We start from the raw sequence: 144,179 nt of genomic DNA on the forward strand, positions 1-144,179 counted from the left end.
GGAACCTGTTGATCAAGAATATTTGTTAGAAAGTGATTGGTATCTTTTGTAAGAAGAAAAGCTGGACCGAATGGTGTTGATGAGGCTATCTACATAACGGGAAAGGTTTTCAGTCACTGTTTCATTTGCAGGAATTCTTGGTGTACCAGGTTTGTCTTTCTTATGAATTTTGGGAAGGAGGTAAAACCTGCCAGCTACTGGGCTCAAAGGTATTAAAGATTTCAGAGTGCTGTAGCTTATTTCTGTATCACTAAAGAGCGCAGTCAGACTATCACGGACAATATCTTTGAACGCGTTTGTTGGGTCATAATCTTGCCGCTTGTAATATGATGCATCATTGAGCTGCCTATGGCCTTCGCTGATATAGGTGCTTCTGTCCATTACAACAATGGCGCCTCCTTTATCTGCAGGTTTTATAATTGTCATTACGACTAGTGGGGGATTCAATTGCTTGTTGCTCTCTGTCAGTAAGGTTGCGGTGCAGCGTACGTTCTTTATATGCCTTCATGGCATCGCGTTGTACAGCTCTGATATAAAGGTTCAGACATTCGTCTCTTTGGGAGTCCAATGCTTGTAAGATGGCAATGATGAACTATCGGTATTGTGAGCCGAGGACCGATCAAAAATGTACTCATGGAGGCACATGTTACGTTCGAAATTGTGAAGATCTTTCACCAAATAAAATTCAAATAGCCTCCTGTTTCAGGGCAAAAATAAGTCCTAGAGATAAGACACTACGTTTCTCAATTGATAGATCGTACCATGGCAAATTCATAATGTTATCCTGTCCAGATGATTTACTTTACAGTTTGGGCTTGCGCATTTCAGCTGCGGATAGAATGCTTCCTCGTCAGAATATTCCTTTTTTTAAAGTTGTCACGGGCGACCTTCTTTTACTTTTTTGCATCCAGCTCGGCTAACTTCTGTGACCGATATACTTCGAGAGTTTTTAAATCTTCAGTTCGAATAACGCGTTCGATGTTCTAACCACTAAGCTACCACAGCGGCCTTTAATTCTTCAGTTGTAAACTGAGAGGATTGCAAAAGCTGCTTTTCCTGATTCCACAGACCTTTTTCTGATGATTAACAATGGCTAATAAGTATGCTGGTTAGCTCAACAGACGCCCGATTCAAGGTGTTATTCCACCTTTACAGGTTTTTCTTTGAAATCTCTGATGTGGCCCGATGCAATTTTTGGTTGCAAACCTTTAGGAGCACTTCTTGCCGTGACATACATTCTAAGCATAGAAATGTGCGATTCATAACGAGTCCGTTTTTCTATAACCTTCCTGGTCCCTAAAAGTTAATTGAGCCAACAAACAAAGTACTCTCACCCAGCCGGAGTTGTGTTAGTCAGTTTGTTCCTCTCGTGGTTGTGCCTCTGTTCCGGAGCCCGTAGGGTGGTTAAGACGGCGAAACTGATGCAACAACCACAGGCGCCCGTAGGCCAGACGTAGATTATGTAGATGGCGACTACTTCATGTGGGCGCGCGATGCTTTCGAGGTGATGTTCTCTGCTACGGAAGGCTTGCGCGTCAGGGTGAGGAATGCTGTCGGCGTGGTGTTGTTTCTTGAGTTCGGCTGTGCTGTAGGATGACTGGGGGCTGAAGGTCGCCCTGCTCGATCCACTTGATGCGGAGAGTCATTCGTTGATGAATCGCACCAGGCAGCTGATGTCGCATCCACCGGTCTCCTAAAGCACAGGTGGCGGATGGGGTTTGCAAGCAACGACACACCCACGAAGCTCATATGAAGGCCGTCTGCTGCGACGACGCGTGTGGGTGGTAACCATTCGATTTCATGATCGAGGTAGCAAACTAGCCGGGAATAGCGGCAAAAATTCCGAAGCATGTTGTTGAAGACTGATGCTTCTCTGTTGCAGCGTCGGACGAATGTCAGGTTACAGTTCCTTTGTCGACAGTTTTCACTTCTAGGCAGTATCAGCTTGTCGTAAATTCGCCGAATTTCTGGGCGGTCTTTCGCAATGCTTTCCAGTAGATCGCGGTATTTTGCAAACGCCTCGTGTCCCGAACTCGAAGCCATATCGACCATCCCAACATGAAGAATTAGACAGGACGCTGAGTGGGGCACTAAGTCCAGTAAGTCACGCACATCACCGCTCGTAGCACCACACTGCGAAATGAATTGATTGATTTGTGGGGTTTAACGTCTCAAAACCACCATATGATTATGAGAGACGCCGTAGTGGAGGGCTCCGGAAATTTCGACCACCTGGGGTTCTTTAACGTGCACCCAAATCTGAGCACACGGGCCTACAACATTTCCGCCTCCATCGGAAATGCAGCCGCCGCAGCCGGGATTTGAACCCGCGCTCTGCGGGTCAGCAGCCGAGTACCTTAGCCACTAGACCACCGCGGGGGGGCACTGCGAAATGAAGGCTGGTGTGTCATTGCAGAGAGGGTCGGAGTATTGATGTATATACTTTGTTTGTAAACCTCCCACAACTGCTGTGGTAGGAGTGTGCACAGGGTATTTTCAAATCATCCTTCAGTGCTGTCCCAGATCCCATGGTTCTATCATGGTTCTACCGAGGTTCTATCATGGACCCACGGTTCTATCACAATCTATCAATTGAGGAACGTAGTTTCTTATCTCGAGGACTTAATTTTTGCCCTGCAAGAGGAGGCTATAGTCAATTTCAGTTGGTGAAGGATCTTCACGATTTCGAACGTAACATGCGCCTCCATGAGTACTTTTATGATCAGTCCTCGGCTCACAATACCAATAGCTCTTCATTGCCATCTTACAAGCATTGGCCACCTCCCTCCCAAAAACACAATTGTCTGGACCTTTATATCAAAGCTGTACAACGTGACGTCATGCAGGCATACAAAGAACGTACACCATTGCACCGCAACCTTACTGACAGAGAGCAACAAGCAATTGAATCCCTCGCTCGTAGTAATACATAACTATAAAACCTGCAGATAAAGGAGGCGCCATTGTTGTAATAGACAGAAGCACCTATATCAGCGAAGGCCATAGGCAGCTCAGTGATGCATCATATTACAAGCGGCAAGGTCATCACCCAAAAAACCAGTTCAAAGATATTGTCCGTGATAGTCTGACTGCGCTCTTTAATGATAAAGAAATGAGCTACAGCACTCTGAAATCCTTAATACCGTTGAGCCCAGTAGCTGTCAGGTTTTACCTTCTTTCCAAAATATATAAGAAAGATAATTCTGGTAGACGAATAATTTCTGGAATTGAAACAGTGACTGAGAACCTTTCCCGTTATGTAGATAGCCTCATCAAGACCATTCCGTCCAGCTTTTCTTCTTACTATAAAGATACCATTCACTTTCCAACAGATACTCTTGACCTACAGGTTCCTCAAAGTTTGTTTCTCGTTACGTTAGATGTCACGTCACTATACACATATACCTCTGTCTTATGGCATCGAGGCAGTTATCTGCGCATACAACGATTGCGACACCGACAAACCTGTTTCCGCATCTACGTTAGCTACGTTGCTTAAACTCATTCTTGAACTTAACAATTTCAAATTTAATAGGACACATTATTTTCAAGTTAGCGGTACATCTATGGGCACAAGAATCAGACCAAACTACGCAAATATATTTATGGGGCTCCTTGAAAACAAATTTCTTGCAAATTGTGAATATAAGTCAGTTTAGTATAAGCGGTTCATTGAAGACATTTTCCTAATCTCGCACCATAGTGAATCGCAACCTCTATCTTTCAAAGCAGATCTTAACAACGCTCATCCGGCCATTTCTTTTTCGTACTCGTATTCACCTGTGAACATAAGCTTCTTTGATGTCATGTTCACACTACGTAACAGGAAGCTGATAACTAATCTTTACAGGAAACCAACAGATAGGCAGCAATACTTTCACTTCAGTAGTAGTCACGTGAAACATAATAAAACTGGTATTCCCTACAGCCAAGCAGTCTGTTTTAAAAGAATATGCTCTGATAGCAGCGAATTTTCCCGCCACTGCGAAGAACTACGGAGCGCGCTCGAAAAACAGAGCTATCCGGCCAGCATAATTACAGACGCCATCAAACGTGCAGACGAGCTCGACCGTTCAGACCTGCTGAGTACTAACGAAGGTCCCAAATATTGTTCGCGGACTAATCTAATTTTGACACACGCGGCCTGAGCTCCAAATGTGAACCATATTTTAAAAAAACATTTCAACATTTTAATACATAGTGAGTGGCTCAAAGGAATCTTTACAGAACAACCGCGCGTGGTTTTTCGACGGTCACGGAACCTTCGTGATATACTAACCTCATCTGAAACCACGTGTTCACTATATGAAGGCTGTCATCCCTGCAACAAGCCACGTTGCAGAGTGTGCGCGCACATAACGACATCTAAAACAATTTTAAGTATATCGTCCAGCGTTTCTTTAAGTATGAATGGGAACTACACATGTGATAGTATCAACGACATCAATATTCTCGAGTTTTCAACATGCAAAGCTCAGTACATAGGCCAAACAGAGACAAGTTTCAGAATTTGTTTTAATAATCACCTTGCACATACCGTAAGCCTCCCTAATCTACTGCTGTCGAAGCACGTCAGTATGCCTGGCCCCGGTTTCGACAAAATTAGTGCCACTATTATTCAGTCCGGTTTGAAAACAAATTACGATAGGGAAGTGAGGGAATCCTTTTTGATCTACAAATTTAACACCATTCGTTCAGGTATCAATGAAAACATAGGAAAGCTTACCTGCCTAGCGCTCTAACAACACGACTTCTTAGATTAGTAAAATATTTTTGTGTATAATAAAGTGTAAATTAGACAATCATAGTTTCTTTACTTCAGAGCTCTTTTGCATGTCCTGCCAACCATACTGTGCCACACGTGTTGAAGCGCTAGGAAGTTTGAAACTTGTATATTCATGCACCCGTCGTATGTCATTCATGTCAACACAAGGTTCTGACAGATAACATTTTTTTTTCTTTTTGATTGTCCTGGCTGCGGTACCGAGAGTTCATCACGTGAGCCTATAAAAGCGGCTTCATTGTAACATACCTACTTACTCTGACGAAGGCCATGCCATGGCCAAAACGTTAGTAAATATAATTTTCTTTTCAAATGTGCTATTTGCAAGTTCATTCAATATAGAAATTACCCGGACCTGTCGTGCCTTCCTTTCAATTTCTCTCTCTCTCCCTCTCTCTCCCACTCTCTCTCTCTCTCTCTATATATATATATATATATATATATATATATATATTAAAATACAACGGTGCAGCTGACGCTTTATTCCAGCAACAGCAAGATGGCGCCGACGATGAAGAGGAATGGGGCGAAGACTGATGATGGTTATTGATAGATAAGGAAGATGACGTACAATGAGTTCTCACACTAATTTCCCCCGTCGACAAAAGCGGCCAGCCTGGCCGTGAATTACGCTGTGGAACGCATACAATAGGACTTGAGACGCGAAACGTGCACAATCTCTGTCCCGCGGCAGCGTTGGTCAGTGGGAACATGAACAGGTGTGACACGGTAGTTCACCGGTGAGGTCTGTTCGATAACTTTGTAAGGGCCTAGACAGCGTGACTCAAACTTTTCGCATAAGCCAGGTGTTCGCGCAGGAGTCCACAGAAGTACATTGTCGCGAGGGCGGTAGAGAACAACGCGGTGAGTGGCATCGTAACGACGTTTGCGATCTTCTTGGCTAGCTTCGGTGTTTATACGGGCAAGACGACGGCATCGAGCAACGCAGGACAGAAACTGGTCGCCAACGAATGGTGAAGAGTTGACGGGGCCAGAAAAGAATGAAACGTCGAGTGGTGATGTCGGTTGGCGTCCGTATACTAGGAAAAATGGAGAATAGCCTGTGGTTCGTTGAACTGACGTATTATATGCTGACGTGACAAAGGGAAGTATGGCATCCCAATTGCGATGGTCCGGTCGGATATACATGGTCAGCACGTCACACAGCGTGCGATGAAATCTTTCCGTTAAGCCATTGGTTTGCGGGTGATAGCTAGATGTTGTTTTATGAACTGTTTTTGATGCTTTAAGAACTTCACTGAGCGTGCTTGAAAGAAATGCCTTTCTCCGGTCGCTGAAAAGGACACGAGGGGCTCCATGACGTAGATAAATAGCATTCAAGAAGAAAGTTGCTACTTCCGAAGCACTTCCTAAAGTGATTGAGGCCGTCTCAGCGTACCGTGTCAAGTGATCAACCGCGGTGACGATCCACCTCTTGCCGTCTGATGTAGTTGGGAGGGGCCCGAAGAGGTCAATTCCGACGACAGAGAACCGCTCTGATGGACAAGGAAGTTGTTGTAGGGTACCGACTGGAGCAGTAGCGGTCCGCTTGCGGTGTTGGCAAAGTGCGCACGAGGCAATATATTTAGCTACTGTCGTGGAAAGATCTGGCCAGAAGAATCGACTGCGGACGCGCTCGTATGTTTTATAGTAACCCAAATGTCCTGACGTCGGGTCGTCGTGGGAAGCGCGCAGAACTTCAGTGCGTAGTGCGCGTGGTACGACGAGAACCCATCGGTGGCCTTCCGGGTGGAAAATGTATCGATATAGCACATCGTTCTCCAACTTGAATAGTCGGAGTTGTTTCCGGAGCCTGGCATTAGGGGAAGACGAAGCACCGGTAAGCCGACCAATGATGTCAGTGCAATACGAATCGGCTCGCCGGTGAGTAGTAAGTACTGAGGGACAGGTGGACGAAGGTAGGGAAAAAATGAATGATATCGACGAGGCGCCCTCCGTATAGCCAATTTGACAAGGGGATGTGACGTGCGCCGAAAACTGCGGCAAAGGGCATCGTGACAAAGCGTCGGCATCTTGATGTTGTCTTCCAGTCTTGTAGATGACGTCAAAGTCATAAGATTGTAATCGGAGAATCCAGCGGTCAAGTCTTCCCGACAAGTTTTTGATTGTGGAGAACCAGCAAAGAGCATGGTTGTCTGTCACAACAGTAAAATGTCGACCATGTAGGTACGGACGAAATTTTTGGATGGACCAGACAACAGCCAAGCAGTCTTGTTCGGTTATCGAGTACCTCTTCTCTGCAGAGGTCAGAGTGCGGCTTGCATACGCGACAACTTTCTCGCGAAAGGCATGGTCGCGCTGCAGGAGTACGGCGCCGATACCTTGTCCACTCTCATCAGTGTGCAATATCGTAGGTGCCTTGTCATCGAAATAACAAAGCACCGGTGGGGATGTCAGTGCCTGCTTGAGTTCTTGAAATGAGGCTTCGCATTGATCATTCCAATCGAAAAAACCGGTACTGAGGATGATATATAGTGTTTTTTGGCGCAAGAGTCATTTGATGGCCAAAGAGCGCAAGTTCATAGGACAAAGAATGTGGACAATGATTGTGATTAGCGGCTGTATAAGGGCCATAAAATTCCTCGCAACAAGGCGGGTAAAAATATACAAGTAATAAAATAATGACCATGCCATGAAAGGTGTGTGTGGTGTGAATACGCCACAAAAGTTGGTGATAAAGAAAAACGATGGTGGACATGTCTGGCATTAGCACAAGTGCCTCACTCGTTCGTACCCTTGCGTCCAAGGGCCGTGAGGCAAGTGCTTTCTTGGGTAGCCACCGCAGAAAAACCTCTCTGGAGAGGTTGTGCTACGGAATGCCCGGGTATATGATATGAAAACTATGAAGTGCTTTTAAAAACGCTAACAAGGATTTATGACTAAAAAGCGGTTCCCTACCGACGAACATTGCAGGGTGTAAAGGTATATGTTGTCTGTAGGGTAATGGAAAATGTTCTTTTCTTAGAGTTTCTAAGTGTTTGCACTGGATTAACATGTGAAGGACTGTCAATGCTTCACCACATCTGTCACACATTGGTGGATCGCCACCAGACAAAAGATATGTGTGTGTCGTGTATGTGTGTCCTATCCTGAGTTTCGTTAGTATTACCTCTGGATGCCACGATTTCGATACGGGCCGCCAATGACCAAGGTGTGGCTTAATAACGTGTAGTTTGTTTTGTGTGTGTGTATCCCTCTTGCTCTGCCAGTATACCCTGAGGTTTCGTTTGAGAGACGGCTTAAAATCAAGGGCCGGGATTGATATGGGTGTAGGGGCAGTGCTTTTGTGGACGGATGCAGTGAGCTGATCCGCCCTCACGTTGCCTTGAATCCCACGGTGCCCTGGCACCCAGCACACTACAACATGTTGGTTGAGTGTGTAGAGTGTGCATAAAGTGGAGTAAAGTGAAACGAGGACAGGGTTTTTCAAGACTGTGTAGAGCCGTTACCACACTGAGGGAGTCTGTATAAATTACTGCTTTTTGTATTTATAATGGCTTGATGTGTTTAGCTGCCAGAAGTATCGCGTAAGCTTCCGCTGTGAAGATAGTTGTGCCTGGATCTAGAGGGCCAGCATCTGAAAAGGAAGGGCCAACAGCAGCGTAGGACACAGAGGAGTTAGTCTTGGAGGCATCTGTGAAGAACTCAGGACATGTGTATTTGTGTTGAAGTTCCAGAAAGTATGTTCGGATATGGGCAATAGGTGCATGTTTTGTAACCTCTAAGAAAGACACATCGCAGTCTACATTCTGCCACTGCCACGGTGGTGGGTATGCTACAGGAGCCATTAAACTGTGTTCAAGTGACACTTCAGTTTCTTCAGCTAGACACTTCAGGCGAATTGAGAAGGGCTGCCTCATCGAAGGCCTGTTTTGAAACAGAGTTGAGCTCGACAAATCAATAATAGTAGAGTATGAGGGGTGCCTCTTGTCTGCTTTCACATTAAGGAAACATACAAAGGACATGTAGGTTCTTTGCAGATGAAGCGACCACTCATTTGACTTAACGTAAAGGCTTTCTACGGGGCTGGTGCAAAAAGCACCCGTAGAAAGGCGGATGCCTAAATGGTGCACGGGATCCAGCATCTTCAAAGCGCTTTGAGTCGCAGACTGATAAACAATGGCCCCATAATCTAAGCGGGTGCGAATGAGGCTTCTATAGAGGTTCATGAGGCATTTCCTGTCACTACCCCACGTAGTACATGAACATACTTTTATAACATTCATGGCTTTTAAACATCTTGTTTTTAAATACTTTATGTGTGGTACGAAGGTCAACTTGTTGTCAAAGATTAAGCCCAGGAATTTATGCTCCGCATTCACAGACAGACGCTGGCCGTTCAGTTCAATGTCCGGTTCTGAGTGCATGCCTCTCTTTCGGGAGAACAAGACACACGTGCTTTTTCCTGGGTTCAGCCGGAGTCCGTTTTCCTCTGCCCATTTAGAGACCTTGTTTAAACCTAACTGAACCTGCCGCTCACACATTGCTAGGTTGCATGACTTAAAGCCAAGCTGGACGTCATCGACATATGTGGAATAGAACATGTTGCGGGGGATGGACAGGTGCAAGGAATTCATTTTAATAATAAAAAGTGTACAACTAAGTACACCACCTTGCGGTACTCCCATTTCTTGCACAAATGTTTGCGAGAGAATACTGCCCAAACGGACGCGGAATTTCCGATTAGACAAGTAACTCTCGATTATAGAAAGCATTCTACCGCGCACACCCAGGTGAGACAAGTCTCTTAATATCCCAAAACGCCATGTTGTGTCGTAGGCCTTCTCGATATCGAGAAACACTGAGAGGAAGTATTGTTTGTGAACGAAAGCGTCTCGGATCTGTGCCTCGATACGCACCAGATGGTCGGTGGTGGATCTACCCTCTCGAAACCCACCCTGAAATTGGTCGAGCAGATTGTGTGTTTTAAGGAAATGTAAAAGTCGGCGGTTTATCATTTTTTCAAAAAGTTTACAAAGGCAGCTGGTTAGTGCAATGGGCCTATAACTTGAAACTGAGGAAGGGTCCTTGCCCTGTTTCAATATAGGGATGACAATAGCCTCTTTCCAGGAAGAAGGGATGGTGCCTGAAAGACAGATAGCATTGTATAGAGAGAGTAAAGTTTTTCGCGTTTTGAGCGGCAGGTTTTTCGACATTTCATATGTGACACGGTCGTAGGCTGGAGCGGAATGATTGCAAGAGTTTAGTGATGTTTGTAGCTCAGCTAAGTTGAAAGGTTGGTTGTATGCCTCGTAATTTGTGCACTTGAATTCTAGTTTCTGCTTTTCTAACTTTGCTTTGTGTCTTTGAAAAGCTTCAGTGTAGTGTGACGAGCTAGACACCTGCTCGTAGTGTGCAACGAGGTAGTTCGCTTGATCTTCCAGGCTATCACCCTGTGTGTTTACGAGTGGGAGTGAGTGTACTTGTCTTCTTGCTACCCTACGAACCATGTTCCAGACTTTAGCCTCTTGTGTATATGAATTTATCCCTGATAAAAACTTGTGCCACCTTTCTTTTCTGGCCTGCCGACGCGTTCTCCTGCCTCGAGATTTTATTTTCTTAAAGCTCTGAAGGATTTCCGCTGTCGGCGAGTTCCGCAGCAACCTCCTTGCCCTGTTCTGTTCCTTTCGCGCATTCTGACACTCAGTGTTCGACCACGGAACGTGTCGTTTGCCAGGCAGTCCAGATGTTTGTGGAATACACTTGGTTGCTGCGTCAGTAAGAAAAGCCGTGAAGTGCTGCACAGCTTCATCTAAGCCTAATCCGCATATGTCAGTCCAATTTAGGTGGGTAAGCTTTTGAAATTGTTCCCAGTTGGCTTTGTTTACCAGCCATTTGGGAACATGTGGAGGACATTCATTTATTATTGATGTACTCAAAACTAAAGGGAAATGGTCAGTTCCATATGGATTATTTATGACTTTCCACTGAAGTAATGGTACAAGTGAAGGAGATGCGATACTGAGGTCTATGGAAGAGTAAGTTTTGTTGGCGAGGTTATAGTATGTTGCGTCTTTTCCATTCAACAGACAAGCACCCGATGAAATGAGGAATTGTTCAATGAGACGACCTCGTGCACCACAGCGAGAGTCATCCCACAGACCATTATGTGCGTTCAGGTTCCAAGAACCAAATAAGGTTCAGGTAGTTCTTCTATTAAATACTGGAATTGAAGTTTTTCAAGACGGTAGTGCGGAGGTATGTACAAAGAGCAGACTGTGACAAGTTTGTTTAGAATAACTGCTCGGACAGCCACAGCCTCGAGGAAAGTTTGAAGGGGTAATTGTGTACATGCTATAATTTGACTAACTATAACCATTACACCACCAGATGGTGGCATGGCATCATCTCTATCCTTTCGGAAGATTATGTTGTTACGTAAAAAGTTTGTGTTTGCTCTTTTTAAGTGTGTCTCTTGTACACACAGCACTCTTGGATTGTGTTCATGGAGGAGTTCTTGTAAGTCATCGAGGTTTCGAAGAAGGCCTCGGATGTTCCACTGTGATATTTCTGTCTGCATATTTAAACAAGAGAGATGCTGCTGTGTGTACAAAGAGTATCCTGTGTTAGAGTGAGCTTGGTATTTCAGGTGGCAGGACGGTCGTCCGGCCCCGTTATTGGTTTTTTATTTTTCTTGGCGCGCTCCAAGGAGGCACGCCACTCTTTCGGTACCAAGGGTACCGTTGTATTCATTGCCTCCTCAGAGGCACTGGATGCCCACACATGCGAGCTGGTGGTTCGGATTTTAGGCCTCGCCTGGTGAGGTGAGGCCTTGAGACCAGAGGACCCTGGAGTCTCCGGCCTCAATTTGCTTGGAGGCGGAGTAGACTGAACTACTGCCGCCTTGGGGGCAGGCGCCACAACCGATGGCTCGCTCTGCGCTGGCCGAAGGGGTGGCGAGGGCTGGTGCGGCGTTGCCCCCTGACGCGCCGCATCAGCATATGTTGCGCCGTAAAATGGCGACACTCTTCGTCAGGCTTGTTTGAATGTGATGTTTTCTTTGACTTTATGAGTGATTATTTCTTTTTCTTTCTTCCAGTTAGGACACGAACGCGAATACGCGGCGTGTTCCCCGTCACAATTCACGCAATGAGGCGTAGTAACACAGTTATCAGATGGGTGGCCGTGGCTACCACATCTTGCACAAGTTTCCTGACCCCGGCAGTTCTGCGAGCCATGACCAAATCGTTGACATTTGAAACACCGTCTTGGATTGGGAATGTAGGGACGGACAGATAGTTTGACGTAGCCTGTGTCTACAGATGATGGCAGTGTGCTTGATGTGAAGGTGAGTATTAAATGTTTGGTAGGTATTTCTTTGTTGTCTCGTCTGATGACGATTCGTTTCACATCTGTGACATTTTGCTCTTTCCACCCTTCAAGCAGTTTCTGTTCAGACATTTCAAGAAGGTCTGCTTCTGAAACAACTCCGCGTGAGGTGTTCATTGATCTATGAGGTGAAACAGATACTGGGATATTACCAAATGCTACGAGACTGCCAAGTTTTTCATAGTGATGTTTTTCAGGCGGCTCAAGGAGAAGGTCTCCGCTAGCCATCTTTGTAACCTTGTATCCTGGGCCAAAGACCTCAGTCAGAGATTTAGCAACAAGAAATGGAGATATGGCTCTGGCTTGTTTTGTTGGGTTTTCGCTGTGCACAACTAGGAACTTGGGAAAACATTGTCTGGGTTGGCTGAAAATTGAGATCTCATCGGTGCGTCCCCTCTTAGACGGAGGACAATCTAGGAGACGGGGAAATGCAGGTGTTCCCATAGTAGTGTAGTTTTTTTCGGCAGCAATGGCGACCACCCACCATGGAGTCCAACCAGGGGACGCTGAAGCACTTAATAGCATAAGGCTCCAGACGTCAGCCGTACATTGCCAATATAACCAAATATAACTACTCAAGGTTGAGTAATTACACAAGGTTAACCCTTGCCGCCAGGAAAAATCGGAAGTAAATGGAAGAGAGAAAAAGACAGGATAGATTAAAAGACGAGAAAAGACTAAGATGTAGGAAGAAAGATATAGGAAAAGGCGACTGCCGATTTCCCCTGGGTGGGTCAGCCCAGGGGTACCGTCTACGTGAAGCCGCGGCCAAAGGGGTGTGTTGCCTCTGCCGGGGGGCCTTAAAGGTCCAATCACCAAGCATTGGCTCAACCCCCAGGATCCCCGTTTCCCCGGACACGGCAAAGCCACGCACGGCTAGGCGTGGGAGGGAGCCGAAACTCCTCCGTTAGCTCGGGTCCGTGGTGTCGCTACACACGAAACGCCTACTTGCGCAGGCGCCCCTGCGGGGGAAAGAACCGGTACTAGCAAGGAGCTTGTGTAGAGGAGCGGCAATAGTGGCAAAGTTGCGAATGAAGCGGCGAAAGTACGATGCGAGTCCAAGGAAACTGCGCAGTTCTTTGGAACGGAAGGGTCGCGGAAAGTTGAGGAGTGCGGAAATTTTGTCCGGATCGGGCTGGATGCCATCTTTAGTAACGAGATGTCCTAGAACTTTTATAGCTGTGTTGCCAAAATGGCACTTCCTTGTGTTTAGTTGAAGTCCAGCGTTGGAGAGACATGTGAGCACTTGATCTAGGCGTTGCAGATGATCATCAAAAGTGGAAGAAAACACGACGATATCATCGAGGTAGCATAGACAACTTTTCCACTTGAGGCCACGAAGAACAGTGTCGATAATCCTTTCAAATGTGGCGGGAGCGATTCATAGACCGAATGGCATTACGTTAAACTCGCAAAGATCGTCCGGCGTAGAAAAGGCGGTCTTTTCTTTATCTGCTTCGTCCGTTGGTATTTGCCAATACCCGGACCGAAGGTCAAGGGTGGAGAAGTATTGGGTGCCTTGCAATGAGTCAAGTGCATCATCTCTACGGGGCATCGGATATACATCCTTTCGGGTAATCTTGTTGAGCGCGCGGTAATCAACACAAAATCGTACCAATCCACCCTTATTTGTACAAATACAACGGGTGATGACCAAGAACTGGTAGATGGTCGTATGATGTTTCTGTTTAGCATATCGGTCACGTTCTCCTCGATAATTTTGCGCTCGGCCAAGGAGACTCGGTAGGGACGACGGCGTACAACAGTTTGACCTTCAGTGTCGATGCGATGATGCACAACTGTGGTCTGTCCTAGTGCCGAAGCATTGGCGTCGAAGGAGGCCTGGCGTTTCCTGAGAAAATTCAGCAACGCCTCACGCTGAGAAGCAGAAAGGTCAGGATTTATCCCGGGAGCAAAGGAGGAGGAAGTAACAGACTAGGCCTGTTGTGGCTGAGCTGTCAAGGCGTCAAGAGAGACCAAAGATACCGGTTGTGTATCCACATAACATGACACTGCAGAACCTTGGGGTAAGAGGACGGGCTCTGGGGTAGGGTTCAGGCCAAGGATTATCGCAGCACTGTCTTTGAACCGCACCAGGCAGGAGGAGACTACAACGCCGCGACAGCTGCTGGAAGGGGTGATAAGGACGTCACCATTGGCAATATTCGGAGAAGTGATGGTGATGAGTTGCTCTTGACCCGGGAGCAGTATGGATTCGGAAGCTGTGAAAAAACGCAATGGTTTTTCGTCGACGCGTTCGCTGCAGTGATCGGTCTCGGTCATTTCGACTACACGTTGACGGCAAGAAATTAATGCAGATGCTGATGACAGAAAGTCCCAACCTAAAATTAGTTCATGACCACATGAAATTTAGACAGCGATGGTGATGTGATGAAGAATACCATCAATGAAGACACGCGCTGTACATTGGGCCGATGGACTAATTATTGCTCCATTGGTCCCAATCAAAGATGATCCAAGGTAAGGTGTCTTCACTTTCCGCAATCGAGAACACAAGTCGGCACGCATAACTGAAATAGTTGCTCCCGTGTCCACCAAAGCCAACACCCACACACCTTCCACAGTTACCAATAACATGTTTGACGGTCGTTCAGGAGGAGTTGGGTGATTTCGCCGCGATGCAGTTTTCCCTCCAAAAACTGCACTGTTTAGTTTTCCGATCGCTGGGCAGCCAGTTGAGAGACAGGCCGAAGTGGTGAAACAGAGCGTCGGAGTGGTGAAGGGGAGCGTGGTCGGGATGCACGTGTATTTTGGTCGTGTTGGAAATGCGCACACGAGAGGGTGATTGGTGGTTGGAAGTACTGTCGGCATAACGGTAGTAACCTCGAGCACATGTGTCATCTCGTTCAAAAGCGGCATAACCACGACGTTCATCTTGCTGCCGACGTCGACAGACCCGGGAAATGTGTCCTCGAATTCCACAGTAGTAGCAAATAGGACGTGGGGCCCGCCAGGAAAAATGGTAGGTAGGGTTCGGTGGACGGGCGACTAGAGGTGCGAGATGTTCGTGATCAGGTACAGGTGGTGGTACTTGAGACGGCGAGGGTTGCATTGCAGCGATCTGTGCATACGAAGGAGGTTGGGGGCATGGTGGAGCACGGTGGGTGCTTTGAAACGCTGACATTTTTGCCAGGGGGTTCTCAGAGAAGTCGGGTCGCAGATGGATTGACTGCAAGGTATCAAGCCGCTGGCATACCGAAACAACGTCGGAAACCGTCGAAGGGTTGTGTGCGACGAGGGCGTTGAAAGTGGTAGGTCCGATACCCTTCAGAAGGTGCCGGGCACGATGACCTTCTCGCATGGTGTCGTCGATACGGCGGCAAAGTGCAAGCACATCCTCATTATAGGAAGTGTAGGACTCACCGCAATGTTGAACGCGTTCTGCCAGTTTCTTTCGAGCAACTTCTGAACGGACGGTCGGTGTACCGAAAATGCGTCGGAGCTGGTCTTTGAAAGAAGACTAATCGCGGAAGTCGCTCTCGTGATTCAGGAACCACGTCTTGGCAACCTGAGAGACATAAAACTGGACGCGTGCTAATTTCGATGCCTCGTTCCAGTTGTTGTAGACACCTACGCGGTCATAGTTGTCGACCCAGTCTTCGACATCTTCGCCAGGCAGACCGGAGAAGATTGGAGGCTCCCGAGGGGGGTCGTTGAGCGGGCTAGGGTTGGCGGCTGGTGGTTGCGCCGGCGGGTGGTTCGGTTGGTCTTGCTCTTGGGCCATAGTGCTCTGCTGGCGCAAGCGACGTCCCGAACGGAGCTGCAGGAGCTGGCTTTGGATGGAGAGAGGTCGAAGAGATCGGGAAGCACCTTCCACCACTTGAAATACAACAATGCAGCTGACGCTTTATTCCAGCAACAGCAAGATGGCGCCGACGATGAAGAGAAACGGGGCGAAGACTGATGATGGTTATTGATAGATGAGGAAGATGACGTACAATGAATTTTCACTATATATATATGTACATATATATACATATATATATATATATATATATATATATATATATATATATATATATATATATATATATATATATATATATATATATATATATATATATATATATATATATATATACATATATATACTAATAGAGAGAGAGAGTGCCCGTCGCATCTTTCCGCACGATTACAATTATGTTGGTGGCAGCCTTCCCAACAGTGTATACTTGTATCATTCAATAAAGTTTTTATTGACTAAAAGCAGCTCAAGAATTGAGTATTCAAACGCGAAGCGATCATTAGACAACCAAAAGTACTTCGAGTGTTTCCATATACCTATCGGGTCAACTACGTCTTGGTGTACTCATATTGCCACCATTGAAGAACGAGCCGCCGTGGCTCATACTCGTTTTGGGCTACGAAAAAAAGAGAACATTTTCGTTGTTCTGGTTCAGAAGAACTCCTGGCTGCAGGTCTTGGTTTGCTCGTGACATTACTGGTGGAGACGCTGGGTACGTGTACTTTGGCTGTGTCGGCCATCGTGGAGACAGCTACATCTCCCAGAGCAAGAAGCAGCCACCGCCTACGTGGGTTATCCCCCTCAATTTGGTGGCTTGGCATTGACGCCCAGAAAGATGGCAACTACGATGACAAGCCAGGTGGTCTAAACCAGCCATGCCCATGGTTCTCTTCTCGCCCATGTTTTTCATGCGCCACAGACAACAAAGCCTTTCCATGGTGACATCTTCGAGGATGTTGATGACTGGCTCGACGACTTTGATTGGGTTGCCAGTATCAACGAATGGGACGATGTTCGCAAGCTGCCCCGAGTTTACTTCTACTTGGAGGATATTGCGAAGACGTGGTACGAGAACCAAGAGGGCTCCCTTGCAACCTTTCAAGAGTTTAGCCGTCAGCTCCGTGACGTCTATCGCAACACCGAGAGGAAAGAAAAACCTGAACAAGCCATATCCTGCCGAAACAAGCGGCCGAACGAACGAGTATTTATGTTTGTCGAGAACGTTTTTCGGCTCTTCAAGCGCGCGGACCTTGCCATGCCCGAAGAAAAAAAGGTGCGGCATATGATGTGCGAAGTAAAAGAACAGCTTTTCGCTGGGCTCGTGCGCAATCCACCGAGGATGGTCGCCCAGTTCATCAGGGAGGCGACCACTATAGAACGTACGCTGCAGCAGTGGTCTTCACAATACAAACGCCAGATCCCGGCCACCGCATGCTCTATCGGCTCTGACAGCGAGAGACAGGCTATCGCAGACTTCATTCGAAGCATTGTTCGGGACGAATCGCGACAGCTTCAGGCAGTGCGATCTCATCAAGCTGTGTCAGCCGTCGCGAATGTAATCAGACAAGAAGTCCGGCAGGCCGTCACACCCCTGGCCCCAATCGCACTACCGATTCCCGAGGCCCCAGTCCGGACATACGCAGCGGCATTGCGATCCCTTGTGCCACCAGCTACAGATCGTGCTGTGTGGCGAAGGTACCAGGCTATGCAATCATTCCACGACACTGCTTCGAGCCCACCTTCTGGCTCAAGTTTTCCGAGCACACCCACCTATCTGACGTCTACCTCAAGACAAAGTAGTCGCAAGGCAAGCACGTGGCGCACCTCGGAAAACCGTTTGCTCTGCTATCACTGCGGTGAAGCGGGTCACGAATACAAGAACTGTCAATACTGGACACTAGGTTTCCACGGCTTTCATCCTGATGCTCGATGCCCGCGCTATGGTGAACGCCCCCGCTAAATCGAAGTCCATCTCACGGGCCAGAGAACTCCTTCGACTATTCAGCACCACAATTGGAGATCATCGTCGCCTCGCCGGTGAACGTTACCCAGTTTTCTCTCACCGTCTTCCGCTTCTTTCAGAAGCGAGTCTCCATGTCCCAGCAAGCGAAACTAGAAACGGCGACTTCTGGGGGTAGAATCGCGGCCCGGTGAACTGTAAAACACCCTCCTTCGATGCAACGACCAGACGAGGACTATTCCGGTTTTGCAACGTTCTCCGACAGCAGAAAGATTGTTTCTGCTGAAATCGCAGTCTTCGTCGACAATCATGCTGTCAACGCCCGTCACAGCTCCCGTTAATTAGGAAGCCGATCACCGGGCTTATTCAAAGGGCTGAAATATCGCCCCCCCCAATGGCGCCACGAAAGCGTGGATAATTTAAAAGTTGTCCTATTTGGTGCGCCAGCGGACGCCGGCTGTGGCCCAAAGAACAAGTCAGAGGCGAGAGTTGACAAACAAAACAAAATTATATTCTGAATTCTAGCAGATCAAATCAATACAAAAATATGCACACTTGACAATAGTTGAATACGATATGTCACCAATCTAACAACCTACTACACAGTACAATCAGCCACACTCGACACGACGGACACAAACAACAATACGCACTACAATGCCATCTCATGCATCGAACAACCAAGGCACTTAAAGACTAAATAGTTCAAAAACTTATCCATTGCGAAGTCCTTGGACGAAAAGTCTGAATGATACTCTTCCGAGAAACACTTACTCAAAGTCCAGCGCTGTTGTTGTTCTGCTGTCACCCCCCCCCCGAAGTTTCTCTTCCAGGAAACCTCGCGTCTTCAATTGGCCGCTCTCCAAGCACCAAACTTCTTCGCCGGTAACACGTCGGCTTCCCACGTGCAGCTGTTGCCACGTGTCTTTGCTCGCTGGCGGTAGACACACACTCCTGCCTGTAGCACGAGTCTTCACCCCTCAGGTGAAAATCCTTTTCATTACCTCTTTTGTCACTGAGGACAAAAGGCTTCGCCCACACGGTGGAAAACCCCTACGCACACTAGCGCAAAGTTCCTTCTTCTCTTTTGTCACTGAGGACAAAAGGCTTCGCCGAAAAAACAACAGAAACACACTATGCACACTGGCGTGAAACTCGTTCTTCTCCTCCGTCACTGAAGACAACAGGCTTCGCCGACAGACACGACGGAAACACGCTTTGCACACTGGCGTGAAATTCCTTCTCCTGATCTCCCTTCTCCGCTGCTCGCTTAAATACCTTCCGCGCTAGATAACGGAATATTCTCATCGTTTTTCAGCGCGAAACACAGTCAAGGATGGAGAAAGATGCTGGGCCGCCGATGTGAGGGGGTCGGTCGGCGAAGCGACGTTTCCGAGAGGAGGAGGAGACAGCACGCCCGGGGAGCCTTTGGATATTTGTTTTTTTCTTTATCGTGGACCTTGAGGCGCCTTTCTGCGTTTGGTATCCTTATTCTAGCTAGAATTCAATGGCGCGCGCTTTTTCGGATTGTGACACTGCCCCCCCCCCCCACTTTACGAATATTATCACATATTATTCAAAACCACACAAACGAGTGCGAACAGTCACCACACACTTAAAGACTGTAACATAGTCCATCGCTCATGGCGCGTCACACTCAATACAATTGCATATAGTAATTCAATCTCACAACACATAGAGTATAACCAGAGGTACATGAGTACAACATTTTATCACATATTTCAAACAATGCAAATGTACAAAGGTCTGCCTTCACAACAACCGTACAATGGACAATCCTATACATCACTTCGCCGTAACAAACATTTTGACTCGCTCGACGTACAAGTGAGACACATGATAACAACAACACAACGCATTGAGGCTCAGCACTGTCAAACACATTTCAAATTGACCTTAGCATCTATTCTGTGTGCTTCGAGCGGCGCTTGCACCCTTTCTTGCGGTGCTCACTTGATCTCCTCTTGGTTTTCCTCGTTCTGTTCCGGCGAGCCCTTCCAATCGAAAGTATCTTAGGCGGGGTTTCAGCTACCGTTGACACTTTCGACACCATTAACGGGTCATAACGTTCAACCGACCTTGTCTGGATATTAACCAGCTTGTTCCTGTCATGACATAAGGCCTGGCTGGCCGACTCTGTCACCTTTACCCTGTCAGTCGGTTAAGGTCGTGCCGACGTAAGCCCAGCTGCCCAGCCCAATAACTCGTTCAACATTATCATCCCCTGGTTCACTGTCTCTAGCTCCCAGGCTTGACCTTGTGCTCGAGTGAAATATTTCATGGGAAGCTCCTCCACTGTATCTCGCGGTCGCTGGGTTGGCGAGGGCTTTATCTTCGGGTCTTCTGCCAAACGTTTGGAATCGCTCGGCTCTCGCGCCCCATAGATGTTTCCGATGATGAGGCCGTACAAGGGGGTCGTCATACGTAGGGCAGTAACTTTCCAACTGAAGTATGGGGTTTCAACCGCAATCTCTTCTTCGGGAAGCTTCCGAACCGTACTGTCAATCAGGCAAACTGGTTTCTTTTTGCCTGTTAACTCACTTTCCCGTGCAAATTTCTCCGCACGATAACAGTGGAGCTACCGGTATCTTTTAACACCGTAACCTTGTTGCCCGCAACTTTTCCAGGCAGCGTTGGCATTCCCTTCGTAACACCGGTTGGCTGCTTTGCCATTACAGCACCCAAATTAGGAAGTTTCTCCCCATTTTTCAACTCTACGAATCGATCGGTGACGTTGTCATCATCGGCTTTTGGTGCCTCTTGTGCACAGGATACCTGGTGAGTTTGACTCGCTCCGTTACGACATGCGTCGGCGTTGTGCCCAGTCTGGCCACATTTGCAAATTTAACGACCGTAGGGCTCGTAAAGTTGGTTCGACAGCTGTTAGCACGATGACCCACTTGGCTACACAGAAAACATCGCAGAACACTCTCCGGTGCACGCTTCTTTTGTTCGGGTGCCGATTTCTTCGAATTTTCGGGATCCTCTTTCTTGACTTTGGCCAAGTTTGTGCCACATTGCGCTTCAAAAAATTAGTCGGCCAATTCAAGCATGTCTTCAATTGACTCAGCCTTCCTCTCTTTCAAGTACAGCGACAGGCTTGGGTGGCAACTCGTAAGACGTTGCTCTCTAATTAGGAGCTCTCTTAGCTCATCATACTCATGTGCTGTGCATGAAAGTTCCATCCACATGTCGAAATAATGGCTAAGTCGGGCGGCGTACTGCGTAGCCATCTCACCATCAGCTGGCTTTCCTGTTCGAAATCTGTCCCGAAAACCTTCCACAGTAAATCTAAATTGCTTCAGTAAAGCAGCTTTCACCTTTGCATAGTTGGCTGCATTGGTCGGTGTCAGCCTACCGTACACACTGAGCGCTTCACCACTCAAGCAGGTACTCAAAGCAGTTTCCCATTGATTTTCCGGCCAATTCTGGCCCTTTGCAATTGTCTCAAATCTGTGAAGGTACGCGTCAAGGTTGTCCTTTCTTTCATCGCACGCGACGAGCAGCTTGCTCGGGTTCAAGCGGAAGCCAAGCTCTTCCCAATCGCTGCTTTCAACTCTAGCTTGGACGGGGGTTTCACTTCGTTGTTGCAAACGGAGCCACTCGAATTCCATCTTGTGCTGCCGCTGCCGTTCCCTTTCAGCCATCTCAACTTCTATTTCTCCTTTCACCCTCTCAGCTGCCAGCCTTTTTCTCTCCAACTCAGCCGCTTTCCACTTTGGCTCTTTCGACGGCCAACATTGCTTTTTACAGCTCAGCTGCCGTTTCTTCTTTGATCCTCTATTTTTCTGACTATTTTTATGACCCAATTCCGTAGTTTGGCGCCGGAAAGACCCATCTTCTCACCAAGAGCTACTAACTTTTCGAGATCCATGGTGTCTCGATAATAAAATTCTAGCCGTGTGCACAATGTATCTGGCAATTCAGTCTATCGAAACACTACCTGTCCTTTCGTTAACGAGAACACTCAACAACACACAAAAATTGCTCCGATAGCACTATCAACGACTCAAGGCTCTTTCTCATTACTTTGGACACACTGTGCACCGAAACGTTCCTGTCGTGAGTGCCAGAATAATTGTCAAGGTCCCGTTAATTAGGGAGGCGATCGCTGGGCTAATTTCAAGGGTCAAAATATCGGCTCCCCGAACTGCACCACAAAAGCGAGGACAATTTAGAAGTGGTCCTATTTGGTGTGCCAGCGGACGCCGGCTGTGGCCCAAAGAACAATTCAGAGCCGAGAGTTGCTAAACAAAACTTATTATACTCTTAATTCTGGCAGATCGAATCGATACAAAAATATGCCCACTTGACAACGATATGAATACGATATGCCACCAATCTAACAACGTACTACACAGTACGATCAGCCACACTCGAAACAATGGACACAAACAACAATACGCACTACAATGCAATCGCATGCATCAAACAACCAAGGCACACAAAGACTAAAGAGTTCGAAAACTTATCTAGTCCAAAGTCCTTGGAAGAAAAGTCTGAATGAAACTTTTCCGAGTATCACTCACTCAAAGTCCAGCGCTGTTTTCGTTCCGCTGCCCCCCCCCCCTCGAAGTTTCTCTTCCAGGAAACCTCGCGTCTTCAATTGGCCGCTCTCCAAGCACCAAATTTCTTCGCCGGTAACACGTCGGCTTCTCACGCGCAGCTGTTGCCAGGCGTCTTCACTCGCTGGCGGTAGGCACACACTCCTTCCTGTAGCATTACTCTTAACCCCTCAGGTAGAAATCCTCTTCATTACCTCCTTTGTCACTGAGGACAAAAGGCTTCGCTCACACGGCGGAAAGACCCTACGCACACTAGTGCAACCTTTCTTCTTCTTTTTTGTCACTGAGGACAAAAGGCTTCGCCAACGACACGGCGGAAACACCCTACGCACACTCGCGTGAAATGTTCTCTTCTCCGTCACTGAGGGCAAGAGGCTTCGCCGACAGACACGGCGGAAACACCCTACGCACGCTGGCGTGAAATTCCTTCTCCCGATCTCCCTTCTCCGCTGCTCGCTTAAATTCCTTCCACGCTAGATTCCAGAAAATTCTCGTCGTTTCGTCGGCGCGAAACACAGTCAAGGCTGGGGAAAGAGCGAGACATTTCGAGGGCCATCCACGACACGTGAAGCCACTCTGCTTCACCACGCCCCTTTCCCTTGAGAACCTTCCAGGGCTTGCTCGGCCGCTGATGTGAGGAGGTCGGTCGGCGAAATACGATTCTAAGAAGAGGAGGTCACGGCGCGCCCGGGGAGCCTTTGGATGTTTGTTTTCTTCTTTATCGTTGACCTTGAGGCACCTCTCTGCGCTTGGTATCCTTAATGTCGCTAGAATTCAGCGGCGCGCGCTTTTTCGGAGAGCTCGTTTGTGACAACGCCCTCGTCGACACCAGTGCGACTATTTCGTAATGAGCGCCACACTGGCGTCTGAACTGAGGAAGGTTACCACTCAATGTCAAGGACCCCAGTTGCGCAGGGTAGGTGGCCATTTGGTGATGCCTTCGGTATGTGCACAGCACGCATGCAATTCGTATACGCACGACATTGGCGGGCTTTTTCTTCGTATTGCACGTGTGCTCTCGGCCAGTAGGAATGGACTTCCTTCGTGAATACAGTGCCGTCGTCGACCTCCGTGAATTACTTGTGTCGTTCGAGTATCCTTTTTGGCTGCAACTGACAGTACACGATTCCGGAAAAGAGCGGTCCGTGTTACCGACAATTATCTAACTCTCCCACCTCGAAGCAGCGTCTTTGTCGAAGAAGAATTGGGACAGGACGTGTCTGACGAGGTAATTGCAGAGGTAAATTTGTCTCTCATTATTTCACGACAATTGTGTGTTGCCCGAGGATTCATTCAGCCTAGCAATAGGCATGTTCACCTGCTGGTCACGAACTTCAGCGACGATTATCGCCACCTAACGAGACACACTGCAATTGCATATTGTGAAGAACTTGCCAATGGCGATCGTTCGTCTACGTTAGCTTCATTTTCATCGAAAGGTCAATTGACGAGGCCTTCACGAGCACTCTCGTCGTAAACGAGAGACTACCTTCGGCTCAACGAGAAAGCCTATTGCGTATACTCAGCCTATTTCAAGACTGCTTTGGCACTTCATTAAAAGTTAAACAGACACCACTTGCTCAGCATCGTATCACCACGGAACCCACCGAGAGACCCATCCGAAAACACGCCTATAGGGTGTGGCAAAAAGAGCAAGACGCTATACTTGACCAAGTCCAGCAGATGCTTCAGGACGACGTCATCAAGCCATCGACCAGTCCCAGGGCTTCGCCAGTTGTGCTAGTGAAGAAGAACGACGGTAAGCTGCGTTTTTTCATTGGTTACCGTAAACTGAACAAGGTAAATAAAAATACGTTTATTTTCTACCCCAGATTGATAATTCGTTGGACCGTATACGCAACGGTAAATACTTTTCCTCTATGGATTTACATAGCGGCTACTGGCAAATAGCAGTGAATGAGCGCAACCGCGAAAAGAGGGCGTTTATTTCTCCCGATGGCCTGTACGAGTTTAAAGTGTTGCCTTTCGGTCTATGCTGAGCGCCAGCTACTTTCCGAAGAATGGTGGATACGGTTCTCCCGGGGCAGAACTGGCAATCATGTCTTGTTTACCTTGATGACGTCGTGGTCATTGCAGACACGTTTAAACAACACGTCCAACGCCTTCATGCAATACTTCAGGCAATCAGAACAGCGTGGTTTTCTCTCAAACCCGAGAAATGTCATTTTGAATATAAAGAACTGAAGTTTCTTGGTCACGTTGTAAGCCATGCTGACATCCGGCCAGATCCGGAGAAACCCCCCACCCCCCTGTTGTCGCCTTTCCCGTGGACACAAATAAGCGCGACCTACGCTGATTTATCGGGCTCGGTGCGTATTACAGGTGGCTTGTCAAAAACTTTTCGAAGATTGCTGAACCCCTCAACAAGCTTACAAAAGACGGTGTCTCGTTTGTTTGGGGTTTCAATCAGTGTCATGCGTTCGACACCCTCCGAAACCTCCTTCAGGCTCTGCCTGTACTGAGTCATTTTGACGAAAGCGCTGACACGGAATTACACACTGATGCTAGCAACGTTGAACTAGGAGCGATATTAGTTCAGTGGCATAAGGGTGTAGAGCGCGTGATCGCTTATGCGAGCACAATGTTATCTCCAGCGGAGAAAAGCTACTCTGCATTAGAAAAGGAATGCATCGCTGTTATCTGGCCATAACAAAGTGCCGCCCATAATTGTATGGCCGCCCATTCAGGGTGATTAGCGACCACCATTCTCTTTGTTGGCTCGCAAATCTCAAAGTTCCATCAGGTCGTCTAGCGCGATGAAGCTTTCGGCTACAAGATTTTGATGTCACCATCGTCCACAAATCTGGGTGGGAACACACCGACACCGACTGTTTTTCACGTGCACCGGTCGAAAATGCCAACACTGGCCTTGAAGATGACGACACTTTTCTTTCTGCCGTATCAGCAACCCGCTTGGCTGAGCAACAGCGTCACGACTCGGAGGTCATTCCGCTCATTGACTACTTGGAAGGACGCAATTTCCACCCTCCTCGAAGCTTTGCACATTCGCTATCTTCCTTTTGCTTCCGCTATAGAGTGCTTTACAAAAGAACTTCCATCATACACAAGCTATGTATCTGGTTGTTGCGCCAACTACGCTTCGTGGTGACATTTTACGTGCGTGTCATGATGAGCCATCGTCCGGAGACCTCGGCTATACGCGCACGCTGCAACGGATTCAACGCTCCTACTACCGGCCACGTTTCGCAAAGAATGTGAAGCCCTACGTTCGCACATGTCGCGACAGTCAGCGACGTAAGATTCTACCTTTACGACCAGCGGGAACACTGCAACCAATAGTCCCACCAAAGACGCCCTTTCATCAGGTGAGCATAGACTTGCTGGGGTTGTTCCCCACGTCTTCGTCTGGAACCCTGTGGATTGTGGTCGCTACCGTGTACTTAACGCGCTACTGTGAAACAAAGGCGCTTCCAAAAGCCACCGCAGCAGATGTCGCCCAATTTTTCGTTAACAGCATAGTCTTACGCGACGGTGCGCCAGCTGTCGTCATAACTGATCGTGTGGCAGCTTTCAACGCAGAGATGCTGCAGGAAGTCTTGCGATTAAGTGACACGGAACATCGTAAAACAACAGCTTACCAATCGCAAGCAAACGGGCTGACTGAACGACTCAATAAGACGATTGCAGAGATGCTGTCAATGTATGTGGACATCGATCACAAGAACTGGGACGCCATACTTCCCTATCTAACTTTTGCGTATAACACTGCTGTTCATGAAAGTACCGGTTTCACACCTTTTCGCTTAGTCCACGGTCGCGAGGTCACAACGATGCTCGACGCCATGCTCCTGCCCGACAACCTAGGAATATACCACACGGATGCCGCCAGATTCGCGCAGTGGGCGAAGAGGCCCATCAACTTGCTCGTCACCGTATTCAACGTCACCAAACCACAGACGCGCGCCGCTACAATCTTCGTCACCGTGAAGATATTTTCAAGCCCGGTGATGAAGTCTGGCTCTGGAACCCCATCCGACCACATGGCCGATCAGAAAAGCTTCTTCGCCGCTACTTCGGCTACTGCAAGGTCGTACGACGTCTCAGCGACGTCACTTACAAGGTTCTCTCAGAAGGCACTTGGAGACGTTCCTGTTTCACCCCGCAAAGTGAAGTCGTTCATGTATCACGGGTCAAACCATAGGTTCCCGCTGTGAATCGCCAGTGAGTGACGGACTTTATTGGTAACTTCGCGTGTTTCTTTTTGTTTCGTCTTTTCAATACATTCTTTCCTATTTTTCTTATTTGTCATTTAACTCTTGGCTCCCCTACCAACTACGTTATATTGCGCCTTACGCCATTCACTTTGCTTGCATGGTAATTTTCATCTCATTTTCTTTGTTTTTGCCTTCATGTACAGCATCGAGACGATGCTTCTTGGGAGAGGGGGTATTGCCACCATACATGAACGAGCTGCTGTAGCTCATGCTCGTTTTGCTCTGCGAAGAAGATGAGAACATTTTCGTTGCTCTGGTTCAGGTGAACTCCTGGCTGTAGGTTTTGTTTTGCTAGTGACAATATTTCCTCGTCACTTTACTGTAGACCAAACTCGACATAGGAGATACAAAGGTATCCAAAAATGTGTCTGGTCTCGACATAAACAACGTTTAAAATCATGTCGTGTACGTCATCCCAGGTAAAGCATAACGTTGAGTCAACGTGGTTTTAATGTACCGAATGTGAGGCAACGTTAGATGGTAAAATATAGCATTGCGCCGATGTTTATAGTATTACGTTGCCATAACACAGTGTTTTTAAAGTTGCAGCAACACTTATATTTAGACGTTGTGTTAACGTGTTGCTTTTAACGAGGAAACAGCATTCAAATTATCACATTGCCCTAACGTGATGGTGTTAATATGGTAACAACAATGAAATAATCACATAGCATCAAAGTTGTATATAGACATCAAACCCGTGTTTAACAGCGAACGTAGAGACAACATGGAGAACATAATCGCTGAAACATCGAATAACACACATGGCAATTTTTTCAACTTCGTGTACTCCTTTGAATAATGGCTGACAGTGGCTAGTTATTTTGGTTGAGTAAGAAGTAGAAGCATGAACAATACAGACAACAGTCCAGCGTATGGTTTTTACACACTAATCCTTCGACGAATCAGAAGTCCTTATACAGCTGCACTCTATGTTTTTATTTATTTATTTGTTTGACAATACAGGATTACCATAGCGCAGGAGACAAAAAACACCACCATGAGTCACCTGACTAGGCTTTTATAGGTCTGCACCAAATGTTCTTCACACAGAGTGACTGCATGGGCAAAAAAAGAAACACAAGAACACAATTACATGGTGGAAACCATTGCGTCGCCTTCTTACATCAGTAGCTAGATATACTAAACACAGTGAATTCATATGTGAAAAAGATATGTGCAAGAGCAAGCCTTTTAGAACCCCGAATTTCTAGGCTACAAAAAGCCTGCTGTAGACAGGCTTCATCTTAACATGTATGCATGCAGAATTCAAAAATAAATTACCTGTAAATTTTAATTATTACTGTGTGGTTGTAAAAATAGCATGGGAGCCTTTACACTTTGAAGTAAAAAGCAGTTGTCAAATCAAACTGTGCCGCCATTATGATGCATCACCACAATCATGTTTTAAATAGTGCTTTCAGATTAAATACACAAGAAACAGATCTACTAAAACGGGACCTACATGCCTGCATAATGCAAGACAACAGCCTGGGTGGCTCGGTAAGAGTCTACAACCTATCATAGCCTGCCAGCCTGCCGTCCATTATTTGGTCGCCAATGCCTCCTGGTTACGCTAACTGACACCATCCGCTGATCCCCCTCGCCGTAGCTTGGGCCTGCCTGCTGTTTGCTGCTTGTTGACTTGCCAGCTGCCTGTTGCCTGCCGCACGAAATGCCTGGTTCCCGCCTTCCATCAGCCGTCATCTACCGGGGCCTGCTCGGGTCCGGCATTCTCGGCGCCGGCCTGCTCCTGCCAGTACCGACTCTCGACATCTCCCCCAGCCCAGCGGCCCCATCCTAGGACTTCGGCTTCATCAGCGATCACAACATCGGCTTCGGTTCCTGCCCCGCTGCCGTCGACGCCCATTGGCTCTACTGCACCGCATCGTGACCCTCCTCTTGTACTGGTTCAGCCCCGCCAACCCAGTCTGGTAAGGGGCACTTTGACCATTCACCTCCCGGCTCCGGCGCAACTTCGATGTCCCGTCGGCGATTGCAGCGTCAGATACAGTGGCGACGTCTGAACATCCCGGGTACAGTCTATGTGCCGCCACGTAGAAAACGAACACCGCTTGACTGTTCGTGATCATATTTACCGGTGTTATATCTGCGATGCACGCCTTTCGTCCCGCCCGTTCAGCCACCATTGTCTGGCCACAGCGACGCTACCCTCTTTTTTGGCTCCGCGGCGTCGTTGCCCGACATGTGACGCCACATTTACATCGGCACGTGGATTACTTATTCACACGCATTCTTACCACAGGCAAACAGACCAGATCAACAGCCAATCAGCGTGTGCCAGATGGCTCTACACCCACCAGCTCCAATTCTTCATCTTCGTTCTCGCCACCAGCTTCACGGGCTGTTCGCCGTCGTCGCACGCACCGCGTGACGTCGTCATCTCATTTTGACACCGGCACCCTGCACCGCTCGACACCCTCGGTGGTTTCCGATCCAACCTCCCCTTCACTGTCTTTTAGCGGGTCACCTTCACCACGGGATTCACTCTCGGTTTCCGGCTCCCCGACAACTTTGCTTCGCAACAGCCCAGTTCCCCCTGCACATGGTTCACGCGCTGCTTCGACCATACATCGCTCTTCCAGACCTTCACGGGTCATCACGCCACCCGGTCATTTCATGAATGTTCCCGACGAGGCGGCTATGAGGATTCCGATTCATGCGGAGCTCCCAAGACCATGGTCACCTTCCGGGCACGACCCGGAACCTCTTGACCACGGACCTGTCTCGCCGACCCACCACGCGGTTTTGTCCGCGCGCGGTTTGTCGTCTTCCTCGATGGAAGCCCCGGCGTCTTTAGACACCTTGCTGCACCCGCGGTCTTCGTCCTCACTGTCTAAGGTAAGGACGCTACTTCTCACGCTCCTGATTCGGCCGAAGATCCGGGTGGGGATGACATTGATGATGACACTGTGATACCCATGGTAGACGACCCTTCCATGGAATTGCCTCCAGATCACATGACACTGACAGGGCTATTGCGACAGTTGATGGGGCTACTGCGTGCACTCGTACGCGAAATGAGTTCTAACAATTCGCGGACTCAGTGCGAGCGTATCTGGGTCCAGGCCGTCACTCTTGCTTCTGAGGCTGTACGCCTTCCAGCCCTTTCTTCTGCGGTTTCACCACGACCCCCTATCAACCCGTCCAACGTAGTTTCGATTCAGCGTCTTTACCACCGTAATCGCCGACGTGCAGTCCGTCTGGTATTAGAGGGGCCTTCTCGCCCCTGTACCGTTCCGTTGACAGAACTCCAAGACTATTGGGCATCCGCCTGGTTGGCGTGGTCTGCCGACACAAGACTTCTATTCCAACGTCCCGTGGCACCTCAGCCGGATGACACCTCGACCTTTACACCGGAGGAAGTCTATGTGTGGCTACGCAAGTCTGAAAATACCGCACTTGAATCGGATCGTCTGACCTACAGTCATTGGCGTTCCATCGATCCTGAGGGACGCATTTTGGCGGCCTTCTTTAACGCCTGTGTTCATCATCGGCGCTCACCTACCTCCTGGCGGACATAGCGTACAGTCCTCATTTGAAAGAAGGAAGACCCAGCCATCCCAAGCAACTGGCGACCTATTGTCCTAGGCTGTACAGCATCTAAACTGTATGCCAAGTGTTTAGCTGCCAGACTTCAGACTTGGGCTACGCGAATTGCAGTTATATCGCATTGCCAGAAGAGATTCCTGCCTTTGGATGGCGTGTTTGAGCCTAGTTATCGGTCCAACACAGGCTAGACATTGCTCGCTCCGGTGGTCCCAATCTTTGCGCCACCTTCCTCGACTTTACGAACGCGTACGGCTCCGTAGCCCACCAGGCGCTGTTAGACGCTCTCAAAGAGTCGGGAGGAGGCGAACTTTTTACATCATTGATCGCGGACCTATACTGTAACAACTGCACACTCATCGTAGTTGACAAGGGCTCAACTACACCAATACCTTTACTTGCGGGTCTTCGCCAGGGATGTCCGTTAAGAATCCCCCTTTTCAACCTGATCAGCGATACCGTCATTCGCGACGTCCAGGGCGTCGAAGAAATGCATAATATCGTGGCTAACACAGACGACTTACCGTACGATCGGCAAGAACTATAAAAGTGGAACCAATAGGAACCATGGAGCTAGAAAAACTGCTTTTTCACAGAGCCCTTACTCTTGGGGAACATAAAAAGCAATGCAATGATTTGAGGAAAAGATGCAAACAGGAAGATCAGTAAATGAATACAGTAATAAAGTAAAATCACGGTTGAAAGAGACAGAGAGATATGGTATGAAGAAAGGCAGGCGGGTCCACCGGAAAGCAAGTATCTGGTTTGTTTTTTGCACTTGGGAAGGGAGACAGAAAGTTAGGAAAAACAGAATGAGAGAATAAAGGAGAGCGGGAAGAAGTGAAAACACACACACACACACACACACACACACACACACACACACACACACACACACACACACACACACACACACACACACACACACACACACACACACACACACACTAGAATGTCTCAACGTTCGACGAGGCGGGTCGATCGCAGAAATTTTAGGAAGACAGTCGAAGTCGCAATGAATGTATAGACATGCTGAGATTTTGGACAAAAGCGTGCCCATTCTGGTTCGAAACAGCCTTGGCAACTGTTTGCAGTACTCAAGTATCTGGTCGTGTCTGTGACTGAATAAAATGCTATAGAGCAGCTATTTAACGTGCTCAGCTCTTGCAGCTTTGTTGGGAACTCGCATCGTCATGAAAGCATTTCATGTCTTTTTAAAAACTGTGTGTAAGTAAACATCAGCCAAAACTTAGGCAATCGTAAAAAAGTGTGTTATTCTGTCACTGCCAAAGCTATACATTCACGGCAAACACAGCAAACGCCAGGCCTGCAGAACACACTGTATTCAAGCAAATATCTACAATGAATTGCACCGCGATGAAATGCCACACTAATACAGAAGGACGATCACTCACAACAAACACTATAGACAGCAACATAGAGAAAGCACGCCTGCTGAAAACATGTGTTGTTGGTAAGAAAACCTAAACCACAAATATAAGTATCCTGAAAGGGCACAGTAATTTTCTGGAAACAACAACAGCAAATCTGGGAGACGCCAACAAGGAGATGCGAAGCCTGCACAACACACTATGCAGCGCATAAATAACACCAGACCACTGCAGTTCTTTTGCCATTTGTCCAAGGCCTGGCTTCAGCTTCGCTTTGACTGTAAGGCTTATGTCGGCTTGAACAAATACACCTCCCGATTGCGATTGCCATGCTCGTTTAGGTCGAGTGAGAAGACACACAACTGAGGCAAAGCTGATAATGAGATGCCATTCTTTCTTCACATGACTTCACGCAGCTTTCTATGTAGTAGATGTAAAAGTAGCACCAGGTTTATGCAGCTGTCTGGGCGACTGTTACATTTGGTCAACTGCAGTGTTTTATGAGCGAAGTTCCTCGAAGCGGCACCCGTTCGGCCCTCGTAGTCCTAGCCGTGGTCGTAGTGTGTAACCAGTGTTACATTTTGACCTGCAAGATGGTGCCTGCCGGTGGGAGATTTCTCCTGTGGTTTGTTGAACAATAAAAAGTTCGTGGCGTGCGCGTTAACTAAAAGCCCAATGATCCTGTCTCTCATTCCTCATTAACAGTCATTGGCATGTGCATTGAGCTTTATCTGACAGGAATAGGTTGGTACGTTATAATCGCTGGGCGTAACCTCCATGGTTTTAGAAAGGTTTAGCGAGCGTTGAGCCGCAGTGCCATAAATACAGTGATCTACTATATACCATGAACTCGAGCTGGTTAAAGGTGGCAAGTAGACCCGAAGCGCAAGCCGTAAGAAAGTGTTCGTGTGACAACTCTCGTTTAGTCCTTGGAATGTCCACTAGATGGCGGTGCTTCTATATGGGGAATATGTGATGAAAAAATGCGAGATGGTGGTACTTAGAGTGTTGAAGAGATGGACGAATGAACAGAGACAGATGCATTGATGGACGCATGAATGGACGCAGGAGTGGATGCATGGACCAACGTAGGGAAGGACGCTCGGACAGACGCACGCACGGACGGGCGGATGGACGCATGGACGGTCACACAGACGACGCATGGACGGACGGAAGCAAGAACAAATGGACGGACGAATGCTTCACCCCTCTCTCCATCTTTCACTCCTTGGATATGCTGCCATTTTTCATAGTTGGTCACAACAGAAACCGCTGAGGCATATGTCACAGGTGTGCTCCTTTTTCCTTAACATGCTGCCATGCGCTTCAATGCTGTAAGGTCTGGCCGTTACTGGTCCCACAACACCACCTTTTTTCTATGGAATTCGAAGCGTGAACGGTTGCAGTCTTAATGAAGTCTTCTTCCTTCAGTAAAGGAAACTTCGATGCTTTCTCTCTGTAGTAGTTTCTTACTTACTAAATTTTTTTCTAATATATCTGCTAGTGCAGGGTAGGTTTTTTAAGCAGAATGTTTGTTGTCGACCGCGTAGGTATTGTAACCTGTCAGCAGTTAGGCGAGCTTCCCTTTCTGCTGCAGCGTGATGTACATGCATAAGTTGCACCACGTTTATCCAGCTGTCTGGTCGACTAATACATTTGGTCAACAGCAGTGTTTTTCTAGTTGGTCACAGCACAACGAAGGCTTAGCTGCATTTAATAATCTGTCGGCTATTAATTTAGACTGAGGCTGATTTGAGCTGGAAGTTGTGTGCGAGCTGCCACTGCTTAGTGAACTTGGCGAGCTCTGTACATGACAATTGTGGAATATTGTCACTAGTTCGCACAAATGGTGATTATTACCAGGGGAGGTTTGTTGTGTGATCATTTTGTCGCGCTGCTGCTCATTGTTACATTCATGCACTTCTAAGATTGAGGCAGTGGGGGAAGAGCCGAGACTATATTTAGCTTGCCGCTTTAAGCAGCGAAGGGTGCAGTGGGTGTACCCTTTGTTGCGCGTCGGCGAAGAGTGTGAATGAAGTGTTTATTTCTGGTTGTGGAGTCACCTCAGTTGGAGGACCGAAATGTAAGGTGTTGTAGATAAGGGAAACTGCTCTGCCGGCCACGGAAAGTCGGAGGATCACCATCCGTTCGATAGATGCAGTTTCTTGACTTGCAGCGGTGAAATAAAGCCGGAATTGCTGTGTGAACAGCATCTAGTTCGCCCTCTCATCGCCGATCATGCATTTGCGTGCTCAGATGTCTCTGCTGTGGACGTTAATTTGTGGATGAAGATCCACTTTAAGTGAGCTCACTGATGAAGATTGGCTGTTGGCTGGAGGTACTCTGCTTTTTTCACTAGAGGTTGTCGTTATTGGTCACACTTTAATGACTCCTCACGCTTGACCAAGCTACCCTAACTTGACGCCTTTGACCGAGAATGCAGAAAGAATACACTCGGAAATAGAATGCTCCACGCTACTGTGTTACGATGATGATGACGATAATGGTGAGTCGAAATCAAAATTGCATAGGTTTCGATTTCAACTTCATTTTTAAAATGGTTTTGTAACAGTAAAAAAAGACAGGTAAAGCAGCGTAAAAAAAGTGAGACAAAAGTTGTTTGCAAAGAACCGAATTACTGTATGCACTAAAATATCCGCACGCTATGACTTGTACAGCGCAACTGACGTTTCAGTTACGCAGCCATCACTTCCTTTTTTTCGCACCCTCATAATGTGTTTTCATGACAGTTTCCTTGTTGCGCTCAACAAATGCCACCAAAGCAAATATGCAGTCATGATTAAAATATTATTACGATTTGCGCGAAGAATATTCAAAATTACCTAGTTATAGAACAAGCAATAGCCTTTAAGATTGGCACTGGCTTTATTTGTCTCGAGGCTATACATTGTCAACATCAAGCCGCGCCTTGCATCTTGGGCTGTTATAGTCACGTGATAGTTTCGTACTCAAAATAATGGAGGTTTCCGCCGTGGTCTCTTCATCAGTAGTTACCAATGTAAAAATTTTAGCTTATATAGAGTCTGCGTGGCTGCATTTATCGGCTTTTTGTGTGTCCCCTCCAGTTCGTTCACAACTAAGCAAGGTGTTCGGTGGCGGCAATGGCTTTCACCTGACCACTTCTCACGCTGCATGATCGGGTAAGTAGTGGGGTTTGCAGTCTTCTCTTTTGTAGCCCAGTTTGCCATCGCATGTTTCGTCGCACTTATTGTGACGTAAGTGACGTTCACTACCGGTGTCACCTGGGCACTTTTATTTATTTATTTATTTATTTATTTATTTATTGTACCCTCAGGACCTGAGGGCACTACAGAGGGGAGTGGGCAAATACATAACGGAAGCAATGTAAAACAGCAAGGAAAAAAAACTCACGGTGGATGAGTAAGTGAAATATAGTAGGCATAAATGACAACAATTCAATAAGGAAAAAGGTATACTAACAATAATAAGCTTATACACACACCTATATATATATATATATATATTTATATATATATATATATATATATATATATATATATATATATATATTTATATATATATATATATATATATATATATATATATACAAACATTTAGAGAAGGTGAATGGTGTTACGAAACATAATATACCAGTTATATAGCGTTATCACGGAGAAGATCATTCCAACTGACACAGTTCTAACACAAGTTGATTGTGATTTGGCTCCCAAATTGCGGTTTGACTCTCGTCTCGGGCCAACTCAATCCAGATTAATTTGCACCACTTAGCAACGCTCATTGTTGATCGCGATCAAGAAATCAGACCCGTCGTCGTTCTGCTCTCGCGCTATAACTATCGTCATGTCATACCAACTAGCCCAAACTGCCATACTTCAAATCAACCCTTTAGACGCGCAAAAGTGCTCGTGTGACACCGATGCAATCTACTGTATGGAACAGAAAATCATATATCTATCATTTTTGCGTACATTCACTTTCAGTACCTCAATTTATGTAGTGTATACGATATATGTACTAAATAAAGTAAAAGTAGTATCAACTATTCTATTATCAGAACCATTGTTAGGTTGCTCTGTGCGATTAAGTCTACAAAAAATTGGCCCTTTGAATGAATGGCAGCCCCTTGTTCGTTTAAACAACGGCTCCACCTTGGTTCCGCGGGCCTCCAGTTTTGCCGTTACCTCTTCCGTCGCGTATGTTATCACGGCCTTCCGCGTTTGGCTCAAGTCAGCGTTATTATATTTGCACACGTTTCTTCGTTTTAGAGCATTAATATAAGTTTACTCCAATTAGTCTGTGAGGAGAACAAGTATGATTCTAATATGACAGTTGAAACAACCACAGCCTATAAAGTGTATCCTTATCGACGTGGTGACGTACGGCACAACTGTTCATTTGCTTTAACCACTTGCAAATAATTGAAAAGTGAATAAATGAGTGCAACTTTGTTAAGAATTGTGTAACCAATCTCGGCACTCGAATGCTAACCACTCAAATGTTAACCATAACCTGAATTACATAATGTCTAAAAATTAACAGACTGGAATAATCCCCTGATAAAGACTACTTGAAAGTAATACGCTGGCTTCAAAGACACCTACAATCCCACTTATAGATTCGGAAATGCTTTGTCACTGTTGTTTGTATGCTATAAATGTTTCAAGGACTCTATCCTTAATACAGCGTCTCATCTTACCCACGTAGCTCCTGCCGCATGTCAGTGATTCTGTACATCATGCCTTTAACACAGCTTACATACTTCTGCCTGTCATGAGTGTGGCAGTGTTTTGTTCCTTTCATCTGATTGATAAATCTGCGTAGGTCAGAGAGTTTCGGGGGCCACAAAAACTGCTTCAACTCCAGCACTTTCTTCCCGTCTTCTAGTACAGTTTGTGAGAAACACTACGCATGCTAAGTGTGACAGCCGTCTTCTTTTCTTGCAGTCCTTCAGATTGTCCGTAGCTCTTTCTACGCCAAGGATACCTCGCATTCCTAAGCAAATCTTCGGCTAGACGCAACTCGTCTTGAGTTGAACCTGCAATATGAAGTCTAAACACTTACTTTGAAATTGCTACTACCACCTTCTGTTAAAGTGATTCACACAGAGCACTCTTCAAGGCCCATGTGCATGGCCGCCCTCTTGGCCCTTTTTGAGGGCCCAAATGAGAAGGGCAGCAGTGGCTACCATGGACGAGACTTATACCGCCAACTTGTGCACCATTTCGTAAAAAGCTGTGTTAAGGGCAGGGATTCCATTGTGAAACATTCGGGAATCTCGTGTGTTGCCACAAGATGCTGGAGCTTGTGCTGCAAAACCTTCTTACTGGACTTGACAACCTACTTGCAGTCCATAGAGTCTACCAAATGAAACCGTAAAAAATTATCCACATAGCAGGAGGTTGTACAGCACTGAAACCTAGCAGTTTGCTATTATTCTTCCTTTAAATACTGGTCAAGTGCAGGTCTCTAAGAATTGATAGAGTGCTTGATTCAACACTAATACCCTGCTCTTACAAATAAACCTCTATGACCTAGCCAGGAAAGGACGACTCAAGTAACAGCGTGAAAAACACTTCCAAATGCCTGCCACTAACATTCAACACTTTCCAGGGCAGGATACTGCTCAAAGAAATTCGATAGCATCCTTTACGCAGAGAGTAGATCTTTTGCGCTGGCAGGCTGTTTATATTTAGTTAATCATTGCACTCATTTTTAATGACTTGTACTTGGCTTGTGCTGAAAGAAAAAAATATTATTTAAAGGTTGTTGACTTCTAGTGCTGTAAGATCCTCCTGCTTTGTGGATGATTTTTTGGTTTTTCACTAGCCACAATCAATAACCTGGAAGTAGAGTGTCGTGCCCACTTTGAAGCTTTCTAAGGGTGTGCTCCAACTTCTTGAAATAGCGTAGCTACTTTTTGAATGAGGCACGATTAAATTCTCGAACTTAAGGTGGTTTCTCGGAGAACAACACTCATGTTGGTAATATAAACCTTGCGCTTGGAAGCCATTGCTGCTTTTGTGTCGTGGTATTCAAAAGTGGCTAAAAGGTGGAACATGCACTTGCTTTGCAGAATGCTCTGTGGCAATAGACTCACCTCAAACAAGGTGGATGATGCATTCTCCGAGTAAACATCCCATTTTAAAATTGCGGGTTTCACTCAAGATTTCCTTGTTGGTAGTTGTCAATTTGCTCACGTATGTGATGGATCCTACGCATGAAGAGGAGGGAATGGCCACATCGAAGTCCCAAGAAAGCAATGAGGCAACTGTGTATATTGCATGTACAGTGTCTTTCGCAGACTCAAGGAGGTAGGGAGAAAGTGTTGAAGCACAGGCAGTGTACCTTCTTGCCTGTGCAGACCCACCTCTTGAATGAACTAAAAAGGCTGCAGCTCTGATCACGGGCAGAAGTGTGTAACATGTTTTGAACACATGGTGAACACAGTCCCTTTAAGAAAAAATGAGCCCCTAAAATTTCCTTTTGTTCACTCATGGCGAGGGTCTTGTTTCAGTACACTTCAAGCTGCCTTCAAGCTGCCGCAATTCAACAATCTTGGCCACCCTCTACTTCACCAGCCATTCATCGACAACTGCGGGACCGTGACGTCATTCACCACAAGAAGTATAAAGCCACTACCCGAGGATCGTCTCTTCAGTGGGCTAAGATGCAGCAGCAACAGCACGATGTTTATTCGTTGCTTGCTTTTCATGCTGTGTTTCGCTGGGCTTGCTGATCTCAACTTCTGGGACGTCACGAGCTCTGACACCGGTTCGCATGGTTCTGCCCAGTCAGTTCTAGCTGGGCACATGGACGTCACCGAGTGTTTGCCATGGGACTGCCATATCAGTCCGCTATGGAACGGCGCCTTCGCATCAGCCTTCAAGCTGCCGCAATTCAACGATCGTGGCCACACTCTACTTGACCAGCCATTCATCGACAACTGCGGCACCGTGACGTCATTCACCCCAAGAAGTATAAAGCTACTACCCGAGGATCGTCTCTTCAGTGGGCTAAGAGGCAGCAGCAACAGCACGATGTTTAATCGTTGCTTGCTTTTCATGCAGGTATGTTACCTTTCCAATGCTGAATGCATCCGATTCGATGATCGCTTTCTGTTGCTGCTGCCTTGCCCACGTAGACTTGTATTTTTATGCCACGTGTTATATTGCAAAAGTCGTATCGTTCTGAGTGGTGATGTGGAACTAAATCCGGGGCCTTTGAATAAGTCGGTGAATACCAGTAAAGGCAATACTTCTGGTAATAGACCTGTAACCCGAAACTTAGCTGGTTCCAATGCTTTCGACGAGGTTACTCATGCACCCTTTACTTCCGTACCTGTTGACACTGGCGCTCCATCTATCTCTGAAATGTTATCTAAACTTTTGGAGGGGCAAACTAAGCTAGCTCATGATATTGCCGACATCAAGTTATTTCAACAGACGGTTGCCTGCCGTTTTGATGATTTAGAATCACGTGTGAATGTATTAGAACGGGCTCCCAAATCTAATTGGCATAATTCTGTGAGTGAATGCCGTTCTGAAATAATTTGCTTAACTTCTAAGATTAACAAACTGGCATTAAAAACGATGTCTCAGAAAATCGTTCAAGGCGTAATAATCTGATAATACACGGTATTTCAGAAAATCCGAATGAAAACGCTAGCACCTTGCTGTGCAGCGTTACTTCTGTATTCACTAATAGCCTGAAAATCGCCTGCCCCCAAATCGAGCGCGTACAATGGCTTGGTAAACCACGTACTGGCTACACACGACCCATTATTCTGAAGCTTTCGAACTTTGGTGAAAAATTTGTTGTCCGACATAATGCATCCAAACTCAAAGGTTCAAACGTGTTTATTACAAAAGACTGCTCTTCGCGGATTAGACACATTCGGAAAAGAATTCGGGAGGCATCAGTTCCTTTTCGCAACAATGGCTAACATACGATCATGCGTTCATTGACAAGGCTCGTTACAACTAGGACGACGCCTCAAACACACTAGTGAAAGTCTCAGGTCAACACCTTGGCCCTCGTTCTTCTGTCCCCACGTCCTCAAATGCCTCTTCAATAACTCCCTGACCTCGCTATAACCATCAGGAACACCTTGTAGTTCTAAACGTTAATGCTCGTAGCATAGTTAGGAAACTTCCAGATCTATTGTTCCTTGTTGCAACGTATTCCCCTCATGTCGTTAGCATTACTGAGTCTTGGTTACATAGTAACGTTTACGATTCTGAGTTTACTCCGCCCGGCTTTATTGCCATACGTCATGACAGGGCACATGGCATTGGCGGTGGCGTCGCTCTACCTATCCGCTCAGATATCCGCTTCTCGGTGTTGCCATCACCTCTAGAGACTGAATCCCTGCGGTGCAAAATTTATCTAAATGATCAATGTATTGTAGTTAGTGTTATATATCGCCCACCTGGATCCTCCCTTGATGTTCTTCATGCTCTTTCTGATTTCATGTGCGATAATAATATACCTTCATCAAGGTTGATCTGTATGGGTGATTTTAATTCTCCTGATATTGATTGGCCTTCCCTGACTGTAACGGGTCATGATGCTGCTATCTGCCATGAAATAATTAATATTTCTTTATCTTTTGGTCCCACTGAAGTCGTTTCATGTGCGACTAGGTTTAATTCTATTCTATACTTAGTTTTTCTAAGTACAGATTTAGCTGATAATAACTTTTCTTGCGAAGTAATTGACGGATTATCAGACCATGAAGGTGTCTTGTTGTCACTTTGTTGTCCCACGTCCAAATCACCCTATACGTTTACTAATTTCCCTGATTTTACTCGTGCGGATGACCATTCCATTACTGATATTCTAGCTGATAATTTTAATACGTTTTGTGCACTTTCTGACACGCAGGATATAGATTACCTCGTTAATTACTTTGAGGATCTTGTTAAGTCATGTCTCCGTAGATTTGTGCCACTTAAGACAAAGAAAAGCAATACTAATCTTCCTTGGATCACTCGTGACATCTTACATTTGTCTCGCCGTGTCCGTCGACTTAGGCGCTCCAGAAGAACTCACGATCCCCTAAGCCTAGACAAATTTCAGAAGGCGAAAAGTGAACTTAATTCTAAAATGAGAACGGCGAAAGATTTCTTTTTTCGCGTCCAGTTGCCGGGCATGTTAAGCACGAACCAACGCAAATTTTGGTACTCGATTTTGCCTCATGATGCCTCACCTTCTTCTTTCAGAATTGATAATGATGTTATTAGTGACCCCTCAGCAATATCGAAGGCTTTTATTAACTATTTTCAGTGTGTGTTTGTTACTGACAATAACTCCATTCCTTCTCTGACAGGCATAACTCGTCCTGAACCAATCAGTGACATTGAAACAACGAGTGAAGGCATTCTGAACCTTATCTTAAAATTAGACGTAAAAAATTCACTGGTCCTGACGGGATACACAATGCATTCTTAGTTCGCTACTTCATTTGGTCATCCAGATATCTGACGATAATATTCAATAAATCTTTATCTTCTGGCACTGTTGCATCCTCATGGAAGATAGCAAAGGTACTTCCTCTTTATAAATCTGGCAACAACCAGTCTCTATTGAATTATAGACCGATATCATTGACTTCTCAATCATGCAAGATGTTAGAACATATCATTCATAAACACATTATGCTCTTCTTGCAATCGCACCAACTACTATCAAACATGCAGCATGGGTTTAGGCGTGGTTTCAGTACCACAACTCAATTAGTCGAACTCACGCATGATATTTTTTTGAACCTTGATCTTGGCTACCAGGTTGACGCTATATTTATTGACTTCTCAAAGGCCTTCGATACAGTACTGCATTCTAAACTTCTCGCTTAACTGGATGTCATATCAAACAATCCTCAATTGGATAGTTGGATCTCTAGCTTTTGTAATCTCGCTCTCAGTTCGTTTATTACGGGTCAACCAACTCTACTGCCATTGATGTAACATCTGGAGTACCCCAAGGGTCCGTTTTTGGGCCTCTTCTTTTTTTTAATTTACTTAAATGATTTGCCTGTTTGCATCTCTTCTTCCATTCGTTTTTACGCCGATGATTGCGTTTTATATGAGGTCATTAATACACACGCTGACCATTACCGCTTGCAAGAGTCATTTGCTGGTTTTTGCGATTGGTGCAGAACCTGGCAAATGAACATTAACTTAAAAAAAACCGTACTTATGTCCTTTTGTAGTAAATCTCCTTCTGCTTTTGATTACTTTTTCGATAACCGTGCAGTAAATAGGGTTCTTTATTATAAGTATTTAGGGGTCACTTTTACTCATAATATGACATGGTCTAAGCACATTGACTACGTATGTAACAAAGCATTAAAAAACTAGGCTATCTACGTCGCACTCTATCAAAAACTCCGAACGAAACCAAGTTTCTCTTATTTAAATCACTCATTCGCCCAATATTAGACTACGCATCTGTCGTTTGGAACCCGTACAAGCAGTGCGAGATCAATAGGTTAGAAGCAATTCAGAAAAAAGCTGTAAGATTCATATGTCATCGCTATGACCACGACTTTTCACTCTCTTCTACTCTTTCGAAACCAAGTTTCTCTTATTTAAATAACTCATCCGCCAATTAGTAGACTACGCATCTGTCGTTCGCAACCCGTACAAGCAGTGCGTGCGAGATCAATAGGTTAGAAGCAATTCAGAATAAAGCTGTGAGATTCATATGTCATCGCTATGACCGCGACTTTTCACCCTCTTCTACTCTTTCTTCACTAAACTTAACTTCGCTCTCTTCGCGTCGCCGAATAGAGTCATTAAAATTCTTGCATAGCATTGTGACGTCTTCGGTTAAACTTTCAAATAACAAGGACTACATAAACTTTGCACTTCAGTCAACGACAAGAAGCTATTCCAACTTAAACTTAACGCCTTACTATGCTCGAACTAACATGTTCAAGTTCAGTTTTTTTCCCCGTTCTATTAAAGACTGGAATTTGTTACCTGGTACTATTCGTTCACGCCCATATTTCAATTTTCAAGCCGACATCCATGACATGCGTCTGTAACATACCCTCATCTATTTGCCATTGGTGTTAGCGCTGGAGTTGCATTGTTTCTGTATTCTATTTTCATTCATGGTAATCACATGTTTGTGCACTTTTGACCTTGTATAACTACACATCTGTATTATGTTACCTGTTTACATAATATTCATTCCTGTCTGTTAAAATTCCGCGTATTTTGTACACCCACTCCTGCCATAGCGCACTTAGTGCTGCAGTATGTGTAAATAAATAAATAAATAAAAAATAAAAAAATGCCTTTAGGTAGTGTACGAGGGCTTATTGTCAGCTACTAACACGTAAAAACATTACGTGCTACGAATCGTGCCCACTAACACTCTCAGGCTCACGTGCCTGAAAACGCTCGATAATGTCGACAAAAGGACAGCCGCCGCTTTGGCTAATTGATAAGAGCATCGAATGCATTATCCGAAGGTTGTAGGTTCAATCTTTGCCGGTAAAAATTTCTGCACATTTTTATCGTAATTGCTGTACTATAGTCAAAAAGCTACTAATAATGTCTCCTATATTTTTCATGGACGGATTGTCTGTTCTCATTGAAGGACTGTATATACATCTGCACTGCTTTGTAATAAATTTCAGTTGGAAGATGGGACTGCATCTTCGTATCTTTTGTCCCTCCTATTGCATTTTCGGAGCAGCCTTTGCAGGCGAGTTAACTTGTGGAATAGATATGCGGGGGCACTGTTGCTGTCTACCAAATATGAACAATATTATATGCTGGAACACACTTAAAATCAACTTTAGAGTGCTTGTCATACCAGTACTTGCAGAACAACCCTTTGGTTTCTGTCTAAACAACCCACTGCCTTCCACGTCATAACTTTGTGTTGCCTTCCACAACCCTTGCAAGTGCTCTCCTAGCAGACTTCTTCAAATGAAGAGGGGGCAGACTTGCATGGGAGCACAAAGGCTGATGTCTTTGATTAGGCTGCGCATTTTTAGGGTCATGCTTATCTACATCTCACAGGCAATTATCGCTGCACCCAGAAAGCCTTCATTGAAGAAAGTTGTCTGTGCGGCGACCTCCTTCATGCGCTTTTGTGTTCGTGTAGCCAGCTATGTTCGCATGAAAACCACGTTACGTCCCACCTCACTTGTTTAGCGCCCTATAAAACCGAAATCGTGACTGAGCACTGTAAAACCTTTTTCTAGGTAACTAACTGTGCTTTCCACAATGATTGTGTCACTAACTACTTATTGCAACAGAAAAATGCCATTCAAATATTTTGTGTAAGTGCTCAGGCTGTGGCCATGAAAAATAGTTGAGCCCTCTAACGCTCCTCTTGTTCTGTGACATGCAGAAGGGTCAGTGGCTCAAGTCGGAACCTCACATAATGATACACTCTGTGAGCACCATTGCAGTCTATAAACAGCAGTTTAAAGGTTTCTCGGAATGCTTGCGTCGGTTGGCGGGTTCGGCCCATTTTTAAAGACAGTGTGTTTCTTGCACTTAGTCCAGGTCAAAGGGTCAGGGAGATAGTAGAGGTGGAGGAGATTGCAAGGTCAACTGACGCATGTGTAAGCATGCTATTGTTGCACGTTTGAGAGAAAGAGCGTTCTCTTTTGGCCAGACATAGACATACGAACAGTCAGCTTGCATCTTTTTCGTTTCGCTTATCCTAATATTTTTTTTCAGGTTCATGGTTTTATGCTCTTATTTCTTGTATTTTTTCTGTATACAGCCTACCCTTGCAGGTGAACAGAAAAATTTTGGTGTTGCAAGAGTTTCGTTATTTGAGAATAACACAGTAATTACTGAAATACGCAAAGACGCATGCCATCGGAGAACAAAATTGAGGACAGAACAAAAAGGCGTCACTCGCAACTAACTTTAATCGTGGGAAATCAGCGAATTATATAAGCGTAGCAAACACGCGCGTGCACATTGCCTCCCATGCTAGTCAAAAACATGCCATAAGATTGACAACAAGACAATGATGACCAAAAACCCACTATACAAAAAACGCTTCTAAGAAACAAATATCCCCCTCCACGCAGAGCAACAGATGTAACACCACCATCAGTATCTCCCTTCTTTATAATGTAGAATGCTTCCATAAATTCACGTGCCGAGGTATGACTACTCTTTCCAAGGATGGATACACTGGAAAACCTAGCCTCACATTTGCAGAAACCACAATGTGCTGGTAAATATGCTGAAAGTTTATTTTTCACAGGAAGTTCTTGCTTCCAAATTCTGTCCTTTATGCTCCGGTACATTTGCCTACACACTGTGGTTCCTGCAAGTGTGAGGCTAGGTTTTTCCGTGTATCTTTCCTTGGAAAGAGTAATCACACCTTAGCACGCAAAAGTATGAAAGCATACTATACTAAAAAAGGAGAGATACGCATGTTAGTATTATATCTGCTGCTCTGCATGTTGGGGATTTTTATTCATCAGAATCTTTTTTTCTTTAGTGCCTTTTTTCAAATTTCTTTTGTTGTCAATCTTATCGTGTGTTTTTTTACTAGCATGTGAGACAATTTGCGTGAGCAAGGTTGCTACGCTTATGTATTTCGCTGATTTTCCGAGAAAAAAGTTAGTTGCTGGTGATGCCCTCTCTGTTCTGTCCTCAAACGTTTCCCGATGGTATGCATATTTTTATAATTAAGTAAGCTTGTACGATTTAGCCCAACAAAATTATTTATTAAGGTTCCGTCTCACTCTGGCACCCGCTCTGCATTTTATGAACTTTTTGCTGACATTCTATGCTCAGCATGTTAATGTGAATTGTGTTGAAATGGAAAGCTTACGTTCTCCACTTTCTAATGACAGCTAGTATTGTCGCCTAGTCTAAAGCAGTTTTGCACAGCACTACAAACAGTGCGAGCAAAGACCAGTGCTTTTGCTGTACAAGCCTCTATCGCACTGAAAATGTGGTAAAACTGTTCAACATAACCAAATGAAATTTACTGAGCCTCTTCATAAAGCATTATGCAAGGTTTTTATGAAAAAATGTAGCCTGTAAAGCAATCAAAAAGTCATGTAGGTTTCAATAAAAATGAGCAGAAGATTGTAAGTTTATGAGTAAATAACTTTTTTTTGTGTAGAACAACAATAATAAATGGGTTTCCAGGCTACCTTGCACCTAATGTCTATACGAAGTTGTTTCGCGTTTTGACGAATAGCTCATGAATAATAACTGCTTGAATCACACATTTATGGATCCACTTGTTCAGGCATTACCGACGAGGTGGAAAAACTGTCCAAGGTGGAAATCTGAAATGTTCATTATTGAAGCAGCAAGCCTTTCTATGCAGAGAAAATTGTCAAAAGGTAATTTGAAAAATCTAGCACAGAGTGAATTTAGCTAATTTTTCTGCTTGCCAGGTTTGTGCAAATTAACTTTTTTTCTTTTATTGCTAATTCCCAACTATCACACGTTAGCAGCACTATGTCATGTTTTGTAATTACCAGTGCTCACTAACTTTGCGTAGCAGTGCTTGACTCAAAAAAGTTTCAACAAATAATAAATATTGCAAACATTTCTTGGTGGTGGCGTCATCTGTGAAAAGAACCCTGAAGTTGTTCCGTGCCAGTTCTGATGTTTGTCAAAAGTGATGCCGCTAAACGTGACTATGCCACCGAAACACGTATGGATTAGTTCTCCAGATTTCAGACTTCAGTGTGTAGCCCAGTGGGTGAATTTAGTTGCTACGTCTCGAATACGCAATGTAACACCAGAAGGCTACTAAAAAAAAGAAAGAGACGGAGTGACAGAAAGAAAGAAGGGAAGAAAGCGTGCCACATTTCTGACCAATAGGTTGAAAATTGTGCTGAGGATTCTAGACCTTCTTGGCTGCTAGCCTTTGTAGCCACGGGACTGCAGAAGCGTTTCTGACGTAGTCAGAGAACTTGACTTTGCCTTCTATTTTTGAGACTCGTAGGCCATTACCTGGTGGTCTTTACTTAGCGGGGAGGTGAGGAACAAAACGGCAGTGTGTGTTCCACGTGACACTGATTGAATAGTATAACATCGGACCTTTTTCGAGAGACTAGTCTGCATATGTGAAGGGGTGGCAACATGACGCGCGTCGCAGTTTTTTGGGGGGAGTGGAGGGGAGGTCACAAGGCCAAGCAGCCTCTATAAACGTTGCACAGAGTGGTGACAGTTGCAAACTGAGAGGTAGATTGAATTGTCTGCAAATCATTCTTGAAAAATACTAAGCCCCCGAGATTTTTTTTACCAGCGCGTGGCGGATAACTTCAGAGGCTACGGACCCCCTGTTTTGATTTCGGTGACCTTCATAGAGGCGCTTTTCAGACTTGAAAAGGACCCACTGACAAGTTTGTGGATAGTTTGCGGGCAAGTTGGTGGAAAACAAGCTTGCATGTGCGCAGTAACTATATTATAAACTTTGTGTTAATGAGCCATATTTCTCTGACTGCAGCAAAAAGTGCGGATGGATGTGTGAGCTCGATACCGTTCCAAGCCACGCGCAGCAAAACAAACGTCAAGTGTTTTGACGCCTTTTGAATTTTGGAAACAATATTTTCAGTATGCCAACTTCTTTATAAAAATGTGTTTGCTAGCGTAATACTTACCCTCAAATTACGATAACACATGTATTGAGAATGATTATTGTTTCTTTTAAGATCATTGATGTCATTTCATTTGCTTGTTGTAGTGGGCAGTGACTGGTCTGGCAGAGAGGTAGCAGGAATAAAGCTTGAACTACACTAAATAGACAAGATAGTCACCATTTACCTCTAAGAAAGCTTAGCTTTGGCAAATAATCTTTTGGCTTATGTAGGTCATGGTATATCTTACTTTCTAGGCACCCGGCCATCCCTGACCATAGCGGGACATAACGTATTTACTCTAAGCATCGGCCACCATAGACACCTAGAAAATGAGACGTTCGATGAAAACGCAGACGCACTCAAGCGTATTTCTCCAATAATTTCTTCGAGTGCTCACTAAATGAAGCCACAAATGTGTGAGCCACCTATTCCGCTGCACCATCAAATTGACAAATTCAATATCCAGACTGGCTTTGCAGCTTCTACTCGCTAAGCCAAAGATCCCAATCAGCTAGCGTACTGTCCAGACACTCAAGATGGTAAAAGTACAAATAAGGTGGGAGAGGGGGAGGCAATTTCAAGTTTGAAACAAAAAATTTGGAACCTTGAAAAAAAAAGACTGTGCATGAGTTTTCACGACAAACATATCACATTCTAGCGCTATGAGTACTCACATAGGTGAGCACTAGTGAAGCAAGTGTTTCGTGTGATCACTTCGTACACCACACCACTTTGCTGCTGTTCCAAAACTCGAATGAAAATATCTATAGTACCATGTGCACAAATTGATCAGATTCTGACCGGTCTACCATCACATTCGTGAAAGCCCAGTAAGTGCGCAGGTGGGGTGTGAAATTTCTGTCCCAAAAAGACTCCAAAGATTTCGTATGCATTTTCTTGGAGGATTTGCTGAAGCAGCCATCCTTTTCTGCTTCTCGCTCGACTGTATTCCCTCGCCAAAAGCTTTCTGCACCTCACGCAGTTTTTCAGTTTCTCGGGGTGCTGACCAAGCGACGATGTCACTCGATGACGTCATGATTTCAAAAATTTTGGTGATCTATGATGTCAACCAATACTTTTATTTAGCACTTGTGTAGACAACGACAGGCACTTTTCGCGCTTGATAAGGCCTCTAAACTTTCCCGACCCTGTTGCGCTGTTTATTTTGTTGGAGCGCGCGAATATTATTAACTTTTCGTACTTAATTGAATACTGCATTAGGTATCAAATAAGTACCCACGTTTTAGATTAGAAATCTGCGTGAATATGATATCATTCTATTCGTTTATCAAAGTTCAGCGGGTGCAATTTGCATCTGTTTGACTAATTGTGGTGCGAGTGGAACTCGTTTTATAGCTGAAAGAATTGACTCATATGTTTCACTAAATCTGAGCACTGCATTCATGTATGTAAGTGTGAGACCGCCCTCTATGTATAAATGTTGCGCTGCTTGACCTCATCTTTCCCTCTGTTGGCTCACCACGCTTGCACCACATCATGACCGATGTCATCCTGATCCCCATTCATATTCTTGAAGGATTCAAGTAGCTTTGTGAGAAAGAAAAAAGAAAGTGGCAACTGATACATCTGTTTAGCGATGCATGAGGCTAGTAATGTTTATGCTGGCGAATTCCTTCCACCCTTCATTTCCAATAAATCACCATTTTTTTCGCTTACTGCGACGCATGAAAAAGGGGCTTTCTGTTATAATAGCCAGGAAGTATTAAAAGATTGTTTTGCGGGTAGCTTCTGTATGTAGCAACATAAGTATCGACTGGACCATGCGCAACACCAGCAGTATATACGCAGAAGGGCACACTGTTAAAGGGAACGCTGCAGAACCTGTCATCTGCTCTGGTGTTTTTTACGAACTGCCACATCTAGTGGCCACGTGATCAAGGAGAAGAGGTGACCTTTAACATCCCCTGAAACGGGTTTGCAAACCTTGCCAGCTATCGCTCGTGTCTCTAAACTCAGTACATTCCCCCTGTAGGGTTCCTAGAACGAATATGAATAGCACCGGAAGTGAATAATGCTACCGGCTAGAGAGTAAAGCACCAAAAAAGGGGCCATCTTAGCACTTCCGGTGATGGAAGAGTGCACGATCTAAAGCACAAGTTTAGAAAGGGAAGTAGCAGTACAGGACGTCTGACATCATGCCCATCAAGATGCTGCCTCACAAAGAGTGGTGGCTGCGGCCTGCTAGCAATGTTTCAAAATACAGGCAGATCTTGAGAAACACTGAAAGTAAATGGTTTATCGAAAAAGAAGCTGCTCTCAAGTGGAATTGCAATGCTTTCGTCTTTTTTTCCTGTTTTTCTTCAGTGCGCGTTAAGCTCCGACAGAGGCATTATAGAGTGATGCATGTTAATGTAATCTGATTGTCAGAAAGACGGTATGTTGTAAACGAAATGTCGTAAAAACAGGTATTCGGTTGCTTTGCAAGAGGCAAAATGTTGCTAACATAAGTTATACCAGTGTAATGAAGGCTAGGAATCTTTTGTAAGTTAGCCATGTTTTGTTGTGAATTTGCAGCTTAACATAATATTCAAGGGAATGCTTCTGCGAAGCCTTTAATACAATGTCTTCATGATGAGGAAGTACATAAATATTTAACCTTATACGACAAAGTGTAGAGCAAAAACTAAGGTTATCTTATTCTAAAAAAAATTGGGAAATTTTACTTAAGGCAAATGAATGAAATTGTATTAAGTTGGTTTTGATGCTTTAAACTTAGAAGGAGCAATCTCATAGAGTGAGCAGCACTCGTTGAGGTAACTACTAACCAAAAATTTGGTTGTCAACGGTTGCACTTCTTGAATTAACACAAGTTGTCTAGCCAAACTCAAGAGACGCATAGGTAGCGACTCGCAAGAAAACAGTTCTCTGGCAATAGCACAATTACGGTATGATAGATTATCGGTAGTCAATGCATGGCATGAATGTTGAGTAGCAATGTTTATTTTGCCACAGGAGGGAATTTTGTACGCAAAGATAGAAAGCAAGTCTATAAATATTTGTTTTTTGTTTGAATAAATATTTGTTTTTCTCTGGAAATATTTGAACGTATGCCAAATTAACATGGAAATAAAACTCAGCTTCTTAGTGAACGTAATTAATACTCCGAATTTACACAACCAGGTATAAAAAATCTACTCGGACGTTTCGCCTCCTATGTGACTGGCACCCTCAGTGTGCACTGGCGCCAAATGTGTGGAGATGACTGAATTCACTGAATGTCTTGTATGAGTCTATTCATCCGGATGGAGGCCGTGATTGTTGTTGCACGCTGGCTGGTCACGACGGTCTAACCACGACTCGAAAAGCTTTCTCTTCCCTCACTTTTGTTCTTGAGCCAGCGTCATCGAATTACGAAAGTCGAAGGCATGCCCCATTTTCAAGCAGTGTTTCATGAGTTTTGTAGGAGAATGCGTGGTTTCTGTGATGTGTCTTTGTGTTCATTAAAACTCGTTGAACACTTCCTGCCAATCTTGCCAATAGAAGTGGTGTCGCATCCAACAGACAGGAACTTGTAAAAAAACCTGTTTTGATCATTCGCAGGGGTGCTGTCTTTGGGCTTAGAGAGCACATTTACCAACGTACAATGAGGCTTGAAAATTGTTTCAATTCCCAGTGGACGAAGTGCTATTTGAACAGAGTCTGAAAAACTTTCAACGTAAGGTACAGAAAAATGGGTTTTGTGTTTTCTCGCGGCAAACTCCTTGTTCCCTTTTGCATGTGTTTCCGGGTGTCATCGATAAACCTACTCAGATAATGGCTTCGTTACAATTCAACAACCACATTTTCCATCTATATGACTGCAAGTGCTGATCAGTGATGTATGCTACACAACATGCATGAGTGCAATAGGCAGAAAGCGACAAACAGGGCTCGAAGAGCACAAAGGAGACAATGCAAAAGCCATTCATGCAACGCATTATGAGACAAAAGTCGTCGAACACTGCTCGAGAACGGGACAGGCCTTCGACTTCAGTAATGAGACAACGCTAGCTCGGGAACAAAAGTCGGGCAAGAGAAATCTTCTCGAGTTCTGATTCATTAGTGTGGAAAGTTGGCGCGCGACAACAATCGCGGCCACAAAATTAGCGACATACGAGACGACCAGCAAACTGTGTAACCTCCTCTCGTTTGATGCCAGGGCATACTAAGGATGCCAGCTGCATATTTGGCAAACATCTATGTAGTTTTTGCTATATTTTGCTGTGTTAAGTAAAAGTCTTTATTTTCAATCGTGAACTGGTCTTTCGGAACATTTTTACATCTGCTCCTTAGTTATAACTCAGCTGCATACTGCGGGGTGCCAAAAACATGCTGATAATTTTAATTCGATGTTTTGGATGAATTTTTAAATTTTGTTTTAGAAACTTATGCACGTGCCGAAAGAAAACAAATGAGCAGCAGAATTTTATCTTACTTTGCCACCAATGCAGCTGATAGAAGTGACAGAAAGAAATACTATGCTGTGAGTGCCATCCGTTTGGTAAGCACCATATTATATGGCAATGTTAAACTACTAACGATTTTTTGTGCATCATTTATACTTATTAACCCAACAAACATTGCCACCGTGAAATTAACTAGGTAGACGGAATATGTTTGAGCTGAAGAACTGAAATAAAAGCCTAAATAAGCTCGAAATATTGATTCTTTGCATCATTATTAGTTAGGTGACAATTATTATGCTCAGTAAAGCTTCACAAATTTCATCTCTGCACGATTTCAGTTTCCTCACTGCTGTGGTTTTTCACTGCTGGATTGTTACGTACCTTTCTGTCAGTCCCGGCACAGCTTTGATAGGATGTTGCAGACAGATTTTGTCAGCCAATTCTCTGCGTTTTTTAGAGAAGTGTTCCCATTTAATTATCTTGTCGGCCTGATAAGCTACTAGTGTGGGTCTTATAACTTCCTCTTGATAATGCAGGCCCTCATTGCCAACCGATTGCCTCGCATCATAGCTTGTTCCATGGTCCTCACAGCCATCACCCTGCAATTGCTGTTTGCCAACTTCGTCAAAAGTGTACCCCTCTTGGACCTACCATGACCTGATGAGCTTGATAACTCAAGTCGAACCACGTTGGCAAATTCTCCAGCAAAGACTGAGAACTTCAACATGCTCTTCAGTTTGCATATGTGAACTCTACTGGGCATGTGAACTGTTGTGGTGGTATGGCTGTTAGTTGCTTCCCTGATGGTGATGCAGGTTGGTGTCAATTTGTCATTTTACTCTAAAAGATTGCATTTCCTGTGCCGGCTGCTGTTTCTGTGCCCACAAGTATGATTGTATGTGTATCTGTAGTTGATATTTGTGGCGTTGTATTTTTGTGAGAAATAGGGTACTTGGTCGTAATACTCGATCTGAATACCTTCGAAAAATCAACTTCCTTCCTAACGACTTGTGCAAACAAGTGAGAGTACTTTGCCCCTTTTCCAAACATGTGCATAACCACTCGCTACTAAGTGTCAACTTGGAAGCTACATTCACTGCAAATCCAAGAAAGTTGAAATACTAAAATTAGTGGCACGCAGAACGCAATGAATGCATAAAAGAAAAATATTGGAGAGTTATGCAGAGCAGTGCACAACAATCTTAAGACAACTTGATTACACCTCTAGGTACAAAAATGATAAAATCTCGACTGAATTAACAAGAATAATTGTGTCAAGGCAGTTTCATCATCCAACGGACAAAAGGACAACAACTTTGTAATGAACTGAGCAGAAAGTAGATGGATGAATATGTGGGGTTTAATGTCTCAAAACCACCATATGATTATGAGAGACGCCGTAGTGCAGGGCTCCGGAAATTTCGACCACCTGGGGTTCTTTAACGTGCACCCAATTCTGAGCACACGGGCCTACAAAATTTCCGCCTCCACCGGAAATGCAGCCGCCGCAGCCCGGATTTGTACCCGCGACCTGCGGGTCAGCAGCCGAGTACGTTAGCCACTAGACCACTGCGGCGGGGCTGAACAGAAAATAGTTCCATGCCTTGTGTATTCATTTTGTGGTCAATATTTCTCTCTTGGTTGTGGCTAGGAGGTCACTGTTTTGCGCGAATTACACTAAGCAGTTGCTCCACTGATCGCGTTTTGCTTTGTCTGACCGGGAGTCAGCTACCTTAACTCTCGAAAGTGCTTTTTTATGTAATCTATCGGCCACATTTAGTGAGGCGCTTTTCACTCAACGCGTGTCAGGCAGTAATCATAATGTTCAGTGGCTTTCAAACTGATAAGCTTCTTTTGATGTGCAACATGTTTTGCTACACAGATATCGGCAGGTTTTTCTCTTTTGGTAAAAACAAGCTACTGTTTCGAACCTTTTTTTTATTTTTTTCATTGTAACTTTCACATTCATGTAACAAAAAACTTCGCGAACACTTGTTTGGTCCCATAGCCTAATTGGCTAGTAGAGGGACCAATTGTGTGACATACCTACATACTTGCGCAAGCGGTTACGCAGCGACAAAGGACATCAAACTGGATACAATGTTTACAATAGAAAAAAAGCAAAAAAAAACACATGATTGAACTATACAAAGAAACATAGCGCAGACCATAGCTACATAAAGCACAGAATAATATTAGCACTACAATAGTACTAATCATATTAATAATACTAAATGACTATGCAGATGTAATACTTGGAAAGTTCGCATAATGTGCATGCTTCATGGCCAATGAAAAATTTCTAGCCTCTTTCACATCAGTCGGTATCGCATTCCATATGAAAGCGCCGTGAAATGCTATGAGCCTTCGACCGTAAGCATTTCTGGCTACCGGTAAATTAAAACAGTGATTTGCTGCAGCTCTTGTACTGCACGCGGGTAACGTAAAGGTGCTTAGTGGGAAAGGAAACCTTTTAATCTCCGTCAAAACAAGCTGTACCTGAGTGGGATGTGCCAGTTTTTGAATGCTGCTACATTGTCTCTGTTCATGGAATCATAACATAGACAGTCAACAGCAGTGGCAATCATCATTGTATACAATGCAGGCATCACTGTTGTAAAATTACCGACAAGGCAATGGCTGTCTATGGTATTCGTGCCCCCCTATGTATTTAACATATAGCAGTTTCGCCAGGGTCTTCTTTGTTGCCCATTCACTTTCGCACTGATATTGTAAATACTATTGATAACGACTTTCTTCGTCAAACTTTTGCTAAAATTGTAAAGCAAGTTGTGTTTTCATTTGTATTTACGTATTTCATTTTACTGTATTTGTTTTTACGATTCAGCAGTTGACATAGTATGAAAGAAACTTGCAACGTGCCTTGTTCATATTTATTACTGAATGCTGAAAATGTAATTTGTAACACTCCCATTCATGTCTTGCTCTGTGACAACAACAAACAAAAAAGAAGTAAATAATCTTCGTAAATAAATGTCGTCTTGTTTTCTTTCATATGGCATTCAGGCACTTCAGCATGTTCTTTCCGACCTAAGCAGTGTGACTGCACGTCTTCATGGTTGTTACAATTCTGCACATAAAAATACTGCACCCTCAACACATGCTCACTAATTGTAGGCATTGCTTACACATAGCAAAACCACAATTTTAAATGCTCTTAATAATGCAGTTTGTATATCACTTGTGTAGGAAGCTTTGGAATTCGAAAAGTGCGTTTTGGCCTTATGGACATGCACAAGTGTGGTTTGACATTTTTTTAGCTTGGCTGTTCTAACACCACTTGTTTGCGCATGTAAGAATGTGTTTATATAGTGCTGTTAGGAAACAGTTTTTGTGCATGGACAATATTATTGCAATTTTTCACACCAAAATAGAGCTTTTTTCCTAGCCAGAAGCTTCGGGGCGGTTCCCGTAACAACTCAACATGCCTTTTATTATTAACGCACACACCGTAGTATATATTTTCTGCGCACGTCGCATGAAAGTCAACACGTCATACAGCAATGTCACATCACGTTGCTGGAATGCTGCCGTCACGTTGTTGGTATGCTGACATCACGTTGCAAGCATGTTGACGTTACCTTGCTGCTATGTTGCGAAAACGTTGCCGTGATGTTGAAAATGTGATCCTGAACGTTGCCATATCATCCTGAATGTTACAAGCAAGGTTATCATGTGATCAAAAATGAGGACGTTTAGCGCGCTTAGGCAACGTTGCTGACTGACATCCGGGCGCTTTCATTCCACGTTAGGTTAACAGTCTGCGTTACATGGGATGAAACACTTTCTTTCACTCATGTGCGTCACATACCTGTAAGCTACAAGCTGCACTATGCAGGTATGCGCCTCAACTTTTGTATGTACGTAGGAGCACCGACAGCTGACATTCGTATTTGAAACTCGAGACCCTAAAGAAATCTGGCATTGTCAGCCTGGACCCGATGACTGCAAGGAATAGCAACAAAAGATCCCAGCAGGAATCAAAACCAAAATTCTTGTGTGGCAGTCACGTTTTCTAACTTGAAACCCCGCAAGGTGGTGCATCTTCTTTGAAAAAGGTACTGCGCAGACAACAAGTCGGTGCAAAATGGGTATGGTTACAATGCAAGCTGTTTAAAATTACGAGGATGTGAACATTGCATATGTTCTCCTACTCCACAGACGCACGTCATGTCGGGCTAAAATTAATGTGGCTTCAGTGTCGACTTCCTTTCTTATAACAGTCTCATAAACATTAGATATGCTCTAAGATCACTTGGAAAGCTCTAATTAGGTGTTGTTGGAACGGTGGAAGCGCTGACAAATAATATTCACATAATCGCACGATAGCGCGCACTTCGTTTTTATAAATGATTTATTCCAGTGCCCCAACGTGAGTGCTGAGGTTGCGTCAGGTAATTCATTTCTCCTTAACGCTAGTGTAATCTACCCAATACTACCACATTGACAAGAACACGTCCATGCACCTCAGCCGTAAAGCATGTGCGAAAGAAAATAAGAAATGTAGCATGGACGAGTACTCGCTGACTGCTTCGCATGATATCGATTCGCACACCTCCTAAAATTTATCGTGAAACAGTTATTTGTGCAGGGGTTCGCTAAGACTTCATTGACATATTTTCATGTTCATGGACGTGTTTGACGTATTCCAGGCTCAGCCACAAGTGCTGAGCACGCTATTCATTGCGTAACGGCCACAGATTCTAATTCCCGCGCAAACGCGCTTTATATATTTTAATTCATTTTATTCATACTGTCAGCACTTAGGCAGAGACAGGAGTTTGGGTTACATAACTATTTTGTACAAACGTAGTACATGCCAAAACGATTTTAACAGGAAACACTAAAGAATTGTACAACATTTCAAAATAAGAAAACAAAACAGAAAATCATATTCGAAAACATCCCGTACAGAAGACCAATATATGTAATATAACATGTTCGAATACATATCGTATATGCCCCTAAAGGAAAGGAAAAAGTATTATCAGAAGTGATATAGTACATTCAACATGTTCAGGCAACGGGTAACCAACAAGTCAATTGAAGGGCGAACAAATGCTAAAGCAATGCAAATCGTTCAAAAATATCCTTACAAAGCCTTTTCGAAACTTTGTAGATCGAAACATTTGATTATGTATCCCGGCTGCGGCAGCAACATTTCCGATGGAGGCGGAAATGATGTAGGCCCGAGTGCTCAGATTTGGGTGCATGGTAAAGAACCCCAGGAGGTCAAAATTTCCGCAGTCCTCCACTACGGTGTCTATATTAATCATATGGTGGTTTTTGGACGTTAAACCCCACATATATTATCAATCAACATTCGACTATGTTTTGAGGTTACCGATTTCAATCACCAAAGCTCCGAATGAAAAAAAAGAATGCTTGAATAAATCTGGTCTGTGCTTGTTTGGCGTAATATGTTTTGAATGTTTTGTTCTGGATGAAGTAGTTTTCTCTAGTACGATGTGTTCACGTACGTTGATCCTGAAATCTCTGTTCAGTATGTGAAAAAAGAATATCACTCAATTAGGTTAAATTTTTTTCACCATCAATATTCTGTTTTTTTTTCTAAGATCGCTGATAGACTGAGATCTTGAATACGCGTTTGAAATGAACTGTAAGGGTTTATTTCATATACGCTCGCATTTTAGTGTATTTGCCTCGGTTTAAGGTCCCCATGTATGACTAGCGGAAGTCAGTACTGATAGAACTGTGATTTTATATGCAATTGCTTTAGCCTCTGAAGTAGGATTGTGCAGTTTTCGTCGTAACGACCAAAGTTTGCACATGGCTCTACTGCAAGCATCATCGACATGTAATGACCAGTTTATGTCATGTGCAAGGCAAATACCTAGGTATTTAACATCTTTAGCTTTAGTTACCAGTGTGCTTTTAATGCTGTACGGAAAAGATAGCAGGCTTTTCCTTACGTGTCATGTGCATGAAAAGGACACCAGCCCAGGCAGCACAGAACGTTGGTCCAATGTTGGGGACAGATTGGCAGTTCATGGCCCGAGAATGGCCCAGCATTGACGATGTACCGCCAAGAATGGCTGAGCTAGCCGAATAGAACGGCGATGTTGGACCAGCATTGACAACGTACCGCCGATAACGGCTGTGCCAGCCTAATGGAACGGCGATGTCGGGCCAGCATTGACAATGTTCCGCCAATAATGGCTGTGCCAGCCGAATAGAACGGTGATATTGGACCAGTATTCAGAACTTCCCGCCATTATTGGCCATGCCAGCGTATTAGAACGGCCACATTGGACCGAGTTGTACAACCGACCGCCAATATGGGCGGAGCCATGCACTTAGGCTGCCATTATTGGCCCGTCGTTCGAACGTTATTGCCGACGTTATGAGCTGATATCTGCATCTGCTGCTTTCGGCGCTGTTCTTGTTCCACTCACGTTCGATTTTTCAAGTTCAAGAAAGTAATATGCCGGGCGCATAAGGGATATATTTTTTGTCATTAAATCACGCACACCTAGTTGATATGCATGATTGTTGATTGAAGTTGCGCGAGGTAGACCATTTTACTGATAAACATTTATCGAGTTTGTCGCCAGCCAGACGTCCGATGCGGTGCTTTTGCAGAAGAAAATCGTACAGATCAGTGCGATGAAGCAACCGCGGATGCCACTGCCGTACGTGACCCACTTCGACGTGACCCAGCGGCGTTCGTTTTGTCGCAACACGCCGGCGATGCCACGCGAGGCGCTTTAGATTTTGTGGTTATCGGACGCAAAGCGTATGGTATCGTGTGCCCTGCTATGCTATCGCCACGACTGATTTGGTTTTTTCGCGTTCACAGCGCTGTACCAGTTAACGGCACACAAGTGCTTGACATGTGCGAACTGGAGTGATCAGTTGCGTTACGGTGATTGAATCGTACAACACACGCATTCCGTAATCTGACACATGCTTCGACGCTCGCATCCAGTATCGCAACGACCGCACGAATTACCTACAACATTGCAGCGCACGATTGGTAAAGTGTGGTGGAGTGCGTGGGCGTCGGGCACCAAGTCTCCGTGTGTCGTCGTGCGTTACGATTTTGTTGTGGAACGTTTTTTGTTGATTATTCTGATGATATATATACATTGCCCTACTGTAGCCAAAACATCAGCAAGCTTACGCAGTATGACGCGCAAAAAAAACATTTCCGTGAGTTCATACGGGCTGATGCATAGAACACATAACACGTAGGCTAAATCGTTTATAAACTCACATAAAAATTAGCGCCAAAAAACGAAAGACAAGAAAAAGAAGGAGACAGACAGTGGCACTGAACTTACAACAAGATTTATTTGCCAGAGCCGCACAATATATACTTGGGCAGCTTCTAACAAAAAAAGAAAATATAAAACAAACAAAACAAAATCCACCTAACAACCACATAGTCATCTTCACAACGCACCATGAGCAGCACGTGTCCTAACGTGCCGAAGGAAATCTATTTCTTTTAATGATAGCGCAATCGAAGGCCTGCTGACACATGCACTGCCCAGCCTTTCTATTTCTGAAGCCTCATAAATTTCACGTATCAACTGATCCCGATGCCTCCTAATGACGGTACAAAGCTGAAAATCAGGGACACAGCCGCAGTCTCGGCAATGAATGCCGAGATGGCCCGAAACTGTAGAGGAGACGTTGTGAGCGTGCTCTTTCAGCCGCTCATTTAAACACCTGCCTGTTTGGCCGATGTACCACTTGCCGCAAGACAGGGGTAGTGAGTACACCACTCCTTCAATGCATGGAACGTACTTCTTTCGATGCTTGACTTTGCAGCCTCGCTCGCCCCTCGAACCAGGATTCACGGCTCTGCACAACCTAGCCAGTTTTTCTGGGGCAGAAAAAACCAGGTCTACGTCGCACCTGCTGGCTACTTTTTTGAGATTGTGGGTGACGCCGTGGATATAGGGAATAACGACGAAGTTTCGTTTCCCACGTCCCTTATCCTTTGTACGGTTCTGAGCATTATTTTCTGGGCTCGTTCTGATTTCTCTGAGTAGACACTCAGCAACGGCGGTCAAAACGAACATCGGGAAACCAGCTTCTGTAAGGCGTTTAGTTTTCTTATTAAAGCTGGACAGAATTGTGTGATAGCAGGACTTTCGCAAAGCGTTTGTGTAGCAAGTCTTAGCAATAGCGCGCTTCACCACTTTCGAATGTGCTGAACCAAAAGGGAGGATTGGCTTGTTTTTCTGGTTTTTTCTGCCCCAGAAAAACTGGCTAGGTTGTGCAGAGCCGTGAATCCTGGTTCGAGGGGCGAGCGAGGCTGCAAAGTCAAGCATTGAAAGAAGTACGTTCCATGCATTGAAGGAGTGGTGTACTCACTACCCCTGTCTTGCGGCAAGTGGTACATCGGCCAAACAGGCAGGTGTTTAAATGAGCGGCTGAAAGAGCACGCTCACAACGTCTCCTCTACAGTTTCGGGCCATCTCGGCATTCATTGCCGAGACTGCGGCTGTGTCCCTGATTTTCAGCTTTGTACCGTCATTAGGAGGCATCGGGATCAGTTGATACGTGAAATTTATGAGGCTTCAGAAATAGAAAGGCTGGGCAGTGCATGTGTCAGCAGGCCTTCGATTGCGCTATCATTAAAAGAAATAGATTTCCTTCGGCACGTTAGGACACGTGCTGCTCATGGTGCGTTGTGAAGATGACTATGTGGTTGTTAGGTGGATTTTGTTTTGTTTGTTTTATATTTTCTTTTTTTGTTAGAAGCTGCCCAAGTATATATTGTGCGGCTGTGGCAAATAAATCTTGTTGTAAGTTCAGTGCCACTGTCTGTCTCCTTCTTTTTCTTGTCTTTCGTTTTTTGGCGCTGTTTTTTATGTGAATCATGTCGTACCAACTCGCCCAAGCAACCACGTTAGCTACCGTTTATAAACAAGAAACACGCATGCTTACGGCGTCATGTTGTTTTATCAAATGCAAAACCACAGACCCCTCTCCGCCTCCTCCTTGCTGCTTCTCTTTTTTAAGTCTGTGAAAAGAAGAAAGTGCTCAGCACAGATATGGCAAGCTGGTTCCTGTACAGTAGAGAGTTTCTTTTTTCACATTCGCTGTCTTTTATTAATTTTCCGTTTAGTGGGGTGGTTAAGGCTAGCTGGCTGTCTTTCGAGAAATCAATGGACGTACACGTTACAAACTGGGAAATGTGTCAAAAATTGCTGTAATCTCCAGAACATGAGGAGGATCAATTGACAGCTGGTGTCAGTACTGGTCCTGACAACTGAACGGCAATATCTATGAATGAATCTTAAACAATGAGTGAGTGACTGTTTGCAGTACTGAACACTGTTGCCTGTGTTGTCAGCAGCTGTGCATTTTTTATATTTGTCATGTGAGATCTTGCAATTTCTTTCTCACAGTGTTCCTCAATCTAGCTCAGTCATATTTTTATAGTTTCCTTTCTCCAGACTCAGTGCAGAATAGCAAGCAGGATTGTTTTGATCAGTGAATAACTAGTTCATTTGTCTTATTTATCACATACGCTGTGTGCAATTTTGTGGTGTATGTGTCTTCAGGATGTCCTATAATCAGTGGGACAGTCAAACAGATCTAAAAGCAAGAAACAGCTCAGTTGGCCAGAGTAGCTGGTGCATATCACTCTTCCCATATTTCATATCTTTGTGACTTATACTGCTCTACACACATGAAGTTCTCATTGGATTTCATATTCATGTGGTATATGAAAATGTTTCCTCAAGGCTTTTCAAGCTGAAACAACCGTTTTCACTTTTCGTTTGACATAGAGATCAAGATATTTAGCTTATCTGTATTATTAACGGCTGAAATGGTCACGTCCACGAGAGAGTTTATTGGATGAGCCACTGAAGGCAAAAAAGTGCAAGATGGGTGCTTCCTAGGTAATGCAGTGGTGTATCCAAAGAATGGGACACTGGGCAAGTGGCCCACCCTTGAAATTTTCAGCAATGGGATACCGAGAACCAAATAACACAAAACTGACTTGCCTGCACTGAAGACCAAGGATGTCATCGCCCTATCCCTCCACTACACAAAGTTCCGCCTATATCACAGGTTATAAGTCCATGACCCATGTTCAGTCATTTTGTCAAGGTTCATGCGACCTTATGTTTTCAAATGGAAACCCTTTTCTAAGAGAAAAATATATAACCCTTTAGCATCAGTGGCGACAATTGTGCATGCAATTTGTTTATGCTAGTTGTGTCAACTTGAGGCCAGAATAGAGCAAATACACAGTTCGTTAGATGCTCTAAACCTTCTCCCTAGTCAGTTTATCCTGACTTGACCTCAGTCTAGTGCGCACAACCATAGCTGATCACTCTAGTGAAAGAACTGTTATCTTTGATGGGTCGTTCAAATCGTGTTCTATAACCAACGTCAAGTGTTGCTTTTCTTCTCTCGAAGTTAATGCAATCAAAAACTAATTGCACACACATCAGTAGCGTATGACTTTATTCTTTTTATATCAAAACTAAATATAACTTACATCAGAATGAAGTAGTCTTTACTTTCATAGAAATCGTAATGGCTTGCTGAAGCTCACACAAAAGAACACATTATTTTGCTCCTTAGAATGTAACATTGAGTGCCTTGTGATTTTGCTATCTGAATTTGCCACATTTGTTTAAATTGAAATATAATTCACACCTGAAGGTGCTATATTCTTTGGAAGTGTTGATAGTACTCTTCACACGGGATTTTCAGCTAACTAAAAGAAGAGGCTTTGTCTGTCGAGCTAGTAATATATACTCAGGACATCACCACTGCAAAGATGCACCAGCTGCTACCAAGAAAGGGCACACCTGCAGTGATTAGTCCACATTTTTCATGTTTTCTGTTGTGCCAATAAGGCTGGCTGAGTGAGCACTGCATCCAGTACCAGGAGGCTGCAGCGACAAAGTCCTACTTACAAAACAATAAGCAGCTGAGAGGAGAAGTACTGACGTGCCAACCATCCAACACGGAATGCCGGAAAAAAAAAGAGGGGCGATTACTTTTACAGTCCATGAAAACATGCTAAGAGTTCGAAGTTGTAATGATGCTGCACTTCCAGCCAAGTAAAATAAGAATACACTGAGAAAAAATAAAGATACGCCATCAGGAAATGACAAAACAAGAACCGACGGAGGTTCCTCTTCATCACATGAACCGCCTTCAACTGATAAGGCGAGTGAGTAACTGACAAATATTGAGTGCGCGAGGGAGAGCGGTCACATGAGGTCGTCAGCAGTGAAATGACAGAGGCTGGAATCGGGGGTGTTGCCAGGGTAGGCTCAGGGAGGCTGCACTGGAGGCCCACCCCCTTCCCCAATTTTTACCTGACCCCTGTGTTGTGTTATGACCATGTGTTACGACTATGTTTCCAACAGGAAACATAGTCATAATACAATGGCCAAGTTTCCCGCCTCTCTGCTCCTCCTGAAGGACCTCGCTTATTGCGGGTGCACCCCCGGTATAGAACGATCCTGGCACCGACCTTGCCTAAAATACAATAAGAATAACAGAAAACTCAAAGTGAATGTTACCACCATACTTTGACTTCTTGCTTTGTGCGCAAATGAATCTAGCGAGAAGTATGTGGAACACCAAAGAAAAGCACCACAGTGAACACCTACTAGTATTTGCTTTCATAATAGTACAAAGTATTGGAAAAAGCATGCAAAGAGCATTCCTATGAAGCGAAATATCATAAAGCAATAGAAGGCTGTGTGGCCCTGACTGAGAAAACACGACAGCAAAAAGAAAAACCTTTCAGGCTTGTCAGCAGTACATACACAGCACTGAAAAGTCATGAAAACCTACCTTCGATGCCTTTGTTGCACAAGAACAGTAAAAGAAATACACCCTGATGGAGAAGAACGCCATTGCTCAAATTATGCTCTTATGCACTGATGGGAGATACTTGAACCTGGGTTCCTAACAATGGCTTCAGTACAGCACTTGAACATACCCTCAAAAGTGCTGACTGCAAGTGGACGAGACATGAAGGCAGACTACAATGCGACACAATAAACACGTGAACCACCAACCATGATTTTATGCTAGAGTGGATGTTGCAAGAAATCTTGAACACTGGGAACACTCAACATTCTCAACCGAAATCTTGACCTCACAAACACGATAAGAATGTTCCGATGACCTGCTGCCCATCGCCATGATGTGAAACAGGGGCATATACACACACACAACTCATCTTCACGTGATTAAAATACTGTTGCTTCCAGCTTTATAGAAACCACCTCACCAAATTTTTCTCTAATGAGCTCACCACCTTCATCATTGCAGAGAGTGTGTTCAAATTAAAGAAGACAGAGGGCACTGGTGGGGCTGCATGCAGATGGTGTTCTTCGAATAAATTAGCAATGGCCTGCATGGTCTTTCAGGACAACCTTTCAAGCCTGAACCATTTGTTATGAGAGGCATGTAAGCTTTCAGATGTCTCTTAATTATTGTTAATTTGAACTGTGTTAGAAATAAAAAAACGAATTGTTGCTTTATTGACATTGTGTATATTATAGTGAAATATTTGTAGTGTGGTTCTACTATTTTCAACATTCAATGAGTGGATAAAGCCAGGCTTGCCTAAGCTAAAGTGAGGCTTGGAAGCTGATCAGAGAATGACAATCAACGTGCTTTCTTGTATAGCCTCTGTCAGACTCGGCTCTCATGTTCATTATTATTAGTATTATAAATGTATATAAATAGGGCTCATATTTTCTTCAATTTATATGACCTTTCTTAAAATCCAATGCTGTGCCTTGCTCCAAACAACTTTTTCATATGAAAAATGCCATCACTAGCTGTCCTCTTAGTTGATTTGCCTTGGATGTGTGTTTGATTCAGTGAACTGCAGGAAAATTTGCCGCATTGACTTGCTGTCAGCGACAAATTCAGTTCATTGCACTGAAGCTTCTGGGAGTCTGAATAGTAGCATTATTTCAGTGTGCTAGAGTTGACTCAAAAAATAACTACTCAGGCAGAAGATACACAATAATTATGGCAACAGTGGAGTCGAAAACAGCTCATACTAGTGAATCTCCACATCAACAAGTAGGGCAAAAACTACTATAACTAATCTTGAGATCCAGTAAGTTTTCTGCTTTTTAGACTGGCACGACAAAGAAGGCAAAAAACTTTTGAGTAACATGCGCGAGCACGGGCTTCCTGAGTTGTCCTGTGATGATGTTTTGAAAAAAAAAGGATCTCATTGAGAAGGTACAGTCTAAATGAAAAACAATCATGCATCAGCTTTTTTTTTGCAATTACACTGCAGAGTAAACAAATCCTTTACTTTCGTGTACAACTTGTTTTTTTATTATTGGTATTTCTGGTCAATCTTGCGTGTTGTCATGTGGAAGTATATATCTGTTCTGTTTTTTGAGTAAACTTCAGTTGCAAATCGCACTTGTGTTGCTGTGGTTCATTAGTTTTTAGTCTATTTTGATGTACTGTTCTAATATCATGAATCCATACCAACTTGATCTGTCAGCTCTATTCAAGCTTTCTGGCTCCTATAGTTATATTACAAAACCATATCAGAGTTATGACCAAGCTTACCTCTCAAAATGTTTGGAGGACCGTTTGATGTACGACAAGGTTCACAGCATTTATCACACTGGTTACGTGAATATTGATTTTTGCTCTTCAGGCACACATTCACAGTCCTAATCTTTAATTTTTGAAAATGTGGCTCTACAAGCTTCATTGCTTTTATAATGTGTATAAGTTAGAAAAGACAATTAAGCATGACTTACGACCACAAGCTTGTAGATCTACAAAAGAAAACAAAGCCCAAGATGCAAGACCACACCATCTTTTATTCCAACTGAATGAGAATGCAGGTGTTTAGAATAATGTCTACACCTTTTCATGTGAGGTCTGGTTGCAGGAGTCAAGCTCACAGCAAACATGAAGTTACACTTTATTTTTCATAGCACTTGAGCAGAAGTACCAGGTAATGAAAAATTAAAATTACATTCTCACATTTTATTTTTGGCACTCGAGAACTAGCACATTCGTAAACCCATGCGAAACATAAATTGACTGCATCATATGATAACATTACAGCTGTTATTCAATAGTTTTTGTAGCCATCATAACTCAAATGTCACAAATTCAATGGGACATTTTTTTCGCACATAAATTAATATTTCAGATATAAGAAATGCATAAAACACATTGTAGTGGAGCATACGCACCAACGCGTATGCGCCTTCGGAAGACAACAAAAAGCCCGTGCTCTGCTTGCGCGAGAGTTTGTGCCGCCTCTGCCAGACTTGCCGTACGCCCACTTTCCGTTGCGACCTCGCTGCGACTTCTCGGCTCGAATAAACGTCATCACATTTGGTGGAGGTGCGGGGTAGACGTCTTTCTTTGTAATCTTGTTTAAGCGGCGATAGTCCACGCAAAATCGAACGGTGCCATCTTTTTTCTTTACCAGAACCACGGGTGATGACCAAGCGCTTTGAGAAGGCTGTATGACTCCACGTTTAAGCATGTCATCTACTTGCTCCGTAATGACGCGGCGCTCTTCGGCAGAAACGCGGTAAGGACGCTGTCGCAGAGGCGAATGTGAGCCGGTGTCAATAGTATGAGTGACAGTCGTGGTGCGGCCCAAAGCAGGTTTCTGAAAGTCGAAAGAAGAGCGAAACTTGTTAAGGAGAGCAACAAGTTGGCTGCGATGCGAGGGGGGAAGGTCTGCGTCAATAGCATCGTCGAAGGCTGGTGAGCTTGATGGCTCAGACGCCTGAGTGATTGCGGCAATCTGACATGGCGTTTCGTCGGGAAGAATAATATCATTGATATGGTCGACAGGTTGCACATATCCTAACGTTTCACCACGAAGCAAGCCAATGGGGTAGTTGCAGTGGTTGGTAACCAGCATTACGGTTAAACCAGACGCAATCGTAAGAACGGCAAATGGGAGCACGATGCCCTTGCGTTCAGTAAAAACAGGGGATGGCGTAAATACCACCGTGGCGTCAGGTTGCGCCACACATGAAAGGCTAATAGGGACTGAAGCTTCCGGAGGCAAGGTGATGTCGTCGTCGGCGATGAGTTTGCAGAGCAGTGGTGAATGGTCGGGCGATGGAAACTCACAATTTGGCACTAGGGACACTTCCGCACGGCAACAATCGATGATAGCTTCATGACCTGATAAGAAATCCCAACCCAGGATGAGGTCATGAGAGCAAGATGGTAGTACGAAAAATTGGACGATGTACAAAACGTCTTGGATGACGACGCGCGCCGTACACACAGACGAGGGCTGAATGCGTTGCGCGCTAGCCGTGGACAGCACGATGCCACAGAGAGATGTGGTCACTTTCTTCAATTTGCGACAAAATTTTGCGTTCATCACAGAAACGGCGGCCCCAGTATCAATTAACGCTTGTGTGGCGACTCCCTCAACATTAACATCAACAACATTTCGCGGCGAAAATGGAGGCCTTGATAATTGCGCAGAAGTTGCAGTTCTTGCCTCTGGAACTGCACTTATTAGTTTCCCTCCTCAGGAGGTGGTCTACGACGCATAGGAGATGGTGATCGGCGACGAGGAGATGGGAAACGAGAAGTTGATGGGCGACGATCCGAGTCAGAGTGCCTCTGTTCGTATGCAGACGAGGTGGCCTGCTGCGACGCATAGGGAGGAGTTCCAAAGGAGGCGTACGCAGGTGTGGGACGGCGGCGGCAGTAGCGTGCAATGTGGCCAGCGATGCCACACGCGAAGCAGATAGGACGGTTGTCATGGGTGCGCCACTCATTAGATTGACGGAAAAAGCGAGGTGAGGGCCTGTAAACCGGTGGCGCTGCCGGAGGAGTTGGAGCCGATAAGGCGACTGGATGCGGTGGGGGCCGCGCGACCACAGCTGCGTAGCTGAGAGGTGAAGGCGGCGCAGTTGGTGCGTAGCCAGCAGTTGAGAGATCAGATGGCACCGAAGTGCACGGGTAAGAGGCCGGAACTGTAGGGAGTGCATTGCAAATTTCAGTGCGTATGGCCTGCTGCATATTCGAAGGGAGGCTTGTCGTGGGCGCGTCACTATGCGGCAGCAGGGAAAGCTGTCGGGCGACTTCCTCCCTGATGAAGTCTTTAATCTGGTTCGACAGAGTTCCTTGGTGAACGTTGCCATTGGCGAGTGCGACGGCCGAGATGGAATCTGGTGATGGAACACTCTGTCGGGCGATGGAACGCTGACGACGCAATTCATCGAAGCTCTGGCACAGGCTTACGAGGACCGCCACCGTGGTCGGGCTCTTCGCCAGCAACATCTGGAATGCGCCATCCTCGATGCCTTTGAGAATATGTCGAATTTTCTCTTCTTCAGGCATGGATGAGTTAACACGCCTGCAGAGGTCGAGCACATCCTCAATATAGCTAGTAAAGGTCTCACCAGGTTGCTGGGCTCGGTGGCGCAGACGCTGGTCAGCGCGGAGCTTGCGGACCTCTGGTCGGCCGAACGCTTCGGTCACGAGGGTCTTGAAGGTGGACCAGCTGGCGATGGCGGTTTCGCGGTTGGTGAACCATAGCTTGGCGACGTCAGCCAAGTAAAAGATGACATAGGCAAGCTTGGAGTCGTTGTCCCATTTGTTGCTGGCACTCACGCGTTCGTACAAGGAGAGCCAGTCTTCGACGTCTTGCTCACCACTGCCGCTGAAGATTGGTGGGTCCCGCTGACGGGTAGCACCGGGGCAGGTCGACGGGGCAGCCGATGGTGCTGGCTGGGCTGGGACGGGCTGGTTGGCGACTGCGTCAGTCATGTTTCGCGGTAGTCTTTCAGGCAACTTGCGAGAGCGGAGCTCCAGGTCTTCTTGGGGATCTCAGCACCCTCGAATAAACGTCATCACAACATAAAGAATATTTTCGCTTTGCCTGAAGAAATGACGCTGGTAAAGGCTTTATTAGCTAGATTGACTTGACAACTAGTTAACATGCAATTTTAATCGTGGCATTAAGAGGAATGTTTATAGATGTTATGTAAGTGGGATATTTTTGCTGTTTCACGCCATTTGTGCACTGATGATGACTTCGTCATAGGAAGTGAAGCATCTGTTTTGTTTTCATAAAACTTCAGTAAAAGTTACTTGAGAGAAAGGTTTTTTTAAAGTGGGCAGCATGACACCAATGAGGGACGGTTAGCCCATATAATTTCATTATGCATGCGTGTGTACAAGAGTCTAGTTCACTGCTTTCATATGTGCCTTCCAATGCACTGTCACACAGCTATAGATAGAAGCTTCTTTATGATGTAACATAGACGAGATGTGTAGTCACTGGCAGCAATTTGGACTTCGTGTCGATCAGAGCAAAAGAACATGGTCACTTGGTAGACCTACAGTCACGCCTAAAGCAAGTTTTACAGTGTTGCAACTAATGTCTGCCTTGAGTGTCATGCATATACGTTTCATCTATTCCATTGCTCATAGGGAGGTAGGGCTTGGTGAAATACTGTCGGTTCATATCGGCTTTCTCTATTTGTTTGGACCAAGAATGACATGACTAATGCAGCCAGCAGCTACAAAAGCAGGAGCAACAGTGCGTGACCTAGAAATGTCTGGAGTAAGAATATATTCCACTCAGCCCTGAACCATGCAATCAACACAAGCCTACAAGTTTGTATTTTGCAAGGCAGCAGTATAGTCAATGGCACAATAAGATCCTCAGAAACGTCGCTCAATCAAGTGGTTGCGCCTGCAAACATATCCAGCAATGTCACAATGTGATTGAATCTTGAAGTGCTGCAAAACATTCAACACAGGTGGTATGTAAACCCACGTGATGCCATACACCTTACTTTATCTGCCAGGGGAAAACCTTTGGATTTCCCGCGTATTTGGGCATGAAAGGCAGTCAAGTAATATGCGTAAATGTGCTTGCAAGTGGGCTTAAATTGTCAGTTATTGGGTCACAGAATGTGTTGAAGCTAATATCTCTCCTGTTACTGGCCAACGACCCTGTACCACTGAAAGTCTAGCAGCGTCGAAGCTTATATTTCTCGTAGAAGGCAGAACTTGTTGTCATGTCAACCAGTCGCCACTTTTTTAATGTGTATATTTCTCTGGGACAGGTCAACATGTTTTTTGGGCTATGTGAGAGGGCCTCAATGACATTGTTGACAGCTCCTATGATATGTTTCGGATATGTTTTACATCTTCTGCAGTTCATAGTATTATGGATGCAACGATTTTAACTGAGAGAGTGTAACATATACCGATAAGAGATTTACTCACGTATTCTATGAAAAAGAAATCACGTAATTTCTTCCATGTAATAATGTATTGACATAAGCACTTACCATTTATACCCACTTGTAAGCACAATTAGATATATAACAATTAGAGAGTCTTTCACATACACCCAAGTACACAGGAGATCCAAAGACTTTCTCGGGCAAATAACATAAGGTGTAGGATAGCATCAGGCGGGTGTACGTACGACCTGAGTAGATTGCTTTGCGGCACTTCCAGATTCAGTCGCATTGTCACATTGCTGGATATGATTACAGGGCCAACCACATAATAGTGACATTTTGAGGATCTTTTGGCTTCAGTCTCCACAAAAAAATGCTGTGATGCTGCTCAGATAGTGGGCATAAGTTTTCAGGACATGCCAGGAAACTGATTAGCAACCATATGTACTTCTTTGACGAGTCGGGGATCTAACACAAACTGCATTCAAGATGTGGTACGATGATGCATAGTGAACTATCCTTTGATATTCAGGGAGTAGCATATACTGTCGCGCACGCATCTGTTGATCCCCAAAGTTTTTATGGGAGTACTTCTTCTAAGGGAGCTTAATATAGTAGCATTTCTGTGTATCAATAGCACGAAGTGAAGGGAATTTGTGTAATGGCTTGGCACCATGGTACAAAACGTTAGCATAGTACGTAGTTCACAAAAATAAGATTAAGGAGCTTGTAGGTCTTATCAGCATCTAGTATTCGGAGATAGGAAGCTCTCAACAACTATAAATCTGTCTCGGTAGAGCTGATTACTGGATGCGGAGAACATGAGTATAGGACAGGTGAACTTTTGGACATCAAATGCGCACCTGTTTATGCTGACAATTGTGCCTTGTTCAGATGTTGGATTACAGAATTCAGATGTGAACTGTGCTCATCTGATTAACTCGCGATAAGTAGGTTGTTGAGGCAAGCATGACAGAATTCAACGCCGGGGAAAATGCTGAAATATAAGACTGGAATTCATCATGCCGCATAGCATATATAGAAGATCAGACACGATGAACGATGTCACTATCAGTATGTTATTTGAAATCTACACATCTTCTTAAAGGATTTGATGCTTCAGCCATGCACATGAAGCTAATTTTGGAGGAAATTGCTGCATCATATATCTGTGACGTCATATACGAATGTGAGGCGCTGGGTTGAAACAGCTAGGCTAAGTTGACTGTTGGTGCTATGCCGTCAACATACAGATTTAGACTTCAGCACCATTCGCAGAACACAGTAACACCAACAGACAGCACACATTGGGCTAAGTGAAGTCGGCAAAATCTGTAAATATATGCGTAAATTGGTATGGCTGCATCCAAAATTCTACTGAATCGCAGCCCAATGGAGATAGTGCTTCTAATATAATTAATGCAGTACATCAATTTTATGGCTGAGTTGCCATATGCAGAATTATTTCTTCTTTATTTCTCTGCATCAGAGCCCTGAGACTAAAGCTCTTTGTCAAAGAACCATCCCATACTGTTGTGGTGGCTCCACAGTTTAATATATGAAACAGTGATAACGTAGTGTGCTATAATATTGTTGCAATGAAAAGAATCAGGTACAATTGCTGTGCTTTAAATCACGAGTGTTAATCTGACCGATCGCTTCGCACCGATGCGAGCTTTTCTTAGTGGTTAGGCTGTGAAAATGGTGAAAATTAGCGCTCGTTTTGTGCACATTCTTCCATAGTCCTTGTTATTTTTGCGATGTTTTGTTTATACGCTCACTGGTACCATAATCAGGTATTTTTCCAGAGTAATGTTAGGACTAAGCTAATAGTGGACAAGCTTAGGTGGACTGTTATGGCTTTGCACATTTCTTACTAATGAAGCATGCACGTGCATACGCTTAGTTATTGTATTTTACGAGCTACCGTATTGTGTTCACGCGGTCTGGCTTATGTCTCAATCAGAGTGAGGTGCAGCTGAGATTAAAACTACACACACGTGTGACCATGCTGGGTCACGTATCAAGGGCGTAGCCAGTGTCTATTTCTGGGTGAAGCGTCGAACCCACGGTGTGGCTGAACCAGTATTATTGTATTGAATTGTATAGTTTGAACTCAAGCTTGTGGCAACGTCTAGCACCTTAAACTACCATATAGTTTAATTAGGAGGGAAATTGTACGCTTAGTCTCCTCTTTACGGCCGTCATTCTCGCTTGGTATTTACGCGTCATTCTCGCACGTACAAACGTGGCTTTTCACGCATGTCGAGTTGAAGACTACTGCAGCTGCATACCATCCGGAACTGCGGCATGATGGAATGAAATATAGGCTGCAATCGGATCAGCTGATGCTCGTTTTCGCGAATTTACGAGGATCGCCTAATTTTTCTTGCTGATTCTTTGTAACGGTGTCTTTTGATCGTGGTCAGACCCCTCAGGTTGTGTTTGGCGCAGAATCACGCAAACGTTTGGTGAAGACGTTGCTAACTTGAAGCCTGAGAGTCGGAAATTGTAATGCGCAGATCACGACCGTGTTATTACCCTCCGCTATAATATGTGTCCGTGTGACACGCAACACAATCTTAGCACAGTCGTAAGAAGTATTACGCTTGTTTTGTTGGCTACAGAGACAGCTGGTGCTGTATAAAAGCTATCGATTACATGCTACTTCATTAAAAAAATTTGTTTCACAGTCTTCTGCACGACCCACGACCTCAGTCGTGATACCAGCTCGCCAAGGTGAGCGACAGTAGATTTTGACATTTTCTGGTTGACTACACCACCGCTGCCTTTCCGAGTGCTAAATATCACTTTTGTTTAGGAGGCTTGAAATCATTTTTAGTTTTGTTGTAAATAAATACTTCCCGGGCCACACTTTGGGCGGTTTGGTTCGATTTCATCGACGTTTCCTTACCAAAACCTGGCAACAATGATTTTGTTAACCGGATTCTGGGCAAAAAAAGAAAATTTCAGCTGCCTCAGCAACGCCAGCGACGAGCCAGATTACATTTGTGAGTATAAGGTACTGTTATTTTGTACGAGTGCCTTGTTGTTCATACCTGTCACGTGCATCTTAAACAACCGCTCGCCGTAGTGTGCGAGTATTCGGCGAGTAAGTAGGACGAACAGTCGCGGCTAGTCGCGTACGTGCGACCCGAGTCATCGATCTTTTTTCTTTCGATTCGAGGGTACATAGTAGAGTGCAGGTAATATTTTAATGTACAACTTGTGTAAGCTTACCGCAACATGACGGGAGCCTATGTCGTCTGCCTATGTCTCGGGTATCTTTTAGAAAAGTGTCTTCTTGTCAATAATGCTATTTTTATGTGCCTGGGTGTCAAACTTGCGCAGTGTATTGGCAGTGTGAGCTAAATGGAGCATACACGAAGCACATGTCGCACCATTTTGCATAACCGCGCCTTTACGATGCACCTAAGACAAGGCCAATTGCTGCAGTCTGCCGTGGGTTCAGGGTGGCCATTATGTGGAGTATGGCACATTGCAACTAGAAGAAGTTCCCTGTGTGGGAGGTTAGTACGCTAGGCAACGCTTGTGTAACTAGCTAGCTACATTAGATATAATGAGCAGCGACGTTTAAAAACTTCGTTACATCAATACAAGTAAATCAAAGTGGCATCAAGATATATGTCAGTTACTTCGCAGCAAACAAAGTTGTGGTGGTGATTCTGTTGCTACTAGCGGGGTTAGCTTGACAGACAACAAAAGGGGGTCTGACTTGCTTTTTCGTTTTTTCTTGCTTTGCAAGCCAAACAATACCTTTCAGTTCGTTTTGAAAATTCACTCGTGGCGAGTCAGAAACAAAATATCAAACTTCAATTATTAATTTGTATGAATTCCAATGTTTGCCTTGTCTGTTAGCTTCGTGTGATTTTAATAATGTAAAAGCCTCCCATTCCCCATCTAGTGATGCTGCTTCTGCCCACAATTGCACCAAACTAAGTTTCCTGCACCATTCTCATAAAATCAATGTAGATTATGCCATGCTGCACCATAGTCCCATGTTTGACAGTGTGTATCAGTGGAAATAGCATTGCTGGTCGAAACATTTGCCGCTTGAATTCGAGGCCACCAGTCTCATAGCCATGCACCAAGGATTATTTTAATACCTCAACAGTGCTGGTGCTGGCACGCAATATGTGCTATACTGCATGCAGCCAGAAACCAGATGCAATAATTAACCACCCAGAGGTGGAAATTCAGTTGTGGTGAAGAAGTTGTGTGCAAGTGCACAACAACCATAAAGCTGTTAAAATTTTTTGAAACGGGGCTGTAATAGCGGAGTTAAATACGTTTGATTATCTAAGCACAGTAATCACTCCTTTCATTCTTCTTTTCACTACCCTCCGTTGGTACCTCTCCCGAAGCCGCTTTGCCCTCTTGCCAAGCAACTCTTCCAATCTTGCGCGGCATGCATTATCGATGACATATTCCTCCAAACACTGTCTTGTTACGGTTGCCGTGTCTCCGCCCTCTGTCAACTTTGTGCTTGTTGGTAAATCACTGTTGCTGTGGCAGCCGGTGCTTATACGAATAGTGTCGGTATGAACCCTGTCCTACGGACTACAGTATACCTGATTTGCAAGCACGTGCATGCATGTGGGCATCACGACAAACGACGAGTGATGTGGACAGCTTCTTGCAGGCTAACAGGAAGTCATAGGTGCTTGCTTGACCAATTGCAGCATAATTATGCTGCACGCCAGATTCAACTTTTCGATGTCACGTGCCAGCCCGAAAAGCATGGGGGGATCGTTTCTTGGAATTTGTGGAGTACTGGTGGCTTGTATCGTTGCCACGTGGAGAATCACAGATCATGCAGTATTTTGCATATGATGCACGTGTTTACTTCGAACGTTTGAAAAATATTATGGGAGGTTGTTTAGGGTCATTCAAATGGACCGGAGCAGTCGGCGGATTTTAAAATAAGGATAGCTTTAGTTATTTGCTATTCATGAGGAACAATGCAGGATCGCTGAGAAGAGGCTATAGCGAGACACAGCTAGGGGCTAAGGAAGCTCTGTTACACCATTGCAAAGTGTAATTTACTAGAAATGGCCTTTGTCGACGTGGGGGTTAATTTGTAAGTGTTTTATTTAGAATGGGAGGAGATACAATGAAAAAACAAGAGGGATCAAAGAGCTTGTAGGCAAGCTAAGAGAATTCGGAAACGCTTTCAACTCATGTTAAAATATAAAATGAATACAGCACATCACCATTATTCGCACGTGTTGTTTTTCAAAGCTTGAGATTGCAGACTGGGATGACGTCAGCCATTTATTTGTGTCTTGAGTACATGCTAGGTGGTGTTGCGATTCGGAGGAGTCATTTTGTTTTGATTTTTGCAGCAGGATTATGGTAAGTGAGGTGCAAAACAGGCTAACACAAATCTTTGGGCTCAAGTGTTTCATTTTAATCGAACCATGATGTTTGGATACCATTTTGGCTCCATTTTATTGCCGCAATGCGGCCTCCACGCGTTCTATGCATCTTTCATGGCTATTCTCATGTCTAGACTATGAGAATAGTTTTGACCAATCTAGTGTGGCTCCATTTCATTCTTTTGTTTCATGTCTGCCCTGTTCCAGATAGAATACTTACAAAATAGCCCTTCCGATTTATCCCACATCTAACTTGAAATGAAACTTTTTACTCTTTGTTTATATTTCAAAAAAATAATGCTTTGATGCTGTAGTCATCAATGTACGCTATATATAAGAATAATACACAAGTAAAACTTTTTAAGCTCTAAGTATTCTGTGCGTGAAAAAGAAAAATGAAAGGCGTATCTATTAAGTAGGTGCTGATTAGCTGGTATTTCATTGAATACCCTTTGGGAGGGGGGGGGGGGGGGGCTTGTGCTCGTAAACAGCACAGTAGGTGTAAAATATTTGGGTTCACGTCATCACTTTCGGGGCTTATTTGCACCTTACAGTTTCACGCCGTTTGCAGCAGGGCAGTTGTGTATCGTCTACTGAATATTTGCGAAACCACCTTTGGGCGCAAACAGAGAGAGTGCACCCACAGTTAAGAGTAACAGACTTGCCAGAACAGCATTTTTTCAGTTTTGAACAGTGTTGACACACTTGAGACATCTATTAACAATTTACGGCACACAAAGATGGATACAAGATTTTTTATGAAGGATTGATTGATTGATTTGTGGGGTTTAACGTCCCAAAACCACCATATGAATATGAGAGACGCCGTAGTGGAGGGCTCCGGAAATTTCGACCACCTGGGGTTCTTTAACGTGCACCCAAATCTGAGCACACGGGCCTACAACATTTCCGCCTTTTTTATGAAGGAGGATCACCATTTGGAATAACATATTTACTCTTCTTGGGGTATAAAAAATAATATTAACAGGCGGAGGGTCACAGCATTCGGTTTGCCCTTATGAAATTGGCCGCCCCCTCTGAAAGAGCACATGAAATGCCTGAAAAAGTACACGTAGTGAAGCAATACGTGTGCAAACCACACCACCAAATATTACCTTATTAAACTCCACAATAAACAAGTAACTATAGGCAACATGTTCGAGCACAACCATTCCATTATATGAGAATCGATGACATGCAGAAGCTACGTGGCTAATATGTCATTGTTATGACAGTGTAATCGACAAAGTAATGCTGTAAACAGCAGCAGAGGCAAGCATGAGTAGCCGTGGTGCAACTTTGGAGCTCGCGCACAAGGCCGGTTTGTCTGTGCCTGCCTTCCCACAATGCCAACCGTTTCATTCTGGCATGGCATGAAAGAGCATGCTGTGATGAGTGCCTATACTGTCCCACATCTGGATAGAACGGAGAACATAAACAGGCATTTAATTGTAAGCAGCAAAATGAGCAACAGATCTGGCCCTTCGTGTCAGCCACGAGGAAGTCAAATAACATGGAGGTTAATCTCCTGCAAATATTTTTTTAGTATCCCAGTTTCCTCAGTCTGAGCAACATGGCACACAAAACTTTGTTGGCATTGCCGCCCCTGTCTGCCAACAAGCGTTACTAATATGGACATTCCATGCCTGTACAGGTGGAGCGTACCAAGCCTTCAACATTGCAGAGATGCCCTCGGTGTGTGCTAGATGGCAGCAGATTTTACACAAGGTCTGTACAACGCTGTCGGCTGTTTCAAAAACATATCACTCTTTCAATCATTCCTATTTTTTAGCCTAGCAAGTGTTCTCATCCTGCCATAATAACAAAGAATTCATTTTTTCTCACGCTGTTGACCTCTGGTTTGCATTCCAAGGCTTGTTTAGGGCAGTGTGTTGGCTATCACTTGGACACCAGTGCTATAACAGAGAGGCAAGTTTCAAAATGTCTCGTAAGTGCTTTCTATTCATAGAAACCAGAAAAGCTGAAGTCTCAAAGTGACGCTTTCCTTAAGGGCTGAGCTCCTGGTAGTCACTTGCTCTTTAAAGTAGAGCATTTTTTTAGCGAACTAAAAGCAGCTTAACTACATCTGCCTGTCAGTCGGTCTGTGTAGTATCTATCTCATCGATCGATTCAATCTAGCCTTTTAAGTTTGGGCACTCTGAGATCGTCTTCTTAATTGACACCTTAGGTCAGCAACTCACTTCTGATTTGACTTAGTCGAGACTCGCTCATACTCAAATAAGCCATGTGCTTGAGTGAGTAAGGGTGAGTAATATTTTAGCGAGCTTGAGGCCGAGCGAGTCTGGTTTAAGAAAATTTTGATGGGTTAGAATGAGCCTCAGGTGCGAAGTATGCATAAGTGAGTTTGAGTGCGCTCAATTTTTTTGCCAACTAATGTTTGACATGAACCAAAACTGGCATGACAGGAAAGAGTATGTTATAAAAGGGTTTGATTCAGCAATTCACTGACATTTGGTTTTTATAATATACAAGATATTTATTTACAATACTTACAAATGCGTTATAGGGCCAAGCATGAATGGTTGACTGTTTTCGAAAAATCTCTTGTCACTGTCTTTTCGACCACTGATTTACCCTGCACCGACCACGTGTCTTCCTCTATTGCTTGCTGCATCATTCAGTTTACCAAGGGTCGGTCATGCAGTTTCCCTAACATATTGGGCGTGAGGCCCACCACCAGAAGCGCTAGTGCTGCAATCGCTGTGACGTGCAGGGTTGGATCACATGGTCTGGCCTCACACTGGCAAAGGAAAGCTGGTGGTTGCATGTGTGATTCTGCCGTGACTTTGTAGTGTCTTCATTTTCGAACAGGGTTGTTTTGCTCTCGCTTCATGTGTGTGGACTTCTGCAGACTACACAATCCAGAAAGACAGCGAAAATCACCGGCTACATGCCACAGTGCGCTACATACGTGAGGATACTCTCAGGGCGGCTTGCAGTGCCACTGCCACCTCTCTATTTTTGTGTTGTGGATATTCAACTATGGTGTTAACATGAGCACCGACCATGAATGCTCGCATAAAAGCGGAACATTTAGGTTTCCGCACGGGAGCCCCGTGACAACTAATAATGAATGTGCGAACAGTCCAAATATACATATTTCAAAAAAGGATGTAGGTGTGTATATCTGGGGGAAGATGCTGTCATTGTCATTCCACTCAAGAATGTGCCCCGTTGTTGTCCGAATTGTGAGAGAGTCTAGATATAGCCCGAAAGTCCAATTCTTTTCTATTTGTTTTGGTAATTTCACCTTATTCCGGTCTATTTCGTTGCCTGTTGCTTATGTGTGTTCGGCCAGCACGTTGGACGCAACCTTCTTTCTTACGTCATACATGTGCCGCTCCAGTTAGAGCTACATTTCTTGACAAGGTAACCTAACAGTAGCCTGTGCCACTCTGACCCTCCTCCCCGGCTCTCCTCCTCTTGGTGTGTACTCGACCACACTGATTTCTATCTACCGGTAGCGTAGCCAGGGGGTGGTACACCAGGCCCGTGCCTCTGCCCTCCCAATATTTTTCTATGGTATATGGGGGTGCAGATAACGGTCTACCACATCTACTTGCCTAGCTGGGACCCATTCTAATCAAGGTGGCGCCCCTTCGAAAAAAATTTCCGACAAGGCCTCTGCCATCTGTGGCCTCAGCTCACAGGGTTCTTTGCTTATAGATTACGTCTGTAGGATGGGCCAATAGCCACTGTCACTTCCTCTTAATGCTGTGTTGATATACAGGCGATAACTTGGTAAGCTTCCAAAACTGATTAATCTTCTAAGAGCTGCCGTGAAATATCGCACAGTTCGTGAATTTAGCTTAAAGGGAAAAAAACTGGACACTCCCTATTTCATTGAAAGCTCTGAGCACCCCCGCTCCTTTTTTTTGTCTTGAAGTTGCGTCGTCCTGGCCATGGTCCTGGTGATGGACATCTGCAGTACTGTCGCTAGGTCAACGGGTGCACGCCGTTGTTACTTTACTTTGTCGAACGCGCCTTCAAGGGAGAGCCCAAGCGATACCTAAGCCCACGGTGGGAAAAAACACAAGGTGGGAAGTTGGAGAAGGGATGGTGTAGTGAATAAAAAATTTCTTGGCTTGGAGTATTGACCCGTGCAGGGAATCTTGAATAGGCCACCTTTGCCATTTTACACCGGTGCTTTATGGAAAAGCGTATTGAGATTTGGAGGGGCTGTTATCTCTAGTCACAGGACACTGCACATAATGTTCACTTGCTCATGCGTTTCTACGGTGCCTAATGATGGGTATCAGTGTAATCACTGATGTCTCAATATGCTACTGGAAGTATTTTGGAGCAGTGTATTACATTTCTGCTTCCCTAAAAAAACTAAATTGTGCAGCAGTTTTTTTCCACCCCCTCTGCTCTTCAGTTTCAGGAATCTCGCGAAATTCGTGGTTGCAAGCTTGGGAGATGCATATTTAAATTTGCAGAGTCTGTCAAACCAGTTTACTGGCACAGCAAATGCTAATATGGACTTTATCATTGTTGGCTCAGTGGGCTGGTTCAAAATACCACTTTTGTTGAAATAGCAGTGCTCATGTTTACACTGCACAATTTAGGTGATGTCAAATGGTTTATACAAGTTTTGTTTCGAAATGTAAGCTTTCTTTTTTATACTGCTCAAAATTTGGTATCCAGTTCATAAAATTGCACATCTTTTTCCTTGTAACCTGCTCAAAATTTACATTTTAGTTCGTCAAAAGTAATATTTTGCTGCTCCTAAAATTGCTTCAAGTTGTATTTCGGCTGTTGCACCCCTGATCTTGTTAAACAGTAGCTTTCAGTGACGCTGTGTTCAATAAGCAAACAAGTCATATATTCGGACATTTTTTTCGCACTTCTTCTGGTGCCCCCGTAATCTAACATGTACCTACCAGTCTGAGCACTATAACTGTTGGCGCATGACTGAGGAATCTTGTACACTACTCCCTTAACACAAGGAATGGAGGAGCTTCGGTGTTTCTGAACACATTCACCTTTATTTTTGGTTTAGCCTTTGGCCCCGAGCTTAACAAGTGTGCAAGTGCTGCCCAGCTTTTCAAGAGCCGTACATACCACTGCCACATCATATCTGGATGCAACACTCCTAGTTGTGTGCCATCTTGTGAACAAGTCTAACAAGTGTTGTGTATTTTCATGTACTAATAAGAGCTTGTATAAATAAAGAACTTGAACGTAGGGCAGCAGGCTAAAGTGGCTTTCATGATTTTTCTCACAGACTTCGCATTTGCTGAAATGTTTGATCCATCTCACCACCTTTTCGCAGGATCTAGTGACCGCATAATCTGGAAACCCTGCTGTTGGAAACCTCTGGATCTGAGCATCAACACTGCTCAATACCTTGTGCACACATGACTTGCACACAACCTCCTGTATCAAAGATTCAGCCAATCTATCTTTGATAACAATGGAATAAATAATATGTAAGGCAAAAGAGGCGTTTGCGACCTGGGCCTGTACTGCCAACACACATGCATTGGTAAGGAGTGAGACAGCTTCTCACATTGCGCATTTTTGATACATTTCTGTTTTTTGCGCCAAGCTGCTCTAAAAGCATAGTAATCAAGCAAACTGCACTGAACTGCTCCGAAACAGCCTCGAAAGCTAGAATTTTGATGCCGACCTCAGTTTCAGTGGGGGAAAAATGGCGAGTTTGACTAATAAGGTGCACCCAATTGTGTTTTTGTTTTCACTTTCCACATTTATAGTGACAAAGGCTCCCATGGTGCTACCATAATCTTTAAACTTTAGCAATTATGCGTGACTCACAAAAGTGTGCTGCCGTGCATTGAGCTAGCTGCATCTACTAGCTAGGCTGTGTGCTGTAGCACCACTGTCGGCTTGCGAAAACCACCGAGTTTGGTGGCAAGCATAGCGGGGTTGACGCTCCGGTTCTCTGTCGTGCATAGCGCATTCCTCCAGGCACTTTGGCTTTCATGTTGACGCTGCTGCATGTGGTCAGCTACGAGTACCTGTTTGCTGTGAGCGAGTAACTGTAAACGTGGAGTCATTTTTTCTCTGCATCCGACGCGTCCCCCGGATGCTCTGGCACGTGCACATGGGTTTTCAAAATGGGTTCCGTGAGCAGCAGAATGTGTGCAACCTATTCCCGGTTGTCACCCATTAGCTACTAATTTATTTAGACAGGCGAGTTTTCAATGCATTCGGCATTAAAAAAAACCATCGCAAATGAAATCCGCAAATCAGTGTCTGCAGGTAGAGAAAAACACTTGGTTACATGAGAAGCCGCGATGACAAAACGAGTGTTCAAACCATTGTACTCGATATTAACGGGCACCTCAGTTCTTTATTCGTGACTCATTAAGCATCGGCAATCACTTGGCACAGTTTTCATTGATGGCGTTTCGCGACTGCTTCGTTTTGTAAGCGAAACTCGCAACAAGTGCTTAAAGAGGTGTCTCTGCATGCGTGCCGCGCCTGGGCTACACAAGCTTTTGGCTTATCTCAATCAGTGTTTCAGTCAGCGGCAGTGCGACTTCGTTTCCTTTCTTTTCTTCTTTTATTGCAATTAAACCTGCCTCTCTATGATCAGCGATTTGTTTACATAGACAGGGATTTTTTCACCTGTGGTGCACGAACACTTTACACGAGTCAAGGAGTGGCGCAGGCAGCAATCGCAAGTCGATGTATTATTGTGAGTTCATCATCGACGGTGATGACCTATAGATATTGAAAAAATATAAAACTGATCAACTTGTGCTCTAATATTAGTGCGTAGTTGCTCATGTGGAGAGGCGTTATCATTATCACTCGCTTATCACTTAGTGCCATATGCATGTGCTTTACGAGATAGTCTATGCGGCGAGATTTCTTGGCTCTCGCGTTGCACTCTTGGAGGTGGTCCTGCATGAGGTGGCCGTGAACGGCAGTGCAGCGTGCTTTTGCTTGTTAAAAGCTCTTGACGCTATCATGTCAGGCTTTCTTTAAGCGAACGACCACTGTTACATCACTAAGATTCTTGTGGAATTACAATTTTTTATATTCTTTTTGAGTGTGATGTGTATTTTTTTTTTAATGTTTCTGCATAACCTAGCTATCAACAAAACCTTTTTTAGATATGATTGCATGTGTTACGAGGGCTAGAGAGGTCACGTGTGTGGTATGTAAAAAAGTAGTGCAGTTCATACCTAGCAATCATCTGTTCAAAAACTTCCTTCAAAATCTGTTTCAGTGTAATGTGTATTATAAGCCAATTGAAGTATGCACTGGTGCCCCCACGTTGCTAAACATGGGTATTTTTAAGCTCCCAGGACAACTTAGTAAAGGGTGCTAACTGCTCCTCCAAAATTGAAATTTCGCTGCTCCAGAAACTGCTCCCAATTCAGTTTCAGCCGTCTCACCCCAGTTTGAGTAAAGCATTAGCCTTAGGTATAAAAACTGACGGTTTAATTCCTGCGGCAGTTTTCTCGTAAAGTGAAGTACGCTTCCATTCTCTAAAGAGACACCAAAGAGCAAAACAATTTTTTGCATAATAGTACTTTTAATTTCACTATCTGACAAACACTTCTCTTGCGGCGACATGATGTTCGGCAGCGGAGAAAACATTCCACTGAGATTGCCATGCCAAACACAGTGACGTATGAAATCATGAATGCGTCTACTGTGGGGGGGGGGGGAGGGGGTCTCACATAGCTTCTACTCATTAAAAATGATGTACATTGGGTTCAGTGGGTGATAGACCTTGCATACGATGGTTGGAAAATTTGATTGAGCCAATGTCATAAAAATACGAAAAAGACATTTTGAAATTAGCTACAAGATGCTCAAATGCAGGGGTGCAACAGCTGAGCTGGTTGCGTCAATTTGATAAAATTCCTCATTTGTGTGCCGAGCTGTGCCACAACCATAAAATTTGCCGAAATCGCGCCACGCTGTGCCGAAATGCCCGACCAGCCTCAAAATTTTCTTGTTTGCCCTAATTTGAGTGAGAAATGGAGACCACTTTAGCCACTTGAAGTTTGCATCATCAGTCTATGCGAACATACCCTAACCGTCCACCGCAGTGTAAGACAGCTGCTAATTAGTTCAAGACACTCGCGAAACTCTACCAACCAGATGAAGTTACAACGCCGCGTGCCTGTCGGTCTGCTGACCACAGCAGATAAACTTACTGGCGGAACGACGCAACTACAACACAAAAGATGTGTTGCCGTTGCCAGCAACACTTCGTTGGAAATATGAATTTTCTAGTCAGCAAGTGCTGCCATGGCATGTTAGGGACCATTAGGAACTAAAGTTGGAAGTGTAAAAACTCTCAGCACATCGAGATTGTACACTACCAGGAGGGGGGCGGATCACCGTCGAGAGCAGTCGCACCTCACTTCGGCTCCGCCAATTTTCGGCCCTCGCGTCGGTCCTTTCGACCCTATCCGGATAATTTCTTCACGGGTGGCTGGAGCACATTGTCTGGATTTCTTCGACACCCACTTTATTGCGAAACTCGCCCGGGGTGGCCCGGGAGAGCTTTCGAAAGCCTTCGACCACGCCGTGCACCGACCTAGGCCTCTTAGGCCTAGCTCGAGTGCGGCCGCCTGCACATCAGCTGACAGACGGAGCGACCGCCCGGCCGCCCGCCGCTGCCTCGTCGCCCATCTCCTAGCTGTCCACCGCTATGGAGTATATTGTCGAAGGACAGGACGTGTCCCCCGAGGAACTCTCGGACGAATCCTGGCAGTCGCCAGGCCTCCGCGCCCAAGAGCAACGCCGCGCAGCCTTGCGCCTTGCCACCGCCGCAACTAAGCCCACCACCACGCCGGCTTCTCTGCCCTCGTCGAAGCGGGTAAATACATCGCCTCCGCAGCACCGCCGCCGCGCTCCGCTCCCTCGTCTCCCGGCGGACACGATTCACATCGTCGGCCGCCCAAAAAGCCCCGTAGAACTCACCAAGCTACAGCCTTGGCACTTGTACACCGCCTTGCTGCAAGCAGCGTTCCTGCAAGACCTCCCGCCCGCATCTCGCGACACGGTGCGGATCCACCCCGTCAACAACACTTTTACGCTCAGCGTCGCGGACTCGGCTCGTGCACAAGCATACCTCCGCATCACCTCCCTCACGGTTTCCGGCAACACTTTCACCGTCCACCTTTACGCCCCACCGCCAGACGATGCCCTCAGGGGCATACTGTACCACGCCTTCGACGACTTCACGGACCAAGCCATCCTTGAAGACCTTCAGGCAAGCAATCCTACCCTCTCTGTTGTGGGCGGCCGCCGCATGGGCAAGGCCCCTCACATCTTGGTCACCCTCATGGAGCCGAAACTACCGCGGTGGATCTTCTACCACGGTGTCCAGCTTCGCCTCCTTCCGTTCCGCAACAAGGTGGAAGCCTGCTACAATTGCCGCTCGACCGGCCACCGGACCGACGTGTGCCCCAAGCCGCGGCAGGAGCGGTGCCATCGGTGCGGCGCTGCTCACCCCACACCGCCCGAAGGATCGCCACCCACTTGCAACCCCCGCTGCATCGTCTGCAATGGGAATCACTCCACGTACAGTTCCAACTGTAAACACCGCTACGTGCAGCGCCCTCAACGCCAGAAGGCCCCGGCACCTGACACACACCCCCCGCCACAACAGCCTGTTCCGCCCGCAGCGGTAGTGCGCTCTTCCCAGCAAGCAGCAAGTGGTCCCTCACCAGCTCCACCGCCCAAGTCGGTTACTGCCTCTCCGCCCCCCGTACCAGCGGTGCCTAAACCCACATCACAGCCCATGAATTCGACATGGCCCCGCGGCGCCCCCGGCTTGCCCTCGGAGCCGCAGGTTGTTGCACTGCAGCAAGAAAACGCCTCCCTCCGACAGCAGGTCACTGCACAAAGCGCTCAAATTGCAGCTCAGAAGACCCAAATTGATTCCCTCCAAGCGAAACTGCAAGCTCTTGAAGAGAAGCTGGAATCAGCCATCACAGTGAAATCCTCTCTGCCCTCTACCATTTGCTCCTCCTCCGACATGGACGTTCAGACTCCCGAAGGATGCACTGGCAAGCGCCGTCGACCCAACACTCCCCTTGAATCTCTTCACTTTTCTGAAGAGGTCCAGGTATCCATCAAGACGGCCTTGGTGGATCTTGAAGAGCGGTTGGATAGCCGCTTCAACTCCGTCCACCAGCTTCTCACTGCACAGCACGAAGCTCTAAATTCCCTGCGCACAGACTTCGCCGCCTACCCCCCCGCCACGTCCTTCCAATCTCTACAGTCAACAGTTGATAGCCTACAAACTGCCATGCTTGGAAGCATCCGAGCAAAGCTACCCCTCCATGCCCGCACCACCACCTCCTCCGGCGCCGCCCGAACCTCGCAAACACCGGTCGAGGCAACATCTTCCGCTGTTAAAAATGGCTGACCGATCCATCGTCACCATTTGGCAGTGGAACTGCCGTGGTTTTCGTCCCAAGCGTAACCACCTCCTTCTCCACCTACAACAACTAGACCCCTCGGACGCGCCTGATATCATCGTACTACAGGAAACTCACGCCGACGTCTCCCTCTCGGGTTACGTCGCCTACAACCAAGTAACTCACCATCCTCTGCCCCATCCCGTGACGGCCGTCCTCACCCGGCGGACGCTCGCTGTCAATCGACACGATCTACCCTTCCCTGCAGTCCATCACGTCTTTCTCGAGACACTACCTCAGCAACGTGAACAGCCCTCTCTGTTTATTCTCAACGTGTACAACCCCCCTCGCTCCACTGAAGACGCGTCTCTCCTAGCCTTGCTCCGTGCCGCTGCAGCGAAAGCAGCCAAATCACCCCTTCTTATTCTCGGCGACTTCAACGTCAAGCATCCGGACTGGGGTTACTCGAAGGCAGATGGCCCCGGAAGGAGGCTGTGGCAGCTCGCTCACGATCTCAACCTCTCCCTGCTCACCGACCCCACGCAACCAACGCGCATCGGCAACAGTGTGTGCCGCGATACCACCCCGGACCTCAGCTTCTGCCGCAGCGTGCCCGACGCGCGCTGGTATAACACGCATCAGTCCCTCGGCAGTGACCACTATGTCCTCACCATTCAAGTTCTCACCTCCCCCAGCAAGCCGCGCCCACACACGGCCCGCTATACAGACTGGGACGCTTTCCGAGAACGCCGGTTGCACTCCGCCACTTCCAACATCGAGGACCTCTCGACGTGGACCGACCAGCTGCTAGAGGACCTCGACGCAGTCACCGCCTCGATCCCCACCACGAAGGACTATCCGGCAACTGACGCCCGTCTTGCCCACCTGTGGGCCGCCCGCACCGGCCTTTGCAACCGTTGGCAGAAGCAACGTCACAACCGTCGCTTACGCCGCCGCATTGCGCACCTCGATCGTACGATCGAGCAACACACCACCGCGCTCGCCCGCCAACAGTGGGAGCAGCTCTGCTCGGGTCTCTCTGGTCAGTTGGGCTGCAGACAGTCCTGGCATCTCCTCCGCCACCTCCTCGACCCTGCTTCTGCCAAGTTGGTCGCTCGGCAGCAGTTACAACGAGTGGTCCGGGCTTACCCCGGCGACACTCCGTCGCTGATGGCAGACCTGTCCGCCAAATACCTTCAGCTTCTGCCTCCTGGCACACCTCCTCCCCCTCTCGCGTCCTACTCTGGGGCCCCCAACCCAGTACTGGACGCCGATATCACGGAAGCGGAGGTCTACGCGGCATTACAGAAGCTCCGCACCACTTCCGCCCCCGGCCCAGATCGCATCCCCAACAAGCTCCTCCGAAACCTCGACGCCCCTTCGGCTGCTACCCTCACTTCGTTCCTCAACGAGTGCTGGCGCTCCGGCAACCTCCCCCAATCATGGAAACACGCTCGCGTGGCTTTCATCCCCAAGCCGGGCAAGAAACTCACAATCGAGAATCTCAGGCCCATTTCACTCACCTCGTGCGTCGGCAAGCTTCTAGAACATGTCGTTCTCGCTCGCTTGCAAACGTACACGGACGCACACCATCTCCTTCCCCACACCATGCTTGGTTTCCGCCCCCACCTATCCACGCAAGATGTCCTCTTACAACTCCACCATGATCTCCTCGACCCACCCACATTTTCAGACACAAAGGCTCTCCTTAGCCTGGACCTTCACAAGGCGTTCGACCACGTCTCCCATTCGGCTATCCTTGCCGAACTCGCAGCCCTCAATCCCGGCACCCGCACCTACAACTACATTCGCGCGTTCCTCACCGCCCGCACGGCCGAAATCATCATAGGGGACCTCCCGTCTCCCACGTACGAGCTTGGCCCTCGTGGCACCCCTCAGGGCGCCGTCTTGTCGCCTTTTCTATTCAATCTTGTCCTCCGCTCGCTTCCTGGCAAGCTGGACCGTATCCCCGGTCTTAAACACACCCTGTACGCGGACGATATTGCTCTCTGGGTCACGTCGGGCTCTGACGGCCATATCGAGCAGACGTTGCAACGCGCAACCGACGTCGTCACGTCCCACGTGCACGCGGCCGGTCTTACTTGCTCAGCGGCCAAATCGGCCCTTCTTCTCATGCGGCCTCCCGACCGGCGTCGCTACAAAACTCCCCACCCCACCATCACGGTTCATGCCAACTCTACTCCTGTCCCCGTCGTTTCGCATCTCCGCGTGCTCGGGCTGATCCTACAGTCCAACCGCCATAATACACACACCATAGACAAGCTCTCGCTCTCGGTGCAGCAGACCGCACGTATGCTCGCCCGTGTCCGTGCGCGGCGTGAGGGCATGCGAGAACACGATCTACTTCGCCTTGTCGACGCTTTCGTCGTTTCCCGCCTCACGTACGGCCTTCCTTATACACGTCTCCTAAAATCGGAACGCGATAAAATTGACGTCCTCATCCGCCGGGCATACAAGACTGCCCTCGGCCTTCCCCCCAACACGTCCACCGATCGTCTTCTCCGTTTGGGTGTACACAACACGCTCGACGAGTTGATTGAGGCTCACCGCTCCGCTCAAGTGCAACGCCTTTACCGTTCGCCGACCGGTCGCCACATCCTTTCCTCCATCGGCCACGACACCTCCTCCCACCCTCCGGATCTGGTCTCATTACCCCATGCTATTCGAGCGGCGTTCTACATCAAGCCGCTACCTAAGAATATGCTGGCGGGCCACCACGACGCTCGCCGCCAAGCCCGTGCCGCCATGCTTCACGCAAAGTACGCCGACCACCCGGCCGTCGCCTACGTAGATGCGGCCCGATACAATGCACGCAGGGACGCCTTCGTAGTCGTTTCCGTGTCGCCCTCCTCAGCTCCTTTGGGGCCGACCATCACGGCTGGCACCGTCAGAACGCCCTACGCCGTCGAGGCGGAGGAAGTGGCCATTGCTTTGGCCGCGACCTCGGCTGACGCAAGCGTCATAATCAGCGACTCGAAACAAGCCATCTCGAATTTCGCGCGAGGTCTCGTCTCGCCTACCACCTTACGGCTACTTCGGCCCCTACTGCAGCAAGATGAGCAGTGCCGCATAGAACTGATCTGGGTCCCCGCCCACTCGGGTCACCCCGGCAACGAGACAGCTCACCAACGCGCTCGAGGATTCGTCGACCGAGCGGTGGGCCACTCAGAGTCGGACGCCCTGGTGCCGGAGCCCCTGGTCACCTACCACGACATCACTCAGCACTATCGCCTCGAGCGATATTTCTATTCACATCCTCACAGCAGCCTTCCCAAGCGGTCCGAGATCGCCTGGCGTCGCCTACAGACCCGCACCTTCCCGTGCCCCCTCGTGTTTTCATACATGCACCCAGGTGCCATCGATCCACGCTGCTGCCTGTGCGGCAACGTTGCCTCGTTGAACCACATCCTCTGGGGCTGCCCGGAGGATCCCCCGCCCGCCGACCTCCTTTGCTCACCCCCCACCGAGGGACAATGGGAGGCCCTTCTCTCCAGCAACGACATAGACATCCAGACACGGGTCCTGAAACGAGCGGAAGAAGTCATCGAGAAGCACAGCCTGGCAGCCTTCGTGGCTTAGCCTCCCTTACCCCTCACCCCTTCGACTAATAAAGTTGTTACTCACTCACTCACTGTACACTACCAGCTTTAGTTCATGCCGTGACGTCAGTTGCCATAGCAACATCGCATGCGATAAATATCCGGTGCCATTGCGAGGCCAACTGGCGGGTTGGTCTCGCAATGGTTTGACCAGATTACTTTATCTTGTCAAACGCGCCTCGCAAGCAAGCCAAAAAGTTGTGCCCTAAACCTAACTTCTCCATAAAAAAAATGAAGGGAGGGGGGGGGGGGTTGTGGTTTGAAAATTTCTTGGTCGTGTTCTAACCTGTGCAGAAACACTGCTTAAGCCACCTTCGCTACAGTAAATGAGTGGCCTGCAGAAAAGCGTTATAATATTTAGAAGGGCTTATAGTTGTAGTCTCTAGACACTGCACAGTTTGTTCAATGACTGATGTATGTATATGTCTCATATTTGTGAGTAGGAAAGGCTACTGGGAAAATTATTTGGAGTACAATATGACATCTCGGCAGCTGTGAAAATCAGTTTTTTTAGTTTTGGGAATCTCATGGTCACCTTCTTGGGAAATGCACATTTGAATTCTCAAACAATTTGACAGGCCTGGTGACTTCTAATGTGGACCTCATGATTGTTTGCTGAGTGGGGTGATTAAAGAAAATACTACTTTGTTGAAATAGCAGTGCTCATATTCTTAATTAAACTGAATAGGAGATACAAGATGAAGGTGGTACATGCTTACGCGCCTACATCTAGCCATGATGATGCTTCAGTTGAAAGCTTCTATGAAGACTTGGAATCGGCAATGAGTAAGGTAAAAACACAGTATACAATACTGATGGGAGACTTTAATGCAAAGGTAGGAAACAAGCAGGCGGGAGACCAGGCAGTAGGAGATTATGGCATCGGTACTAGAAACGCCACAGGAGAGCTACTAGTAGAATTGGCAGAACGCAATAATTTACGCATTTTGAATACCTTCTTCCGAAAAAGAGGAAACCGCAAGTGGACATGGAGGAGCCCTGATGGCGAAAATAAGAATGAAATAGACTTTATAATGAGTGCACACCCAAGCATCGTGCAGGACGTGGAAGTGGTTGGCAAGGTACGACGCAGCGACCATAGAATGGTACGGTCTCAAAGTCGCCTAGTTGAGGAAGGAATGACAAATTGATACGCAAGAAGCCAATCAATGAGCTAGCACTGAGAAAGAAAGTAGAGGAATTCAGAGTCTCGCTTCAGAACAGGTACTCGGCTCTTAGTGAGAAAACCAACCTTAGCATAGATACAATAATTGATAATCTGACGAGTATCATTACGGAGTGTTAAGTGGAAGTTGGAGGCAGGCTAGCTAGACAGGACACTGGCAAGCTTCACCTTGAAACGAAGAATCGCATTAAGAAGCGTCAAATCACGAAAGTCTCAAGTACAACAGACAAAATAGAACTGGCAGAGCTTTGGAAGCTGAATAATAGGCGTAAGGTATCCCATGTAAGAAGGTATAACATGGAGAGAACTGAACCCGCTCTGAAAAACGTAGGAAGCGTCAAAACAGTGAAGAGGAAACTTGGGACAGGCAAAAATCGGATGTATGCACTAAGAGACAAAGAAGGCAAAATAACTACCAATATGGATAGGATAGTTAAAATAGCGGAGGAGTTTTACAGAGATCTGTACAGTAGCCGGGACAACGACGAATTTATTACTATAAGAACTAGCAGTAACCCAGATGACACCCCACCAGTAATGATACAAGAAGTCGGAAAGGCTTTGGAGAGCATGCAAAGAGGCAGAGCTGCTGGTAAGCATCAGGTAACATCCGATCTGCTGAAAGATGGAGGATAAATTGTGTCAGAAAAACTAGCCACCCTGTTTACGAGGTGTCTCCTGACGGGAAGGGTACCAGAGTCTTGGAAGAATGCTAACATCATCCTAATACATAAGAAAGGAGATGACAAGGACTTGAAGAATCACAGGCCGATCAGCTTGCTCTCTGTAGTATACAAGCTATTTACAAAGGTAATTGCTAACAGAGTAAAGAGAACATTGAAATTCAATCAACCAAAGGAATGAGCAGTATTTTGAAGAGGCTACTCAACAATCGACCACATTCATACTATCAATCAGGTAATAGAGAAATGCTCAGAATATAACCAACCACAGTACTAGCTTTTATAGATTTCAAGAAGGCGTTTGATTCAGGAGAAATATTAGCCGTCATGCAGACACTGCGGAATCAGGGCGTCGATGAAGTCTATATAAACATACTGGAAGAAATCTAGAGAGGATCAACTGCTACCATACTGCTTCATAAAGACAGCAACAGAATACCAATCAAGAAGGGTGTAGGGCAGGGGGACACAATCTCCCCAATGCTATTTACCGCGTGCTTACAGGAGTTTTTCAGAAGCCTAGAATGGGAACAGTTAGGGACAAGAGTTAATAGAGAGTACCTTAGTAACCTGCGCTTCGCCGATGACAATGCATTGCTGAGTAACTCAGGGGACGAATTGCAACTCATGATTATGGAGTTTGACAAGGAGAGCAGAAAGGTGGGTCTTAAAATGAATCTTCATAAAACGAAAGTAATGCACAACAACCCCGAAAAAGAGCAGCGCTTTGAGATAGGTAATAGTGCACTTCAAATTGTAAAAGACTATGTCTGCTTAGGGCAGGTAATAGCCGCGGAGCCGAACCACGAGATTGAAATAAATAGAAGAATAAGAATGGGGTGGAGCACATTTGGCAAGCATTCTCAAATCATGGCAGGTAGTTTGCCACTATTCCTCAAGAGAAAGGTATATAACAGCTGTATCTTGCCGGTACTTAGCTACGGAGCAGAAACCTGGGGACTTACAAAGAGGGTTCAGCTTAAATTGAGGACGACGCAGCGAGCAATGGAAAGAAGAATGGTAGGTGTAACCTTAACAGACAACAAGAGAGCAGAGTGGATTAGGGAACAAACGGGGGTTAAGGATATCATAGCTGAAATCAAGAAGAAGAAATGGACATGGGCCGGGCATGTAGCGCGTGGACAACCGCTGGTCATTAAGGGTAACTAATTGGATTCCAAGATTAGGCAAGCGGGTTAGTGGGAGACAGAAGGTTAGGTGAACAGATGAGATTAAGAAGTTTGCGGGTATAAATTGGCAGCAGCAAGCACAGGTCTGGGTTAACTGGCAGAACATGGGAGAGGCCTCTGTCCTGCAGTGGACGTAGTCAGGCTGTTGATGATGATGAGGATGAAATGGCTTGCATATATATACATATATGTATATATATTTAAATATAAGCCTTCTTTCTCAAGCTGCTCGAAATTTGGTCTTTTGTGGTAAAAAATTGAATGTTTTTTCGCTTGTAACGTGCTCCAAATTTGAGTTTTAGTGGTCCAAAAGTAACATTTTGCTGCTTTGAAAATTGCTCCAAATTCTAGTTCAGCTGTCGCACACTGGCAAAGGTTGAAGCACGAAATTTGACATTGAAATTTTGACCTTGATTTTTATTCATTAATAATGAAATGATGACAGTGAAACTTGTAGCATTAGAGTTTTCAGACCACAGTTTGTTCATCTAAGTCAAGTAATTGTTTCTCTTTATTGTCCCGACTATATCTACCCGCGGCCGGTCTGGAGGCACACGCTCGCTTTCTTTGCGACCTGTGTACAGGAAAGAGGTTGTGCTTCTACCTATTGCCGCAATCTTGTTCCAAACTAACTCGCCGCCGTCCATTGGAAAAAAAGGCTAGCGCACTCAAATAATGCTCAGGTTTATTTCTACTGTTGCTCTAACGCAATGGAAACATGGTAGGAAGCATATATGACACCTCTTTTTGATACTTCAAGACAGGAGTAAATTGATAAGTATTCCATTCTGGACGCATGTACCATTGCGCGTCGGGTTCAGAAGGCTCGGCCACAAGATCCGTCACAAACGGGCAGAGGCAATGACAGACAACATAATCTTTTTTTTTTCTGAAGAAAATAGTTTTGGAAACGTTTACTTCGAATTCACATGCCGGCAGCCAGTGCCCGCGAAAATGATAAGTTTTGCACATTCTTGTTCAAGGTATCACATTTCCTGCTTATTGAAATAAGTACTTCAAAAGGTAAAAGTAAATGCATAAGAGGAATGGTCACTATTTTTCACAAGTAGGAGTGAATAGTACTCCCAATAGCAGGAGTAATAGCAGTAGTAATAAGAATGTCAAATAAAATAATAATTGTTCAAACTGAAAACACAAAAATTAGAGACCTGAAAGAGCATGTAGTGATGCAGTTTTGGAAAGTCATTTTAGTAAAAAAAACCCCAGCCCGCACAATCCCAGATGCAATCTTCAGTGCCGATAAGGAAATGTGAAACATCTTCATATGCAATAAGGCTCACCAGAGACGCACGGGAACAATATAATTTTAGAGAATCAGAAAATATCCTTATTATACTAATATATTCTCATTGCGCCTGAAGAAAAAAAAACACTGTTAGCGAAAATTTCTTGTGAGGCTTTAGCTGAAGTAGCGACATTGTTTCTAACCAGAAATGCTTTTGTGTGGGCTTGTAAACAAAGCGAGACGGCATGTCATTTCGATCCGTAAACATTTTTATGCAATTACCTAGAAGAATCTGGAGAAACTTTTCAGAAGTAATTAGCGCCGACGCTTTTGCGTGACCCTTGCCCACACTTCCCGAACAGGCCAGCAGCAGTGAATCTCAATGTATTGCTTAAGAATGAACTGTGATTGTCAAGGATTTTTATTCGAGGAAGGTAATACACTGATATGTTTATGCAGGACGCCATAGTGGAAGGCTCTAGGAATTTTAACCATGTGGAGTCATTCAACGTGCACCTAAATGATAAATCCAACCACACGAGCCTCAAGCATTTTCGGATTCAGCGAATAGAATGTGTTCAAGCCTAAAAAATATTTTGTGTCGTTGCGTGTGCGTATTCATTACCCAATGCATGCGTGCCAAAAAATGCAGGCCGTGCCAACACACTCCTCTACTACTCTCACTGCTTCTTACTAATTGAGAAGTAATTGGTGCGAGAAAGTGGCCGAGGACAGCTGATTTACAAAGCAGTGTGTATGCGGCAAAATGCGTTTTGAAGAGTTGGCTCTCGACGCCCTCATGCGGAGTGCGCTGACACTGTATAAAAACAACTATATTTTACTCGCGGCAGCTGCTTAGGCCATAAAAGCACCGAGCTAGTGAGTGCCTATAGACCGGCTGTGATCTACAATCCATTCGTTATATTGTTTCCTTCACAATTGATCAGGTAATCGTGCATGTATTGAAATACATACTGCCAAACCATCTGATAATGCTGTCCCAATTCATCTTGTTGGCATCACTTAAAGGAGTACTGAGACGAATTTTCAAATATTAGGAATTGTTGTTTTATAGAAGACGATTGCTTTTAAGAAGAGAGTTTGTGTTGCGTGGGAAAGCATCGCATATGTTTTTAATACCTCTACCTTTAAAAGACACTATCAATTTCGATATCAAGTGGGTGGCTTCTCTGGTATAGGACAAGGCAGTGTGATGTTGCAGGAACTTGGCAATTCGCTACGTACTAATGGCAGAAAAGCGATCTGCTCGTGGTACTAATAAACCATGAGTGTATTGTCCCTATTGACCATGATAGTGATTTTTGTGATTCAGGCTGCATGGAAACTCCGTTTGCAGACTCGGAGAAACCTTGTTGACTCGTCACGATAATGTCCACTCCATTGCTCGCCAATACTGTGGAACGAAAACTTTAAAATCAAAGTAACTTTCTGTTGCACGCTGGCTGACTATTGTGTAGCAAGTGGTAATACTACTTACATACCGAGGAAACTAAAAATGTCCCTTTTGCGATGTCTCGAAATTGTTTCGGTACACCTTTTAAAGACACTAAAACCAAAAACTTTTTTCGTGTATTAATCGAGTACAATTTCTTAACCCAGGAAATACCACCCTTACCGCGAAACGACGCTTAGTAAGTGAGATAACGCGCGAAAAAAACATGTGGGTGGAGATACTGGCTTGACTTTCTCGCACGAAACCAGGTGACATCATAAAATTCAAACACGTGTACTGGGTCTTATGTAAATATAAAAAATCAAAAATAAGTACACTGTTATCTGTCGGTGTGAAGACCTAAGATACGAAGTTTCAGAAATATTCATCAAGGCAATGTTGCGATATTACAATTAATTTTCAAAATTTGAGCACGAAATAAAAATTAAACTTCATCCCTAATTTTCTCCGCTGATAATGAACTTGTGGCTTGAGAGGTCTCGGGGAGCAGCATGTCAGCCTAAACTGAGACATTGGTTCTCTTTAGTGTACCTTTAAGAAAATATTGCCAACTGCTGGTGCAACACGTGTCACTGCAAACACTGCTTTGAAACAATATTTGATTTTATTCAAGTAAAACATTATAGGTTCACTGACATTTTAGTCCTATCACTTCATTGATCTCGGCCTTGTCGTTGACCTCGTGTTCTAGCGACTGAACAGCAGTCATGAGTTCTTTTTGGGGCATGGCATACCATTATTAGGATTCCTTTATTGTGCCCAATTCAGGGGCTACCGGGATATTTCTGCGGCATAAAGATCCGAAGACATGCAGTGAATTTAGCTTAGATGTCGAAGACCTGTACTACCGTGAAATTGGGTTACTTTGTGACAGATTTTTCGTGTTTGTTCCCCTTGCTGAAGACTCGTCAATATAAAGGTGAATGAATAATGGCAGAACGTTTATAAAACATTCCTTCGCACTACAGAGTGTTCTACTGATCCCAATTTTCAATACAAATGGCTTTAATGAGGTGGGGAGGTGAGGTGGGGCAAATGCCTCTACATCATGTGGGAAGCTTTGTGACAACGTTGTTTTTGGCTGACTCAGATTGAGAAAAAAAGGCTAGCACAAAGTTACACCATGAAAAGTTCATTTGAGTTTTCTACAAGTGGTTACTGTTCTAGCAACCTCACAGTTGTATGAAAATTTACTCATACATGAACCTCCTCAATCAAGATGTTTTACCCAAAAAATACCTTGTTTGCCTAGTGGATTTATTTGAGTACATAACTGCTTCTTCACAGTCCGGTCATCTCCAGTTTATTAGGGTCCTCCCCATAGTGCTGATGATGTGCCTATCAGGTTTGACTTCTGTCGCTCATCCCAGGTAAAGGAGCCGTTCAAAGTTTGCTATGTCGAAGTTATCCTTCTCGAAAGTTTTTTTCCTCCGAAACCCACACCATCAAATCCTAAACGTTGCTAGTATAGGGAACCAGCGCTGGAGTTTCTACGGCCACACTGGTGGTGAGAGCGCGCACTTCTCAGCTGCACCTGCAGAGGAGAGTGGCGGTTGATAGAGATGGTGCGTGTGCACATCGCCGTAACAAAACCAAAGGATTGGCTACTTGGGCTGGTTGGTATTGCATTTTTTGAGAGAAATATACTTCCTTAGTGCACAGAGAATGTTTCAGAGGGAAGATATAGCAGAGAGATAGGACAGAGCGCACACTTACAGCCAATTTTATTGCAAAGATGGCGGGAATATATATACGGTCAAGACGGCGAGGAAATCACACACAGAAGAAAGGACAAATGATGGCGCATGCGCCAGACCACCTTATTCCAATTTGAAAATGACAACTTAACTGAAAAGATAACTGTCGATCTGTCGAGTAGTGAATACAGGTATCTTTTCAGTTAAGGTTTCATTTTCAGAACTCTGTATGAAGGGAGTGAATAAAACTGCTTTGCGATTTGCATATCTTTGAAAGAATGAACTGCCTATATACTCTTCAAACATTCAGCATAAAACTCGGTTATCTTCCGGCTCCTGATCTATATATCGGTGCACAGGCACACCGCGTGTGATTATTACTACTTGGTGAAAAGAAGTGCACTTGTTTGAGGTGGCTTTGGAGAAGAGTAAAAAAAAAATAACAGAGTTTTCAGGGCGTCCCAGTGAATTGGAGCTTACTGGAAGGCACTTGGAACCTAATATCGCGTTTTTAGCTGAATATTCTTCTAGGTAAATAAGCGAACATGACTTAATTGAATTATACACGATATAAACAAGGTTCATACGACTATTACTTTATTGTTATGGTCAGTCATATTTCTTGGTACGAGCATCATCACGCACGAAGGATGAGACTTTCGATGAGGCAACCCTACTCAGTTCGCCTGATGGGTCTCGCTGAGGAAACTGGTGTGTCACTTGAACACAGTTTATTGACTCCTGTAGCATACCCGCCACCATGGCAGTAGTACACTATAGCATGCGATGTGTCTTTCCTAGAAATTACAAAACACACGCCCATTGCCCATATCCGAACATACTTCTTAAAACTTCAACACAAATGCACGCGTCCTGAGTTCTTTACAGATGCCTCTAAGTCTATCTGCTCTGTGTCCTACGCTGCTGTCGGCCCATCGTTTTCGGATTCTGGCCCTCTACATCCAGACGCAAGTATCTTCACAGCGGAAGCTTATGCGATGCTTGTGGCTGCTAAACAGATCAAGCAACTACAACCACGAAAAGCGGTAATTTATGCGGACACCCACAGTGTGGCAACAGCTCTGCACACACCTAAAAACGAAAAAAAACCCTGTCCTCGTCTCACTTTACTCATTTTGTGCACACTCACACACTCAAGCAACATGTTGTAGTGTGCTGGCTGCCAGGGCACCATGAGATCCAAGGCAACGTGATTGCGGATCAACTTGCTGCATGCGTCCATGAAAGCACTGCCACTACACCCATATCAATCCCGGTCCTTGACCTTAAGCCGTCTCTCAATCGAAAGCTCAGGGACTACTGGTAGAGCAAGTGGGATAGACACACACAAAACAAACTACACGTTAGTAAGCCACACCTTGGTCATTGGTCGCCAGTATCAAAATCACGTCGTACAGAGGTAACACTAACGAGGCTCAGGAGAGGACACACATACATGACACACTCATATCTTTTGTCCAGTGGCAATCCACCATTGTGTGACAGGTGTGGTGAAGCAATAACAGTTCTTCACATTTAATCCAGTGCAAACAATCAGGCACTCTATGAAAACAACACTTTTCATTACCCTACCGACAACATATACCTTTACACCCTGCAATGTTCGTCAGTATGGGGAACCACTGTTCACTCATAAATTGTTGCTAGCTTTTTTAAGAGGTGTGCGCTTTTACCATGTCTTATACACAGGCATTGCGTAGCGCGACCTCTCAAGAGAGGTTGCTACTGCAGTGGCTACATTGAAAAGCACTCGTTTCACGGCCCTTGGACACAAGGGCGCTGATAAGGCACTTGTGCTAGTGCCAAATATTTTTACACGTGTTTTTATTATCAAAACCTTTTGTCACCAATTTTACTATACATATTACGCCACTGTCATAATTTTATTACTAACGATTTTAGCCGCGTTATCGCGAAGAATTTTAAGGCTCCTATACAGCCACGCAACATATCATGCAGCCACACATCATCATTACGCACGCAGGGTGCTGCCGTTAGCATAATTTGTCGTACAGGTACAGCGAACTTATATGGCTGTAGTCGTAGGATGTCCGAAGACCGAAACAATATTCAAGTTGGAGCCGAAAATTGAATTGTTCCAGTGTGTACCTCAGACTTCCAATGTTTTCTTCACAGAATTGACTAACGACTTAGCGAGTCAGTGCGAATTCCCAACATACCTTCATCTAGGCTAATCTTTTTTTACTGCACTAGGAGTCCTACTGACTTTCTGATCTTGCGAGGCACATATCAAACACATGAACTACAGTCTGTCGGGTTGTCGCACGTGTGGAGACACTCAGATGTGCGTGTTTAAAATAGACATTGCAAAGACAGATCACGCACATTGCTTACGACATGAAGAAATAAATTATGAAGTGGTATCTTCCGGCGTGGCGTAGTGGTAGCGTATCGGGCTCGCAATCTAGTGTAGCTCTAGAAGTCGCGGGTTTGAGCCTCAGTGGGCGATCTTTCTTTTTTTCTTGAACGTTTTCTTTGTCCTAAAGATTTTATAGAGCCATCATCAAGGTATACACGCGGAACAGCTGTCCAATACAATTACAAAGCCCACTTTTAGACCACATTTCTCTATTCATTTCGTGGCGCGTATACTTGTCCCATCTGTGCGGACATACTCTGCTTCGGGCAGCGTTGCATTACTCTGTCCAGTTGGAGTACTTTGACATTTTCTGGGGAAATCACTGTACTCTGCCTCAACGAGATGTGATTTACTGTGTAACAAAGTGAAATATAAAACAAAAAACGCTCCTAAAGTGAGTGCTCAGCACTATCTTAGTTTTTGAGTGCAGAAGTTTATGCGATACTAGAGACGATGAAATACATTAGACAAATAATAATACAATGGCGGTAATGTACACATAATTAAAGATATGAAATTTCCTAAAACGCGCAAACATTTGTATTTGTCTCACTTTACTCAGCTTTATGCACTGTCTACACAAGTCATTAAAGTGTCCAGGGTGCCAGGGTGCTTCGAGATGCAAGAAAATCTTTAGGCGGATCAGGTATAGCTGCATCCGTATCCAAAACAAATGCCAATGCATCAATAGCAGACTCCAGGTTTGACTTAAAAACCACTCTCAAACGATAGCAAAGGACCTATGGTAAGGGGTCGTGCGATAGACACACACCACCAGCTTATAAGCTGCAACCTGGTCATTTGCCACCAGTACGACAAAAGTAACACAGTCGCACAAAAGTAACACAAGGTTAATAACAGGACGTACACATATTTCACATTTATACCTTCTGAGTAATTTCAGGGCTTTACATTTTAATCCAGCGTAAAGAATTAGGCACGTTAAGAGTACAACTCTTCCCATTACCCGACAGACAACTGATACCGCCTAACACTGCAATTTAAGTCAGTAGAGAACCACTTTTTACCTATAAATCACTGTTGGCATTTATAAAGAGACGTACGTACTTTTCATGTTATATTCGCAGGCATTCTGGAGCACATCATTTAAAAAAAGGTTGCTGCTGCGCTCGCATACTATAAAAAAAGCATCTGCCGCACAAGCGTCGGACACAACGGCACTGACGGAGAATTTTCGCTAATGCCATGTTTGGTCACCATTGTTTTATTACCACGAACTTCACCATTCATTCGCACTAGACATATTTCATGTCAATGTCAGAATTTTATCATCTGTTTAACCAGCCATAGCTCGAGTATTTTCAAGGCGCGATGTGCACTGCCAGTATTGGACGCCCTGAGTTGAGTACTTCTGAATTTTGCGTGCACACAATGGCTGGTATCCCGCCTTCATTCTGCGAAGAAGTGCTTAGTGCGACGGTTTTCCAGTGGAATGCCAGGGGACCTAATTCAAGAATTCCCTCTTTTCGCCAGTACATTATCTGCAACAGATTTCCTATATTAGTATTATGCGAACCAATCTTGTAAAAAGCGGTCAAGCTGTCTGCCTGTGACTCCTTCCCTTCATCAATTTGTGGTGAACGTGACAAAGTTACTTTACATACCCACACATTTAAAACCAAGATTCCACACTCGGTGCAACCCGACAACGGAAATAAATACGTGTACCTACGCGTTGCAAAGCGTAAGGTAGCCTTGACGTTTATCGGCGCCTACATCTGTCCGTCTATTCAGTTCGACGACGAAAGAATGCATGACATCTTCGCGGCGATACCAGGTCCTTGAATTATCACTAGTGACTTTAACCCTGTAGTGCCCACGAACCATTATGCCTTAGGAAAAGTACTGAAAAACGGTGACAGTTTTTACTCGTCTTGCACAGTTCATTTGAGGACGAATATATGAAGTTTTGTATCATGCTTTCCCTTATTAGTAATACTTGGAAATATTCAATTACTATCATGTAGTGTGTAAGTCACGGTACCTTCTTCATATCACGTAAATGTGCAGTGGCTGCTTATCATGACATCTATAGTTGCTTCATAAATTACAATATTCAATGAACAAAATATGATACAGGGGGAATTACATTATTGATGCTCGTCGCTTGCTTTGAGGTAGCACCAAAACTGATATCAGGAACCACGACATTCACATTTTGCATGAAGGCGGTCCAACATGGCAGTCAACGTGGTTTGAGTCACAGTAGTTTGGGTTTGGCACTGGTGTCACGACGATTCACTCAACAAGTGCGTTAGTTCACTAATATTGAGTCCCGCCGCAGTGACCATATTCAAGCACAATTGAAGACCACAGGTTTGAAAATTCGTCTTCGTCTGTTAAAAAAACAATTGGACAATGTATAAAACGAAGGTAGATGAGGCAATCGAAGGTGTCACGTGCGGCCTGTCAGAGGTAATTGTAAATGTAGTGGAAGCGGTTATGAGCGCCGTTATGTACACATCAAAGCGCACTGAGTTCAATGTGGAACGTGAGCAATTGGACGAATTCATAGGTGGACTTAGAAGAGCTGCAGGTGCACTTATTCAATTCATGACCTCAGCGATTCCCGACGTCTACAAAAGAAAATCCAACGTTGAATGTTCGAGATCACCAGGTGGTGCCGGTGAGTTCAGACGTGTACGCGTTGTCGGCCCCGTTAGTTCTCATGCCAAGTAGTGGTCAAGATCATGTGGTCAGCTTTTGCCGGATTTCGGCGTGGACTCCAGGACCACGCTGATACCATTCTTCTGGACAAGTATACCCGGCCTCTTCTACCCCCATGACAGGAACGCCGGAGCATGCCGCTCACCACGCTAAGCCTACCGGCGGAGCAGAGCGTGGAGCCCAGCAGCCATCTCCGTGCCCAAGCGTGGCACCTCGATCACCGACATGCCAACAGACAGCGACACTCCACAGGCCCAGGATGCCATGAACACGGCTCACCAAGGCTTTGAAACTGAAGGAACATTTACGACTGACACCGAAGAGGACTTCGTCTGACTTGACGAGGAGACGCACGGGGCGTTGACCAAGGATGTCGACGACTAGAATTCAGCAATGGAAGACGCGACCATTGGTCAGCGGGAACTTGAATTTTTACTGTGAGAGCAAAAACGCCTAAGAAAACAAAAAACGAGCAGCTTCCAATGACAGCAGAGCTCAAAATGCTGGAATTGGCGAAGGCCATAGCAGCAATGCCACAACGCCTGCAGGAGAGCAAGCCAAACGCGGGGGACCATCTGAACGAGGATGGCGGAGAACGCGTTCGGCACCACTCGTCGCCCAAGCAAGGGCTAGTTGAGAAAGAACCTAAAACTTACGCTGTTGCGCGAGCAATAGATCGTGCAAGCGGTGACCCAGAGACCTGCAAGAGCGATAAACTTCTGCTCCACTTTCGCAACGGCGTCAAACCTATTCATCGCAAGTACGCCCTAAGAAGAAGTGGCGGAGAATATTTTGAAGAATAAAATGCTAAGGCTTAATGGTGTAAACACCCCATGAACACTCACATATCAACCCCTGAAGGATATTCTAAAGGTGTGATACATGGGCTCGAGCACGAAACCCCAGAAGCCATCTTCGAGTGCGCACACTAGGTGTGACAATCGTTCAAACAAGGATGCTTGGCAAGTCTGAAACTGCAGTGATAACTGTCGACGAACGGATAGTGCCACGCTTTTTGTACTATTGCGGTGGTGACGTGCGGTGTGTTCGTTATCGACCCACCCGACAATATTGCAAACTATGCAAATCTCAGAGTCATGTGATGGACGTTTGCAGAACACGACAGCAAAAGCATGCAGCAACTGTCGATTAAGGGACCCTTCAGAAGACCACACGTGTGAACGAGTGTATGCCCTGTGCGGAAGGGCTCACCCCACAGTGGTATCGCAATGCACAAGAAAACTCAAGCGGGTCTCATGACGGGGCAGGCCTCAACCACTGCAACGGCGAAGCCGATTGCGAACTAACGGAATATTCAAGAGACGCTGGTTCGGCACTGACCACGAGGACGGTACATCGCAAGAGGGGACCCCATCGAGGTCCCAATCCAGGTCCCGATCCAGGTTCTGATCCAGCTCTCGCTTCCGAGACTGCTCCACCACTAGATAAAGTGACCGAGACCAAGACCAGCTGGGCAACATAACAGCCGCAGAATCCTGCCAAAACGGCACAGAACAAGGAAGCCTATAATAAGGTGAGCTCTGTACCAAATGCCTCTTTCGCCTCAAATCACACAACACAACTCAAGCACCTAGAACATGAGCTAGAGCTAATGCTAGTTCGAATAGGGGGCCTTGAAAGAGAAAATAGGGAATTGAGAAAGCAACCAACGCAGCAAGTGCTACGCATACCAGCCCAGGTGGAACTGAAAGTACAAAAGTAGCCGGCTATAGAAGAGTACAGCATAATTACAGTTTTAGTATTGAACGCCACCATATCAGAAGTTATACCCACCAGAATAGAGCGGGTGATGACAGAGGTACATCGAAAAACTGAAGCTCTGGAAAAGAAAATCTAGGCCCAGCAAAAAGAATTCACGAAAGCCCCGCGAAAGCTTGCTACAGGCAGCAGCATAAAATAAAAAGCTGAAAAAGTTTACAATAGGCCAGGAATGTCAGCCTAGACTAAAGAGACTTACAATGCACAATAAACAAAACGGAACTTTAGAAGACTGCAAAATACGACAGTGGAACCGTCGTGGGTTCCGGCTTAAATTGGGGCAAATTTCACAACTGGCGATGGCACAACAAAAGTCGCCAGCCATCATAGCACTACAAGAAGCCAGAAATAAACCGATTTTACAAGGATATGAGACCTTTACCACGGACGATGAAGAATTGCAGGTTGCAACACTGGTGGACAAGGCAATTAAAGCGATAAGTCACACAACCATAGAGGGAACGGGAATTCCGCACATATTAAATAAAATCATATGTAAAAGCACCAGGAAAAAGAGCGTCTGTATAATTATTATTTACAGCTCACCTAAACAAAAGAGAGCAACCTTTGACAAAATATTTCAAGAGACAGAAAAATTGCAAAAAAATTGCTCTCTAGTGATTGTTGGAGATTTAAACTCAAGGCACTCGAACTGGGAAAACGCAACCCAAGACACCAAAGGCAAGAATATAGGACATATGGAAACCGGAGGAGTTACTAAATAATAGTATCTCGGCAGACACAAGCCCGGATCTGTCCATAACCAAAAACTGCTCAACGGCGGAGTGGTGCAACGAATCTAGGAAGTGAACAGTACATTATAAGTACTACAATCCGCGCAGGCATATTTCGCAAACAGATTGATACAGCGGAAACAAGAGACTGGCGAGCGTATAGAGAATCCCTTAAAAAAGAAACTACTGACGTAACTGACTTGAATAAGTGGTGCGAAGTTATTCGATACCTTAAACATAAGCACACCGAAAGTGTTAACAGGAGGGAGAAAACACCTGAAGTCTAACCCCACCTACTACATTTGGGGGATTCACGAAGAAGCTTGACCAAGAGATGGAAGCGGCAAAAACGCAACCGTAAGCTTAAAACAAAAATCAAAAAGATGACGCAAGAGGGTGAAGAATACGCTAAGCAACTTGCAAGAGCCAACTGGGAACGCTTCTGTGGTTCATTACAAAGAACAGTAGGAACAGCAAAAACGTGGAGCATTTATAGATCGTTGATTCACCCACTGAATACAAGACGCGAAAGCCAGAACTTAGAGAAATCGTTGCACTCGTATCCAGGCACTAAAGACAAATTTATCCAGACAGCCCTTTCAAATGCTTCAGTGACAAAGCCTCGACAACTTCGTACCAAGTTGATTACAGCGACCACTCACACCCAGGAATGGATGAGCTCTTTACTGAAGCAGAAGTGCGAGAAGGAATAGCCAGAACAAAGAGAAACACAGTGGCAGGGGCGGTTCAAATATCAAATTCCATCATAAGAAACATGAACGATGAATGTATCAGAGCCCTCATAAATAACCATTGTGTTAAAGGAACGATACCACATCAATGTAAACACACTGTTATTATCGTAATCCCGAAACCAGGGAAGAAATGGGCTTAAGAAAATATTCGCCCCATATCTCTCACAACTTGTGTACGAAAGGTGTTCGAAAGATTAGTAAACCCTCGACTACTGCGCCATCTTGAAGAAAACAACCTCATGTCTGACACCATGTTTGGCTTCAGGCCACATCTTTGAGCACAAGATATTCTCCTGCTTTTAAAAGAGAAAGTCTTAACCAACATTCCCCAGGCCGGAGAACACAAAGTCAAGGCCATTGACATAAAAGGAGCTTTTGACAACAAAAGACACAAAGCAATACTGGACGGCCTAGCCGAGACCAACTATGGTATAGACGTCAGACTCTGCCCAGGCGGCGCTGCGAAAAACGCCGCCATCAGTACCCCCATCGACGCGCCGGCCATAAATGGGTAGTGCAAGCAAGCTGTCCGCAAGCGATCGTACATAGGCCCTCCTCTTTCATTGACCTTGAGGTGCCCTTTCCAGAAAATCAAGGACCTGGCAAGATATTTAGATATTTACTTCAATCCAACCTAGCTTCAGAAAAGTAGGAAGCTCATCAAAACAATCTCTGGGTACAACACGAAAGATCTTTCTGTTAATTTGGCGTACTGCAACTAACACTTTTAAGGGCAAGCGAAAGCATTGCATAACATCGAGTTACAGGCAAGCATTCTGACGTTCATTATGTAACGCCTGAATGCGCTAAACTTGGACATAAACATGATGCAGAAGCGATGAAGTGCATGCACGAGCAATCTCTCTTACGATCAGTGGAACAAAGCTCACACTATTCGGCAAAAGTAGCCCTGGCCATTTTCGCCATTGCAGTTGTATTTTTCATCAATCTCTCGCTTACTGCACGTTGGATTGTTTTATTGCGTGTGATGGAATTTTCTGTTGACGGTCGTCATCCGTTTGTAGATACTGCAAATGGCGATGCATGCGCGCCCGCTTTCTCGGTGTACAACGAAATGCACAACCAAGGCCTCCGAGATAGCTCCGGCAATTGCGGAGACCAACAGCAAGAAAAAAAAACTTATTGTGGTCCCGATCATTTTGCGATTTAGTTGTATGACGTGCATGTTCGCATTTCATAGATAAAGCTAGAATTTAGAACCTTAAATGCCCTTAGGCATAATGCTGTGGAGCTTAGGCTTATATGATCGCGGCGTGTGCGATGTTTATCGTGCACGTCACCTGTCTACTGCTGCATGGTGCGCACCATGGTCAGAGGCTCTGTTAAGCTTCATAATCAAGGTTACTACGGTTCCCCTTGATATCAAGGCTACTCAAAACAATATCAGGAGACCTACATAATCACACTTTCTCACGCGAACGAATGTAGACAACGCGAGTGATTTGCTTTCCAAACACAACAGCCCATGTCCAGTGCTCTCGCCGTTCTGCTTCACGAAAGCTACAGAAAACAGTAATAAAACGAAGTGTTCAACGTTTGTAGCAATTCACAACGCAACTGTAGCATCGGCTGGAGTTTTTTTTTTTCTGTAAAGCACGGAGCTGCTGCGTCTGCTCTTGTTTTCGCTGTCGTTCTGGCGAGTGAACCGGCAAGCACTTCACGGCGGTTCGGTGATGCGCCTGACGAGCGGAGAAAAACTCGTAGCTATTTTTCCTAGAGTTCACGGCTCGAATACACCCATTATTTTTTAGCTCAATTGCTGTTTTTTACGCTGTAGTTGCACCTGGCTTCGCAGCACACTGTGCAAGGAAGTCGGGCTTTGCACTACTCAAAACTGCGTTGACAAGTGGCGCTGCGTGTCCGCAAAACTCCACAGAGTTGGACGTCAACTAGGACGTATCAGGGTGTTCCACGCTTCCTGAACGAAAAAACAGCTGTCATCGAAGTAGGAGATGATGAATCCAACGTCATCCATCCTCCCAACAGAGGCACACCACAAGGAGCAGTCATTTTTTCTACACTCTTCAACATAGCCATGATTGGACTGGCTAAAAAGCTTTAAGAAATTCCCGACAATCGACATTCTCTATATGCGCATGATATATCAATATGAATAACAAAGAGAAACTTGGGCGAAAAATAGGAAAATCCCCAACTAGCAGGCAATATATTAAAAGCATATACAAAAGAAAAAGGAATACAGTGCTCTCCGGAGAAGTCGCAACTGATTCGCTCCTCAAAAGACAACAAAAAAGAGTGAATCAGAGACACTCGATATCCGGCTGCAGGGGACGGTTATTCTGAAGCGGTACCACTTAGAGTGCAGGGAAATGTGGCTACATTCCACCACAGGTGTCTACACACTTTAAACGCAATATGAAAAACAACGGAAAAGGTTAATCGAATGATAGCCCGTGTGGCCCATAATAGGAGATGGATGGGGGAGCATGAAAGCCCCAGACTCGTGAAAAGCCTGGTAATCAGCAGAGCGATGTACTCGTTCCCTTATCATGCCCTCAATAGGGAGGAACAAGACAAGGCTGATCAACTTATAAGGATGTCTATAAGACAGCATTGAGGTTGTCGTGCAGCACTTCTAAAAGAAGGCCTCTATTCCTCGGCCTCCACAACACCTTTGATGAGCTAGCTGAGGCCCAACTCATAGCGCAGAGGACTTGATTAGCGCAAACTCCAGCAGGCAGAGCTCCTCTTCATACAGTCAGCCTTAAAAGGTGTATACGCACACACGAAAAGACGAAACCACTATTGGAGGTTTGTACGGAGTATCACCAATACCGCAAAACAGAGATCCGATATTACACGCAGGGCGGAGAAAAGCTCGAGCGGCATGTATTGACTAAACAACAACATTCTCGAATATTTCGAGATTCATGGTTGCTTCGCCATACTGAGCCAACGCAAAAAATATGGTAGTGGTTGTGGTAAACAGAAGCTGTAAGATCACAGCCTGTGTTTCGGTTTCTCAAAGAAACTATATTAGAAGCAGAAGAGATTGCCATTGCCTTAGCTATAACGGACGGCACGGAGCGCAACACTGCGCTGACTATCATCCCATATTCTCAGGCCGCATATAAAAATTATCAGAAAGGGAAGGGAAAATCGGCGCCAAGGCACACCGGATACTGACCCAAAGTAGCAGACAGCTGGACATACGCTTTACCCAGACTTGGGCCCCGGGACACGAGGGTGCTACAGGGAACCTCTATGCAGTGAGGCAGCTCGAGGTTTCACTAATTACTGAGCTGCCGATGACAATACTGTGGAGGACCCGACATCCATTGATCCGAGTTACAAAGCGAAGTTACGCCTACTCCAACTAGCACATACATAAACATTCGCATATGCATACGTACTGCCCAACGGCATACAGAGACATATGCCCGTGTTGTGAAAGCACACTCACGCTTTATCACATCACGTGAAAATGTACGGCACGCACCGAAGAACACGAAGAGAACAACAGCAGAGAGATGTGGGAGGCAATGCTGTTCAGACCAGCCCTTGAAGACCAGCGGAGGCTGGTCAGGAGGTCGGAAAGGATGGCGAGAGCCGGCGGTGCATTCGAATAGGGGCCCGACCACGTGGTGCTGGCCTGTTTTAGGGGCAACGAAGTTTTTTTTTGCTAATAAAGTTTTGTTCTTCTTCTTGAATAGTCAAGCTGCAGGAGCAACGGTTGAAGAAATTTTGCGAATCACTCGATCCTCACAAGCCTATGTTCCTTAAATGGTGAACTTGCGTGGCCTTGGCTTGTCAGTATCGTGTATTGGGCGTGTTGGTGATGCATGATTGCTTTGAAATGAAAGCGCACTACTTAGACGCGGACAAAAAGACAGGGACAGGGGCTTCCTACCAACTAAAAGTTTATTCGTAAAACTATGAATTATATACTGACAGATGAAACTGTGTCACGGCACCTACGATAAGACAAAGTCGAATCCACAACAACAACGCCCATCCAGCACACTAGATGTCCAACAAAGGCGCCTGCAGGTTGATATTGCCGAAGAATTTTGCGTGAGGATTGCAGGTAATGTGGCCATCACGAGTGACGCGGTTCTCGGAGATGTTTCTGTGGCTCGTGTCCCTGAACCTGATATGCTTTTTTCACTCAAAGAATAGGACGAGAACCACCTGCAGGCATTCATCATCACCTGGGCCTGACGACATTACATATGCTGCTTTATTTTATATTGGAGGACGGGGCTGAGACCAGATACTGGAATGCTACAACCAGTCATGGAATGACGGTGTCGCTCCTGATAGGTGGAATTCCAGCCACTTCGTACCACTCCTCAAGCCTTAAGAGCCAGCGCTTGACCTCGTTTCGTACCACCCCATTGCGCTGTCCAGCTGCGTAGGAGAAGTAATAAAAAGAATAGTCCTCACACGCCTCCAGTGCTATACCTAGAGCGATATAACATGTATCCAGAGGCTATGGGTGGTTTTCGACAAGGGTGCTATTCTACAGACAATGTCATAAGCCTTGTGATTAATGTGCCACCGCAGATGTACAAGCGTATATGCCTTGCTAGGTTCTTCGACGCCAAAGGTGCCTAGTACAACGTAACGCACGATACCATTCTTGATTCGTTGAAAAATATTTGAATTGGTGGAAATTTGTTTCGATGAATTCAGAGCTATCTATATTAAAGGTGTCTATCTTCCTGCATACTGTAGAAGGCAGCACCACTGACCATCACCTCTCATGGCGTCTCTCAGAGTGGGATTGTGAGACGTACTTTGCTGAACCTCCAGATCTTTGGACTTCTCCGGGTTCAGCCTCGATATGTCAAGCTTCTGTATACGCCGATAAAATTTCATCGGGCTTCGGTGACGCGACCACAGGCACGTGCAAAGCTCCAAAAAGGAGCGACAACGTCGAAGTACCTCGGTGCTCGAAGTCTCAGTATTTTCATCCAGAAGTGGGCCTTCGTCCCGCTTACTCGCAAGCCGTTTTTGTGGTATTGTGCTCGAACTGAAAATTTCAGAATTTAGTATACCAGAAATCTCCGACTCGCGGGCTTCATTATCGACAGAGATCCGACAGAGATGGAATGTTCAGATCTCACACCTAATGAAGATGCTCACCTCTATCGCCGACGTCATAAAATTCCTCACCGGGAAAATGTGCGGCACATCTGTGTCAGTTATGCTTAAGCTGCACAGGGCGCCTTTCTTAGGGTATTTGCGGTTTAGCATACCCATGCTTTCTAATTCCGGGAAGACTAACATCCGCGTCGTGCAACGTATTCAAGGCCAAGTTTTTCGTACATGCTTGGTGGGATCGCCGACGTGGGCCAACGCGATCGCAATAACTGCCTTGGCCAAAGACCGTCCGATTAGAGCATATATAATTGTTGACTCACTCCGGGCGCATATTCAGCATATATCAAGAGCACCTGACTATCACCTCACTAGCCTGCCACTACAAACACGAATGCAAACTTTTCCGCAGTTGATGCGGCTAACCAGCATTCCATCTCCTTGAGGTTCTCAGCCGCAACTACATCGCTATGCCCGTAGAGCTGGCCGCAAAAACGCCCTGTGCACCTTTAGGTGCCGGGGATATATAAAAAGGCTAGCCTATTGTCTGCAGCACTCAAGCAGATCTAAGTGACATTTTTCATATATCATATGCTGACCGATCTCATATTTATACAGATGGTTCAGTCTCTAGAAGTTCAACGGGCGCCTTTGCATTTCCATCTTGGTCAATCACCGTCAAGTTCAAGACTTCATATGTCACGACATCTACGGGCTCCGAGCTTGCCGCGCTTTTAGCAGCAATGACATTCATTATGCAGGAATCCCCCGAAGGTGTGTGTGATCTACGATGCGGCAACTACCATTAGCTGGTGTCTCAAATAGTCCAAATCAGTTGTCGTGCCACTAACGAATGACATGACAGTATTTCATTGACTGTTAAGTCGCTGTGGTATCAGTGTTGACCACCTCGCCGACAAACGCTGCCCGTGTGCCCACGACACAACACCTACTATGCTCATACCCCTGTCCAGGGTCACCGCTGCAAGAGAACGTCGCCACATTGCACAGAATGTCACGCATTAGCATAAAGAGAGAAGTGACAGGCATTTATGACAATGAAAGTTAAAAGCATGTTATTGAAAGTAATTGTATTACAATTGTGAAGAAAGATAAGTGGACGAAAAAATTGCCAATGGCCGGTACCGAACCTGTGACCTTCGAATAACGCTCCCGATGCTCTGCCAACTGAGCTACCACGGCGGCTATCCCCACGTCCATTTGATCGGTTATGTATGAACATTTAAACGTTGGATGGATGGATGGATATGGCTGTACCCTTTAGATCGGGCGGTAGCTAGCGCCACCAAGCCGTAACACCTAATGAACCAAAAACTATATTTATTTTTTTTCCTTAAAAAGTGAGTTTGAGGATTCGTACTTTGCAGTGAAGAGTTTATTTTCACTCGTGTCTTGACTTTAGCCACCAATCAGATAACCTCCTTCTGGTTAAGTCTACCCGCTTAAAGTTTATTTTGCCCTCCCGGTCCCTAAACCCCAGTGCTTTGAAAAACTCTGCGCCATCATCCTGAACTATAGGGTGAAGCCCATTACAGAACATTATGAAGTGTTCGGCAGTTTCTTCTTCCTCTCCACACGCACTGGATACTGTGTCTACCCCTTCGTATTTGGCCCGATATGTCTTGGTTCGCAGTACTCCCGTCCTGGCCTCAAACAGTAGAGAACTACCCCGTGTATTATCATAGATCCTTTCCTTTGCAATTTCCTGCTTAAAAGTTCGATAGATCTCTAGTGCAGACTTCTTAATCATGCCCATTCTCAACATGTCAGTCTCCGTTTCCTTCACTTTCTTCTTAACCGATAGTTCTTTTTGGTTTGGCCACCTGCTGTTTTCTAAGTATTTACCAGTCAACTTCCTGGTTCGCTTCCTCCATTTTGTATCGACATTCTTCATGTACAAGTAGCTGAAAACCTTCCTAGCCCAACGCTCTTCCCCCATTTCTCTCAATCGTTTCTCAAATTTTATCTTGCTGCTAGCTTCCCTGCCCTCAAATGATGTCCGCCCCATATCACCTTGTACTCCCTGATTTGGTGTATTCCCGTGAGCTCCTAAAGCGAGCCTACCTATTTCACGTTGCTTAATTTCTAATCTTGCTTGAACTTCTGATCTCATGCACAAGACCGCATTGCCGAACGTCAGCCCAGGAACCATGACCCCTTTCCATATTCCTCTCACAACATCATACCCAATTGTAATTCCACAGTGCCCTATTTTTCATGACTGCTGCATTCCTGTTACCTTTAGTTGTCACGTATATTTCATGTTCCCTCAGATACTCGGTCCCATTGCTTATCCATACGCCCAGATATTTGTATTTATCTGTTATCTCTAGCGTGACCTCCTGTATTCTAAGCTCACTACCTTCGTTGTCAATGAAAATCATGACTGCTGATTTTTCCTTACTGAATCTAAAATCTAACCTATCTCCCACATTACCGCAGATGTCCATCAATCTCTGCAAATATTCCTTGTTGTTGGCCATTAGCACTATATCATCTGCGTACATTAATGCTGGTAGTGCCTGATCAATAAGTTTTCCTTGTTTGACTAAAGGGAGGTTGAAGCCCAGTCCACTTCCTTCTAATTTTGCCTCTAATCCTTGTAGGTACATCATGAATAATAAGGGTGACAGGGGGCACCCCTGCCTAAGCCCCCACGTGGGAGCGTCAATCAGCGCCGCCTGTTGCAATTGCGGTGAGTGTGTGACACTCATAATTTGGCCTATGGCTTCACGTAGCACGCGATGCTATTAAAAGCAGGCAGCTGACCAATAATTCTTCACATACCACCGGAATGCATTAGGTCTGTGACAATGAGATCATTCTTATGAATGAAGGAACGAGAGGTGAAATTAAGGGCTCGCTTTGTTTGTTAGATACAATATTGTAGTGGATCAAAGCAACGGGCTGAATAGCGCGTGAGGGGTAAACCAGGAAAACAGAACGACGAGGACAGTGTTGTGTTGGATTGTGCTCGAGCGAGTGGCTCCTGTACGTTACATTTGGTGGCAGCTGTGACACGTTAACCCATATATACAAGGAGTAAGGCTGCCGCGACGACAGCAACAGTCGGCACTTCACAGATGCACCCTACGAAACACGACACGTAGTCGACGGCCCTGAACCTTCTGTCCCGACTACGCAGAAAAGCTTAGCACAGGCCGTGGGAGCCCCAGTCTCGTCACACATCCCACCCCCAACGGACCATCAGCCTCTTCTGTCCAAGTTTGATGTCCAGGATACTACAAATGACCCTCAGCAGTCAAGCGCTGGGGCCAATTTACCTATACCTGACTGCCTGCAAACCCTTGTTTCACTAGGTGAGGCTGATAGACGAGCCCTTATGCAATATTTCGAAACTCGCTTCACTAGCCGCTTGCTCTCTTGAGTTCACCCTCACCCAACGTGCCCCAACGGTGGATGTCGTCGCCGACCTAGCTGCGCGGCTCTCTGTCATTTAGGAGCAGTCTGGCTTTCCGCAACGTGTGTCTACCACGGTTGAACGAAATGTTCCTCAGTCAGCTCAGCCTCGGTTTGTCGGAGCACAACTTACACAGCCTGCCTTTGATGGCACCACGTTGTGGGCGCCATTTTTAGTGCAGTTCGAGGCCGTTGCCGCCATAAACGGCTGGACACTTAAAAATAGAGCTCAGGTGCTCGTTTTGCAGCTTCATGGCGCCACCGCTGAATACCTCGAATACATTCCGCAAGTCGTCCACTCGAACTATGCAGCTCTGGTCTCGGCGCTTGAAACCAGATTTGGCGACAGTAATCTTCTTTCGCTCTACCTAACACAACTGAAATACGTCCGGTAAGCTCAACGCGACCTTCAAGAGCTTGCTGCTCCCGTCGACAGCTTCTCCCGGAAGGCCTTGTCGGGTTGCCCTACTACAACCATAAACCTGATTGCTGCTGATGTCTTTGTTGATGCCATAAATACCAGAAACGTCCAGCTCTTCGTCCACCTCGCTCGTCTGATTGACGTACGATCTGCTTCAGCTGTCGCTCTCGAGGCGTATATACAAGAACGCTCGCAAGCAGCTGAAGATCCATACCGGAAGTCAACCAACCCGGACGCAGCATCCCGGACCCGGCATTTGGCTCCTACTCGGCTCCAAAATCCTACAGCGGTACTGCGGTGCTACCACCGCCACGATGTTGCACATTTTGCTCGGAACTGCCCTCGATTGACCGAGTCACTGACAAACTCAGCTACTAATATGCAGTCTTCGGGAAAGTACAATGGAAAACATAGAGAGCAGGACCGCACATGATGACTGAAGCCCCTCTTCTTTTACTTGGCCCCTTCACCGAGATCCCAACTGTGCCGATGAAGCTTGAAGATCCACCGCAGCACGTTGAAGCACTAGTAGACACAGGCGCTGCATTAAGTTTTTCAGCGATGAGTTTCTTGTTTGGAAGATTTTCGGTGACCCCATCTCGTCTTAGCTGACGGAGCCACTCTACCTACTCTCGGCGAAGTCTGCCTGAATGTGTGTGCACTTGGGAAGTCAGTGAGACAGCGGTTAAAACCTGTGTGTGCCACTGATCTTAGGCTGTGATTGGTGCGCAGAATATGGCATTAGTTTGCAGTTTAACGGCACTGATTGAACCACTGAGCACACATCTAACACTTTGACACCAATTCGAGCAAGTGTTGAAAATTCCATTAAACCTTCCTCTAGCCAGTCGTATATCCCGTTGAGTCATGTCATTTACAGAACTATTGACAAAGCGCGCTCCGTGCTCGCTGACAACTACCGCTTAACGAAAAGTTTGATCATTAAATTTTCTTCAAAAACCGGCATTCTAACACCGCACACATTGATGGCGGTTGGTACAAACAGAAGTAACCAACCTCAAATCAGAATACCATCCCTTCTGTTCAATCCTGTGATTACGGTAACATCAGTTACCATCCCCTTGTCATCTGCTGCGTGGGTTCCTGTTTACAGCCCCGACAAGTCCTTTGTCGACAAAGACATTCTTTTAGAAACTACCGTTTGATCCCGGCCTGGAGGTGAATTTGCACTGCCGCGGACCCTCCATCGCTGTACCGGCAAAACCTTTGCTGTGCTTGTCTTCAACCTCTCCAACAGTATCCTGTGCTTGCCGTCAGGCACCGTCCTCGGTACGTGTACCTACCTTGAAGCACCGTCTGTCGCAGGAGTAGTACAGCCCGTAGCATATTCGCAACCAACTGCACTGCCCTTATGTTGCAATGAATTTAACTTCGGCCCCAACTTGACTCCGTCACAGAAAGCTGAGATTCAAGCACTTCTACGGAAATTCCGTGACTGCATGGTGACGTCAGCCAGTGAGCCCCGGCACACCTATTTGGTACAGCACACGATATGCACAGGCTCTGAAGTTCCTGTTAGGCATCACCCAAGTCAATTCTCTGCTTCTGAACGTGCTGAAATTGCTAAGCAAGAAGATTACATGCTTGGGCGTAGTATCATATTGTGTTCGTCAAATCCGTGGTCGTCCCCCGTAGTTCTTATGAGAAAGAAAGACGGCACAATCTCTTTTTGTCTTGACACATCATCATCATCATCAGCCTGACTACGTCCGCTGCAGGACGAAGGCATGTTCAATCTTCCACCAGTTAACCCGGCCCTGTGCTTGCTGCTGCCAATTTATGCCCACAAACTTCTTAATCTCATCTGCCCACCTAACCTTCTGTCTCCCCCTAACTCGCTTGCCTTCTCTGGGAATCCAGTTAGTTACCCTTATTGACCAGCAGTTATCCCGTCTACGCGCTATATGCCCGGCCCACGTCCATTTCCTCTTCTTGATTTCAACTATGATACACTTAACCCCCGTTTGTTCCCGAATCCACTCTGCTCTCTTGTTGTCTTTTAACATTACACCTACCATTTTTCTTTCTATTGCGCGCTACGTCGTCCACAATTTAAGCTGAACCCTCTTTGTAAGTCCCCAGGTTTCTGCTCCGTAGCTAAGTACCGGCAAGATACAGCTGTTATATACCTTTCTCTTGAGGAATAGTGGCAATCTACCGGTCATATTTTGAGAGTGCTTGCCAAATGTTCTCGACCCCATTCTTATTCTTCTAGTTAATTTAATCTCGTAGTTCGGCTCCGTCGTTATTACCTGCTCTAAGTAGACATAGTCTTTTACAACTTGAAGTGCACCATTACCAAACTCGAAGCGCTGCTGTCTTCGCAAGTTGTACATTACTTTCGTTTTCAACAAGGTAATTTTACGATCCACCTTTCGGCTCTCCTTCGCTAACTCCATAATCATGAGTTGCAATTAGTCTCCTGAGTTACTCAGCAAAGAGATGTCATCGGCGAAGCGCAGGTTACTAAGGTACTCTCCAATAACTCTTATCCCTAACTGTTCCCATTCTAGGCTTCTGAAAACCTCCTGTAAGCACGCGGTAAATAGCATTGGGGAGATTGTGTCTCCCTGCCTTACAACCTTCTTGATTGGTATTCGGCTACTCTCTTTATGAAGCACTCTGGCAGCAGTTTATCCCCTGTAGATTTCATCCAGGATGTTTATATACTTCATCGACGCCCTGAATCCACAGTGTCTGCATGATGGCTGATATTTTTACTGAATGAAACGCCTTCTCGTAATCTATGAAGGCTATGTATAGTGGTTGGTTATATTCTGAGCATTTCTTCATTACCTTATCGATAGTATGAATGTGGTCGATTGTTGAGTAGCCTGTTCGAAATCCCACTTGTTCCTTTTGTTGATTGAATTATAATGTTTTCTTTACTCTCTTAGCAATTACCTTTGTAAATAGCTTGTGTACTACAGAGAACAAGCTGATCGCCCTGTGATTCTTCAAGTCCTTGTCATCTCCTTTCTGTCTTGACTATCGGCGGCTAACAGTGTTACCAAGCTTAACGTGTATCCACTCCCTCTTATTGACGATGCCCTTGAACGCCTGCATGGTGCCCGTTTTTTCACTATGCTGGATCTTCTTTCTGGCTATTCATCGGTGGAGCTAGACCCGAATGACGCTGAGAAGACCACCGTTGTAACTCCGGATGGTCTATACCAGTTTAACCGCCTGCCATTTGGTCTATACAACGCTCCTGCTACATTTCAGCGATAAACGAACGGTGTTCTTGAGCATCCCAAAGGGTCGATGAGTTTGGTCTATTTAGAAGCCAAATTTAGACGACCTCAGGGGTTTGGAAATCATCTTGCGTGTTCTATAAGACGCTTGCCTTTGCATCAAACATTTCAAGTGATTTTTCAGCATTTTGAAAGTTAGTTGCTCGGGGCACGTAGTCAGCGCCAAAGGCATCAGCCCTAATCCAATGAAGCTCTAACCAATGCCTGTATTCCGCCTTTCGCCACGGCTAAGCAGCTTAAAAGTTTCTTGGGCTTCGCTTCATGTTTTGGACGTTTTGTCCCTGACTTCGCTTTTAACGTGGTACCTTTGAACGAGCTACTGAAGAAAGAAGTTCACTGGAAATGAGGACCCGACCAAGAAGCTGCCTTTCCCTACCTCAAGACTGCCCTTTAAGCTCCACCGACGCTCGCGCACTAAGACGAGATTGCCCCGACGATTCTACACACCACTGCCAGTGATTATGGCCTCAGACCTGTTATCTTGCAAGTTAACGAGGACGGGCAGGAGAGACCGGTCGCTTATGATAGCCGCCGGCACACTGAATCAGAGAGCCGATACCACGCCTCTAAAGTTGAGTGCTTGGTGGTAGTTTGGGCAGTAGAAAAATTCCGTCCAAGCATTTATGGTAAAGGCTTCACGCTTGTTACCGACATCGTCGCCCTTCGCTGCCTTCAAAGAAAAAAAGACCTCCATGCTAAGTTCGCCAAGTGGTCTCTCAAACTGGAAGATTTACTATTGCCCATCGCAGCAGCTCTCGCCATAAAGAAGCTGACTACCTTTGGTGGTAGTCTCGCCATCCGCCAGCTTTCAGTGACATCTCCCCATTCTTTTCAGAGCTTGATTCACGAACTACGCAGCTACAAGACGCAGAAATCGTCTATACAACTCCATAACTGTCCGGGGAAGCACGCACTTTCAAGCATCGTCTTGAAAGTCTTTCTGCAACCTATGTTGTTCGAGAGGGAATTCTTTATGACAGAAATTATCGGGACGGGTTGTGCGTGCCTGTTGTGCCAGTAACCATGCGACAATCGGTGCTATTCATGTGCCATGATGCTCCGACTGCCGGTCACCTCGGGCTGCACAAGACGCTGGCATGCATCAAAAAGAGTTCTTAATGGCGGTGCATGCACAGCGAGATTTCCTGCTAGGTTTTCTCGTGCACAGTCTTTCAAGCACGGAAGGCCACAGCAAATCCGCAAGCAGTCCCCATGCAACCCATTTGTCCTCTGGTAACATCTTTTGAGATTCTGGGACTTGACTATAAGGACCCGTTTCCACGTACGTCGCGTGGCAGCAAGTTCTTCATCGTTCCCACGGGCTATCTCACAAAGTGGACCGAAGTCAGGGCCGTCCCTGACTCTTCGACTCTGCACGTCCTCATGGTTATCGACGAATGCGTCATTTTTCGACACAGCGCGTCACGCCTTCTCATCACTGACCGTGGCACGGCCTTCACATTCGCCTATTCAGAAACTTACTGAACGACCACGGAATTGGCATGCCGCGGCCACTTCTCAGCAGCCACAAACAAACCGTCTGGTGGAACGTACAAACCGTACCATAAAAGACATATTGTCGTCATACGTGAGTCCCAGACATAACAACTGGGACGAATACATCGACGCAGCTGTCTTCGCCCTAAATAAATCACAGCAGGAAATCACACGGGAGTCACCGTTCGTGCTTGTCTATGGAAAGATGCAAAGGCTTCCACAAGAGAGCTTCTTCGGTTTGAATACAACAACGCGAAACCGTCTGGATGACACAAGTATTTCGGAGCTTTTTGGAAGGCTCGCTTTAGAGCGAATCTGGCCATCATCGACGCATCGTCAGGCGAAATTCCGCTCGCCTTCCAACGAGAACCACACCCCTTTTAAACCAAGAGACCTAGTGCTGGTTCGACGCACCCAGCGTGTTCCACAGCGTTGCCAGAAGTTTTTTTTTTCAGAAGTGCCGGCCAATTTTCCGGGATAAAAGCCCTAGGCTCTGTTATGGTCCGTCTGGAAGTTATTCCCAAACTGGGCACAAAAAGTAGAAACCGTGTTTTTTCCGCTTATGCCAGCCAGTTGAAACTTTATGTTCCGCGTGATTTCTGTATTCACGTCTCTTCGTCTCCTGGCTCAGACTTCAGGGGAGAAGGGGTGGCGAATGTAGCGGCTGATAGCAACGGGGTGACTGGCACGTGAGCGGTAGACTGGAAAAACAGAACGACGAAGACAGTGCTGCGCTAGATTGTGTTCGAGCGAGTGTCTCTTGTACGTTACAATATCTTTACTTGAAGACATCAGGCGCACGAGCGCAGAGCTGGTGTACTTGCAGCAAACATAGCCGCTGCCAAAGCGGCGATAAGATACGTTCTCTTATTCTAGCCCGAGCGAGCTTGCTCGTGCTCTTTTATGCAACAACACCCTCGCGGCAGGTTTAGCTTCGTCCCGACGCAAATCAGGGGCATCAGTCAATGTTTGTAAATAAGGCTTCAGTATGGCGACGTGAACAATGTCACTGCTGGCACGAGGCAGGAACGACACGTCGGCCGGCGTGATTTCGTACATCACGTCAGACAGCTGGTGCTAGAATTTGTACGGCTCAGAGCCAGAAAAAAAAAAGAGTTTTCCTGCCAATTTAACACGACGTGCCAGTGTCCAGGGGAGCCCAAGAAAACCAGGAGAAAATTGTGTTTCTCGGTACTGATGGTTGTAGCGTCGCTTTCGAGAGACCTCTGATGTTGCCAGGCAATGATAAGCGATCTCACTGGTATGGGCGGCCAAGGTGATTGCATTGCGGGCGTAGTCAGTCAGCGAGAATTGTACGCCAGAGGATAGTAACGTGTCAGAGGGCACGACAGGGCTGTGGCCGTACAAAAGGTAGAATGAATAAAATCTGGTGAACGAATCGTAAGCAAATGCGATGCACAGTAAAGTGGCTTGCCAGTCAGGGTGGTCGTTACAAACATACATGGCAAGCATTTGAGTTAGAGTGTGGTTCAGGTGCTTGGTGACGGCGTTCGTTTGAGGGTGGCACGCGGTAGTGATCTTTTGTTCAGTAGAACAGGAGCGGGGTAGGTCATTGACAACCTTCAACAATAAGTAACGGCCACGATTCGTTAGCAGCTGTTGAGGGGCGCTGTGGTAAAAGATGACGCTATGGAGTAGGAAGTCGGCAACATCTGTAGAGCAGCTGGTCGGTATCGCTCGCGCAACGGCATTTTTCGTCGCATAATATGTTGTGACGGCCATTTACTTGTTTCCTTAGGTAGAAACAGGGAATGGACCAAGTAGGTCGAGGCCCACATGGAAGAATGGCTCTGCAGAGAATTCAATTAGCTGAAAGAAATCAGCAGAGGTAAGACAGGTGTCTTCTGAAGATGATACAGCTCACAAGAAGCGACATAGCGACGCACAGAAAAATAGAAAATGAGTCAGAAAAAGCGGCGCCTAATGCTGTCGTGTATTCGGGTGATGCCCATACAGCCAGAAGCAAGAACGTTGTGAAGTTCCTGGATTGCGGCCAGTCCAAGTGCTTGGGAACAGCTACTAACAGCTCAGCACTATAGGACCGAACTTTGCGTCGGTATAAAATGCCATCATGCAATGTGAACATTCGGAGTGAAGGATTGGTGGGCGCGTAGCAGCTTAGACAGCCCATAATGTTTCGAAGAACAGGGTCTTGTCGCTTTTGGTCAGCTATGTTGACAAGACAATGCCCGATAAGGACAGAGTGCAGCTGTTCATATCAACATCCGTGTCGGCCAGTTAATCCACGGGATAGCGAGAAAGGCAGTCAGCGTCGCTGTGCATTCGTTCAGATTTGTGTCATACTCTTGTAGCGATGCCCAACGCAAAAGTAATCCAATTGGGTTCTTGAAAGAGGAGAGCCAACAAAATGCCTGATGGTCAGTTGCGAGGCGGACAGGACGCCCAAACAAGTTGAACTTTGGCAAAAGCTCAAACGAGCGCAAGCATTCTCGCTGTTATGGAGTAATTGCGTTAGAAAGTGGAGAAAAAGCGGCTCGCGTAAGCGATGCCACGGTCACGGTTTTGTTGATGCTGAGCAAAAACAGCCCCGATGGCATGACCACTTGCCTCAGTGCGTAATTTAGTGGTCGCGGAAGGGTCATATGCGAAAGAGTAAGTCAACTTGTAAGCTGGTCATTGAGGGTAGAAAATGCATACTCTTGTTGTGGTCTTCTCTTAAAAAGGAGGTATACTTTTTGATAAGGTGGCTCGAAGGATGAGCAATGTCGTTAAATTCTTTTACAAAACGATGAAAATAGGAGCGTAAACCAATAAACCTGTGGACACTTTTCGCCGATGTATGTATAAGAAAATCTCGCACAGCGCGAGCTGTCTCCGAATTACGTCAAATTTCTGCAGCGCTTACGAGATGTCCAAGCATGATAATTTCGCGGTGATTGAAGTGACATTTAGAGGAATTTAGTGAAGGCCAGCAGAGTGAAACAGAGAGAGGACAGTTTTGAGGCGTTCCAGGAGGCCTTCAAATTTCGGCGAAAGCATGATCACGTCGTCGAGGTAGCTGAGGCACGTTGACCATTTTAGGCCACGCAAAAGAAGCCTATCACACGCTTGTATATGGCTAGTGCATTGCGCAATCCAAAGAGCATGGTTTTGAACTGATACACACCACCTGGTGTGACAAAACTGGTTTTTTACAGTCCCTCTAGTTGACCCTGATATGCCAAGGCCTGAACAGAGTTTAATTCAAGAAAAAAAGTTGGATTCGTGAAGACGATAAAGGGTGTCATCTGTTTGGGCAGCGCAAGCACATATTTATTGTTATCTGGTTGACGTGATGGTAATCGACGCAGAAGCCCTACGATTTGTCTTTTTTTTCACTAAGGCTGCGGGAGAACCTCATGGACTACTAAATGGTTCAATGATGAGCTTGTTCACTTTCCTGTTGACCTCTTTTTGGACGACGCTCTTTTGCTCAAAGGAAGCGCGATATGGTCTTCACTAATTGGACTTGCGTCACCGGTGTTGATGCGATGAGTGACAAAAGATGTCTGTCCAAGAGGCCAGTCGTTAGGGTCAAATATATCCCAATAAGGTGAGAGCAGGTGACAAAGAGTTGTAGAGCTGTTCTGTGACCCGCAGGAAAATGAGGGGCAATCAACCCACTAATGTCCGCAGTTGACGTGGGCGAAGCAATAGGCATCATAGGTCCGCTCGTACTGTAGACATTCAGTTGCGAAAAAAAACAGATTTGTAATTTGTTCCAAGGAGTGAGAAGCGCCAAGGCGATGCCATGCGGAAGTACGTGCGTAGAAAATCCGAAATTGACGACTGGTACGCACGCTGGACTCTTTTTTATGCAGAGTATGGTGCTTGGCAGGGCAATGTTTCACGTTATAACACGTCAGTGAAAGGTGAGACGACATAGGCACCGTCTGATAAAAGGCGGATAGGACGTCAGGACAACAGCTGTAGCAACTTGTGGGGACATGCAAGCGAACTCAGCTGAACGTAAACGAAGTGAGGCACGAATTGCGGCGTCAGCAGGGATGGGTAGGTTCACTTGTATAACACCTTCGGAACAGTCAATTTGGGCTCGCGCTTTCAAAGGTAGTGTGAGCCAAGGATGAGGTGGTGCGGGCACTGTTATAGTACAATAAATACAGTAATAATGTAATGACTTCCCACGGCAACACAGACTGTACACATTCCGGCAACAGGTGCACTGCCCCCATCGGCGACTCGTACTGTGCTCGTTGCGGCAGGTGTGAGAACCTTCCTGAGCTTTCGGCGGAGATCAGCGTTCATAACTGAAAGCTGCGCCACTGTGTCGAAAAGAGATCTCACATGAACACCATGAACGTCCACGTCGAGTAGGTTTCCGCATGTAGGAAGGGTTGGTGGAGGCTTCGAGGGTCGAGTCATAGTTGCAACGTCATCTCCAGGAGCTGCGCTGCCTAGTTTTCCGAAGTGACGGTCGCAGCCGCTTGAGGATGGGGACGAACAGCACTGCCTGAGCGGTGAACGTGTACGACGACATTGTGTAGACGGGGAGCAGCTGGAGCTTTGTGGAACACTGTCGACATGGACGCTCTTAGCGTATACGGCAAGAAGGTATGACTGTACGGCAGCTATATCTAGTGACTGGAAGGCGACCACCGCGACCACCAAGGAGGTGGTGAAAAATGGCTGCGGCAGTGACGGGCTACGTTTACAATATGAGAACGATTGAAGCAGATTAGTTGATTATCCGCGCTGCGCCTGTCGCCTGGGTCACGGCAGGGCGGGCGAAGATGTGGCGTCTGAGTGTGAGTGGCCTGGGGAAGCTGGTTAACTACTCACAGCCTAAACTTGCGATTTCTTCTCGAACAACTGCTTGAATAATGGAGATGGAGGTCATATTGTCTCTGAAGCTAGAACGGACAGGTGGAGTCTGAAAAATGGCCTCAAGCTCACGGTGAATTCATCACGTAAGGTCTTCAGATGCTGTTGGTCGGACGAGCCGTGGCGGGTCTTCGCATGAAGAGGTCGCTGCGGTATTCGGCAATCTATCACACACTTGGACAACTCGACGGTTCTGAGCCTATTCGAAGCGCCGACACTCCTTGATGATTTCATCCACCGTTGTACACTTTTCGCTCATAAAGCGATCGAAGGCATCGTCGGGAATATCTTTTAAGGTGTGCCCGATCTTGTCTGCCTCTGTCATGCTGTCATCAGCTTTGTGGCAAAAAGACAGCACCTCTTGTATGTAGACGGCATAGGTCTTTGTCAAAGTCTGAGCACGGTCCGCATTTTTTTCTTTGCTGCTGACAACAGACCGGTCTGCGAAATAGGTCTCGCATTTTGTGTTTACAGCCATTCCAACTCGTGATGTAAGGTTCATGCATCTGATATTATTTTAGCGCCGTTCTAAAACATAAAAGAGCAGGTTCGCTACCATGAAGGTTGCGTCCCGCCTGTAGCTGTCAATAACTCTCTCGTACAGCTTTAACCACTCCTCAAAGTCCGTCTTCTACGTGACAGAAATGGCCCCAGAGTATCGCGGATCGGTGAAATGGACCACTGGCATGGACACAGACAGTTAGTTTGCCATCGTCGATGGCCCGGACGTCGATGGCTGATTTGCCATTGTAGTGGCAGGCACATGATGTTCACTGCGAAGTTCCGTACTAGTACCCCGCACTTCCACTAAATGTTACGAGAAGACGGTAGGCACACAAGCGCAAAGCGGGTGTATTTACGGCCGTTATAGGTGCTGCCCAAGCGGCGATAAGAGACTTTGACTACTATCCCGAGCTTGCTTTCTCGTACTCTTTGCCGCGACAATATAAGGAACCTCGTTTAAACTCAGCGCAGTGCACTAAGACATTTTTCCTTTGGCCTTCTCGAAGTTAATATTTCCAAGTACTACACTCTAAAAAAACTATACCGAGCTGGGAGAAATTAGGGGATAATGCTCCCGTTGTGCTCCGGTGCCGTCAATCAAACCGAAATATACCGGAGCATATCCGGTTTTGACTCATTTCCTTCAGGGGGCGCCAGACGAAGGAAACCGGAGGAAAACGAGGCGAATTTCCTGATTATGCTCCCGTGGTTGCTCCGGAAGTGCTCTGGCACATAGTTTTTGCCCCGATGAAAGCTCCCCAATATCCCCCGCTGATCACTCAGTGGCATGCATTGGCTGTTCGAGTAGTGACGTACGCAGCCTCGCCACCAGGAGGCCGGTCCGAACAAACCAACATGACGCAGACAGAGTCGGTGCAGTGAGGAATGTGTGAAGCGTTCGGTAGCGTTGGAAAAAAGGAAATCGTTCTGAACACCTGGATATCACAAGCGAAAAGCAGCAGCCAAGGGTAATATCGAGAGAAAGGAATTCTGGGAACGGTAATCATGTGATGGTTCCTGGCAGCCAATGACACATTGTGATCTCGCAAGTGTTGAGGGGCCCGTTGGTAGCTGGTGCAGCAAAAAAATCGTGAGTGAGCTCACCTTGAATTACCTGTGTCATTCTTGTCAGGTTGTTGCATCGATTGGATAATATTGACTTCATAAAGTAAACGTGTGATCAATATCGGCTAATTTTATAGGACATCAGTGTAAAGTCAGTGGAACTTCAATAATGCGCTGTTTGGACTACGTATTTTTCTTTTTCTTAACATAACTTCGGTAAAGCAAAACGATGAGGTGAGAGAGTTGGTACTGATTCATTAAGGCGTAAATGTAGTGCGAAAAAATACGAGATAAAAAAAGTCAACACCACAAGCGCTTGTTGTTGTTCGTTTTATGGTCGTCGTCTTTTTTGCGCTACATTTATGCCATTATAACTTCGGCAAATTGAATCAAGCCACTGTCATATTTGGAATGCTGATTAGATATGCAACAATAAAAATAGCATAGCTTCAGCTTGATTCTATCAGACGTAAATAATTGTTATAGGTAACCTTAACTGGCCTAAAAATATTTTTGGTCTTGTCGGTACACATAAACGGTAACATTTGTCCGCTTTCAATATAATAGGTGCCAGGTCAAAGTCTACCGCTGCGTAAAAATTATTTTGATAAAATATTGTCTTAGGAATGAAAAGGTACCTCAGGCACGGGTGCAGAAACGACGCAGAAAGGATGAAGACGATTATGTTGTTATGGGGCCGTGTCTGGACTGCCCTGTTGTCCTGCATCCTTGCACACTGTGTGTGGTGTTAGCACAACCGGCGTTAACTCTTTAAATACTCCCCGTTACAATATGTAAGTTGAACTTATAAAACTTCAAGAACTGAAATCAGGGGCAATTCTTTATAAATGTAGTGAATTGAGGTAGGGCATTGTGTTTGGTGCAGATGGTTAAAATGCATTCACGCACTCATACTGGCGAGAAAGTTATTTTGGTTGGATAAGATAATCATAGATAATCTAAACTCTGTTCCAGAAGTTCCGTGCAGCACTGCTTTCACAGTGCTGCACGGCCTTCTCAACCAATCAGGAGGGCGACAACATCTAATTGTATCCTTCCACACCCTGTCGTCTGCTAGCGGCGAGCACTTCAGCGAAAGCGGCAAGAGCGTGTCGGGACTGCGCAGTGAGATGAGCTGTTATTGTGAAAGCGGTTAAATATACTCACTGGCACCGTAAAAGCGCGCGCCTTCGAGATACTTGCACGTAGACATTTGAGGGATAGGGTTCTGTGGCTCATGTTTCGGTGGAAAGCACCGTACTAGTGAAATTGAATATAAAAGCACCACGCTCATCAGATTTCTTATACGCATGTCAATGGGCATGCAATGTGTAACTCGCTTTCAATACGAAATAATGGCTCTATTCCCAGTGGTTTACTTGTTTTTTTTGCGTGGTGTAACAATATGCAAGCCGTGTTTTTGCACACATCGCGTCCTAATGCGTCGCTTTCGTCCAGCTCTCGATCGCAGCCCCTGCCACCGCGAGACAGTGTCTTGGGTGAAAGTACCTCGCCGTGCTTATCGTGCTCCGCTACCCACTTGTACAGCGCCCGCTCGATGACGTTGGTGTACGCAACCGTTCTCCTAATGAGAGAGCTCATGCTTGCATTTCTGCCACCCTCCTTACGCGTTGTACAGAACACATTTAGAGCCAACTGCTTCACTCCTTTGTCGTAAAAGCTGATCCGGAAATGATAGCGGTTTGGTGAACGATGCGCCACCATTTCGACAGGAATGACGAAACCTGCCACCGCGGACTTATCATAACCCAAGACCAAGACTGGGTCCTCCGCAGCATGTACGCCCGGGCTGTGAGTATAGACGCAGAGTATTGTATAGACGTAGATTGAACTCTTCGTGTGACGTGGTGTTCTGAGGAAAAAAAAGAGAAAGGCGAAAGAAACTGACAATACTGGGAAAAAGGAACGCCAAAAAAAAAAGGGGTTGTTTGGCAGGGCGAGCCTTGCGGCGCTCGACTTTCTGTTGAAAAAGAGGAGTAGGGAAGTTAACCCATATGACAGCCCGGCGAAACATTCCAAGACGAAGGGGACATTGTCGTGAAAGAGAGAGAGAAAGAAGGAGGCGCCCTTTTGAAAAAACTAGCAGTATTTTTTGTGTTGATTATGGGAGAGACTAGAAAAAAATGCTGCTGCGGCATTTTTTTCTCTTTTTTGTCCTGCTGCCGTGGCTGTGACTGCAGTTTTTTTTTTTGGTGGAAGATGGGAATGTGAACTGCGCTGAGACGTAATTTTTACCTAGACAATAAACAACGCTGGCCTGTGAGCAGGAGTGGGGAAACGAAAATTTCTTCAAACCTTGGACGCTCGTCGTGACGCTTGCACCTGCATCACCTTCTGTGGCCTCCGAACGTTTCCAGGGACCCTTAAGTTCAATAAACTGGGTGGCCTTCCCTAATTCTGGTGAAAATGCAGTTGGATTTGGTGGCGTAATGTTTGTGACTCTTGCTGCTTATCTATTTTGTTACGTTGAAGTGAACTTTTCCTCATTTTGTGCTTGAAGTTATTCGTCTTGAAATACAAGCTCATACAATAACTACTTTCAGAAATGTTCACAACGACAAGTATCAAAACAGAGCAGGCAGTGCAAATAAAGCAAAAAATGCCAACTTATCCCAAAAATGTTGTCCAAAAGAGAAGAAGCTACGCTCTCTTTAGAGACAGGACGCAACCATGCAAACTGTTAGTGTGACGATGAGCAAGTACTAAAATGCGATTTTAATAATCAGAAATATTATTCGATAAAATTAGGAAATGATCGCGAGGGGCATTCCTGATGCCATCTCCGAGAGTACCGAAATAAGAATATTTTAAGCAAAAATTGCCTTTGAAGGTTTCAGGAAAGGCAGAGCTGTGAATTAAAAAAATATATAGAAAACTTTGGCCAGTTTTGAACTTTGTTTGCGTCAGGGAGGTGTGTTTTCATCAGGTTGCGGCTGCCTGACACAGGGCTACATCGCATGTACTTTTTTATATTGAACGCTCATCCTATCTTTGTGTGTGTGTGTGTGTGTGTGTGTTCACGTCAGGAAGGCGTGTTTTCATCAGGTTGCAGCTGTCTGACACCGGGCTACATCGTATGTACTTCTTCATATTGAACGCTTATCCTGTCTGTGTGTGTGTGTGCGCGCGCGCGTGTGTGTGTGTGTGTGTGTGTGTGTGTGTGTGTGTGTGTGTGTGTGTGTGTTTTAGAAGTTTGTTTTTCTGATAGACTCACCGACTGTATGGGATTTAGTGAGTGTCCGTGGCTTCAGTGTTCTCAGTTTCCGTGCCACTAGCATAATTTGCAGTTCTCATGTATAACAATTTTTTGCTCAGATATGCAGGAAACAATCTGCTCAACCCTTGCTTCGTCAAATAATCTGATGGATGATCCTTCGAAGATGGCGAAAAGTTGTCCCGTTGGCCGCGCTTTCTTGGTTTGTCGTGCGTGGTTTTGCAGCATTATGGGCTTCATTTGGAAGCGCCGTGTTTAGAACTTACGTGCTCTTGATTTCATGTCATCTGTCTTACAGTGTTTCGTTATGCCAAATTGGCAGCATATATAGAGATGAAAGATTTTTTTTTTAATTTCATCCGATGAGCTCTTAGGAGAAGAATTCACAGTAACTCTGCAGGGCTTAAAAGAGAATTGAGACTTCTTTTATCTAACCAAAGCGTGAAACAATCAGCATGCAATAAATAATCAGCGGAGCAAACATTTGTTCACGCGAGAGAATGTAACGCCAAAACCCTCATTCACATCATGGCCAAAACCTAAAACATGCTGACACTCATCGTCAGAGTATCAGAATGTCGGAAAGAACTAGGTGAAGACAACCTACTTTGGATTCATCAAGCCTTTCTAATGAGTCACATTGACAATGTCGCTTCAACTCTTGACTGAAGCAAAACAGAAAAAAATAATCTAAACGCACTCATGCATAAAAGCACCAAAAAATGCCGGGGCTGCCAGTGACCACTTTCACTGGCAGATTAAGCCAACTCGGTATGCACAACGACATTGGTGAAGTGATCAAAGCGCAGGCCACCGCACTTGTGGTCAGGCTCTCGTGAACTGGGTCAGGGAGACGCATCCTAGACGCGGCTGGAATGGCTGCTAGAATAGTTAATGAACGCGAAATCACCTTATTCGAAGAGGTTCAATGGAACTTTGTGGTCAGCCCATTCCTTCAAAATATGCACCCGCAACACAATGTAGGCAGGCGGAAAGGCCAAGCACGAGCAATATTACAGAAGGACGTGGAGAATCGGGAATCGACTGTCGTTCGACGCCGCTCAGTATGGTATGTCTTGCACATTCGCGCTGACAGTCATCGGCGGCAACGTACAGTTACGCTGCTGTCTGTCTATCCTCAGAGTTGCTTTGAAAAACAAATTATCCATGCGTTCCAACAGAACACTTATTCTGTACAAAGAAACTGTACATTAAGCGCCTATAGGAATAGTGTGAACATCATCATCATCATCATCATCATCAGCCTGACTACGTCCACTGCAGGACAAAGGCCTCTCCCATGTTCCGCCAGTTAACCCGGTCCTGTGCTTGCTGCTGCCAATTTATACCCGCAAACTTCTTAATCTCATCTGCCCACCTAACCTTCTGTCTCCCTCTAGCCCGCTTCCCTTCTCTGGGAATCCAGTCAGTTACCCTTAGTGACCAGCGGTTATCCTGTCTACGCGCTACATGCCCTGCCCATGTCCATTTCTTCATCTTGATTTCAGCTATGATATCCTTAACCCCCGTTTGTTCCCTAATCCACTCTGCTCTCTTCTTGTCTCTTAAGGTTACACCTACCATTTTTCTTTCCATTGCTCGCTGCGTCGTCCTCAATTTAAGCTGAACCCTCTTTGTAAGTCTCCAGGTTTCTGCTCCGTAGCTAAGTACCGGCAAGATACAGCTGTTATATACCTTCCTCTTGAGGGATAGTGGCAATCTACCTGTCATAATTTGAGAGTGCTTGCCGAATGTGCTCCACCCCATTCTTATTCTTCTAGTTACTTCAATCTCGTGGTTCGGCTCTGCGGTTATTACCTGCCCTAAGTAGACATAGTCTTTTACAACTTCAAGTGCACTATTACCTATCTCGAAGCGCTGCTCCTTGCCGAGGTTGTTGTACATTACTTTCGTTTTCTGCAGATTAATTTTAAGACCCACCTTTCTGCTCTCCTTGTCTAACTCCGTAATCATGAGTTGCAATTCGTCCCCCGAGTTACTCAGCAATGCAATGTCATCGGCGAAGCGCAGGTTACTAAGGTATTCTCCATTGACTCTTATCCCTAACTGCTCCCATTCTAGGCTTCTGAAAACCTCGTGTAAGCACGCGGTAAATAGCATTGGGGAAATTGTGTCCCCCTGCCTTACACCCTTCTTGATTGGTATTCTGTTGCTTTCTTTATGAAGCACTATGGTAGCAGTTGATCCCCTGTAGATTTCTTCCAGAATGTTTATATATACTTCATCTACGCCCTGATTCCGCAGTGTTTGCATGACGGCTGATATTTCTACTGAATCAAATGCCTTCTCGTAATCTATGAAGGCTATGTATAGTGGTTGGTTATACTCTGAGCATTTCTCTATTACCTGATTGATAGTATGAATGTGGTCAATTGTTGAGTAGCCTGTTCGAAATCCTGCTTGTTCCTTTGGTTGATTGAATTCTAATGTTTTCTTTACTCTGTTAGCAATTACCTTTGTAAATAGCTTGTATACTACAGAGAGCAAGCTGATCGGCCTGTAATTCTTCAAGTCCTTGTCATCTCCTTTCTTATGTATTAAGATGATGTTAGCGTTCTTCCAAGACTCTGGTACTCTTCCCGTCAGGAGACACCTCGTAAACAGGGTGGCTAGTTTTTCTAACACAATCTGTCCTCCATCTTTTAGCAAATCTGATGTTACCTGATCCTCACCAGCAGCTTTGCCCCTTTGCATGCTCTCCAAAGCTTTTCTGACTTCTTCTATCATTACTGGTGGGGTGTAATCTGGGTTACTGCTAGTTCTTATAGTATTAAGGTCGTGGTTGTCTCGGCTACTGTACAGATCTTTGTAAAACTCCTCCGCTATTTTAACTATCCTATCCATATTGGTATGTATTTTGCCTTCTTTGTCCCTTAGTGCATACATCCGACTTTTGCCTATCCCAAGTTTCCTCTTCAATGCTTTGACACTTCCTCCGTTTTTCAGAGCGTGTTCAATTCTCTCCATGTTATACCTTCTTACATCGCATACCTTACGTCTATTAATCAACTTCGAAAGCTCTGCCAGTTCTATTTTGTCTGTTGTACTTGACACTTTCATGATTTGACGCTTCTTAATTAGGTTCTTCGTTTCTTGGGAAAGCTTGCCAGTGTCCTGTCTAACTACCCGGCCTCCAACTTCCACTGCACACTCCGTAATGATACTCGTCAGATTATCATTCATTGTATCTACGCTAAGGTTGGTTTCCTCACTAAGAGCCGAATACCTGTTCTGCAGCGACACTCTGAATTCCTGTACTTTCCCTCTCAGTGCTAGCTGATTGATTGGCTTCTTGCGTATCAGTTTCTGTCGTTCCTTCTTCAAGTCTAGGCGAATTCGAGACCGTACCATTCTATGGTCACTGCATCGTACCTTGTCAATCACTTCCACATCCTTAACGATTCCAGGGTGTGCACTCATTATAAAGTCTATTTCGTTCTTATTTTCGCCATTAGGGCTCCTCCATGTCCACTTGCGGTTTTCTCGTTTTCGGTAGAAGGTATTCAAAATCCGTAAATTATTGCGTTCTGCGAATTCTACTAGTAGCTCTCCTCTGGCGTTTCTAGTACCGATGCCATAATTTCCTACTGCCTGGTCTCCAGCCTGCTTCTTCCCTACCTTTGCATTAAAGTCGCCCATCACCATAGTATACTGTGTATTTACCTTACTCATTGCCGATTCCACGTCTTCATAGAAGCATTCAACTGAAGCGTCATCATGGCTGGATGTAGGCGCGTAAGCCTGTACTACCTTCATTTTGTATCTTTTATTCAGTTTAATTACGATACCTGCCACCCTTTCATTAATGCTATAGTATTCCTCTATGTTGCCAGCTATGTTTCTGTGAATTAGGAACCCCACTCCCAGTTCTCTTCTGTCTGCCAAGCCCCTGTAGCAAAGGACGTGCCCATTCTGTAGCACCGTATAGGCCTCATCTGTCCTCCTAACCTCACTGAGCCCTATTATATCCCATTTAACACCCTCTAGCTCCTCGAATAGTACAGCTAGACTTCCCTCACTAGATAAGGTTCTAGCGTTAAACGTTGCCAAGTTCAGGTTCCAATGGCGGCCTGTCCGGATCCAGAGATTCTTAGCACCCTCTGCTGCGTTGCAGATCTGACCGCCGCCGTGGTCAGTTGCTTCGCAGCTGCTGGGGACTGAGGGCCGTGAGTTATTTGACGTAAGCATGTGGGAGGTAGTGGCCAGATACTGCACCAGGGTGGCCAATCCTTCTCTGGTGAGGGAGTGCGTTCTCGGCGGTGTTTGCCGGTGAGGCCGCACCCCAGGCCTCCTAATGCAGTTCCATCAACACGCGGATTTTTTTTTTTAATCCGGTTGGGAACTGCGCGGTACCGGGATTTGAACCACGGACCTCTTGCATACGAGGCGGATGCTCTAACCACTACGCCATCGCTGCTCTGGAAAGTAAGGCTACCACCAATTATTCAAGTTCACTTGCAGTAGGGCACAGATATCGCTTTTGTGAAGGAAGCGCATTCGAAGTGTGTCGTTTGCGTCGATGTGAACGAAAGCGCAGAAGGACATACTTCATACCACATTTTCCTCAGTTATAACCGAGCAATCACATAAACGCAACGTGCAGCTCTTGGACGCTAGCGCTACCAATACAGTTGGCGCTGCTGTCGTTATGACAAGGTTAAGTGACTACATGACATCACCTCCACTCAGTAGCGCTTCCACGACTTGCTGTCTTTTAAGAAGAACGGCTATTTGGTTGGAATTCATGGTAATAAGGGCTGCAGCGCGAGCACGAAAGTGCCAGAAGAAACGCGAAACGAAAGGCGAGGCAAGGAAAGCAAAGAGGACAGCACGAGCGCTTTCCTTGCCTCGCCCCTCGTTCCACGCCTCCTCCAGCACCCTCGTGCTCGCGCTGCAGCCCTTATTGCAGTCTTTCGGCGGGCTTTAGACGACATGTTTTTTTACTTCTTTTTAAATCAGCAGAGCTGTAAAGCCAGCTGTAACCTGTCTAACGAGAACAAAAAACTCCGCGCCGAGATGACTTTACTATGCGTTGCCTAGTAACAATAGCTGTGCGCCTGCCCGGGCACCGCGCGCAACCACTCGGTCGCGCCAGACGTGACGTCGACATAGTGTTCCCTGTACATACACTAGAGGGAATTCCGGCGCTAGTGGCTACGGGCGCTACAACGCCCGGCGCTTCAGCGAGCATGGGAATGATAGGTAGCACATGGATTTGCCTAACTTTCGTACTTCATACTATAATAATCTTTGGCTTCGTGTGGCTTGGAGCTGTTTTGTCACGAAACAACAATCTGCAAATGTTCGGCAGTTACGCTTCACCACCTTCACCTTTTTAGATCACCAATTCCAATCAAGTCACGAAGTTCAAAACAGCTTATTCTCTTATCGGACCAAAACACAGCAACAAACGAAGCCACAAGTGCATTCGCCACCCGCAATTACTACTAAGACTAGGCAAATCCATGTACTATCCATCATTTCCATGATCGCTGAATGATCACAGCACCAGAGCACCATCTAGTCGATTTTTAGGAAACTCTATGGACGCCGCGGCCAACTGTACATTTGCTTCGGCGGCGCGTGGCGCCACACAAAGACATGGGGAGCCCGAAAAAAATGAAGGAAGCCGCTTACGGGAACCGCGGCATGCTGCCAAGTGAGACTGCTGAACTCGGACTCGTTTAAAGGGACACTAAAGGCAACTATTAAGCTGACGTTTATTGTTGAAACAGCGGTCCATAAACCTCGTAGTGTTGCTTTTGTGCAAAGGAAGGGCTTATTTTGAAAGAAAATCGCATTTAAGGGGCCCGCATCGAGTTAGCGCACTTCAAATTACCCGCCTCAAGAAGCGGACCGACTCACGTCACTGTTGCCGTGCACAAAGTTGCCCAGCTTTACTGCGCGGTCGTTAACACAAGTAGCCTGAACCAAAACAGCGGGAGCCACAGCAGCAACAACGGTCATTGATCAATTTGCTGCTAATATTACGTCCTATTCATAGCACGCGACGACATAATCCAGACCGACCACGGCAAAACAATGTCTCACACACACACACACACACACACACAACACAGAGAGAGAGAGAGAGGCGTACATGCGCGCGTTAATCAAGCTAAATCAATTAATACTAACCATAATAGGTTTGTTTTTTCTAACTACCAAAACCTGAGATGCCTTATCGGCGATCATAAACGCCACTATCGGTTGTGCGCTGTCACCTGTACTGACATCAGATATGCCACATCTTATGGGGCAATAGACAGAGACCCACGGCGCCATATAGTCACACTGGCGCTTGCGAAGACGCGGCTCTCCAGGCAGCTGGCCGGACATGACTGACATTCGAGAAGCCTTCTCTCGAACACGAAACGGCGTTCTGCAACGCATGCAACAGGAAAAGGTCGGCTGACTCACTTCGGCTCACGCGCGCTGACAGAAAGTCGACGGACAAGAAGACAGCGCGACGACCGCTGATCTGCTTGCCGCTTCGAGATGGCCTCACATCGCGCCACCAAATGCCCCACGCACCAACGCACTTACACAACGCGATGCGGTATACGCACGCCCGATGCGTGGGCAAATGTAATTAATGCACGTCGCAAACCCAATAGGGGGGGCAACATTCAACGGCATCACTGCGATCTTGACCTTCTTCGGCAGTTGCCTACGGCCCGAAGTTTTTGTGTAACGCTCAGCTCATGTCACAGGCGCAACGTAAAACGCCGCCGCACCTGCGTGAAAACAATTTGTCGGGAAGCGGTTTCGCAAAAGCGGTAAAGCGTATACGGGGAAAACTTACCACCAGAACGTTTCGAGGGAAGCATGCTCACCGGCGTTTTCATTTGAAAAGCGATGTCTTGCCGAGGCTCTTCCCACCCACGCCATACAATTATCTTATGATCATATCTGCGTGAATGCAAGTACCGTATCTTTCTCTCAATCGGCCACCACGATACTAGTTTCCTGGCACTTGTAGCATTTAAAGGGCCCCTTAACCACACTACAGCGGTTAAGGCGGCAATAGTTTCTTTCTCGCCTTCACTATACCCCGCCTACATTTCCTCCTGCCATTTATTTCTTCATGAAAACACGTGGAATGGCAGCACCAAGCGTTTAGCCAGGCCGCGCTTGTCGGCCACACGTCACATCCGCTTGCGCAGTCGCAAACGCCAAAAAACGAGGTGAAATCATTTTATCGTACGCGATATTATTGCAACACAAGGCAGAACGTGCATGCGAATGAGTGGTGAAGCAGAGTACGAAACAATTCGCAACCAATACCTCGTGTACATTAACCGATCGGGAGCTTATTTCGAACTGACGTCACGTGAACTGCCGACGTTATGAATTGTGCTGCGAGAACGGGAAACGCCGGGAGCAAATAAAACCTCGTTTTTTTTTTCCTACTGCATTTTTAGAGGCTACTAGGGCCCCCTTAGAGGCCCCGAACTCTTAGAACACAACGTCATTATATCAACAGTATATCAACAGTAAAGTGCACAGGTTTTGTACCAAAACACGCCATCAGAAACTATGACGCCACAAGAAGATGCGGGAACTTCAAAGTGACGACGCCACCAGTGCTGTGTTTTAACGCTTTCTCAAAAGCTTACAAAGCGTCCTGTCACGGCAATGAGCGGTGTTTTGGCGATTGCGGAATAACAGTTGACCAATACAAGAACAATCGTTTCCTTTAGCGTGCTTTTAAAAAATGAAATGAGAATAAAAAAAAGCACCGCACCAGGGTAGTTGAACTAACCGTCTTCGTGCTGCCGTCGAACGAGCGGTATCTTCACACAAAGCTCTTAAAGGCCCTGGCATGTTTGACATTGCAAAAAAAATGTGGAAAAAGAAAATCAAAGAAATTCGACGCGAACAAATTATAAAGGCGTCACTGACATCTTCAAGGAGGTCTGGTGACAGCTTTTACACAGGATTGCAAAAGGTTACGGTACGCGAAAAGAAACCGGGAACCACCTCACAAATCTCTTTCCGTTCGTGCTTCTTTTCCCTGCATTTTTTTTTTCCGGATCAACGCAAAGGCGAAAAGCTGAACAGTGCCTCCCTTTCGCCACGATGTCCCGATACTTTTGCCCAGCTCATTTATCAATCCGCGCGACAAAGAAGCGTGCGCCTGCTGCTGCTCGGGATGACTCGTGTTATAAGCAACGAAGATCGGCAAGAAAAAAAAAAAAAAAAAACATGGCCTTCCGACGAAGGGTGTCAGAACTCCCTTATACGGAGCTTCGCTCTCTTTTCATGGTATCAGTTGTCCAGAACGACACACATCTGCGAAGAGCTTTCTTTTTTTTTTTTTTGTTCATCCATTTTCTGTGATGAGACCTAAACGAGCGGTGGCCCTTAATGCGACGGCGAATGAGAGGAGCCCTCCAGCGCTCGGCGACATCGCTGAGTTTCGGTAACGACACAACGTCTACTGTTGTCTCACTCCTTTTATTAACCCTAGAGCTATAGACGACCACAGAGAATAACGACGACGGCAAAAAAATGCTCGCTCCGCATACGACTATTCGAGCCAATCACGGCTCAGCGTTGCGTGCACGAATGTGTCCTAAAAGCTTCGCCGGACCGCGACTGATGTGCCACACGACCCTAATAGGTAGGCGGCTCATAAACCCAAACGGCGACACGATGCGAGCAACGGGCAGCCGCCGCTCCGGCAGATGAAGCAAACAAACGCCGCCGCCCGTGTCATTTGATCCGCCAGCTTGTGCTTCGCGACGTGGCGCGCACTTGTGCAAGTGCATCGCGCCGGGTGCTGCGCATGTGTGCACACCGCTCCGTCTTTCCGAGGGGCGTAGAGAGAGTGCCCTGGCGCGGAACCCGCGAGGTGCAATGAACTTTCGAAGCTTCGCTAGCCAGATGGAAATTGGGAGCAGTTGATGCGACGTGTACCATCGGGCAGACACTGCGGGATAATAGAGAGTTTTAGTACTGCGGAATGGTGCTACGTACGCATCACGCAAGCGCCTTGCGTCACGTGGCGTCGTTTGCCACTAATCGGCTTTTAGTACGCCGTACTACCCGCGTACGTAACGAGCGTGAAGCGTGTTGCGCCATCTGGTAGATCAAAATAGAAGCACGTGTTTTTGACAGCCAATGTGAGCCAACCCAAGTGTTATAGCCAGATTGTGGCCATATTTTAAGCCACAGAGCCGGTCGGTGCTTGCCTTCGATGCCGCCATTTTGCAAAACGAAGTCTCGCGCTGTCGCGAACTTGTTCGAGAGCGGCGCGATCACCTCATACGTACGCACGCACGCATTTCATGCGTGCGTACGTAGCAGCTGCGTACGTAACGCGATACGTGCGCGTTGAGGTCTGCGCATGCGTACTACGCAGAACGTGGCGTCCTTGCGTACGCAACGCCGCCACGTACGCACTACTAAAACTCTCTAATATCGCGGCTCCCATGCAACGCTATAAGCGATGTCAAAAATCGCCGTCCGGAAAGCGTTGCCTCTAGCAGCCACGATATCAGAGGCTCTCTGCTTTTGAGTAACGTTAGCGCCGGGTTCTATTGCAGAAGACGGGGCGAAGTACGTCATAACCGCCACGCACTCAATTACCACATGATCATTCGTAGGTGGCTCCAAGAGGCAATGAAGAGCAGATAGAACCAAGCGAAACGAATATGCAAACCACGAACAGGGTTTTCATCGGGTGAATCCTACGTTTCGGAATCGGATCAAGTTCGCTTCGGAAAGCTACGGCAGCAGTTCTTTTTTTAAACACGTGCATAATGCATTATTCTGACGGAGCTCTCAGAATTTAATTGTTTAACTCAACACATTCTATGGTTGTGTTATGATCTCCGATGACTTTAAATTGATTTCAATTATTTCAAATTTCAAAAAAAAGAACGGCGTTACGCGAAGCTAACTTAGTGCGTATCGCTCCCAGTATACTGGTGTAGGCGCTACTAAATGTTTCGCTAATGATAACTAATGAGTCATAGTCAAATTTGTGATTCAAAAAGTACTAGCCTAAATATCAAAAAGCAAATGAGCCAGATGTACGCATCTTGAAACGACTTTCAACAACATAATAATTATTGCGTGTTCATTCTTTGCTGTTAATGAAGAAAGCCCACCAAATACAAAAAATAACACGTGACTAGACCACTGCACGCGCCCTCACTTTGAGATAGCCAGTATCAATGAAAGAAATGTAGAAAGAAAAAAAATACAGATCGCGTTATCTGCCACTTCCCGTCCAAAGAAACGCGCCGCCTCGATCTTACACAGTCCAGCTGTAGTCTCTAATCAGAACAGCGATCCGGCCGCGTTATCGATGAAAAACAGCTGACCGTGAGATACGAATGGTGATAGCGACGTATGTACAATCAAGTGGAACGAATAAACTGCGACACATGTTGGCACCTGACCTGTACATTTGTCACTGTGCAAAACAATGTCTGTGGCAACGGAAACGAGCCAAAGCGGTTGCTCCCAGTGAGATTACTTGAAGGCATCGCTTTCTTTACAGGTGTGAGCGTAGTCACGTGTTATATTCTTCATATTTCGGGGGCTTTCTATATTCACAGAAAAAAAAAAATGAGCACGCAATAAGAACGTTGTTAAAAGTAGCACAGACAGGTGTCGTTTGAACATGTGCCCATCTGCCCCACAAACATCCTAATAATTAGGCGAGCACTTTTCGAGTTGCAAATAGAATTTGACTACTTAAAGAATAGTCATTAACAAAAATGAGTAGCGGCAACTTCAGTATATTACGAACGCCATGAACTAGGTTTGCCTCGCGTAACGCCATTACTTTTTTTTAATTGCGCTGCGTCATAAGTGGGACGCCCGGTATATGCATTTAAACGAATTATACTAATTCTCGGATAGTTGCGTGCACGACACGCCCTTTTTTGTGCAGTCAGAATTTCAGAAACAGGTGCGTCAGGGCACCATCACCGGCATTATTAAGAGTGAACCGTTACGTTGGTGAAAAAAAATATATATGTCGCCCACATTGTATAGAAGATAATGCTTATCTGAAGCCACCACTGCAGTAAAGCAATCCAAAAATACAAAGCATTCTGAAGCGCCACCTTGCATTTGTAGCAGTGACACAGAGCGTGCACTATCCACGAGGTATACGCATGTGACGTGGCACGTGAAATTATGTACAAGCGCAGTTTTCCTGTTGTGCAGTCGGCCAAGCGGAACACTGCTCTTTCGCCGCAAGGCCCGCTCGCGCTTTTGTGAGTCAAGACAGGCGCTCACTGTCGAGAGAAAAGAAAAAAAAAAAGGTGATACCATCTGCCACTTACTGCCAAATTCAAAACCGTGATATGACGTGTGCTAAAGTGAAGCCAAGCTAAGGAAAATTGAGAAGAGGACGTACGAGGGAACTGCGGCGACTCAAACTGCAAGAGCGATTCTCGCGCTGCTACGACCGCGTTACAATAAACACCGATCTAGACAAGTCCATCAAGGTTGATCTGTACGCCCGAACTGTCGAACCGTGCCAGTGAGCGGTGACTGGTTCACGAACGCTTTGCCAATATAACACCAGCAAGCTGTGCTTGTCATGTTTGTACAGGCCACGGTGGAAGAATGTCTTGCACCATGGTATATGTAATTGTACCGATGACAAGTGGGCCCCGCCATCTTGGGCTGTTGATGTTTTCTTGTTCGGGTATATGCGACGTGAAATTAAGGCCGTGAAACATCGTATAGACCAACTCGAACGTTTTCATGTGTATGCGTCACCATGACCCTGTCCGTTTGGTTGCTAAAAACGCAAAGCACGCAAGTGAACAGCCCAACATGGCGGCACTGAAACTCCTCCATAAAATAGTCCAGACACGCAAACATACACAAATGTGACAAACTGCTCTCCTTTCAGCTACTACTGAAAGGTTCTCTCGCTACGCTGCCCCTTTCACGTCTGCAAGGGGTGAAAAACTGCCTCGAAACGAGCGAGTGTTTACCACAATGAGCATCACGAATGCGTAACGGCCCCGACAAAAGACGCCTGGCGGTCTGAAAGCAGCGCGCTCGCTAGACGGAAGCCTCCCGACGAACCTGTACACGCGGATCGCAACGCATGTAGACACCGAACGATTAATGCTCCAAGGCTGTCGAAGAGACGGGCCCGCCCCAGACGTCAAGAGAGCGATAAGCGAAAGGCACGCGAGGAAAAATGCCCCCCTCAATAGTGCTTACGCAGATTGCTCGCCGCTTCTGCAATTTCGCAACGGCTGCCAGTCGGGAGAAGAGCATTCACGGCCCGACTGACCGAGCGAAGCAGGAGCTTATTATACTACAGCGTATGCTACATAAGACACGGACACGCACGGTCCGCCCGACACGAATCATCAGATACGATAGAACGACGGGCATATATATGACATTACGCGAGAACGGGAGACGAGGCAAGGCCTGCGCGAAAAGGTCGGGCGCACGTACTCGCAGTTTCGTCTAATGTCTCGAAGGCCAACACTCCCATATTTGCCATACCAGGCTGGCTGGAACGAGAAATGCGGAAGAGTTCACGCCTCGCATACATAGTAGCCAACTTTCCGTCTTTGTGCGTGCCCTTGTAAATGTTTGGGGCTGCGTAGTCCAGTACCCTGACTTTCCACACACACACTGACGACGACGGCGGCGGTGTAATGTTGACCCTCTCGCCAGCGCTTTACACTCCACCAGTAATCTTCCGAGCATTCGTGAAGTGTTTCTGCAACGAAACAATAATCGCCATCGCGTTTTCTTTCTCGAAACCTCGGCACCAATCAAGACTGCTATATCACGCCCATAGCACGTTGTTAGATACGGACTACGCACCATTTGCGTGTTCGGTTGTTTGGCGGCATACGGGCGACATCTCCCCGTAGGCCTGGGAACTGCGAGTCATGCTTTGAACGACGTCGTCGAGCCAGAGCCGAGGTGGTTCATGTTCACCAACCCAGGGGCGATGAACTCGCCTAGGTGTACACTCTAAAAAAAATTATTTGGGGAGTGTTCTTGCTACACAACAATAATCATCTACTTCGAGTACTTACCTGGCGCTATCACCACGCTTCCGGTAGTTCGCAGTCGCGAACAGCCCGCGCGTTATCTGTGTGACATAACATTCCCGACAGGAAAGTGGCCAGCGCCGGGTTTTCGAGAAAGCAAACGCGAGCAAGTTTGATGATTATTGTTGTGTAGAATAACTATTTCCCAAATATTCCATTTTCTCTTACTTAGCGTGCGAGATGATGCAAACTTGCATTGTCACCTCCAGGTGCGTGCTTGCGCAACGATAGACCAATGCCGCAAGGAGTATACAGTCCCACGGCAGCACAGCCCTGGGTCTCCCATAGCCATAGGTCGAAAGGGACGCCATCTGCTTGGCACTAACGAACCCGACATCACTCGCCCGAGTTCGCGATTCGCTGGAAGTGACGTGATTTAAGGCTATATAAGTCGAGCAGCTATCGAAAGAAAGGGTCGTCTTCGCCTGGCCGAGGTCCGCAGCGTACGTGTTGGTGCCGACCAAAGTTGTGAGCCTGAACGGCCAATTCACTTAATTGTTTCACTCTAATTCTCTCATATAAATAAACCAACGTTTATTTCTCCGTACGTCCCACATCATTCTCGGCAACTCCCGCACATCAGCGGCGATATGCAATCACGTACACCATTTCGTGACAGGAATTTCTTGCTGCGATCACGGTGATAACGCAAAGAAAGCACACGTGGCAGATACAGGCCCGTAGCTATAGGGGAGCTGTCTTCAGGCAACCAAATGTTCTCCACTAATGTCTAACTTGAAGAAGAGGTCACTTGTCAAAACTTTGGCTCCAACGACACACCCTGTTCAATTTTTTTTTTTTTGTTCTCTCGCGGGACGTCTTATGCGTGGTGGGTGGCCTGTAGGTTCGACTACCGTGACGACAAGCTTGACATTCCTGTGTGAGATTGAGTCTGGCGGACCGTAATAGAGTGTGGTGTTGATCCATTCCTCTCTCGCAGCCAGCTACCCGAGACGGCGCCGTCGACACGTTTGCCCGCCGCAGAATTCGAGCACACCTCGCTGCGAGACGAACAGTGCCGGGAACAGAGAATGTCGTGTGCGCGAGTGCATATTGTCCCGAGTCACGCGATGTCTCGTGAATATTATCAGTCGAGGATATCACCCCCGGTGGACACGGAGTACAAGCGTATCCTGCCATTGCAGTATGGGCAAACTGCACTTGGGCGCAATATTGGTGGAGTGGATGAGCAGGCGCTGGCAGCTACATATAGAACCGTCGCCAAAACAATTCGTTATTGTCCGCGTCTAATTCGACGAGCGTTACCCAAATTTTAACTAGCGGCGAAGCTAGTGCAGTAACATCTGCGATACCCCCTCCACACTGCTTCTGTACGCCTGGAAGTAGACGCGGTGAAAGAGGTTGCGGTCTGGTACAGCTTCACACCACCCGGTAGCGCCCAAAACCGTCAGGGATGTGGCTTGGGGAAACCAGCCTCCCTCCCGCCTTCACCCCACTCGAAACATTTATATTTATTATTGCAATACGTTTGCATGCAGTTACAAATACACACACGAACATGAAATATAAGGGGTGCCGCGATTCCACTGACGAGCTGGAATCTCTGGCTCCGCCCCAGCTCAACCCCTCCCGGCTCCGCAAACAAGTCTGCATATTTTGTGGTGAAAATCAAGAGGCACCTCTAAGGAATATCAATAAGCTCTCATTTGGTTTGAAACAAAAATACGTGGCACGCTGTGCGAGTGTGCGACGTCTGCACTGCTAACCCCTGCTCGCGCAAAAGCAGTCTCTCGCCCGAAAACGTGAAATACGATCTCATACGTGATTTGAAGCTACTGCCGGATATGCGGTCGCCCCCGAAGGGCGCGGAACGACTCCGCATTGCGCATGCGTGGCACTCGAGCAATCGCTGCCGCAATTTGGTTGCTGAGCAAAGGTGGTTGCTTCCGCCTCTCGCAGCCCGTGCATACATTGTAAACGCGTGACGGAGTTTCTTCGAGCCCTCTGCTGCTAGAAGGGTCGCTTTACCAAGGCCACGCAGACAGTCCTTTAAGATTCGTCCCTATGAAACTATGGTTCGCCGCAGGAGCAAGAGAAATCAACGACATCAAACGCAAAATGCGAGGGATGTTAAATTGAAAAAGCGCGAAACTACAGTGTGGGCATACATGAAGACACGTGCGATACACCCATACGCTCGACCACAACGATCTCGTTGACGAACGAGCCGAAGGATTCCTCGTTCTCGGAGTCCCCGTGCTCTTAACGAGACCAAGTCTTTTACAGCATCGTGATAAGTTCGTCGAACGAGTGAAGCACTTCCCTTTCAGATGTCTTTTTTCACGCACGGCCAGTTTGGAGGAGCACGTATTCAGTGTTTCGGGGGACAAAACGTATGAAAATCACACCAAGATGAACATCTGAGCACGTTGGTGATCCGTGTTTAAGAGCAGCAAAAGCATGCCGGAAACAAAGACACCGCGGGAACTTGCGTTCGCAATACCCGAGGAAACCCCTCACCACCTATGGGTGGCAGAGGTGTCATCGTCGAGTGCCGAAGGCTCATCACAGGCTTTAACAGCTGTTTCGGAGCAAACTTCACTCGCATTGCGCGCCGCTGGCGTACGCAATAACCAGCTTTTCCGGG

This window comes from Rhipicephalus microplus, chromosome 6, assembly GCF_043290135.1.
Source record: "Rhipicephalus microplus isolate Deutch F79 chromosome 6, USDA_Rmic, whole genome shotgun sequence".
Taxonomy (NCBI): domain Eukaryota; kingdom Metazoa; phylum Arthropoda; class Arachnida; order Ixodida; family Ixodidae; genus Rhipicephalus; species Rhipicephalus microplus.